Consider the following 144,179-nt stretch of genomic DNA (forward strand, 5'->3'; position numbering starts at 1 on the left):
CTGCTGAGGAAAAGCCAAGGAGCGTGAAGGAGAATCTGTAGATGATGGTGTTTTGGAAGCTGAGACAACATCGTGGTCAGAGGAGGACAGGTGGACTGTGCCTCATGTGGCTGAGAAGTCACCTAGGATGAGGACCGAGAAATAAGTGGGGGTGTGAGATCTGGCAGCATGGCCAGCACTTGGCAGGAAGATCCATGAGCAATGCTTATGACGCTTCCCTCAACAGTTCTCCCGGCTCTTGGGATGAAGGAAGGTCCGTCTCTCAGGACCTGCAGGGCCTGGCCGGGTTTGGGGTCAGCTGCCTTTCAAGCCTCGTCAGCTCCAGGCTCCGCGTCTCTCCACACCAGACAGACAGACAGACATCTTCCCACTCCTCCATCACACGCTTCCTTCCAATATATGGTCTTTCTGCTGAAAATACTTTCCTTCTCCTCATAACCATTTAACTCCTATTATTTTTTTTTTTTTCAGATCTGGCTTCATTGCTTTTTATTCCAGGCAAACTTTGCAACCTCAGGACTAGACCGAGTACCCTACGATGTGCTTACAGCAGAGCATCAGGTACTTCCCGTGTGCTGAGCTTGCCGTGCTGATGAGATAATTAATGACTGTGTCTTCTGTTAAAGCAGAAAGAGGCAGGAGCATGTTTGGTTTTGCTCACCATTTTCCCCTCATGTCAGGCAAAGTGAATGTCTTATGTCAGTAGCTTACTCTGTATTTGTTGAATGAAGGAAGGAATGAAGGAAGGAAGGAAGGAAGGAATAATGTCTGCTTTTGTAGTTAACCTCATGTAATCTGTTCCTGTGTTACAGAACCTTTTACTAACCAAATCTTCAAGATGATTAATTTAAGTGGAATCTTACTTAAACTGGACAGTGCAGCTTTTAAAAATCAGCTCTGATTAGTCTGAAATTTTCTTGATCGAACTGTGAGGCTGTTTTGGATACGCACTGTTTTCAGCCACTCACAAAGCGCCCTGCGTTTGCTACGTATAAAGTCTGGTGTTACTTCCTGCGCTTGCCTAGCCTCAGCTGTTCTTAGCAAAACGCCGGTTCACGAGCAGCCTGCCCACGCTCTCAGAGTCAGGGGGAGTGGGTCACATCGGAATGTCACAAATACTCCTGTTTTCTTTGGGAGTTTGCTGCTGCTGCCACATGCTGAGGGCCCAGGTACCAGGCCCACATGTGACAAAGTAGAAGAGATTTCCCCAGATGCCCTGAGCAAAGGCCAGCTGCCACTGAGTCCTGCCTGGACGTCCCAGTCAGTGTTGCCCGCTGTCCGAGGACAGCTGTGCCCCGTGTCCTGACAAGCTGTGGAGCCCCCCTCCTGACAGCTGGCATCTCAGGGACACCCCTCTGGCTGGCCATTGCCTCCACTCTGGCCACCAGAATGCTCCTCTGTTTGTTCCCTGATGTCTCCGTCCATCAGGCCCTACGTCTGACTTTATCACATGCAACACAGATTTTCCTACTCAAAAGTCTAATATTTCCTGTAAACATTCAACTCAGTTTTAACACATTAAAATAAAACAATAATCCAACTCATTTGTGCCCACCTGCCTGAAATGGAATTGAATCTCCTAACTTTCTTACCATGTTTTCAAAGCCACAATCCACAAAGCCCTTTTTAAATGTCTCTTTAAGGCTGCTAAACCTACATTTTCATAGAGCATGATTTTATGTGCTTTTCTCCCTTTTGAAAGATCGTATGCACTTTCCTCCTGGCTTCTAGTTTTACTAAATATTCTGCCATAATAGGAAGCTAACGGAACAGAAGTATTTGCTTAAAGATATTCAAAGCTAACTCCCAGAGAGTTTTCCATTGCAAATGTATTTTAAGATACAGGCAGAGGTGCTGAGTACTCAAATCTATGAGCTCTGACGCCTATTTTTCATTAGGCCTACCCACATGAAAATTAGTGCTTACTTTTACAGCTATCTTATTTAAAGATACATTTGCAAGAAGAGAACATCATTTTTTACTAATTCAGTGGTCTATCTCTGAGAGATAAAGCACTGTAAGGATACGTAGTAAAAAAGATCGGGGAAAGGAGTGAGAAACACGAAGGAGGATAGTAAAGTAAGTAAGGAAAGTGAGATGAAACTGAGTTCCAAACATAACTTGTCTACTTCCGAGCTGTGAGACCTTAGACAAATTACCCAACCACTCTGAACATCGTAGGTCAAACAGGCATCTAGCTCAAGAGTGTTGTACAAATTAGACAATGTACACGCCCTGCTAAGCATAGTTCCTGCACATACTAAGAAGTCTGTAAGTTAGCTATAATGATAATAATCATAATTACAATCTTATTAAAATGCTATTACCCAAAGTTTAAGCTGTGAGGTTATTTCAGTTTGCACAAAGTGGGATGCAGGTTTGACTCTGTAGATCATAGCAGCCAATATAAGAGTAAAATAGATAAGTTTGTTAATATCAAAAGATTGATTTACTTAAATACAGGAACCGTACAATAATACTTCCTAACTAGGGGGTTGCAGGGTTACTGCAAGAGCTCTGTCTCTTGGTGAGTCCCCTGAGCATTATGTGTAGTTCAAATAAATAGTGAGTGCTACGATGTGTGCACTTTTATTTTTAAAGGCATGCAGATATTGTGATAATGACACCAATTCACTTAATGTATTCATACATTTATAGTAGCTTTTTGCCAGTAAGCATTTTCCTAATCAATGGACTTAACTAAGAACACCATCAGAATTATGAAGAGCATTTGTTGTCTTATTTATCAAAAATGTTGAGAAAGTATTACTGAGAAAAAGAAAAAAAGGTGAGCTCTTGTAAAAGACAACTCTTGGTTTTTCTTTTTCTTTTTTTTTTTTTGAGACAGAGTCTCGCTCTGTTGCCTGGGCTAGAGTGAGTGCCGTGGTGTCAGCCTAGCTCACAGCAACCTCAAACTCCTGGGCTCAAGCGATCCTCCTGCCTCAGACTCCTGAGTAGCTGGGACTACAGGCATGCGCCACCATGCCCGGCTAATTTTTTCTATATATATTTTTAGTTGGCCAGATAATTTCTTTCTATTTTTAGTAGAGACGAGGTCTCACTCTTGCTCAGGCTGGTCTCGAACTCCTGACCTCGAGTGATCCACCTGCCTCGGCCTCCCAGAGTGCTAGGATTACAGGCGTGAGCCACCGTGCCCGGCCAACTCTTCGTTTTTCATTGTTCTTCTTTCCCTCATCAATAGCACCAAGATACCCTAAGCCACAGAAGCATTAATTTTTTTGAAGCAGGATTTGCTGTAACTGTGGTGGGAATGACATTCTGATTGCATCCCTAGCCTCACAAGGATATCTTGAAAGATTTGGGGCAACACGGTTAAGCTCTCTGAGAGTGCTTTTGCATAGGAAATGGGTTTTACTGCTCAAATTGTCATATTGCTGGGCTTTGAATGCCCTAATGGTAAATGACACGGGTTGCCAAAAATAACCAGATAGGTAGTTTGTTCATCTGGCTATCTTAATAAATAAAATACAGGTATTTTCTACTGATTCAGTGACTGCATCATCTTGCCGAACTTTGTTTTGTTATACCCATGCTGAATCTGTTTTATAATCTTTTAGAAAAGTAAGAAAATTATTAATTATTTTGGGGGAGGGATTTAGAGTTTGTTTTTTTTTTTTTTAAAGTTGTAATGGATATTGTAAGGGAGTACTGTCTGGAGAGTTTAAAAACATCTTTCTTGAGGGGAGACTCTTTTAAAAGGCTTACTAACTTAGTATAAAACACTTGAATTAAGGAAGTAAGATGCCATTGCACTGAGTTTGAACAACTTTTTTGACTTCCTGCAAAGAGGACCCTTTACAGTATTTTTGGAGAAGTTAGTAAAACCGAATCTGACATCACCACTTAGCAGTTCATGCAGCTAACAAGTGGTTTTGTTCTTAGGGTAACAGAGGAGGAAATTGCTCCTCGTCTGATAAGACAACAGCGAAGAGTATGCATTTATTTTTTTATTTTTGATTCTCTTTTACAGACAAAAACTTTTGTAGAGATAACCATTTTGCCTTTCAGAAGGACGTATGCTGTTTCTTAAGGATACGGCTCATTTCCAGATATGACCATGCATTTGTGGCTCAAGCTTCTGGCATTTGGCTTTGCCCTTCTGGACACAGAAATGTTTGTTACAGGTAAGTACAAGGATATTAATATTTACTCGATTATTTTTTTCTCTTTTGGAAGAAAGATTGGTTTGAAATAGACATAAGAATAAGTTAAATGTGTCGGTGACTGGAAGTGAAAAGCCGGCTGCGAAATGGTCAAGGTTGTGGTGGTGCAGGCAGACACAGCTAGTTATGGGACGGAATACACTGTTTCTGTTTTAAAAGACATAAATGTTTGGGGGGAAAAAAATCACAATTTAAAAGGAAAACATTGTGTAGCTGTATCTTTATAACTGTTCAAGGGTACAAAAGCAACATTGTTACTTAACCCCCAAAGTGACAAGAATACACATTTATAAATGTCTGAGGAATGTGTTAATGATAAAACAAGTGAGTTTTTATCCTTTTAAGAAAAGCTGCACTTTTTAAAAGTCCTAAGATGGCTTTGGCAGCATGTAAACCACACCACCTTTTCAGGCTATGAGTTTGCTTCCTCAAATTTTGAGTACTGTTAAAATATTTTATTGAAAATTTAGATATGTGATCATCGGGAAATACACTGAGGTGGTTAATAAAATATTAACTTTCTACATATTCTTATCACAGAATGTATTTTAAATCAAGTCCTAATTTCTTGCTAATAATATTAATGAGTTTTCGCTTTGGAAATGTTTGCGGGCCATCGCCCTTCCTGGGTGATGGGTAAACATTGTAGCCTTGATGAGATAGAAATATTTAAACTCTTACAAATCATGCAAATGCTGTGTTCTGTAGGAAAATGTAACTAACTGGACTTTGGGTACTTAAGTTTGAAATCTTGATACATTTATGGTCTATTCAGTGGCTGGTTCTTGAACAGTGGCAGTTTCGATCATGGGTACATTCTGGTTGACTATTAAATGGAACGAATAAATTGTCATGCAGTATTCCTCTTTATGATGTAGTATCTAAAAGCTATTTTTATTATTAAAAGGACATTAAAAATAAAATTTTTACAGAAATTCCAAAAATTAAAAAACTTTTAAAAAATCTTGCTTATTGAAATTCACTTTGAAGTTTTTTATTGACTTTTTACCACTCTCATTTCCTCTGAAAGGCAGGGTAGTAGTTACCTCCTGAGCATGTTACATTGTCAATTTATATTTTGAGTAACCTAGGTTAGTGGGAAGAAAAACAGTATAAAATAGATTTTCTGTTGTGTTCATTCTGTCCTTTTTCATTGCAAAGATGAATTTTAAAAATCTCTGTGGGTGCAACATTTTGTCTTAGTACAGAAAATGTTCTTCAAGTTATCTCTATAACGCCTGTTATCATAATCAAAAATACATTTAAAAATAATAATTTTAATATGGTGATATATGTGTATTGTTATAAATCAGCATATTTTCATTAAAAATTCTTATTCATATATGTTGAAAAGCATTTTTAAGTGAGCATAAAGAAATATTGAAATCTTTTGTAGGCCACAGATCAAACCACTGTAAAAATTTTAAACTTGGTCTTTTAAAGGATTTTTATCATAAGAAACATCTTTGAATTAATAATCTAAATAAGAGTATAATAGGATCTAGAATCCATTGAATCAACTTTGCTGAATAGTTTATACTACAAATAAATGAATAGGTATACATAGACTTATTTTGAGAAAAATCAAGTTTATCTTCAATTGCTCACATAAATATTGAGAGCAAATATTTTTCTAAAAGACATTGATAGTCTTTCTGAAATATATATTTATTTGTGAAAAAACATATAAAGACAGTAATTTATTTCTGAAAATATTATTTATCATACTTTTAAGTTCCAAGAGATATTTTGTGATTCAGTATATAATTTGGAAAGTTCTTAATTCTTGGAATTATATATTTTTCTTTATTAGCAACAAATGAGTTGAATTCTATGTTTTATTTTAATTTATTGAAATTAGTTTAGTGTCTACAAGAAATATAAATTTGGGGGCAGAAAAATTTACATTGTAGGTTTTAAAGGCATAAAGAAATAGAGTCAAATGTAGAGAGACATCGACAGATAACTATGTGCACAATTTGGATGTTTTATTAAATCTCTAAAACGCACATGTGAACAAGGCCAAAGTTTTGTCAGGACGACAGCAGTGCTGGGTTCGGTTTTACACAAAAGTTCCTAACCTCCTTGCTCAGTTCCTCCTTGCCATGACAACTGGAAACCAAAACTCTGTTTAAAATTTCTAGATAATTCTAGGGACAATGGTGGTTGTGAGAAGGCAGGTGGGGCGGGTGCTCTCTGGCTCTGGGGGGGTGTCTGCCGCAGGTCCCCCGTCCCGAGCTGCATGTGTGAGTCGTGCTGTGTGAGTGCGCCGTGAGTTACGCTGTGAGTCACAGCAGTTCAGACTCATTTCCTGGACATAATTTTTTATTTTTCCATCTGCATGAAAAAAGCATATCACACATTGCAAACAGGTATCGTGCCTCGCACGTCACAGCTGTTCAGTGCAAAGTAGTAATTGAATTTGATAAGCAATTCTAACTCCTAAATACAATTTAAAGATTTTGAGGTGTATCATTATTTGACCTTAATAAAATATTTCCTGAGAAAAACCTGCCTGTAACCCTTATCAGTGCAAGATTTTGAAGTGCATTTTGTTAGAGGAAAGATAAGGTGAAGTGAAGGTCTATATTTCCTTTTCCTCTCTTGCTCGCGGTAACCAAGCCCTGGGGCGGAGTGGTTAGCTTGAGGTAAGTTCTTTTTCTGTTCTGGGCTATTTGACATCCTTTCACCAGTGACAACTAACCAGCACAGGAATGCAGGTGTTTCTACCTTGTTCATATACGTGTATAGCTATATACCTGCACACACTAGTTACGTACGTGTGAGTATATATAGTAGTTATTATGTATCTGTATCTATCCTTCTATCTTTCTATCTATCTGCTGGTTCTCCATATTTGTCTGCCTTTTAAATATTGGGGTTTTATGGCCTTCAGTCCTTGGCCAATTTTATTCTTATTTTCTCCACTTTGGATTTCTTATCAGCGCCAACTATGTGTCGATGACTCTGATTCTTCATCTCTGGACTCATCCCTCAGAAGCATGGAACTTAACTCGCTTCCTAAATTCAAACATTTGCATGCTCCCTAAGTCCTGAAATTTTTGTTTTTAGTAATCTTTAAAACCTTTTCCCCTTTCTAAACTTCCATTGCCATCACCTTAATTCATGGCTTTATTTTTTTCATCTGTAAAATTATAATAGTTTTCTAATCAGTCTGGTCTCATCCTTTTTTTACATACATTCTGCAGGTTAAAAAAATAAAAGGGGGAGAATTCTGATATCTTCTCATTGCCTTTGGTATAAATTCTAACCTTCTTGTGAGAGCGCAGGGACCACCAGCAAGCTGGGGGCTGGTCCTGGGGTGGAGCAGGGATCTTTCTTCTTTTTCTCTTGCGTCTGATTAAAAGAGAACAAGCAGGAGGTAGTTTCAACACGCAGTTCCTCTACACTTCCTGAAGGCCTTTAAGGCTCTGGGCAAATCCTGTCTCTTCTCTGACTTTCCCTTTGTCACTCTTGCCACAAAATAGATCCCCTGAAATCGTACACTTTTTAGCACCTTTCCTTGGCAGTTTTCAAGTGCTATTTCAATTTGTTGTTGATGATGATGGTGATGATGATGATGATGTACAAATCAGTGGATTTACTGCCATAGTAACCTACATGAAAGCAGAAACTCTGCCTTATGCCTTTTGGTATCTCTTGCACCTGATTTCTTACCAGGCACTGAATAGATAATGAAATGTTTTAAATATAAAACCGCAGATTATGCTGATGAAGGAGAAGGAGAAAAATTTCAGAAAGGGAAGTCAAAAAGAGGGAGCACATGAGACAAAAAATTTAGCCAGGGGCAAAATGGAAGGATGAAGGTAGAAGGACAGTTTTGTCAAGATCAAATACATTAATTCTGGATCTAGATGTTTCCAGGCTATGCCTTTTTTTTTTTTTTTTTGCTTACTTTCTTCATTTATTTCCTTATCTCACCTCATGTTGAAGGATCCTCCAGACTTCTTAAAAATCCATATTTAGAGAATATTGTCTCTAAATTTTCCTTGATCAGCTCTTTGGACATTCTTGGTAATGTCATTTGGGGGAGGAGTCAGTTTTATTCTTCAAATACAGATGTCCGTAGGAAGAAAAGTAAAAGGAAGGGGAAGGGAAATATTCACCTAGCTGGGGGAACAACACAAAAGAAATCAAGTCTCGTCCTTGTAAGTGCTGGTTTGAGCACCAGTGCTAGTGTTCTGGGATTGTATGCTAGGACACATGGAATGTGATACACCTTGGGCATTACACTGCAAGCACACAAATATTCTGAAAACCTAAAACTTTGAGAGCTTGTGGAAAGCTGGGAATCATTGGTTACTAGATAGTAGGAAGATGAATTTCAATCTGAGTAGGTAAAGAGCAGAGATTTGCAGTCAGTTTGACTCACGTTGTTGGTAAACACACAGAGTTTGTGAAGACAAGGTTTGATGTTCAGACCATGCATGTCAGCTCGGTGCAGAGAAAGAAATTTTTCATCACCACAGACCTTTGATTTTTTCTAGTCATCTTATAAGTTTATGAGAGTATTTACACAGTAAAAAATTGGAATAGAAATTTAACTTATTTAAACTTAATTTTTGTGGCGTCTAAATATCTTTGTCAGTACTAGGCACCCAACCCCATACCGTACCTGCCTGTTACCAAAAAATGAATGCTGTGACTTCTGCACACAGAAAGATGCCACTCTTCAGGGAATAGTGTAGGGAAAAATAAAATGTCACATGCTGTTCATTTAGCAATATAATAAGATGTCTATTTCTATATAATACCCAAATATGCAAAAATAAAGATTATAGTAATCATTGAATTTTGTGCACATGGCCCTAACCACTATTTAGATTAGAACATATCTAATTATTGCCTGAAGTCTTTACATTAATCTGAATTCCTGTCAATGCACTACTGCAATTTCAGTCTGTCAAAAGAGTCTAGGGAATGACTATTATATTCAGAGAATTGTGTGTTTAAGAATCACACACACATAAAGTGAAAGAAACGGAAACTTTTCTACTCTTTCATCCAGAACAAGCATAAATATACACGAAGTCAATGTTAGTGAAATCAACAGGCATCTTCTATGCCCATTCAGAGTACCTTCAAATGATTCCCTTCTGAAAGGGTATCAGTAAAATTATCCATGTTTTTATTAGATCCTTTACTAAAGACCCAAGCTTAAAGAAACATTAACATATTCTATGGTGCTTAGCCATACAGTATGTTTAAATTAAACATTTATTACCTGCTAAAAATGAGACACGTGTCTGAAAGGAAAAAGCCACTTTACTGAAATTTCAATTTCTCCTATATATATTGCCTTTATTATAAAATTATAATTATGATGCAATGATATTCAAATGTAAATATCACTATTCATGTATTTAAAAAATTTGTTTCCATCAAAACTTGAGCAACGGGAGGAAAATCATCATCCCTTCAGAACTATCTGCCAGTGCTGGGGGGGGGGGGAGGCGAGAGCCGGGGCAACTTAGCATCACACTCACGTGTATCAGGACAGGGACAGCTGTGAAGTGAACCTAGTGAAAATCACGGGTTAAAAAAAAAGAAATTCTCTGCATTTTAAATTTTAAAAAATATGTCCTGATATTCAAGACAATAGACAAACCTATATAAAGACATGATATCAGAAGGATAATATCATGGCAATATGGTGTGGTCATTATATTTCCAATGTCTCCACTTAAGGAAAAAAACAATAATTTGTTTACTGATAAAAAAAAGATTAAGCATAGTAGGGAACGAGGCAGGAGCCATTCCGAGTTGGAGAATATCATGGCATTTGGAGTGAGAAATATTTGGAGAATCTAACTCTACGAATGGTGTGATTTTAAGCTAAATAATTTTTTATCTTTGAGACACAGTTTCCTCATCTATAAAGTGCTGTAAGCATTAAAAATGATGATGTTTGTGAAGATGCTTTGAAAACGATGAGAAACTCTGCAAAGTTGTACATTTTTTTCGTGTGATCCCGTGAAACCACAGCACATGGCTCTTTAGCGTTAAGCATGGTTCCAAGTTAGATCTCATCCTCTGAGAGCCTGTGAGGAGATAAAGGAATAGTTTCAGGTTACGTGCAAGGGAGCAAACCCTGATAGACCTTTGAATTCTGTTAACGTCCCATCCCGTATTTCAGGGATGTTCAGGCCACTCTGGAATGCATTCCAACTAGTTGATAAATCCATCGCCTTCTACAACTCTTTGCTAGGGATGATTACCATTTCTTATCATAACGACCGCCTGCAGTCTCAGCCCCCTCCAATCCCTGCTGTGCCCGTGTCTACCTTCACCAGGAGAATCTTTGTAAAATGCAAAACTCACCTTTGTACATCCCTCCTTTAACAGCTCGCTATGGGGTAGAGAATATTTTGCTCCCATGATTTTGATACCAAGGATGTCTTCACTCAACTCTTATGAAAATAAACATTTAATTAGAATATACTAATGTTTATGAGGTTTCCTTGAAGAAAAATTTTGTAGGAAAAAAAATCTGTCATGTAAATTTAATTCCCTGAGTATTTTATATATAGCCTAGTTAAATCACAGTCAATTTTTCAATTTTTCTTTTTGTTTTACTGAACTAATAATGTTCAACAGCATCACTTTCATTTAATTTTTGCAATAACTGTTAGATTTACAAATCAATTTTACAGACATATTTTATTTTGATGATAGCTGTGTCCCTGGGAAATACCCTTTGTGGTCACCATTTTTCTAAGTGTAATTTTGCTTGTCAGACAACACAGATGTAAATTTTCAAAAGCATTATAATTCTTCTCTTTGTCCAGAAACACTTCCTCTGTGTAGTTTTGACTACTGGTAGTTAAAAACAGTTTTCTTTGGCATTTCAATCTTACATAAAATATAACTTCTATAATATAATTTTTCGCTTTTGTCAGACTTAGGTTGGGCAGTGTTAGCCATTCTCAAATTTATGTTGTGTTGAAATTTCAGTCAGTAACGATCATTTTGAGATTCAGAGCTTTTCATCTACATTCATTTTGAGATTTTTAAGACACAGTTTTAATTATTTCTTAGGTAGCCAATGGGAACTTTAGAAACACTTTGAGGACTGCTCTACAGCCTAGAATTATTATGTTTTAATTGTCATTCCTTTGGGTGGTGTTCCTCTAATTAGCTTTCATACCTTGTGCCAACTTCTTATTCATTAGTGGGCAGAAAGTAAAGAGAAGAATCAACATGATAAGTTTAAAATGTTCTCAAAGTAAAACGGGGAGTGGGGAAAGCATCAAATTATCCTGCTTTGGTCTCTGTGCATTTAGGGAGAATAAAAGCAGTTAGCATTGCACACACGATTCTAACAGACCCCTTCAGACTTCTCCAGCTTTATCTGTCACCACTGTGGGACATAGACTATAAACTCTCGTTGTAACTTGCATTTTCCTAAGAATATAGTATTTTCCTTTCTCCAAACTGTTGACCATGCTGTTTTTTTCTTCCCTCCATGTCTTTTTTTTTCAACTGGGAAAATTATAATTGTTCTTCAAAATTTAGTACAAAGATCACATCCTCTGGGCATCCCTCCTCTGTGCCCCCTGCTCTTCCATCCCTTTCCCCCCTGGATGGGTGTTCCATGTTTTTCTGCTGCCATGATCCTGTGAATAACCCTCTTGGAACTCTACCCAGCTTTGCTTTCGCCTAGCTGGTGAGCTCACGTAGGTTATCACCGGGTCTTACTTATCGGTGCCTGCAGGTCCTCAGTACCTGTCTGCTGAATGAATGGATGGTAACTCCCCCTCTACGTAGAAAGCACTTAATGGTTCATACAAGTAATTTCAATTGTCCCCTTGTTGTTGTCATTTAAGTGAATTATTCATGGCAAATTTTTCTACATGGAAAATGTCAGGCAATTGATAAAAGAAGAAATTGCTTAGAGTCCTTGCTAACATTTTGTGTTTTTCTCTCTCCCTCTTTTCATCACATAAAACTGCACATTCTGATTGCTTTCTAAGTAAACCACGACTATTCTAGACAGTTTGAGAAATACAGAAATTAATAAATAGGAGAATAAAAATCTCACAGATTCCTAGTACTCAAGCCCTAAAAACTTTCTGAGTATTTTGTGTGGTCAAGTCAAAACAATCTATGTGTTTGTTATTAACTCATTTGATGAACAACTGCTTCGTGAGTGCTTCCCTGCGCTCCTGGCTGGGGGTCCCATGTTTCGTGCCTGTCCTTGTGAAGTCTGTAATCTCTGGGTGGCAGTGGCTGCTGGGAGGTGGGGTCTCACATCTTCCAAAATCTCCACCAGCACCACAATGCTTCCTCCTTAAAGTAATAACATAGCTTCTTGCAGACGTCAATCTTTTATAAATGAGAAATTTAAAAACTGCTATTTTAATATCTATATGTAATATACTAAGTAAAAATCCTGCTCTCACAAGACTACCTCCAGGTCTGTTCCAGCCAGATTTTCTCTGCAGACCTTTCGGTTACAGACATCCTGGAGCTGCCGCTGAGTTGTGTAGATTATTATGAGATATTTTAAAAAATAATGGTGATAGATGCAAAGAGGGACTAGACAATAGTTTTAATTTTCTTGCGATTTATTCTGAAAATAAACTATTTATTTTGAGAGAAAAGTTAAAGCCTACACAAAGACATGCCACACAGGCAAATCCTTAGCGCTTTCCCTGGAGATCATTCAGAATGGTTTTTGTTAGCATCATCTGCTAACAAACGGGGCGTGGGGGGGGCTGAGAGGTGGGGTTTTAACCTGGGTCTGTCTGATTCTAGGTCTGTGTTTTGTCCACCGGCTGATCAGTCTTCTCAGCGGTCAGCTGAGTAATCAGTAGTTGAGGACATGGCTACATGGTGGGGGGCAAATCACAGCAGCACCGCGGGGGAGCGTAGTTTCTCAGGTCGTTTGGTGGAGTCTGCAGGTAGGCTCAGCCAGCTGACGTAGCTACGTACCTGAGCCCTTGTGCACCGAGCGTCTTCCTTGTCTTTAGCAAGGTCTAATTCACTTGAGACTGTATGTCTCCTCTAAAAGGCATAAAGACATCTTTGGTGGATTTACTTGTCATTACTGTGAGTGCTGATGCCACACAAATCACGCAAAAGTGATGTGTTACAATCCTCTTGAAAAGGAGGTTAATGAAGCACAGGACTGAGTCTGTCTGGAGGTGAGTGACACGATGGAAAGAATGGATTTTCCCCCACCTAATTTGTTTTTGATGTTACATAAAGTGCAAGCCATTAAATAATTCACCAAAGTATCTAGATTTTTTTGTTTTTGAAGTGCAAGGGAAGTAATTTGACCTTTGTTAAACACTTTGATCATGGAAAACACATGAGGTTCTCATCTTATTCCAGGAAGTGTAGACACCGGATAATCTTTTCATAGTCATCCAAGAAGCATATTAAATGAATCAAGTAAATCCATCTTACAGATTTTTATGCCAGAGACAAGTTAGCTATAACTTCAAGGAAAGTTAAAAAAAAAAAAAAAAGTTTATTGTCTAGTTAATATGATAAATGTGGACTTTCAATCAGGCCAAATATTCTATTTTGACTTCTTAGATTTAGATTTCCAAATACCCTTTTGACTTATAAAATAAGATTTTTAACTTATGCCTAATACACTCTAAGTACTTCTTCTTTTCAATGATCCACATTTTTATTTGCTGAATTTACTTATTGATGCTTTAGGTATGATCAAGATATACCATAGCTAGGGAAAAATAAGTGAAACAGAAGGTATCAGTTGAGAGTCTGACTGTGAGGGGAAGCAATGATATGACGGAAGCAGATAAGCAAAACAAAGGGCAAGGAGCTGCACCAGGGGCTTAAAGAAATGATGCTGGCAATGTTCATTCTGACAAACTCTCCTCTTAAAGTGCTTAAGAAGTCTTTGAAATCTTCCCTGGATTCCATTCTGAGCCCACCTATTATGAAACATAGGGGGAAATTGCCTTTCAAAGCCTCAGTTGCTCATCTGGAGAATGGGAATAATAGTAAGAGACATTACATGAGATGATATGCTCATTGATTCAGAATTTGTTTACAGAGCCCCTACTGTGTGCCAAAAACTGTTCTAAGTGTGGATACAGAGGTAAATAAAACAGGAAAGATAGCTGCTTTCATGAAATTTCCATCTTAGCAAAGCGAGATAACAAAACAAGAAAACAAATAAATAATGGAGACACCTTCAGATGCAGATGAGGGCTGTGAAGAAAACTAAGCAGTGTGGTACGGTGGAGGCAGGCCACACTGTGGGGTGAATGCCCGTGTCGACAGAGTGACCCAGGAAGGCCTCTTTGAGGAAGTGTCGTTCAGCCACTTGTTGGCTGACAAGAGCGTGAAGATCCATGTAAGAGAAACTGGCAGGAGAAGAACCCCTGTGGCAAAGACAAATCGGTGCTTTCAGGATACACAAAGGTCAAGTTCCTGTAGTGGGGTGAGTTCGAGCTGAGTGGTTTGTGGTGAGGCCAGAGAGGTGAGGAGGAGAGTCCTGCAGGACATGCTGGAAACAGAAAGAATTTGAGTTTTGCCCTAAGTGTCATGGGAAGAAGCCGTCTGGAGTTTTTAAGCCGAGGATAACCTAATCATATTTCATGTTAAAGAGACTACTCTGGGTGCTGCTAAGAGAATAGATGGGAAGTCAGGCAAATCCCAGAGCCAGGAAGGGGGCAATTGAATTGGTGGAAGGAGAAAGGGGTTGGTGATCTGGACTAAGTGTTGGCAGTGGATGTGGAAAGAAAGGAGAGATTTGCATAGAATCAAGGACAGTTGCCTCATGAAAGGGACAAAGAAGCTATAGACAATGACCCGCACCCTCCATCCACCATGAGCACCTAGCATGGGAAAGAGCCAAGTTAGGGGTAAACAATCATGAGTTCTGTTTTACTCGTTATTAATATCTGAATTTTCATTAGACAGTAGAGATGTCGAGAAATCCACTGGACGTAAGAGTATGGGACCCTTTAGGAAGTTCTCAGCTGGAGACATAAATTTGGGAGTCACTGTGTGCAGATGGAATTTAAAGCTGAAAGACTGAATGTGACGGTGTAAAAAATGTTCAGGTGGGGAAGAGTAGAGGACCTATCTCGAAGCCCTGGGGCTCTTCATATAAGAAAAATCCAGTTGTTTGTGAGTGGTAGGGAGATAGTATAAAAGCCTGGCAAACCTAAGTAATCCATTTTCAGATGTCAGCTCAATTATGTGAACAAAGATCACTTTTTTTGGCCCACCGTTTCAAGAATAAAAGTTTGAATGAGGGAAATAACTTTCCATGTAAGTAAAGGAGGAATCAGCGTCACTGAAACGTGAACAGCTGAGATGCCTCGAGCCGAGCGGCAACTTGGGAACAGAGGGAACCAGGAGTTTATCCAGGGGTTCGGGGAAGGAGAGGTGCTCACACTGGGGGAGATGAAAGATACTTTCAGGATGACCTAGGAGAGAAAATCACCAAAGCCTTTGAAATAAAAGATTTTCCCTCTTCTAAGTATAGAAGGTGGTGTTATGTCGAGGGCAGCTAGAAGGTGTGGATGAAAGAACTGCTGGGAATGGCTGGTGAGAGATCAAAGGCAGTGGAACCTCAACATTCTGCAAGGGAGCAAGTCAGATACTATGTAAGGAGCACTTCAAAGACGGGAAAATACGAATAATAAAAATACCTTTAGTTGTCAAATGTAAAATTTGTGCCAGTTTTGCCGCACTCTATTTTGAGGAGCACTGTAAAACTAAAGATATTTCCTATTAATATCAATTTACCTATGCATTTATTCCCATCTATCTTAATTAGTCAATTCTCAAGAAGAAAAAAAAATGCATTATGCTCAAAGAATCCAAAATGACTTTTTTTGGTTATTGTTAATAAAATGCATTCTCTTAGACTAAATTTTAATATTTATACTTCGAAATATAGGGTGGTTGTAGAAAATGAATATAAAAGCACATCATAAACTGTAATGAAATGAACAAATATAAGGGATCGTAACATTATTTAAGCATTAGGCAAAGCATAAAAAAGAGTGCAGAAATTCTATTAGTACTATTATAATTAGCTTTTTGCATTTGGTTTTTCACCTAGAGAGTTGGAATAAAAGTTGAAATCTTGGTTTAAAACACAACAAATGATTCACATATTATTTTATAAATCAAAATACAGAAATCTAGAATGTTCAATCACTGTCAATGTGGACTCCTATTTTGTATTTAATCAGTCCTATAAACATTTGCATTTGCTAAAGAGTAATAGACCAAGGAAAAGGAAAAGAATCAATGCAAGCCATAAAGCCATGATTTTGTGGAAACTTTGCTCCAGTTTATGTTTTGTGACTGTATGAAAAATATGCTTATCATGGATCTATCTTTTGCTAAAGAGTACCCCTTATATTTTAAAACAAAATATTTACATAAAAGTGTGGAAAAAATGCTTTTTCTTTTAATTCACCCATTATCCCATTCCATATTTGATGTAGAAAATACTACTCTGTTTTAAAACAAAAGTAAAGCATTATTCATTTAATAATCTATTTTGTCCATGAATTTTCCCAGAAGTAACATTTCTCAAGGATATCAGGTATTATAACTTGCCTTTTCTCTAGGCCTCCATTTTATGGGCTAAACATCTGGATTTGATGGTCAAGAAAACATTTCCTTCCTCTAGCTTTTCTAATAATCCTCTCTTAAAGATATGCATGTTTATGCTTGTTAATAAAATTGATATGATTTTAATATCTACTGTTTTAACACACGATGAATATGGAATTTTCAGTGGCTCTTAACATTAAATATATTTTAAATTCCTTATAAAAACAATATTAAGAGCTACTCTAAAATGAATTAAGGCCACAGATGTTTTCCTTTATAGTGTTAATTGATTTAAGGTCCATCAAAATGTTGTTAAAATGTCTAGAGGTTAACCATAATAATGGCACATGGGTCAGATTAAAATTCTTTTTGTACCAAAAAAAATTTATAGCTTATTTTCCTCTGATTAAAAAAATTAGCTAGTGGATTGAAACAGCAATGTGATATCTAAGATTTTATTCTCTTGTTTTATAATGAAAAGGGATTTAAAATTAGGGATTCCTTGGTATACCAAAAATTTATATGTGTAGATTACAAGTACGAGTTTTGTTTTTAGTGAAGAGAGGACAGCTATACATTTTCTCTTTGTATTTGTTCTCTTCTTTTACAGTTGTGGCAATTAATGTGCTAAACTATTTAATCAACAAAATATAGCACCTACCAAGCAACTTTGGTCCCTTCCCCCTAAATACATTTGAATTGCCCCATTTTAATCCTGCCATCCTTTGATAAGAGAGTAATATGCTCTGTAATTTGAGAAAATCATATAAAGTTTCTCAAATTTCACCTAAATATATATGTAACAATATCTTAACAGAAAAAGAGAATATTAAAAAATTTTTGTAGAAAGGATGTGTAATAAAATTAAAATTTTAAACACTCATCAATTTCTTCATGTTAGAATTGCTAAGAATGAATTACAGATCCGTGAATACTTCCAGAAACTTTCATCTCAGGAAATATATCAATGAGCTGAATCTACAACAACACTTTGCTATTTACATAGCTGATTTTTCTTTAATATTTTTAATCTTACATGGCATGGATACAGTCAAAATAAGTTAATTCATATACAGGATATAAAAGGACCAGAGGACTAGTCTTCCCATTAAATAATAGAAAACGAGAATGTTTTTACTTGTCATTTTATTTTTAAATAATACATTTGAATTTTATTTCTTTACTATTTACTAAGCGTCAAGTATTATTCAAGACATTGTGGTGTTTTGGGGGGGTAGGGAATTAACTGAAATGTTTTCTGCCTTTATTTGAGTTAGGATTACTGTAGACAAAATTTTTTTTAAAAAGAGAAAAGAAATTTGTATATTTGGAGAATACTGTGTCAGGCATCATTATTCACCCAATAATATAATTTTAGAGAAGAAAAAGACCTTAGAAATAATCTATTTCAACACATCTATTTTACGAACGACTAAACTGAAACAAAGAAATGTTTCATGATTTGTCCCATGTTATACCAAAAATGAGGGAACCTGGTCCAGTATTCCTTCAGTATATTCCGAGGCATTTATCCATTCACCTGATACAATGAAATGAATATTGGATTAGGCAATTTATGGACAAGCTTTGAATCTTAATTTTATTAACTTTTTTTCAGCAGACTTAGGTTCTGATATGTAGTATGGGTGAGTGACTCACCTTCTTTAAGCCTCAGTTTCTTTTTCAGTGAGGTTCAGAGCTTGGTCCAGTTTCTCAACGTTGGCCCTAGGGACATTTTGGTTGGAGAACTGGGCTGCCCTGTGCATTGCAAGGTGTTTGGCAGCATCCTTGACCTCCGCCTCCCCACCAGAGTTGTGACAACCTAAAACATGTCTGCAGGCACTGCCAAATGTCACCCAAGGGCAGAATTGCCCATCCCTACCACCTTCACTGAAAACCACTAGCTTAGTTAAAATAAATGTTTTAGGGATTCTTGGTGGTGATGCTGTACAATCCTGGACTCCATGGTTAACTGCCGGATGCTTTGTCAGAAAGCGACCGCTAAGCACTATTCACCGTGAAGTTTTTTGGGTACTGTATAAAATGACCAAACAGGACATCATATAATTTTTACAAACTTAAAAGATTCATAGGTGAGAATTTTTATGGTAACAGTGAGATATTAAATATTAGAAAAATGTAACAAGTTTCATGAAATGTTGTAAAAATATACTCACTATAACTGACCATTTTATTCTTGCAAAAATTACCTATGTATTACAAGTTGCACTTAACCAGAGGGCACAATAATTTGGTCGTTGTTTCAAAGATTAATAGGGACTCACTTTAAATCGTAGGTGCTCACGATGCCATGCTCCTTTCCAAGACCGTTGCCACTGCGGAGGGCAGTTGTTGCTGATAAGATTTACTAGAACAAACGTTAAGGGCTTCGTACTGAAAAGGGTCACAGATGTATCATCACCCTTTGCATATAGAAGCAATAGACATCTGTTTTCCTCAGTCTTTAAATTAAAAGGTGTCGTTGCTTCCCTTTCTTTCCCTTCCCCAACCCATTTTGCCCCCATGGGATCCAGCCACCTGCCAGGGGACGGCGAGGGCCTAATGTAAGTCACAGTCCTGTGCACGAGCTAGGAAGGGACATCAGAAACGCCTGCCTGGAAGTCGAGCCAGGCCCAGGGAGCTAGTGTGATGCTCGCTTACACATCGCAGGGTTGCCTTCTGTGTCACACGTTGCTGCAAGTTCCCTGAGGAAGTTTACTGACTTGCGGTTTTACGAGAAACGCACGTCATGGAAGGAGTGGGGAACGGTGCACACGGGAAGTCGAGCTGGTATAAAGTGAGAGCGAGAGCTCAGCCGGTGGGTTGAGTCCTGCCAGGTGCAGGTAAGAGTTGTGGCAGCCACATCCTGTGACCAGCGACTGCTGGAGCGGGCAGACCTGTCGGAGGAGAAATGACACCAAGGAGCATTAGACAAGGAGACCATATTAAAGTAGGGGACAAAAATCAGCTTTGTTCAAAGTGGAAGATCCATTTCTTGTGTTTATAGAACATTTTAACCCCGTTGTAGATTGGAATCAAGAACTCTTTTTTTTTTACACATATTGTGTGTATGTGTATTCATATCTAGATTAAATATCTCGATTTGCCTTTTTCAGTAAAACAAAGTAGGAATTGAAATCCAAGCCCTTCAGTTACTAGAGCAGAAAAAAATAGCTGGATGCTTTTGCTAATCACGGTGTTGATAATTAATCATTGAGAGAGTTAAGTTTTTCCAAGTTTGCGAGTTGACAAAGTGTTAATGGAGAAAAGAACTTTTTTTGTTATTGGATATCGTCACGTGATTACTGGTGCTTTCACTTTTTTCCATTAAAGAAATCCAACTTTTATTAGCCACAGTATTTTCTGTTTTTATTGGATTCAAACAATGGAGATTTATTTCTCTCGAAGCTAAGATAAAGGATGTCAAGGATAAACCACTTTCTCATTTTAAATAAACATATTAATGGATTCATTGTAGATATTCATCTGAAATCTCAAACACACCTGAATTCAGTATACCCAGTTTTATGGGTGAAAAATCAATTATCATTGGGGGGGGAAAAAAAAAACAAAACAGTGACACTGTTTTCATTTTTAACTCTCTTGTTACTTCCGGGTTCTGACAGAGTCCGGAAGCAGAAGTTGCAAAGCATTGTGAGAAAACTTTTGCTCCGTTTTTTTTTTTTTTTTTTTTTCAAGCTCCACCCAGGTGGAAATACCAGAAGTCTGAAAGTCCGTTCTTGCTAAATGGCCATCTCAGGATTGCATTTCCACTGCAGATCTTCAGTGACTTTTTCGCAGCCGGCCTTGACCCCTGCAGAATTGCTGCTCATCCTTCAACATCCCTCCCCTTCTCCTGAATGAATGCAAATTCTCAGAGGTCTCTGGTGGCCACTGGCTTCCTGCATGGCCCATAAAAATGCATTGATGGCATCTTTTCCATAATGAGGCAGAAGTAGTCTAATTACGATTCAGCACTCACTGACTGTGTTCAACTAAACTGTCCCCGAGCTCCGTGGAATAGCACAGGGTTTCCACTTTTCTGGGGAAGATGGATGACATGTACAGATTTCAGCCATCACACGTGCCCGCGGGGACAGTCCTGGGGTCTGTCTCACTGGAATGCCTTCCTCATTTGCTTTTTAGTTTCTCTCTGCTGCAAACACCTTTACCAGAGAGATGTTTTCCTGGTTGCCTTTGTATAGTGCCTGACATTTGTATAGTGCCTACAGGGTAGCCTTTAAATATACATTGGTTGAATTAATATTGAAATGAAGGAATGAATGAACCTCTGTAACTCTTCGAGATAATCTCGTATGATGGGACCATGTTAGCCTGATTTGGGCAGATAGACTGGTACTGACGACTGGTATTCTGATAGAAAGAATGACCAAATATTGAGCTTGAATACGATTTTATTATGTGACTTTCTTATATAAGGAGGGAAAAAAGTAAAGCAGTGTGCACTGTGAATAATTGTACTCCAGAAAGACACATAATATATTAATGCTTTACTTCCTTGAGACAGAATGATACGGATAGGCCATGACTTGTCAATCTCTACCATATAAGAAACATTTTTTGTGGTGAAGTGATCACTTCAGTGAAGGCTTTTGCTTGTTTTTTTACAGACTAAAGTAACAAGTTTTCTATGCCTCTTTCACTCCTTCCTCTCCCTCCCCTTCATAAAAAGTGGTTAACACTTTGGTACTTGTGACCTGGAGTACTAAATATAACATGTGCATAACAAGACTGATGGAATTGTGCTTACGTTCCTATTGTGCTATTTTCTGGAAAATTATGACAATTCAGGCGCCCTTTGAAGACTTTAGAGAGAGTAGCACAGTTTTCTGGTTGCTCTTCATCAAGATCAGTAAAGAATCCAGTTATCCCTTCCCTTTTGGAATAAAAATCTTTAGAAGAAAAAATACTTTTTTATCAAATCATTTGAGAATGTTGAATTGAATGAGTGATATGGTGCTGCCTTCTAGAAGCGTGTAGGAAATATCCACGTTGACTGCAGCATTCTCCCTTTGTGGTGTTCAGTAAGAAAAACAGTTTTCCTTCTCCACATTTTTCAAAATAATATTTTGACAATATCTTCATGATGACTTTAAAATTAAGAAGCCAGTTCATTCAAGTAAAATCAAAATGTTTGGAGATGTGAGATTATACTTTTTTTTAAGGTTAGAAAGTCAGAGGCCATGGTGACAATGGATGGGCCAGCGGAGATACCAGTATCAGCTTCCTCGTTCTCTTGCCTGTCACCACTAGACACATGCCATTTTATAGGAATTACGTGCATATTTTGCAGGAAGGAAGAGACATCTTTCCCACAAAACATTTAATAAATGTTAGTGTCACTTTATGCCAGGGAGCTAAAGACAAATTGGTTGGTAGGAGGTGCGTGGCTGCCCACGTGGAATGTCTTGTGTGGGCCCCGTGCCGTGGAGCTGCTCCCCCATGCGGTGACAGAGGGACCCCGGCTCATTCTGAGGACATGAGAGTTGGGATTGTCCGAGGGAAACGACCATGTGTGTTTAATGACCAAACCACCTTGACCTTGAACGATATTTTTCTTAATTTTTCTGTACAACTAGTTTATTAGTTTTCAGATAAAGAAGAATATTTTGGTAGCTTTTCTTAAAATATATATCATTATACCAAAATCCTTGTCCATATGTGTGCACACAACCATTTTTCTTCAACACAGGGCCCTAGACCTGGAATTTCTGTGTCAAAGACTAGAAACATTTTAAGTCTCTTCATACATATTGATAAACGACTTTAAGAAAAGTTGTTTTCTTATCCTCTTCTAGCAATTGTATAAGGTTTGCTTTCACATATTTTTGTCAGAGTTTAATTTCATCCTCTCCAAATGTGTTAATTTTATAGGCAGAACCAGTATTTCTTAAATCTACCATTTTGTGTTTAATTTGATTTTTACTGTGGTTGGGTTTTTTTTTTTATATGCTTATTATCATTGCATTTCCTCTTCTGTGAATTGTGTTCATGTGGTTTGTACATTTATCTTTTGTGCAGCTGCATTTAAATTTTGCTATAAAGTTATAGGAAATATATATAATCAATATATAATATATTATATAAATAATAATAAATAAATATGTAAATATATGTATATTTACTTATTTGTTCATATCTTAAATTCATACAACTGATAGAACCAGGACAACCAGCAGAGGTTACAGAATTGTCCCTTGTGACAAAGTCCAGAGGAGGAACTGTGTGTGCTCCTATCAATTTTCATTTTTGAAAGAATCCTATTAGTTTCTGGAATGCTCCGAGGAGACTTACAAGGTCAAGATGGACACAGTCTCCATCCTCCCAGGAAGAGGCTAAGTTTCATGATGAAACATAGCTGCCTTTGGCAGCAAGCCCTTGAGTCTCAACATACTCTCCAGCAGAGAACCTACCATCAGCACAGTGATGGGAAAATGAGCCATATTCTTACACTGGGTTCTTCACCTTTTGCTTCACCCAAAACTTCCACCCCTAACCACATGCCTCGCTGCTAACGTTCACACCAGGCTGATGAGAACACTATTTTCAGTAAACTTTCTTTTTCAATTCCTTTCTCAATAGAGTTGCATAACCTTTGAGTTTAAAGAAATCTTAGAGGTCATTAGTGTCAAGGTGTGCATATCCCTTTTAGGACATACCCTCACTGCTTCTAAAAATTATTTTTTTAAAGAAAAGCCCAATTTAATGTTGAACTGCTCAAATTATTTGAAATTTGTGATTTCAAAATCTCCTTCACTAGGACTAAAACTGATGGTTCTCACACTGTTTAGTCTCAGGACTCCCCTTTAAACCTTTTTAAACATAAATTTGATTCTTAACCATAATTGTGGACTATGAAGAGTTTTTCTTTAGGTGGGTTATACCTATATTTACCATAAAAGAAATTAAGGCACAATTTTAACATATTTATTAATAATTTAATAATCATAGAAAACCAATATGTGTCAATATAAATAACATACATTGTATGAAAAACAACAAGCTATTGCAAAACAAAGATTTAATAGTAGTGGCACAGTTTTGTACTTTTCCAAATTTTTTTTATCTGTCTTATTAGAAGATAGTTGGATTCTCATATATGCTTTTACATTCTATCTGTTGCAATATCATGCCATATAGTTTCTGGAAACATCCATTTTCTACTAATGAAAGAATGAGAGAAAAAGAAAAATAATATCTTAGTAATATTATAAAAATAACAATGTAGTACTTAGTAATACTTATTTTGACCTTGAAGACTCCTTGAAAAGTTTTGGGGACTCCCTTGAGTCTCCAACGTTGAGAAACACTGACTTAAGCCAACAGGATAAAATTCTTTCCCTTATAGCAGCATAGAATAGGACTACACCTTTGTTTCTTATAATAATACTTCAAGTGTGTGAATGTATTTACTGTATTGTCACTTACACTATTTCTTCTTAGGACAGAATATCCTGTGTTTCCTTAAGTTTTCCCCATTTCTCATGCTATCTTGCACCTCCCCCCACCTCCTGACTCCCAGGTAGCCTGCTCTGAATACCCCCGGACTGTAATTCCATTTGTTGTGTGTGGTGCTCTGCACTGGACACAGCACTTCAGGGACCTGGTGCCTTGAGTCAGAAACCATATGTCTTCCAAGGGATGGCTGTTGAGAAGCCACCATGTCCAACTGCTCAGCCAATTTTTATATTAGAGTGCACATGGGCAGTCTCAGGGCCAACCTAGCCGGATGTAGGCAGTGCATTTCCTCATGATGTATCTGCTATTTTAATGATAATAATAATATCAATAAGAATGATCATTAAAGTAACTGATAGCATTCAGCATTTAACATATACTAGATGCTATGTTTAATGCATATATTTATTCATTCATCTAATTCTTACAATAATCTTGTTATGTAAATATATTTCTTATCCTCGTTGTATAAATAATCTGAGGCACAGAAAAATGAGGCAATTTGTTTGAAGTTACGTAGCCTACAGGAGGCAGAGCCGAGATGCAATCCCGAACAACTTGATTCCAGACTCGTTTTGACTACAATTTTCTGTGTGTGTGTGTGTATGTGTGTGTATAAAACATGCACACATAAAAACAGCGTATATATATAGAACATGAGTCAATCTTAGTATATACATAAATATCAATACATTTTAAACTAGAATGTCATAATAGAGTGATTTATTTGGTAAAATTGGAGGAATGAAAGAGGATGGAGAGAGAGAAAAAGCAATTATGAATATTAAAAAGCCTAAAATATAGTTCTCTCCTTACTGTGGACTCCTGCCTTTTTCTCAGCTTTAGATCCACCAGGGACTTTCCACACGCTGACCAGTTTTCTTTCTCCTTCTTTAGGAGTATCTTACAGATACTAGGGCGACTTTTAGCTATTTGACAGGAATATTTCTGCTCTCTTAACATGACTGCTTCTGTAACTGTAACATCTAAATGTTTTCATAGGAATTATGAGAGTTATGGCTTTTCCTTTGACTTTGAGGATCTCATATCAAGTCCTCATTCTGGACTAACCAGACTCTCCCTTTCTGCAGTTGATATAACTATGTGGTGTGACCATGACACATATGTTGCAGGGAGGGGCTGAACCAGCCTGGCTCCTGGCCAGAGCGAGAGATGCTTGCAAAGGAGGGCAGAGCATCTGTCCTGCTTCTCAGGCCTCTGCACCTAGGAGTGCAGCAGAGCCCTAAGGCTGTGATTTCCTCCTGATGAATGAAGACACCCCCCTTCACAACAGCGCTGCAGGCAGGGCTGAACCTGTGACTGCCTGCTCTATGGATTCTGAATGTCCTGGAGGAGCCCCGCTGAGTACACCTGCTCCCCTCTATACCTTGCTGGATTTCATTCTTTTCGGTGCATGAATAGATCCAAACCAAGCTGGTAGTGTTAACAATTTGAATAGTAATGGTCTTTTTTTGAAAAAAAGTAATTGTCAGGAGCACTTTTAGCTGTAAGATGCCTTCACCTAATTAAATAAGCTTTAAGCTTCTTGGGAAGTGTGAAAGGGCACAGGCGGGTTTGTGGAAGTGAAGGAGGTCATCCAGAGTGAACAATTTGAGGTGCTGGCCAGCTTCTGGAAGTAGTCGAAGGAGACTTCCGTCAGCAGCTTGGTCTAGGGGACCCAGTCCCGAGTTGGACTTTGGGGACCTGTAGCCTCCCTCTCAGCCCAGGGCTGACCTGAGAGCCTTCATATATATTTAATAGTATTGCTTGCAAGGTCGTTTGTGCTCATTAAGATTGCAGACTTTTAATATTTAAACTTCTAGATTTAAATTCCAGTTCGGCCACTTACTGCATTTCTTTTGGGAAAATTTATTAACCTTTTTATGCCTCAGTTTCCTCCTCTGTAAATGGAGATAATCTGAGTTTCTACCTCACAAATATTAAAGAGTAAATGATTGGCATATAAACAGTATATTAAATAGATGTTAGTAATAATGATGATCCTTGCTATGATAGGATATTTTCATTATTATCCTTTTATATATGATATCATGTTACCTGCCCAGCAACAGAGTATTAAGAACACGAGCAAAATAAATCACAATAAATACTTCCAATTTTCTGAACTATATATACATGTATAAATATATTTTTTACCCCCCATGCCTGTAGGTCATCTAAAGAGAAGTATGTCAAATAACAGGACTATACGGGGGTGATCAGAAAGGCAAATAATATTATTTAAGGCAGCGTCTACTATAATTTTTATAGCTCCGTATAAGTGTGTATGTTCTCAGAAAATTGGTCCATGGACAACAGGGGACAGTGTGGGTTTTCATTCTGGGTCCAGAAGCCGATGTCTGCAGCTGCCTGTGAGAAACAAGGAACTGACCGTCCTCCCGTATTTGAGAGGGAACTGCACAGAAATGGGAAATAGTTGTTAAAAATGGCTGTTGGATGTCAATGTTCCTGTAATTGTGGAATGTTTTGGTAGCAGAAGTAATTATTTGCTTAGCAAGAAGAGATTTCCAGATGCTCTGTGTGGAGAAAACCTGAGTCCCGACCCGTGATTCTGAGGATGCGTCTCAGGGGCGTGGTGTGTCCCCGGAGCTCACAGCCACCTCCTCGGGGCCAGTGCAGACGCCTTCCTGCCTCCCTGCAGGAAACAGGGCTGCTCTTTTTCTCTGTCCACTGATGTCTTTAATAGTCGTGTTTCTTGATAACTAAATTAGGTAGACGGGTCTTTCATAATGTTAAGCACATGCTTTTTGAAAACTGGGAACATTCTAACCAAATATTCCAGGCACTGCTTTTATTTTTTTCTCGTGCGTGCACTTCAGACTTGTGTGGGAAGCTCTAAAACAGGCTGTTGGCAGGAATCTGGGTCCTCTCGGCGGCTGCGTGTGACCCTGACAGGTGCCAGACTAGGAGTCAACACCTTGCTATCCCCCTGCGCTGAGCCCCCTGCTCTAGCATTGGTAGAAATTCTAGAACAACTCTTTTCTTTTGGCTGTGATACATATCCAAGGCAGCCTGTGATAAGAAGAGGAAAAAAATTACTATTTATTTTTCTCTTAAGGCTGACGTTCTGGGGAGCTTTCGTGAGACATCCAGGTCCCCCACCTTGGAGAGGCTCTTTTGGATCTGAGTGGGTCGGGGCCAGGACAAGGGGGGGCACTTTTGGAACATTTTTGCAGCCCTTTAAAGCAATTTAACAAACCAGTCAAATATCATCTTTAAAGAAGAAATGCCTTTTATTATTTATTATGATGTTGGTGGATGCATTTCAATATAAAAACTGGTTAAAGAAGTCAAGAAGTCATTGTTGAGAGCCCGAGGGTGGCACAGCGAAGACGGTGGGGCCGCACCCCCCGGGCATAGCCAGACACCTTTGCAATGGCGGCCCCAATGGTGTCTGAGCTGGATTCCCACCTCGAGGAAATCGGGGTAACTGTAATATTTCCATTCTGATCTCCCCGGTCATGTGTCTCCAGGAAGAGACGAACTAGAGAACGTTGTCCCTCTTCCTTGGATCCTCAGTGTCTCACTGGAAAACTTGACCAGAACAGTCAAGTGTGTTTAATGCAGCACGTGGCAGTAAATGCCATGAAACACACCAAGAGCATGTTTGGCAAAGTGTTGGCAGACACATTCTGATGGGCACATTGAGGATAAAATGAGAATATGGAGAAATACGTGCAGATGTCTTCCCAGTCCTGGAAAGACGACTCACGTGTTTCTACCCTTTGGATGATGGTGTTAGTGGATCTTTCTACAAAGGGCAGGTCGTTATCATCCAATCTGTTCAAACGGTCACATTTCAAAATGTGTGAAGGATTGTGGACATCTGTTCATAGAGGTTTGAACAATAGAAGGGGACAACTATGTGGATGTCTGGAATCATGGTTTTGGTTTATTTTTTCCCCCACATATGTAGAAAGGAGAGGGTAGAAACAGAGAGATTCCTTTGGTGATCATGGTGGTCCCCAAAGAGATTTTTTTGGACTTAACAGAGTTTTTTCTGGGCCCAAAATTTTTAGAAACTAGTTGTGATACTCATGTATCTTATAATGAAAAGGAAATAAAACATTTGTTAACCACGTCTAGATGCTGCAGTAAATGTAAAATGAAAGGGTCAGTTAATCTATTAACTGAGTGTAAGACACAAGGTCATGTCAGAGCAGCCTTTAAGTGTGCATTTCATCTGCCTTAGCTGGACCAGACGCACATGTTCAAGGCACAACATACTCCACAAGCAAACTGATCTTAATATGACACTCTTTTCAAGGTAGACTATGGATACTTCTAGCATGAATATACTTTTTTAAATAGTAGATCCATTTTCATTTTATCTTTCTAAATTAAATACTGTCCTGCTTGAATGCAGATGACTACAAGACACCTCAATAATGAACCTGTAGATCACCAAATCAGTTAGTGTTGTAGTCAGCTATCAAAAAGTGGGATTGCTAAAGGTTCGAATACATTGGAGCTCTACAACGAGAGATCTAGAGGAATGAAATCTAGAGGCACAGAGGCATAGCCACGCCATAAGCAACCCAAGATATTTTCAATTTTCTTTCCTACAATTTCACTCTATAGACTTTCATACTCGTGCTTGTCATCTTGTATCTCAGCAGGGCAGCTTTGCATCCACACCTTTCATTTGTATCCCAGAAAGAAGACATGGAAGGAGAGGTGGCACGGTACTTTTCCTAGTGAGATTTTGTCTTTTTATTTAGGGATGAAAACCTTCCCCAGAAGCTTTTGTCCAGACTTCTTGGCCAGAAATGCATCCTATGGCCACCCGTTGCCATGAGAGGTTCAAGGGAGTCAGTGAGAAATAAAATATTTTTGTTTTCTAGCCTGTATGGTTGAGTTAAACAAGGAAGAATGGAGTTATGAATAGCTTTGGAATATTTATCATGTCTTCGTGTTGCCAAAGCTGACAGTCCCTTTATAGGATCCAGTCTATGGCAGCCCATTTTATCTGACAAGTTTCCCAATGTGCAAAGACCAAAGAAAAAAATACTGAACTTACTTCAGATGGGAGTAATTCTTGGTTAAAGAATGCCAACTGCTCTGGCCAAGTGAGTTTGGAAAGCCAAGATTGAGCCCTGGGTGCACTATTGATGGACAGGAAAGGAGTGGGGGCATGCATGTCTTCATTCATTCATTCTTGCTGTGTCAGTGCTACTGCAAAGCACAGAGCTGGACAGTGGGGGGAACACAGAAAAGAAAAAGTCACAGTCTCTGCCTTGACCTTGAAAACACATTTATTTTATTCACAGGACAAGACATGTATACATAGACAAAAAACATCAGCTCACAACATGTCGTGAAAATATGGAAAAAAGATATTGTGAAAATGTGAATGTTCAGAGAAATTTTTAAGTAGTTTGATAGAATTTCAATCTAAGCATTGGATGAGGAGTATTGTGTAGCAGGCGTTCTGGGCAGGGCACAGTGTGAGAAAAGACGGTGATAAAGACACACACAGGGAAGGGTGAAGGAATTGGCACTACGGTTGCAGAATGTTAGAAAATTATACAGGGATTAGCTTCTAGCTAACCCTGAATGTAGAAGAGTTAAAATATAGTCTCCTAGCAGTGGAGTCCGAGTGGTCCAGGATGCCTTACCTAAGCAAACACGGGGCACAGAGCACCCGGCCACGTGATTATCTTGGGGGAGAACACCCAGATACTCCAATCCTGGTGATTCCACAGTGTGGTGAGTTTTATGCAAACAGATGCACAGGGTGACTTGGTAGCAAAAAGAATGTCATATTACTTGGTGTTTTGAAGACCACGTAGGAGATAGGTAGATGAGGAAGAGAGGGAAGGGAACAGCACACAGCAGAAATAGAAGGTGTCAAAATGTCTGCAGTGTGGACTTGCACACAAACTGGGTGCTTCAATTTTGCTGAGCACCTTTTATGTCACTAAGAATGGACAGCGTTAGAGTAAGCGAGGGGGCCTGAGAACTTACAAAAAGGCTCTTGCAAGTGGAAAGTAAATACAAAATGGGGATAGTAATTCCAATTGCATGGTTTAGAGGAAGGACACAGAATCGAGGGTGAGGTGAGGATGGGGGATGAGGGATTAGAGGATTTGAGAAAGGACGGGAGAAATATGGCGGCAGCTACAAGGTACTCCAAGAAAAACTAAAGATTTTTCAGATTAGGCGAGGAGGGTGCATGTTCCAGAGTCAAAGTAAAGGAGCAGAGAACACTAAAAACCGTAGATGGTAGAGGAGCTAAACACAGGATCACAGATATTTTAGAGCTCAGACGGGCACAGCTGGACGTTTCAGCCTTTCAGAGGTGGGGAACACATTTCCCCCTAGGGAAGAATTAGAGTCCTTTGGTGAATAAATATATATTGAAGGGAAATTAAGGGAGCATAACAAAATCCCAATGCCCTCCATCTATCCATGGAAACAGCAATGAGACCCCCAGAGAGCTATGGTACATTTAATTAAAAGACATTTGCGTAGGTGCAGTGGGTGACATGTGACATCTAGGCTGAAACACATGAAATGGGCCATCTTTGGTCATCGCTGACCTGCAGAAGAAATGATTTCATGTGACTCAGCCTCATGGCAGTAGTTTCAAGGGAGGGACTTCTGTGCAAATACCCTGGTTGAAACAGCGCCCAAAGCCGGCACACTGGGCAAAGGTGATACAAAAATACATACGTGGTTGCATAGTAACCACAAAAGTGAACACACATGTTCAGAGTTCAAACCGTGGCAGATCTGAGAGTATGTTTAGAAATGACTAATGCTTAGTGTTGTTCCCCTTGCCACCAGATTCCTGTGCAAGGCTCTTTATCTCCGACGGGTCGTGCTCACATTGGCCCCACACCCACCACCTGCACCCGGCATTCCCCTTCCCTGCCCCCCACCCTCCTTTCTCGCACCATGTGCCCCCCCTCCCCACCCCCCGCGACCTGCAGTGCGTGCACTCATCAAACTACTTACTTCTTTTCAAAAAAAAAATGTATATATAATTAGATTTAAATATTAAATCAGGAAAATATTTCTCTTCCTTGTTCAAGTTCTCACATCATTTTCATGCCATGTTTTAACCTTCTTTAAAGAGCCCCCTGCAGAATCCCACGATGTGGAAACCAGGGATGTGGGGAGCCCCGGATCTGCCCGCCCTGGTAGATCTAATCCCGAGTCCTGCTGCCCACTCCAGGACCCCCCTCTCCCCCAAGCAAAGGAAGAGCATATTTTTTGTACAAAAAGATAACATTGGGAATTTTTTAAAAATCAGGTTTTATTTTAACTGAACTGATAGCTTACCTCGTCTTTGAACTATGCAGCCCACTGAGGGATGGAATCATCCTTTTTCTAAGCTATGGCCTTTTCTTCCCCACTTCTCTTCTCACTCCCATCACCCTGAAAAATCACATTTGTAAAAGGAATGAATTTAAATCAGATATTTCTTTGGCATCACCCAAAGAACTTTAGTAAAGAAGAACTTATATTAACTTTATTTTTCTTTTGAGCACCTTCATTCAGAACTGTAAGAACAATGTTTTTTCCCACTAAATGAAGCTTTGAAGTATTATTAGCTGCTTCTTTGAATTAATTTTTATACTTATTTCAGGAGTTTTGATTGTGATAAAGACATTTTATAAAGTAGGTCACGAGTGAAATACACCCTGGCATAGCTTGGCTAACACCCACGTGACAAATTCATCCTTAAATACTGAATATAAATATTCCTATGGTTGATTTTCCTTAACATTTTTCAGGAAAGACACTGAAGCTAAAATCCCCATGATGAAACATTTATAATTTTTTAGCAATGATATATGACCCTATTAGGTATGAAAACTAACTTCAACTTCCCAAATATGAAACTTGATAAGTTTCAGGTTTAAAGATTAGAGATGAAATGAAACACCACTGAAGAAATACAGAGATAAAGGAACAAAATAGTGTTGGACACATTCAGCACTTGAAAATAGAAGCAAAGACTTAAAACATTTTTTTAAAAAATTATCTAATAGATTTAGTACATAATATGCCCCAGAAATATTTATGTTATGTTTTTAAACTCAAAAGCTTTTCTTCCAGAGACTCCAAAACTACTACTATATATTATTGTCAAAACACAATTTTAAGAGAAGTAAATATAATGACACAGCAATTAACAAACGAACAAATAAATACTGTCTTTCCACTCTGATTCTCTAATTACTACTCTCTTATCTCTCTCCCCTGCTTCACACTTTTTTTTACATGAAACTTTTTTTTATTTCAGCATATTACAGGGGTACAAAGATTTAGGTTACATACATGGTCTTTGCCCCACCCGAGTCAGAGTTTCAAGTGTGTCACAAAATTTGTAAAAGATTTTTTTCTAGCCTCACAGTCTACATTCTCACTTCCTTCCTCCTTGCCCGCCGACTGCTCTCTGGCTCCTGCTCGCAGCACACCACTGAATACTTGCATGCACACACCAGTGTCACCTCCCTGCCCCTGTTTCTAATAAATTGACTCCAATGGGCCAAGTTTGAACTTTAACTCCACTTTGCCTTTCAGAGGCATTGGACTTTTTTTGACAACTTCCTTCTTTTTGAAATTCTTTCCTCCCTAATTTTCATGAAACATGAAATGACCTCTAGTTTTCTTATTTATCTCAGTCCTCTGCCCCCTCTTTTTCTGCTAGCTCTGTAAATGTTGGCGTTGGTGTGTGTTTCATTCTAGGGCATCATCTCCTCCACTCCCACATTCTGTCGTTGGGGGATACCACCTACTCCCACTGCATTACTTACTCTCTGCAAGTCTATGGCTTCTACATCTGTATCTCCAGCGCTGCTGTCTCTTCTGTACTAAAGATCCATTTCTCCAACTACGTACTAGACACCTCCAACGGGTACCCCAATGGTGCATTCAACATTACCAAGATTGAACTCAAAATCTTCCACTAGCCTACCTTGCTCTCATATTTCCTCTATCAATGGATTCTATCAGCTTCCACACACTTGCCCAAGCCAATAATCAAGGACATATTCTGAATTTTTCCTTTTCCCTTAACTCAGCATTCAGTTATAAAGCACATAGTATTAGGTCTTCATTCTTCGTATCTCTCAAAATTCTCACGTCTCTCCACTTCCATTTCCACAACTTTGCTGTGGGCCGCTTGCATTTCTGCAGTAGCTTCTGCGATTGTCATCATCCATATGTCTGTGTTTTTTTCTTGTTTTTGAGACTTTCATTTTAAAAAAATATATATTTTGTATTTGTTTAATTGTGTAGCTATTTATGCTTTTCCACGTGATTTATGGTTCAATTTGGCCTTGCTATTTCCTTGCGACCTAAAGTTAAGTCCTAATTGGCCAAAGTGATTTCACGGTGACGGCATTGCCTTTGGCAGTGACGCAGTTTATACTAAGGAAACACACAGGGGTTTAGGGAAGCTTTTCCCCCAGTTAAAAAGGGACAAAAGGAAGACAAATCCCTCTCCTGTCTCTGGTTTGTATTTTATGAGAAGGTGGCACCCAGTCACTTTGAGACCATGAGGGCAGTCAGGCCCGTACCCTGTGGATGTCAGAGCAAAAATGGGGAAGGAATCTGGGCCCTGATGTCATCATTAAACGATTGAATTAATCCTGTTTCGTGAGATAGTAGATTCCTTAGTGTTTAACCTGTTTCATTTGCTTTTATTTTCTGTTAGTTGCCACTGAAACCATTTTAACAATATCTTAGAGCCTCCTGGTACGTACCCTCACTGCAATGCTGCATCCCTAAATTCCACTCTGCACACCATGAACGGGCTCCTCACCTGCTTAACACTCTGCATAATTCCTGCTGCCTGAGGCCGATGTTCAGACTTCCTGGGTTATAGCAGGAGGCCTCCACTGCAGTATCTCATGTCCCTTCCAGAGACACGTCTGGCAGCTTTCTACCTTACATCTTGTTTTCCAGCCAGAGAGAACAACTTTTACTTTCAGAAATGTTCAAGATTTTCAACTTTGGGCCGTGCTGTTCTCTTCTAAAAGACTCACTTTCCCCTTCCTGCTTAACTCCTCCACGTCCTTCTTAACTTAGACGTCGCTTTTTTCAGGAAGTCTTCTATTATTACCCCAAGAATGAATTAAACACTCTTCCTCCCTGCTTCCATAGACTGTAGGAAATTATAGATAGCACTTAGCACATTGTTATGTGGTTATAGTCTGATGATTAAAATAATTAACTTTGAGCTAGACTGTGTGGATTCAAATCCTGTCTCTGCTACTCGTAAGCTGAATGATCTTGGACAAGACTTTCATTGTGCCTATTGTGCTTTCTCTAAAATAAGGTTAATAATTATACATATCTCTTGTGATCACAGTGATCAATGAAGCTAATATGTGTGGCATATATGTACGTACAGCCTAACACAATGCTTGGTACATAGTAAGTGATCTGTGCATGTCTTCTGTTATTATGACCATGCCCATGTGATTTGCTTTCTCTATTTGGGCAGAAGATGCTTGTAGCCAAGGACTGTGTATTTTCAGCATCAAACATAGTATCTTTTACAGAATAGGCATTTGCAAATATTTATTGAGTAAATGAAGAGGAAAGTGTTTATTTTAAATAAATGAAAGGACATTGTTTTGGTTATTTCCATTACAGAGGCATAGCCCCACCCTCAGTCTGTTATTCAGAAAAATGAGTTCACTTTTATGTCTCTTCCAGTGATACTAAAGAAAATAATTTCTTAGGAAAATAAACAAGTTATGATGAAAGACTAAAGAATAATATACTCTCAGAGTGAAGCAGAATTTCCCGAGAAATGCAGAAGAAGCCTTTTGGTTTGTCATTTTTTAAAAAAATTTTGCTCATATATTTTAAAAAGCAAACCCACATTTAAGAATTTGAAATCATGAGGTGTTAATAATATAGTTCCCCCTCAAAAATTTTTTAGTTCAATAATTTTTGCCATATGGGTGAATTATGTTTGCATCTAGAGGCTAAAATCCCTAAAATTGGCTGGGCGCGGTGGCTCACGCCTGTAATCCTAGCACTGGGAGGCCAAGGCAGGTGGATTGTTTGAGCTCGGGAGTTCGAGACCAGCCTGAGCAAGAGCGAGACCCCCGTCTCTACTAAAAAAAACAGAAAGAAATTGTCTGGACAACTAAAAATATATAGGAAAAATTAGCCGGGCATGGTGGCACATGCCTATAGTCCCAGCTACTCGGGAGGCTGAGGCGGGAGGATTGCTTGAGCCCAGGAGTCTGAGGTTGCTGTGAGCTAGGCTGACGCCATCGCACTCACTCTAGCCCGGGCAACAGAGCGAGACTCTGTCTCAAAAAAAAAAAAAAAAAAAAAAAACAAAAACCCTAAAATCAAGACACCTTAATTTAGTAGTCCACTTTTGTGTGTTCATTTGGTATACCATAAAGTAACAATAGAAAAGTTTTTCGAACAAATTATTTCATGTATTTTGACTTAATCCAGATTTATTTTTTTAAAGTAAAGATTTTGTTTTTTTTTACTTGCACTTGCTTATTATTTGTCACGTGCAGTAGAAGTGACACTGTCGCCTTTTCAGGAGCACGTCGAGCAGCGTCTGATTCTCATTGCTTCGGCTGACCACGGACGCTGTCCAGCCACACTGAGCCACGAGGGCAGCTCCGGCAAAGGCATTAAGAGTAAACTCACAGCGAGTGAATGGGGAATTTATAAGGCAATTTCAAGTATTAGGTAGATCGGTAGTTACACTTTATTACACCTTTCAGCTGTGAAATTGTAGGATTCCTTCAACAGGCCGGGATGGGTAACACTGTCTTTTTAGCGCTGGTAATCTACAGCTGCACTCTGACTTTGCAATGACCTTGACTGTGACTGCGAACATTTATCAGATGTGCTGGGAAAGGGCCCCACTCTCACACATAATTCCATTTAAAAATGAAAGAAAAGTTGTTTCATTTTTCTCTGAACTATTTACAAACATTTAAAAAGTAAGCCTTCGATCTGGGAATGATTTTAGGTTTACAGAAAAGTTGCAGAGCATAGGGAGTTCCCATTTACTCTTTCCTCAGCTTCTCCTGACATTAGCTAATAATTAAACCTCAGAAGTAACCGTTGGTGCAACGCTATTAACTAAACCACAGCCTTATTTTGATTTCACCTGTGTTCCCACCAATGTCTTTTTCTGCTACAGCATCCAGTCCTAGATACCATGTGGCATTTATTTATCGTATCTCTTTAGTCTCCTTGGACTTGTGACAGCTTCCTAGTCTTTCCTTGTTTCTCACGACCTTGAAACTTTTAAAGAGTTCTGGTCAGTTATTTCGCAGAATGTCTCTGCATTTGGATTTGTCTTCTGGACAAATTGAATGTTTATGCTCTTTCTTGAACATAGATGCTAATTTGCAAATAATTTTTAAGATAATTTTATTATTAAAACTAACTTCCCTTTTAGGGCTGAGAAGTTTACAATGTTATCACTAGCAGTGTGTTATTTAATTTTCACAATGACACTGGAGCTCAGAGATTGATAACTTCTAGTACCCTGCTTTCTAGTCTGCTATACCTTTAGCACAGCCCGTTGCATTTACCCTCCCTCTGAGCAATGCGTGTAGTTGAACATGCATCCTAGGTGTGCATACGTAATTCCTTATAGAAACTTTCAATCGATGCTCGAAGAAGTCTTTCTGTAACTGGTCATTTCCTATTTTGAATTTATATCCCTGGCAATAGCAACAGATGCCTGTTATTTTGAGAGCCCACTTAGAGCTGGTCTTTGACATAACACATCTCTAGTCTTCACCATAGCACAAGATGGATATTATGTATCCAACCAGCTTTCAGAGAAGAAGGCAAATGTCACTGCTGGGGCCTAAGTCAAGTAGTGATAAGAGGCAGAGCTTGGATTTGAACTTTGTGGGGTCCCGGGTACCCCAGTCCGTGGTAATTTTAACATACCGCTTAGACTCTCACAGGACACATATTAGAGAAAGCATGACCTTGAAGAGATGATGATTGGGAGAGATATGAAGAGCAACAAGGCAGGGAAATTAGCAATATTAGTCAAAGAATGTGCAGAGAGTCACGTGATACTATGTAGGAGGAAGTTTTATTTATCTGAGCACCTCAGAATAATACCAGCATATAGTGAGGGATTAATAAATATTGGCTCTTGTCATCATTATTGCTACTACTATTTCTACCATTGGAGGGAAATTCTAAGTGTTTGCTCATTTTCCTATTTTATATTCTTTGTTTTTAAAAGATGTTACTAGTCTTATCTCCATGTTCTAAGATAATCAGTGGACAACTGTTCTGATTTATTATAAATGTGTCAGCATATTATTTAAGTATCCACAAATTGAGGCTATGGTACAACATGATCTTTGCCCTAAAAAGATAATCTAAGTTCTTTTTCATTTACTTCCAATCCTTATATCAAAAGCAAATAGCAGAAAATTACAGATAAAATATAATTTAAAATAAAGTCTTCTCAAAAAGTCATAATCCATATTGATTTTCTTTATTACAAATATAATAGATTCATTACACTTTATATACAAGAAACATATGAGTTAGATGAATAGTAATGTTAAAAGTTAATGAGTTAATAGTTTGTTAATATAATGATGTCTATACTTCTAGACTTCCTTTCTCACGTATACACCAAAATGTCTGTACTTAATTTACAAAAAAAATTTTATCATACTATATGCTGTAAAACTATTCTAGTAGAATTCCCAATCCACTTGTAGACTGATTATTGCCCTTATACGTTTACATAATCCTTTATAAAAGTTATCAACAGTCAAATAACATGTGAATTTCACCTAACTAAAATAATTCTCTGATTTAAAGGTCTGATTTCAAGAATTTTGAAATAAAAAATGACTCACAAATTTTGTAGTTATTCCTGAAAAATTTTAAATGTTTCTCAATTTTAGTCACTTTAAAAAATAGTAATTGTGTTTTTTTCAATATGGAATTAATTTTGATGAGAAATAAACACCTGAATTTTAAAGAAAATGTAGTTTTGTTGAGGGGGAAGTGATAGACTATTAAAAATATATTTATTACAGAAAAAAATTCCAAAGCTTTCTTACTATTTAGTGGCTCGAGTTTATGTTTACTTCTTTTATTCTTTTCAAAAGCATATGCCATTCATTGTATCACATTAACAATAAGAACCCATCTAATTTTAGCCTGACTAGTACAAATTGGATTAAATTATGATAAAAAGACAAAATAATGCAAAAAATTATAAATCTATAAGCTCTTCATAAGATTTCCCATAAGAATTCTCAGCCCAAATTTGCTCTTTGTTTCATGTTATGAAATGTCATGTTGCATCAAGAATGGAATTTCCTTTTTTTCTATCTCTGTAAATTAGGTATAAGTTATAAAAGTATGTGAATAAATTGGTAATCTGAAAACAAACATAGAGTCCATTTTCCATGGAAGATTTTATCATTACAAAAGAAGGCAGCCATAACTTTCCTTAATGTATAGCTTTATCAGACCACAAGTTACCTTCCTAGAATGAGTGGGGGAATTTCTGTTGTGACTGGTAATTTTATTTAAAAGGATAACTAGAGAATATTGGAAGCATTATTTTCAGAACTGTGCCAGTGACCAAAATATCGTTCTTATTTTAGACTATCCCTCTAGCTATGGGTGCTATCTGGGATTAAAATGTGCACATTAAGTTTAAAAATCAGTAAATGAAATGTTTGAAATGAAAACTAGCCCAGCATTGAGTAATTTTACTTAGGCCACTGGATGGCCGCTCTCCAAGTGTTGCTGAAGGACTTGTAACCGTTGTTGTTTTAGTAACTCCATTCAGTCAGGCCAGTTTTAATTCAACACACGGAGTGTGAATGTGCTGAGTGCCCGGGTTGGTACTGAACACGACAAGGCCTTTAGGAGCCATGCTTTTGGGGTTTTAACATGGTGACTGTTTCAGCATAGATTCAACACAAGCCTAAGGTGTGTTTTTTGTTTTTTGTTTTTGACATTTGGGAATCAGCTAATCAACAAGGGGAATAGTAAACTGAATATGAACTTGACAAGAGGTCATGTCTTTTTCCATTCAACTGTGGAAAACATTTTTCATACAATTGCCAAACTTAAGAAACAGGTGGTAGATCTGTATCACCCAGTGAGGGGTTCTGGCGTAGTTTTGTGGATGACTGCCAGGAAACTGGGTCCCTGAGCCCGCGTGGCGTGGCCTTGCTCTCAGCAGCGGACTCCGGCCGTCCCCATTCCCCGCACAGAGACACATTCTGTCTCAAGACTCAGCTCACAGCCGACAGGTCATTGGGAAGTCACCTCTTTTTGAGAGTTGGTATCTTTATTGTCACTCATAAGCCTTGCTTTTGACCACATTTCTTTAAAGCCCTTCAAGGAATGAGGGGAAGTGCAAAAGGAATGTGATAAAATATAGCATTGAACGTGATAAGCACATTTAAGCTAAGGAGACACACTAAACACTATCATCTGGGAGCATAACCCAGATTCTTTTCTTCCTTGCTCAGCATGAGTTACATAATCATAGAAGAATTACGTAGAAATCAGAACAAGATCAAGAGAGTAGGCACATTTAGATTCTCGTCCAATTTGTAATTAACAACAAGATGGGATATTTTGTGTGCCAATTAAAATACTAGATGGCTCAGCCCTGTTAGTCTCTTAAACTAGTTTTATCTATCACTGGGTTCCTGGATCTCATTAGAAAACTACTACGCTGATGGCCACTGCACAGGAAAGGCAGGAATTGCCTGGTGTTAACAGTAATAAACATTCATTCGGCACCACCTGTGGGTCTTTTAGCCATTTGCAAAGCCCTCTGCAAGTGTTACTTGCTCTAATCCTCATCAACCCACGCATATACTAGGTGTTACGATTCTAGCTCTACAGGCAAGGAGACTAAAACTCACAAATATGATTTACTTGGACAAGTTCTTCATTGGCTGAGCTGGAATCAAAACCAGCTCAACCTCACACAGCGTAAAGTCCAGCTCTTTCTTGCACACAAGGGTTTATATTTCTGGGTACAGTTTTGCATTTTGTTCTTCATTGTGTGAACATAAATATAGATGCCTATGAAAATTCAAAAGCACATGAAAATGTCAAGAGGAAATGCCATGCCATCTTATGAAATGAGAAATGACACATGTACCTTACAGTGGGTTTCAAAATTATATTGCTCAAAGTTTTGTTACTGTGGGACTGTCGGCGCAGACTCTACTAAGACTGAATCCAAAAATCTTCACTATTTTCCTTTCATAAACTAACCGCTGTGTAGGACGCAAGGGATGCCGATTATGCCAGTGCCTTAACGGGGACAATTGAGTCCACAAGTCAAAGTGCCTCAAGGTGACAATCATGACGGTGATGAAAAGAACAATAATTGCTACCATTTATAGAATTTTTCAACTAATTATTAAGGGCTTCACAAACACTGTCTTATTTAATAGCCATATGGCCCTACAAGTAGATATTACAATCTTCTTCTAACTGAAGAGGAACTGATATATAGTCAATAGTAAAGAGTTCAGAAACTCCTACTAAAACATTTTAACAGGAAGGAAACATATGAGCACATTTTAAAAGTAGATTGATGGAGCAGGACCTAGTGTGCGTGGGGCAGGGAGGGGGAAGCTGTCGGTTTGGAAACTGAGTATAAAGCTTATTGAAATAGGACTTGATAAGCACTTGGACTAGGGCAGAGGCAATGGAAAGAAAAAGGAAGAAACAGACCCCAGATATTAGGTATTCGAGGGCTGTGTATGTACCGAAGTTCAGGAGAATGATGTGAAAGGAAAGCCCTGAATCCTACACCCCCAGGAGGCAGCCGGAAACGCAGGGGCTCTGGAGTCTGGCAGACCTTGGGCTGAGGCTTTGCCCTGTTACTCTGTATTTAAAGCAATTTATTTAAACCATCTGTGTGTTTGTTTTGTCATTTATAAAACAAGAATAATAATGCTTATCACACAGAAATATGAGGATTATGCAAGACAACTTATCAAATAGTAGATATTCCATAAATCCCTTCTCTTCCCTCAAGATGAAATAAAAATTTTCTGACATAAAAAGGCATGAAGAACTGGCCCAGTATGCATTTTCCCAAAGAAGCTAAATGAAAAGGATTGCATGATCCTTTCCAGGACTGATTATGAATGTTACTGTATTATTTTTAATATTTTCAATATCGTGAAATAATTACTTAGTTCAAACATAAGACAGTTGTTACAAATACTCAACGTGGAAAACTGCTACCGCCCAGGGCTAAAGGACATCAGGTATGTGACCGGGCCGCGAAGTGTCCTGCAAGTGTCTGTTTTTCAGGTGCTGTCTTTTATGAGACGATCAAATGTGATAGTAAGGAGGTCACTCAACTTATTTACCTCAGGGCCTTTGCTTGCGAAGGGTGCACTGTGGTATTTCCTGCTGGTCGAGTAGCATCTCCCGGGTGATGATAAAAGGCCCTGCCCAGATAGGAAGGACCCATCCTTGCTTGGACTATACTTGATCATTTCATAAGGAATGTGAGCTCTGTTTACAAATAAACACATCTGTCTTGCTTTTTCTGTAATCTGTTTTCTCCTATTTTCATAATGCAATTTAATTCATAAAATTCACTCACGGGCCACAGTGAGGGTGACTTTTTATGTGATTAAAGATAGGATTGGGTTTGACTTTTTTCCTCAGGTTAACTGAAGAGGAACTGATGATGTATAGCCGATAGTAAAGAGTTTGGAATCCCCTAGTAAAATATCTTAACAGGAAAGAAACATCCGAGCACATTTTAACAGTAGACTGATGTAACAGTAGCCAGGGTGCATGGGGCAGGGATGACATTATTAGAATGTCGCTTGCAAGTGCTTTTCAAATTGAAGTGCTTCCGAAATAAAACAAGAAATAACAAAAAATTAACTTTACCTTTGAAATAAATTTTCACTGAAGCCGAAACAAATCAACCTGAAATTCAGTATCTTGTAGCAGTTAAATGCATAATCAGGCAGCTTCGACACCAGCTAGAGAAGTTGTGGTTTTCAGCGTGAGATAGGGCTGATGATGCCGGTGCCATGGCAACCGATTGCACCATTTGGAAGCGCCTGTGAGCTTAACCGCACGAGCTGCACCTCTTCCTTTCCTGTAAAGACTTAGAATCAGAAAAACAGAAGTGCGCCAAGAGAAGAAACCACAAGAGCAGCAAAGAAAGACACTGCTGTTAGCTTGTAGCTGTGCAAACAGCGGTCTTGTGAGAACAACACCCAGAAAAACCTTTTCTGTTTCGAAGTGTAGCTTTTCCCATGATGATGCCTGGGTTCCTTTAATGATTTCGAAAGTAAACCAAGTGTTTCTGTTCAGAGCTTTCATTAAAGGGAAATAAGACATTAGCAGTGCATTTATCAGTCTTTGCTTTCCTTCGTCTCAGTTTCAGCAGGCGGAGGCTTTTGAGCAGCCTCAGCAAACACTTGATCCTGTTTGTGAGATGGAAGACGAGTTTCTGCTAGGTGGGCTCCCTGTAACCTGCCGTTTAGTTGCTGGTAATTTTCTATGATCTTGTAGCAAGTTCACAGAAAATAGTACAATTCTGATTTTCCTCCTAGTTCATTTAGAAAGCGTCGTGGATGCTGCTGTTAACAGTTTTCTGTGGAGCTAGACTGAATGCACAGATGTTGCGCCTCCCAGCAGAGATCCTTCTCTCTGGGGGTCTCACCCCTCGGCCACGCCCTCCGCCCCCCACCCCTTCTACAGGGTGCAGTTTGATCAGCTTTTGTTTGCTGGGTTGGTTTGGTCTGGTTTTAAAGCACAGACATAAAAAGAGCATAACAGTTTCAAACATGTTCTACTGTTTTTCCTTCTTTGAGGATTTGGGTGCAAATCCTGAAGGATAGACAAGTTCATGCCATCGTTTTAGTTTGTTATAGGCCTGTTCACTTTTTCTCTCCTGTTTTACAGGAGAATGTACCTCTTTTGCAGTCCTTGGCTAGCCATTTGCGCTCTTTAGCAATACAGTTTAATGCATGACACTCTGATTTCTCTAATGATCAGATAAAATAATATGTAACATTATTTAACACAGTGCCATCTGTGTCGTAGCTGCTTATTAAGTAATAAATATCATTCATAGCACTCAAGACGCTAACAAAACAATCTCACCACTTACGCAAACATCCTTTGATGATTCTTTGTATTTCTTTGACTGTGATCTTTACCTATCCTAGAGGAAGCAAACAGCTACAAAAACTTATGTTTACTAAGTGATTTGTAAAATTAAATAGTCTTTGCTATCTGAAGTGTATATTATAAATCAGGTATGTATCCCTAGGTTTCGATAAATGAAACAGACATTTTCATAAGAAACAAAAGGACAATTAGTCTGGGGATAAAGCTGTCCTGGGAAATGTCTCACAAGAGAACATGGGTGAGGAAGCCTCTTCCCCAGTTGTTCTCAACCCTCGTTCCCCATCAGAGCCACTATCAGAGCTGCAGGAAAACACCAGGGCTCGGATCACACCACAGATCTACTGAATCAGAGCTGCCAGAGGTAGCGCCCAGCTGTCTGGGCTTTTAATCTAATGCACAGCCAGGATTAACATGAATATAGAATTGATGTTTTGTATTAATCAGGATTATAATACTGATAACACACACACACACACACACACACACACACATAACTGATACAAACCAGAATTTCATAAGTTATATTCACAGGAACACTGCAGTCCATGGTGGTCATGCCCATGAGAACGTCCAGGACAAAAATAGGTTTGTGGCAAATACTCTTAAGAGATCCTGAGTTTAGCAAAGCTACCTATGCCTTTAACATGCTAGCACATTTTGTAAATCTCCCCACAGGGCCTGTAGTTTGAATTACTTCTGAAACGAATTTGACTACAGCACATTTAAAGACTCGTGAATATAAATCAAAGACTTCAGTGTAGCCATCAGTACACAGGAAGTGATAATCTAGTTTCTCCCCCCAATTTGTAGGGAAATATGTTAAAAATAGAAAAAAGACAACATAGACAGTTTTTCATAGATGGGTATCTAGCCTCTGTTAATTTTTTGTTATTTGTTTAATCAGTCTGCCTGAAATTGGTAACATGATGTTTTAAGTCATATATATAAGATCTATAAATGTGCGCCTGGTTTTAGAGGCATCTGTGTGCATACTCATATGTGTCCATCGGTGAAAAAGAGTGTGGGTACTTATGATGGTATTGCATATGACAATTCTTTGGGAGACAGCTAGATAGGATTGGTGTTTTTAAAAATAATGAATTTTTTAATTTTATTTCACCTCAAGGCCCTACGTTTGCCTTCTTTATCTTCAACTAGTTTTACATACCGACACCTTTCTTTATTATTTGTATTTTTATTAATGCGTATGTGCATAATTTGAAAGTTCAAATAGCACTGTAAGGCCTATGGTGAATGAAAGCAGTCCTTTGCTCCCAACCTTCCCCACCCTGCATTCCTGCTTTCCGGAAGCAAAAGCAAACACTGAGATATTCTGCCATTTTTAAATGGTATTTTTTGTTGTACTGCTGTTTCTTTTTTTCTTCAAGATTTTAGCCAGAATCTATCGACTTCCTTTTTTGGTCTTGACATATTGCTTTTTATAATCTCCTACTCTTTGTTCATGGATCCAATGTTGACTCATTTCTGAGAGTGTGAATTATAGTTGGTTATTGTTTCTTCTGCTCTTTGCACTGTTTCTGTTTCTCCCACGTCCTTCTTCTGTTTATTTGATCTCTGTCTTTATTGTTAGAGGCTTTGGTCTAGTGTTTCTTGGATGTCCATTTGTATTTAAGAATAAGACTGCAAAAAAAAAAAAAGCATGTTGAAATTCTCTGGGCATTGGTGGAGCTTGTAAATTCATGGGCCTTAACTAGAGTGAATGAAGTCAGAGAGGCATGTGAGCTCACTGAGTCCTGGTTTCCTTGACTATCAAGTGAACTACATGTCAGTACACGTCATCAAGATCCCATGTTTCTATGGGATAATAATCTCTGGCATTATTTTCTGGTGATAAACAGCAACTGTTTTACTCTTGAGATTCCAGGCATAATATTAATATATTCAATGTTTTAACATAAAGCCTACATTAAGAAAATTATTATTCAACAGATACCACTTCAAATATAACACTTCCTTAGGGTGTGACTATGAGCAATTTATTAAATTTCTTTAGGTCCCAGTTTCATTCCCTATAAAATAGGAAAAATAATTGCTAACTCATTGGCTTGCTGGAATGTTTAAATGAAAAAAAAAATATATAAAAAAAGGTGTGCATAGTGTCTGCTACATAACATTTCAATAAACTGTTGCTATCTTTATTATATTTACTGATGTTTTATTTACCAAGGGAGAGTGGGGTAGGCTATTTCCTGTGATTCTCTGAAGTCCTGATAATACCTGGTTTGTCATTTGCACGGAGAATTTACCCCATAAATGCTCATTAATTTGATATGATTTGTTGGATTTATTGTCTGTGGACCATATACCTGTGGATCAGGTTTATGGAGTAAATAAAAGTAGAATCCTTTTATTTTTATTATGTACTTTATTATGATCATGGCTTACTGAGAAAGGAAAGCCATTCACATCTGTTGCAGCTGACCCTGATTTTTTGTCTTGATTTGATTTTCCCACCATTCTAAGGCCTTTATGTTTATGGAGGTCAGCTATGAATTCTCAATCTTCAAAACATGCCACCATTCATTTTAGGGCAGATGCTGAGAATAAGTATTTATTTCATCTATTCTATTTTACCCTTCTGTCCTTGTACTTTTCTCAGATTTGCAGAACCAGACAGGTTTAAATCCCCTTGGAAATAGCATTCCATTCCTTTTTTGGGGGGTGGGGGGCCGGGTGGTATTTAAAGCCCAAGTATGCCTTTTGAAATGCCATTTCCACTCAGATTGATTCCTAGTTTTTGCTGAAATCTCTGATCGGGGACTTAGGGGTGTGACTTCAAGGTAACTTTGATTTGTGATCATTTAAACATTTTGAGTTGTAAAAGAAACATATTGGGAAAGGTAAATTCAGTAACAATACATGTGTCAGGATAACACAGCTTTGAAGATCAAGTGTTCTGTTATCTACATTTTCATCTGTTTAATGTATCTAGTCAATTCCGTTGGTGATTCACAACAGGATTATAATGGGAAAAAGAGCTCGGAATTAGGTGATTTACAGATTTTTGGGGCTATGGTGCCACCTACTGAAATATCACTGAATAGTCTTTTGCCTCAATAACGAAAATACAAGGCACTTAAGTAAAAAAGTGTAAAAAAATTTGTCCCTAGTAGAGTAAAGCCAAAGTGTTTCTGTAACATATGATATGCTGCACTCTATTTTATTGTATTTATGTGATGTGCTTATAGAATTTAAGAGAAAGCTCAATGCACTTCATACTTTTAGAAATACCGATGCTTTTCTTTATTGTCATACACCTGTACGTGTGCCCGCTTAATTCCCAGTGCTATTTGACGTATTTTTCTTTTACTTATATTTAAATTTCCAAGAATTGTTCATATATAATGTTTGTATATATCGCAATATTATTTTTATTAATACAATCTCCTAATATTAAACCTGCATATATTGTATACTAGTTATTGAGTACTTTATGTAAAGGTTTTATTTGGTTTGACCAGATCTGTCTGACTCCACTAACAGTATATTGTTGCTTTTATGTAATATGAGAACTAGGGTATATCTTGTACATCAAGATACAACTGAGATAATTGCATTAGTTCATTTGCTTTGTGTTGGCCAGATCAATCTGTGACCATACACGGCAGCAAAATGGGTGGGTAGGTCATGAAATAATTAAATATTTCACACAACCAATGTTAATATCAGGTCTTTTGGTTTAACCATAAGGATTCAACACAGTTGTTTCTACCTATGATGCTGGTAATGTTCTGATAATGTCTGCACACACAAAATGCAACAATGAAGTCATTGTTCATATAATTTAGGAAGAATTACAAAACGTAATAGAGACATTAATAAATTATTGCAGACATTTGATAGTACGGTTTCCTCCAAATATTTCAGTAACTTCATCTACCTTCTACCTTATTTTATGTGTAGAGGTCCTATCCACAGAAGTATTTATTAGTGTACTGCTTACATTTATGAAAAAGTCATTAGATGATTTGAGGGGGTGGGATGGCATGTCCTTTAGACATTATTTAGCTTTTTTTTGTTTTCCCCTAAGCTATTTAATGTAGGTCACGTTTATTGTGTTCCTATATTAAGACTTGTTAAATATTTTGATTTTGTTTAATGAAAAAAATTTAAATTTATGTAATTTAGTAGATACGGCTTGATGAAATGTATGTGTTGCTTCAAGCTGCATCATTGTAGTGCCTGTGTATTTTTTCCAGAACGTTGGGTTAAATTTTGGAGTGGGCCTTCAATTTTAAAATTTTATTTTAGAGTCATCATGTAAGACTTTTTCAGTGGCTAAAACATTTTTATGTCATTTATCATGTTGCCTAAAAGTGTTACTGACACTGAAAATCTGCTTGTAGAGATTTTGTAACAATGAGAACAAGCAATGTTAGTCTCACACTGATTCTAAACAGTGATGTTGAAGTCTTGGAATTTTCTTTCAAAAAATAAAAAGGTGTGTGTGTGTATGTGTGTGCGTGTGTGTGTTTGTGAATATTTGAAATTCTACGTAAAGAAAATGAAATATAGCATAAGTTACAATGTTTTAACATAACCTAAAAATCACTCAGTGAAGGAATTTAGAATCATATTCAGAGATGAATGGGTGTAAAGTAAAATGCATATTCAATTCGAGACGCCTTTACCGGAATTAAGTATGACCATAAGAAGAAGGAAAATACAATGGATCTTTAGATATTGTTTTCCAGGGATGTTAAATTTTGTTGCATTAAGGATTAAAGGATTTGGGGAAATGTTGAATATGGAGCCATGATTAGATCAGGAAAAAAATATATGTATGCATATGTTCTTCTGTTCCCTAGCTCCAGAAACCACTTCACAGCTAAACAAGGAGTCTGTGAATTATACTTTCACTGGACGTCACTGTAGTTTCATCCGCTTTCCTGACAAAATAATATTCTGTAGTAAATTAAATTGACACACCTCTGAATTTTCACTCATATTTGTCTGTGCTATTATAGAGCATTTACTCAGCAAATTATGATTTAATTTGAATATCCATTTTTAGGGTTCAGTTTATTTTAGCATTTATAGCACTACCAGTAACTTAATTGTCAGTCAAATTCTGAATAAGATGCTTTTTTCCTTAGCTTATGCGTTTTTAACAAACATCGTTCTCTATGGAACCTAAAACACTGGCTAAAAGAACTTCCATGCTGAAAAGCTGAGGCAAAGAGGAAAGGCTGTGAGGACAAATTGGTGGGGGCTGAGGGAGAATTTACCCCCTGAGGGCTGAGAGCCTGGGCTCAGGTGGGCCCAGGTTCAAGCCTGGGCTCGCACGCACTGGCCTTGGGAGCTGGGCAAAGGCACTTGACTTTTCTAAGCTTCTCAGGGTTGTTGTGATGCTTAGGAGACAAAATACAAGCAGAGATCTTAATCTAGTGCCCGGCACCCATTCAACACTCAGTAAATATTAGCAATTAGTAATAATAAAATATCATTTCTGAATTATTCTTTTAAAAAGATAAATCTCTAGAAATTGTCCTCTTCATTCTGGTAATTCACCTCTTCTCTTTTTCAGGATTTAGATTGAAATACGATGCGTCATGTATTTCCTTAAAAAAACATTCATTTCTATTCAACAGCTTGGCATTAAATTAATTTTTCTGATGCATCTAACATGTATGTAGTCTGATGAATAGTGTATTGGTTGGAAACATTTTTAGCACATTTACTCTGGTATCCACAGTTCTTTTGTTAAAAAAGAAATAGTTTCACATAGTGTTTCACCAGTAGTCTCATTTCTACAGCAAATATATGATGAATTGTAACTTCCTTTTATGAAATTTTTTATATTGCTTGTTTTAAATATTGTGGTGGCAACAAGCTATCAAGTACAATGGTGCATAGTGGTCTTTGAAACTGTTGGTGGAGCTGATACAGGTGACACTAAGATTCCTCTTTTTCTGTCATCACAGTGATTTCTCTTTTATGTCCGTTGGTCCAATGGCTTCCATTATGCTCGAGAAAAATTTTAATCTTCTTATCAGGACCTAGAATATTTTCTCCTTGGCTCTTCTTCCAAAGCTGTTATCGTCAGATGTTCGATTTCTCTCTTGCATTTACTCATACTCATTCCTCATATAGGACGTTGTCTCTTTCATTTGCTTTCCTCTTAGTCTCCTGATTTTCCTGACCCCAGCTTTGCCTTCCGGTAGTCCAGGTTTTATTTCACAAAAAGGTTGATCTAAAATTCAAATGCTTCTCCATCAGACTTCCTCTAAAAAACATCCCTCCAATGGCTATCTAAAGCCTGTAAAAAAAATCCCTGATTTTTATTCCTTTAGGACTAAGCTAGTTATATGTAATCCTTTAGGTCATAGTTTAAGTGAATCCATGAAAGCCTCTTGAACACTTCCTCCACCAGCCAGCCTCCAACTCTGGCAGCCTAAATAAGATGTCTGTGCTCCTATAGCATGTTCTGTCTCACCCGTCATCATACTATACGGATTTTTATTTTTGGTCTATATCTCACACTGAAGTGAGCTCATGGAAGGTAGCAAATTTCTCTATATTGGTCATATTCTATCCCGACATGTGGCACAATGTTTAGCACATAGTAGGTGCTCAATAAATAATCACTATCTCAATAAATGAATGCATTTGGGAAAAATTCTTTTCAAAAGTCTTTCCAAAGACTGTTGCAGGATTGAAATTAATCCCAATAGTTCCCCTTTAGTGTATTACTTTTCTTATTTTGCCTGGGAGTTGAAAAAGTCATAACATAGTTTTGACATACTTGGGCTTTATAAAGATGATATTAAGGGAAGGAATATAGTTCTATTAGGGTAAAAGGTACTGAAATTCACTTTGTGAATGTTCTAATGTGGAGATGATATATGTATAAATATCTAACATATATTTACATGCATATGTATGAAATTTGAAACTTTCTAAGAGGTTTTTGTTTTTCTTTTTATAGGGCAAACCTCACCTGATCCAACTATTGGTAAGAATTAATATTTACATTTTACTTATTTATTTCTTTATTACAAAGTTTATATATTTAATGTTGATAAAATTTTCTGTTATTATTCAATGAAATCATTTTTAAGGATGAATTTTTATAATCATGAATGGTTCTTGACATTTGTTTTTAAACTTTATGCTTATAAGAGATAAAGTTTAATAACTACCTGAACATATTATTATATTTGTGTATACATTATTGTGTAAAAAGAGTAATTTTACTAAACTTGATAGTAAATCACCTGGCAGGATCCCAATCTCTTAGAATATATTAACACTAAAAATACATACATTTAAGTTAGATCACAAAAGTGGGTTAAGAAATTATCTGAGAAATTAGAGAGAAGTATAAACATAGACAATCACATATATATAATATATATACATAATTGTTCAAGAGCATTTATCTTTTCAAAGATATTCAAAAGCTTTGATACTATTAAGTTATTTTGTAACAACCATTTCCAAATTCTGCTGGTATAGTTGAATTAATAGTCTTAACAAATGTCTTAATCCTGAGACAAATTAAATTTAAGCAACAAAGATGCAGCAAATTCATACATATTACATGCAAAACAAGAGAGAAAAATTAACTTGCATGTGGTTAAAGATAAATCACATCACTCAAATGTTATTGTTATTGAAAATATATTATTATTTATTTCCTGATTAATCACATGCTTGACAGTATGTGTTCAGAAGGTAAGTAAAACCACTAAGACAATTCTGATTTAATAATTATAATACAGATTTTTAAGTGAGGCATGTTTGACACATTCTGAAAATTGAATTATTAAAGGAATTATTTTTGTCATTAAATAAAATTTTTTTCAAATGATGGAAACAAAGAACTATGTAAACATCAACAGAAAATACTCTTGAATCTGTGTAGGAGATGATCAAAGCGTATCATATTATTTTTTAAAAGATCTAATATTAGTTTTATGTTATAGCAGATTGTAGTTGGTCTATACTACCTACTCAAATGCAACTTAGCATCTCCACCTTTTAGAGAAGATTAAGTGCATCTCAACCATAGCAACTGGTTATTTTTGCAGGAGAGGGGTGGCTATCAGTTAGAACTGAAGTGAATGTTTAAAATGGTAGATGACTCATCACATTATTGAGAGAGTTTCTATTATTGCACTAACTCTGTTATAACAAGCCTCCCAATGATGAAACCAGGTGAGTTAAAATCGTGACCTAAAATGCAAATGAGAATGTTCTTTCCCAAATATTGCAAACAACAATGTAATCAGTGGAAACCAGTAGCATCTCTAAAGTGGAGGTTCGGGTACAACGTGGAATTGAAAATTGAAACATGTTTTCTAATCTTAAACCAAACTCTTCCTTGTGAAACCAGGGAATGTGCACTGAGTTTAAGGTGTGTGCAAGGATATTAAAGAGTTCTCTGGACAGCCTTTCTTCACACACCTGGGACTGCATTTGCTTGACTAGAAGACATAGGAATGGCAGGCTCCCAAATAGCACAGCACTGTTCCATGTGCTGTTTGGAGTGATTTCCTTTCTATTCTTTGTAATTCAGATCTAACGACAGTGGGAGTGGATGATAAAGTACATTTACTCTGAAAGGAAAAGGGATCACTGGGACTTTGCCAACACCGGAGTTGGTTTAACTTACAAATAACAAATTAATAATTGTCAAATCCATAGTGATGACAATGAATTAATATTAATGGAAAGGATTTTAAACTCCTTCCTTCTAGTCTTTCTTCCTCCCTACTCTTCTCTCCCTGCCTCCCTCCCTCCTTCTTTTCTTTCTTCCTTTGTTAGTTCCTCCCTTCCTTCTGGCCCTCACATTCCTCCTTTCTTTTCTTCCACCCTCCCTCCTTTCCTTTTATTCAGTGCATATCAGATGAGAGAATACTGAAGTTAGACTTGAGGTAAGACTGGAGGGAGCTACTTGTGTATTATTGGACTTAGTTGGATATACTGACATGTAATTGTGGGCGAAGGTTTATTACTAGATGGATTCATGTGTGAGTTATTGGATCATAAAATTCTAGAAATTGAAATTTTTCATTGGAAAATAACATACAAAACAACTGTGCTATCATTTTGGAGTTTTGTAATCACAGAATAGTTCTGCAATATTTCGTGCACCTTGGCATTGGGGCAGTTTACTGTAATTCAGTTGGCCTTTATCTGTATTTAGTAAAAATTCACTTTACCTTTGATATTAACGAATGAATGATTTCTTTGTATCATTTCTGTTTCCATTTTCTTAATTCCCTATTTAGTAATATCTCAGTTTTAGTTCTTAACTCTTCCCTTTCTTACCACGTCTACTCCTTTTCCAGTTTCTCCCATTCTTTCCTTCTTCCCAATCTTTCTTTTGCCCAATCTTGTTGAACTGAATTAATTAAAATACTTTTTTTGGTGATATAGCTCAGCTTTTGATTACTTAAATATATAAAAATATACATTTTGCTATTCAAAGAAGTGAATACACATTAAACATAGAAACTTTAGGAAAAAACTGCAACTCTGTAATCCCAACATCCAGAGATTACATGATTTAAAAAAATATTGGTGTATTTCTCTATTCTTTTATAAAGAACTACACTCTTTTTCAGTAAAAGAGTGAGCACAAAATAATTTAAAGGCTTTTAGTGCATAGTGCTAATTTGTCCTACAAAAAGATTTTACCATTGTACACTCATACCAACTGTTCATGTACCTCTTTCACTATCACCTTGATTTTTCCTCTTTTTAGAGTAAACTTAAACTGTGGTAAATGTTATTTCAGTATCTTACTTTGTGTTTCTTTTGTCATCATGAAGTTGAAGACATTTCTGTAGACTATTTCTATATATTATACATATATCTCTCTATGCATGTATGTGTATATGCATGTGTATATGTATCTATACATTTATAAATAGATATACACACACAATATACATATATATGCCATATATCACATATATATGGTGCATTTGTGTGAATATATATGTATATATATACACATACACACTGGGGAGTTAGTCTACTCAGATGACCACGTGTTTCAGGATATGATTCACATATTTATTTTCTCCTTCTTCCATCTCCTATTAATATAACAGGACTGAACACAACTAAGAAGCCCAGTGCCCTGTCTCCAAGTGACCCCTTACCTGCTCGCACCACTGCATTCTTACCTGCAAGCATCTCTGAACGAGAACATGACTCCTCAGAGCCCACACCTCCTCTTAGTCCAGGCAATACTTCAACCCGAGTATCCCCGGACCCCCTGGATGATGCTAGTTCTCTTAATATGACAGGTTGGCAGAGAAATGTTAATTTAAGTGATATTGGGCAAAACTTGTCTTTTGTAAATTCTGAAGTTATCAGAACAGTTTTTCTTTGAATTATTTGTGCAGTTTCTAAGTTTGTGATTTTATGCAAGTGTTGGAAATAGTAAGTGCCTATGAAATATTGGTTGACTAAAGCAATACATGCATGTTGTTAGGGAGAGGAGAGACAAAGGGAGGGAGAGGAAATGGCCTGGTAAAATCCAGAGGGGAAAGTTGCTCTATGTCCTCCGATCTGCACGTTCTGCGTCATTCTCCCGGCCTCTGCTCACTGGGGTTTCCCGCACCCTGGACAGGTCAGGACTCCCCGGTCTCAAATAGAAGAGCACAGTTTCTTTTCTAGAAAATAATCTTGCTATCAGGTGGTATTTCAGTTGTCTGCTGAGATAAGGCTATATGTTTCATTTATGTTTAAGACTGATTTATATTATGGAGCGTAATAAAATTTTTCTTAATGACATAATTAGGAAAAAATCTCTTAATCCACTTTTCTAACAATATTATATACACCATCCGAAATTGTTCCTTTTTTGAAAATGACTACAATAAGCATCCATATGCATAACATTAAAAATTTAAATGTGTAATAGTATTTTTATAAACATAGCTTATAAATGTTGTGAAACATCACTATAGAAGTATGTGTGTCTATACACACACATATACTTTATATATACTTTACGTACACACACGTACAATAAAAATACCATCCCTTAAATTCTGTTCCTTAGAGATACCCTTTTAACCATTATTGTATGTGCTCCAGGCTCTGGGCATATGATCTTGTGAATGTGCACGTGTATGTGTGTGTGTGTGTGTGTGTGTGTGTGTGTGTGTGTGTGTGGTTGTATAAGCACACGTATGTGTGACAGCTTCCATGTTTCCACACCTTTTTCCAACACTGTATATTACCAATGTTTTAAAACTCTGCCAGTATGATAGTTAAAAAATATTTCATGTTGATTTACATTTAAAAAAATTTTTTTTGATCATGTTAATCATCTTTTCAAATACTTTTTGGCCACTGTGTATCTTAGATGACTGTTACATCTCTTGTCCCTTTTTTAATTTCTTCTTTGTGATTTGTAGGAGGCACTGACATATTGGAGGATTCCTTTCTTATTCTGCCTGCAAAGAAACGTCCCAAATGTCAGTGTGTAGAGTTGATGGAGAATCAAAAAAAAAAAAAACCTCATAATGATTTGGAAGTCAAACAAGCCACCTGGAGACGTAAATCCTCTGTGGCTGCCTCCCAGGAATATGTAAACGGGTGGCAGGTGCCGCCTTCCTGCCCCACGCAGGTGGCGGCAGACGCTGGAGTCGCCCCCAGCTGGGTAAACCGCGATAGCCTTTGCTCCCCGGACCCTCTGGGCGGCTGTTTCCCACCTGCGGGCGCAGGACTGGGTGACGCTCACCTTTCTCGGTAGAAGCCTCACCCGCACCGGCCTCACCTCCCCACCACGCGCCCCGCCCCAGTCGGCCCTGGCAGCCCGGGTTTGCGGCCCTGCGGGCTGGCGCAGAGAGCAGGACGGTGCGGGGAACCCAGCCGCTTGCTCCACGTGTAGAGCCTGATAGTTGATGAGTTTGGAATTCCATGGTTACCCTTAGGGTATGAAACCGTGTAACAAGGTTCCCTTTAACGGAGATGAAAGAATAATGAAAATCGTGAGACTGCAGCAAAAATTTGCTAAGGGGGAAAGAGTTATTCAGGATACTCTGTAGGTTTATATTTTGAGCAATTATTGTCTAGTGAAAACTTCTTTTTGCTAGTAATAAAAATAACATACATAAATCTTTACTTAAAGACTTCGTACCAACAAACAAAACAATGGAGCGTAGATGACTCCTATCAGCAGTGGAGAGCCCTGAGAAATTGTAGCCACAATGAAACTGCTATTTAAAGAATGGGAAAAAAAAGGAATAGATGCTGGTATTTCTCATGCAAACATCAAGATTCTTTCAGCTTAGCATCTCTGAGTTTATGATGATGCAGAATATTCCCTCCCTTGACTTTCCAAAGTCAGAATCTAAGTCACTTCACGGTGCCCTTTTTGTCTTGTGCAGGAAAAACAGCTTTGTCCTTTCTCAGATCACGAGTCCGCACAGTCCCATACATACATGCAGCAACCTGAGTGCTAAGGTATTAATAGGTAGGCCTGCGTGGCTAGCAGAAAAATGGTCTCGCTTTAGGTATAAATCAAGCATGGAAATCAAATGTATCAAATAGAATAATTGCTATTCTGAAATATTAAAACTGTTCCCTGGCATAAAGATCATTCCAGGCAATCCAAGAAGAGCTGCTCCCACCTCCGGCTTCATTCTACTTACTCCCGCTGCCATGGAAACACAGTAAAAGATTTGGAGCTTTCAGCAAATTCAGAGGTTCAGAAGTTGTGGAGGGGCAGAAGCTGTAGACTGAGGAAAGAGGGCTGGCCCTGAGGGTCTGGTTGTCACACAAACCAGTCTGCTCTGCCCTGATCAAGGAGTTCTCCCTCTCACGGTGGCTAATTCCACTAATTAAAAATCTATTAGGATTAATCACCCTAATTAAAATTATAAATGCCACTCCTCAGCCATCACTGAGGTTACAAGGCAGAGGTAGTTTTCACAAGAGGAGAGAAAGTGGGGAATGTGGGGAGGGTGGGAGAGGGGAGAGGAGAACAAGCCAGAGAGAGAAGAGTAGAAGAGAAGCTGTCAGAAGGCTGAAGATGAATCTGGCTGCTTTAGAGCTCTGCGGAGGGCCAGTTCTATGTCGAAATGAATTTTTTTTTCCTCCCGCCCCTCGCCTCGAAATGAATTTTTTAAAAGATAAACAAAGCTTCCTACTCATCTACTTGTTCTGTTGGAGCCCTCCTCCGGGGACCCAGAACTGAAGAACTGGTGTTTACGTTATTCATTCTATTCTCTAGTTAAATTTTATGGTTTAGTGGCTTTTAAAGACTGAAATAAGAAGCCAAACTGAGTTTTTGAGGAGGTGGCAATTCTAATGGAAGGTGTGTGTGCAGTTATAGACTGTACTCATTTGTAATTGGAAGACGCCTGTGCAGTCACGTCAAAGCCACGTTCAGGACATGCACATGTGCGTGGTGCTGAAACACGGAATCTGCAGATGCGAGACTAACCTCGTATCATTGCACTGATGGCCCCAGGGATCTTGACAGTGAAATAGTCAAACAAGCTCTTGAATAGAGGCTAACTCATTTTTCTCCTGCTTTTTCCATGGCAACTAGCACAGTGCTAGTCGTCTATTAGGCGCCCCCTGAATGTACATTGATTGCCTGTGCTGTAGTTCTGGGCTTCATGTCTGGGGGGAGATGCAAAATGCATTAGGTGCTTTGAAGCCTGACCACGAAAAGTCCTAACTGAGTGCAATGTTCGGTCTCTTCAGTTACAGCACTAGGCCCTATGTATACCCATTAGCTCACGTGTGATTGGAAAGCAAGAGAATGATGTCGGTATGAAGTGGAGTTTGTTGGTTCCAAGCCAGTTTGATTTCTCCCGGCAAGGGGAGCCTGTGTAGCGAAAGTAGAAGTGTAACCTTCAGCTGGAAAGGAAAAAATTCTGAGCTCAGCTGCTGCACGGGCAGAAGCCCCTTCAGCTCTATTTTAAGAAAATTAAGACTGAGCACCTGCACCCCGGGATCCCTCCCCAGGGAGGTGCGGGCAGGCGTGCGCGGCTCGCAGCACGTACCGGGTTGCGCTTCCTCCTGGGCCAACCTCACGGCAGCCTCTTGCGCCCAGAGCCTCACTTCCGCCTGCGTGGTCTCAGCACCCGCAACGGTGCCCCTCTCCGCTGCTTTGATGCATTTTTAATGTTGCCTCCGGCAGCCCTCAGCCAGGAGGCCTGGTCTCCCTGGGCTGTCCGGGCTATTTCCTGAAGCCTCAACTGTTTTTTAAAGCTGTGCTCTGATTACTAAGCTGCGTGGGTTTCCAGTCGTCTGTCCCTAAACTCAACTTTCTCCCGAGCGCGGGTGTTTTCAATGCGGTTCTGTAACACGCATGTACTGTGGCACAGCAGGGACGCTTGAGTGCGTGCTCCTCCCCTTAGCTGCAGTTCCCGTGTCGCCGTGGCTGTCTGGCCACTGCCACTGTGCGGCAGGAATGAGTGACAGTGCTCGTGGCCCTTCTGATTGCAGGAGTCGCAGGCGAGAGGAGCACAGCCAGCACCTTTCTCGAAGACACAACTTTCACATCCGTAGCCACCCCCAGCCCTGCACACGACAGCTCTGCTGCCTCACCTGCACGCACCTCGGACGCCACCACAGCCGAGGCCTCAGGTCTGGCCGCGCTGCGCCAGCCGCCTGCAGCTGCGGAGAAGGGAGCGGGAACTCAAAGCTTTCACGCAGCCTTTTGCTTTCATGACAAATATTATTTGCAGCTTTCCTGTCTTATAAATGTTTACATCTTTATACTAAATTAGGCAAAAGAAACTTTCTCATAAGTTTTTTCTAGACATATGTTATTGTATTAATAATATTATACAGGTCTGGGCATGGCAGCGCACGCCTGTAATCTTAGCACTCTGTGAGGCCGAGGCGGGGGGGATCGCTTGAGCTCAGGAGTTCGAGACCAGCCTGAGCAAGAGTGAAACCCCTGTCTCTACTAAAAATAGAAAAACTAGTCTATTAAAAATAGAAAAGTTAGCCGGGCATCGTGGCATGCACCTGTAGTCCCAGCTACTCAGGAGGCTGAGGGAGGAGGATCGCCTGAGCCCAGGAGTTTGAGGTTGCTGTGAGCTATGATGAGGCCACGGCACTCTACCCAGGGTGACAGAGTGAGACTCTGTCTCAAAAAAATTATAAAAGTTCATGGCAAAGAAGAATAGGTAATAGACTTCAATGCCATATAGCCGTGGGATCAAATCCCACGTCTTCAACCTCCTGGCTGATTGTAGAACCAATTACTAATACTTTCTAAGTATCAGTTTTGCCTTCTGTAAAAATGATGTAATACTTACTTCATAGGATTGATGTGAGGACTGAATATGTAAAAAGTCTGGTGTGCAATGAGTGTTACAAAAGCTTAATTGTTACCCTTAGTAGTGCCCCAAATGAGGAGAGTTGTAATTGAAAGGGAATGGGATAGTTTGAGGAAGATCACACATCAGGCAAGAATTATAGCAAAGAATTAAGATTCCCTTGAACTTATACAGCGTCCGCTTGGAATCGCTTGAGATGTTGCTGTCTCCAAGGGCCATTTGTAGACAGATCTTTGACTCACTTTATGATTTCTAAAAATGAGCCAGTGTCGAATCAAAAAGCCAAGCCAAGATTCAGTTAGGAAATTACCCTCGCTAACGAGTGTTTCCCTTGTCCTGCGACGTGACAAACTCGTTAACATTTATTCTTGTGTTCGTTTCCTTGCAGATCCTCACCTCCTCTCCACCGCACCATCCACTCTGAGCACTGCAGCAAGCACTGTCCTTGCAACCACCACAATAGGTGACAACCTTACCCTCAGTCACGCAACCACACGACCCCGCGGTGCCGGGGATGTGCTCACACGGGGTCCCCCCCCGCCCCACCTGGGGCCCCTTTCTCTGAGAAGTTCCCTAAGTGTTCTGGTCCTGAGGGCGAGGAACAGCAGTTAGATACTTGGTTACTCAGCAGCGCAACAGTTGATGAGATCAGGATACAATGTTACCGTCCGAACCCCTCGTGTGGTTGTAGCAGCATCTCCCAGGAGTTGTGTCTGAGAAATAACCCGATCTACCAGAACTTCTTTTTCTAAGAGTGGGGTTAGGTGTTAGCATGGAAAAGAAGGATTCCGTCACGGGGCTCTCTGCTCCAAGCGGTGAGTAGCAGAGGGCTGATGGCGGAGTTCCAGACCAGCGGCGAGAGGGTGTGGAGGGGAAAGAAGAGGCCTCGAGGGACCAGCTGCAGCGACGGTGGGGTCTGTGGGTCCCTGAGGGAAAGAAGAGTCGGCCAGCCTGCCACGCTCCCTCCGACTCTTGCATGTCAAGAACAAGATTAGCAGAGATCTCTTAGTTTCCACAAAGCACGTTATTCCTGGTTCTCCAGCTGAACACGTGAACTCACAGAAGAGGCTCCTCAGTTTGCTCAGAGAGCAGTTATTACCCTTGCTGTGCACAGAGCATGCAAAAGTTAAACCAGGGAATGAAGCAGCCCTTGCCTATCATCTTATTATTTTTTTTTTTAAAAAAACAAAAGTATAAACTTCATTCTATGGGGATTATAATTATATAAATCTATTTTGAGATTAACCAAGGGAATGAGGACCTTTATAAATATTTTTGGCTGTGGGAATATTCAGCCATGTTTCCACACCACGATCAGATGTGTAAAGTCTTAATATTGTTATCACAATTAGGTTTCTTGGGTAAATTCATGAAAATGTTTTTTAGAACTAGCTCATTAGTTTATAACATTTGAAGTCTTAAGATTAAAATATCATACTAGGCAAACTTTGCATTATCTGTTAAACCTAACTATATAATTTACGAAGTTGAAACGTTGTAAATCACCTTTCCCCAAAATGTCATAGCAGATATTCTAAAACAAAATGTTAATAATTTGTATTCTTTTTCTTTTCTCTGTTACAGCTACTACTACACCTAAGCCACCCTGTGGTAAGTTTGTTACTTGGAGGCAGCATACATCGCTTTGGAATAGCACTGCAATTATTTCTGTTGACTGATAAAAATACCTTTTCAACAAATACTAATTTATCCTTCTTCATTGCAAGCTTTCAAGACCCACTAGCAAACTAAACTCACTGGCTCTAATTTCTCACCAATGACTATCTCCAAATCTTAAAAGCCAGTATCCCTCAGTGGCAAGAAGTTTGGATTTCATAGTCAGATCCAGTTTTCAGTATCAGGATTAAAAATTACTAGCTAGACAACTTTGGTGAAACCACTTAATTTCAGTTCAGGTATTTGTAAAATGGAATGATAGGGGGCGGCAAGGATTCAGTGTAAATGTAAACAACATAGATGGTACCTTCAAAGCTTATCAAGAAGAAAAGTCTCTCATTTTTGTCCGTCTGCCTGTCTGTCTCTCTTTTTCTCTGTCTTGCCAGGGCCCAGCTCAAAGCAGATGCTTGAGAACAGTTTAATCCATTCTTTTCCCATTTTCTTCCTCTCTTCTCATTGGAAACAAAGTCCTTCCTCATGGTCAGGACTTTTCCCCCCATTTATTTCTAAATCTCACTACTGAACTCGCTGCCTTCATACATTTAGTATAAAGATCGGCCTTCATATGTTTTTTTAATGAATATGATCATTTACAAACTGGCTCCGTCCACCCCTCCTCCTTCCACTCTGCAGTTAAGTAATATATTTTCTACACACGTACTCTTCCCACCTCCATGTCTGTTTTTCTATTTCCTGCTCATACTTTAAAACACAAACTGGGTCACTTTCTCTGGAAATCCTCCCCTATCCCTCCAACCTGAATAGATCTCTCTCCCTCTCATCACTCTCACGTTATTTTGTGCATAACCTTATTTTAGGTGTTTGCATGTCTCCTGCAATTCATGTCTCTGTCTGTCTCCACCTTGTGCCATACACTTCTAAACGCTGATCCTGTCTGACTTGCCTTTGTATTCCTAGTGTTTGAGATTGTTCCTTAAACATAATCAAGCTTAATAGTTTTTGTTAAATAAAAATCGGTGAATAAATTAGTATTTGTTGAAAAGGTATTTTTATCAGTCAACAGAAATTGTTGACACTAAAGAAAAGTATTTAGGAGGTTACGTTATGGATGATAACTTCACATAATGTAAGGAATGAATGAGGGCCTGTGGTCTCTGAGTAATTAATGTTCCACGTATTTGGAGAAACAGATAATTAATAACTACATTTTTAAAAAACAAGGGGACTTATAAAAGAAGAAGAAATTTTCAGATGCGTGATTCATGTGCGCATCGACTCAGCTAGTAATTATTGAATTTGTATTAATGACATAGATTATGCACAGACTTGGATTTAGGGAAATAATCAAAATGGACTGGATTTGGCTCTCGTGGGATTTACAGTTCAGTTAGGAAGACGGACATTTAACAATAATCATCCAAATGTAAATTTACAAGCGGAGGTCCTTATGTAGAGGGAAGTATGAAAGCATCGTGTGGAGGCACCTGATGTGTTTCTTCTATTTTTTATGTTCCTGGGGGCATTTTGTTAGTGATTTGATATTTTTAAAAATACACGTTAAGGCATTTGCATTTAATGTAGTTTTATTCATTTTGAAGAAAAGAGATAATCATCGCTGTTTCATTTTCTTTCAGATGAAAAGTATGCTGACATCTCAGTGCAGTACTCATACAACAACAAAACTAAACTTTTTAGTGCAAATCTGAATGTTCCTGATGATGTGACATGTGTACCTGAGTGTAAAAACAAGAGGCTGCCTGACCTAAGAGAATGTAATACGACCAGTGTTAATATAACTCATGATTCATGTGCTTCATCTAAAGTGTTGAGATTAGATGTACCACCAGGTGAGTCTATTTATTTCTATTTGTATACCTACAAAAACTGTGTGATTTCATGCGTGGTGTGGTCTAGCCACAGGAACTAGCCTGGTGGCAGAGCAGGGCTGAGGGAAAAGGAGTCAACGGTACACACGTGGGTGAAACTTTCTGTTCTCCCAACCAAGCAAAAATTATAAAGTCATATAAGCCTTCTGTTTATATCCGTTAGTCACCCTTCCTACTTCTTTAACAGAGAGGTTAATGCAGATGAGATATAGTGTATCCTGCTAAGTGATTGTCTATAAGCTTTTTTTTCTCCTCTACTTAACTGAAGTTATTAAATATATCTGTGAATGTATTTATTAAGTGCAAATTTGTCTGGAATATATTAGGGAAAAACATAAAGTTAAGGATTTGATGTTCATGGGAATAACCAAAATGCTCTCACAAAAAAAGGGAAGACTATAGTTGTGTTAAGGAGATCAAGCTGTTTTTGCCAACTAAGCCCCTGCCGGGAAGGAGGGTCGGAAGGTGTCGGGGAGACTCCTGGGAAACGTTTCTTAGCAAAGTGCATTTTAGAAAAGGGACTCAGGGGCTGTGTAATTTTTAAAAAATGTATCACAGCATTTAATAATTCTGGATTATTAATCAATTTATTCACATTTACATGTTACTAATAAAATCTGAGGATAATATTATTCAATTAAGAATCAATGAGTAAACACAAAATTGAAGATATCAGCAAAAATATAAAGTGGAATGAACGTTTCGAAATATGTAAAATTTGCAATTTTATCTGTATGGTTGCTTGAGTTTCAGTTTTAAAAGTAGCATAAATTCTAAGTGAAACACTATCAAAATATATGGTATTGAAAAATTATAAACTAAATAATCAAAAAACACTGAACCTTGAGAGTTATTAGACTTTTAGAAAAGCAATCTCAATGCTTGACAAATTCTTGACAAATTCTATGTTAATTAATATAATTTCAGTGATTTTAATTGAGAATATGGCACACATTATAAAATATTAATGAAGTCTATTTCTATATCTTCTCCACAGCGCCTGAAAACTTTCAATTAGTTGATTGTACACAGAAAGAAAAAGCAAATACTACTATTTGTTTAAAATGGAAAATAATGGGAAGCTTTGGTTGTAATGAAGATGAAATTAAATTCAAATTTAAATGTGGTAAGAATATAACATTTATCAAAGAATTTTTTTGTGGTAGGAAGCTGTTCTAGATATTGTTTCATTTTCTCTCCTTTTCTCTGCCTCCTCCTGTCTCTTTCTTTCTTGTCTTTTTTTTTTTTTTTTTTTGGTCTGTGGTATATTTGGAGTCAAATTATTGTATTGTCTATACCGCTCAAACAAATTCACAAAATAAATACTCCCCCTGAAAAAGAAATACTGAACAATTAAAAGTCTGTTAATTTATAATAATTTTCTTGGCAATTGTTATACACAAGGCACTGCTGAAGAGATTATGAAAGAAGGGTGTTATAAAAGAATGATGTGCACATATTCTGATAGAAAAGAAAGGAAAACAAATATAAGATTGTTTGGTTCAAGAGTTTACTTTGTCAGTCCTCCATCAACAAAATTCATACACAAGTCCAAGAACACTTAGATAACAAGAAAGCAGAAAAAGAACAGCAGGTGCTTCTAGGAATAAGATTGGGTTTGAATTCAGGTGACCAATAATTGAGATAGCGTTTCTTTTTAAGTACATCTGAATTTAATGAGACGGAATTTCCCACCCTGTGGTATAAAGCCATCTATCTGCCAGGTCGTATTTGATAAGACAGACGTGTGCACATGGGCACGGGTGCACACACGCAGAACGGCATGTGTCATCATGTCATAACCATAGCATAGATGCATCCTATGACACAAGCAGTATGAGGAAAGCAAGAGCCACATGTGACAGACTGATGATAAAAAGTGATCTGTCTAGAAAATCTATTAGGCAAATGCTAAGGTACAATCTCAGTTTCTAAACAGAGATTAATGAACTAATGCTTCATTTCATCAGTTAAATTAGGGATATTCTTACATTAAGTTATACTTTCTATATACACGTTGAGCATTCCTAATCTGAAAATCTGAAATTTGAAATGTTCCAAAATCCAAAACATTTTGAGTATTGACATGATGCCAGAAGTGGAAAATTTCATACCTGGCCTCATGTGACAGGTGACAGTCAAAATGCAGGCACACGACACATGGTTTACTCAGTGTCCCCAAGGGAAAAACCAAATTACCTCAGGCTGTGTAGATAAGATGTGTGTGAAACACAAGTGAGTTTTGTGTTTGGACTTGTGTCCCACCCCAAGACGTGTCATAATGTATATGAAAATATTCTAAAATCCGAAAAAATCTGAAATCCAAAACACTTGTAGTCCAAATCATTTTGCATAAGGGATACTCAACAAGTATTTTTGTAAAAGTTGAGTCTTGACTTATTATTTTCATCATTTCCACAGATTTTCAATCTAATATATATTAGGTAGAGTATTATAAATATGAAGTCAGAAAAAAGATTTACATATGAAGTATTGTATTAGTATACTCATATGCAATACTTATTTCTTTCAGGCAATGAGACATTTGATAATCAAGTGAGTTTAACAGACCTTCAACCCAGACATGCTTATAGTTGTGATGCAAAAATACTTTACGGTGGCTATGAGTATACTGAAACAAGAACTGTTGAAACAGATCTTGGGAGTGAGTATATTTCTTACGTTTATATGTAAAATTGCTTTCCCTTTATGTTCTTACAGTTCTTTGAGAATCACAAGAAGTGATGGTATAAATTTAGAGGAAGGGTTTCTGAAAACAAATTTCTATCAATTTTTGAAGTTGAATTTAAAAATAAATTACACAGGGCCCAAACACCTCTCTTTTTTCTTTTCTTCTTCAAAGTGTGGGCTGTTATGAGGTCATGTTGGAAACAAAACTGAAATAAATAAAATGTTTTGTTCACTCATTGTCCCTTCCCTTCCTGGTGTGCTCTTCCCCCTTCTGCCCCCCCCTCCCGCTGGCAGATCCCGCCTCCAACAGAAGTCACGTGGGCAAAGAAACTAACGAAGCACAGTGGTAAATCTAAGTATGGATGGGGAGATGGAAGGCAGTAGTGAAGCAGTGCTAGAATTCCAGTGCTGTTTAGAATTACAGAGATTCCAATTAAATTTAGAATTGGTTAAAACTGTATTAATTATATGTATGACGATTTATGAATAACCACTGGGAAAAAAGAGAAATAGATGGTGTTGCCTATAAGCAGTAGAAGAATATCATGACATTTAAAAATTCTACGTATCACAGGAGGAAAAGAGGGTGGAGGATAAGGGGAGAAAGAAGAAGAAGAAGGAGAAGAAGAGGGAACAGGAGGGAGAGGAAGAGAAGGAGAAGGAGGGAGAGAGAGGGTGAGAGAGAAAGAGAGAGATACTAAGTAGAAAACAATGGGTGAGACAGTAGAAATATGTTACAATCTATCAAAAGTTGCAATAAACATAAATGTGTTGCACATTTGGGTAAAGACACACTTTGGGAGAATTTTGTAATCTTAGAAGTGATAGTTGAGAGGAAATTTTTATTACTTTGCTATCAATTGAATGAAAATCAATGGAAAGTACTTAGAAAACAAATGCAAAGATAGTAGAAGGGAGAAAATAACAAAGATTAGAGTATGCATTATTGAGGGGGAACAGACAAAAATAATAAGAATTTATCAACCGATCTAAAGGCTGGTCTTTGAAAAAAATAATGAAATAGCCAGACCTCTAACGAAACAACCCTATGGATTAAATAGGAAAAAGAAAAAGAAAAAAATAATACAAATTCTAAAAATTATACAACAAATTTGCATACAATTAAAAAAGTTAGATAAAATGATTAATTGTCTAGAACCTATGAATTATGAACATTTACCTAGGGAGAATTAGAAACATGGAATTAAAATTATTTTGCATATCTCTCTATCCACCTCACATGTACTATTTGCTTACTTAACATCCCTTTATAAAAGCATGAAGAGAAGATAGTTTTACAAAGTTAGGCAAATAGTCAAAGAACAGATAATTCTTATCTTATCCACACTATTCCATGGTATAGAGGACATGGAAACTTGTCAACTCATTTGACTATTGTTAGAATTTGGAATAGGATTAGAATTAATATAATGTGGATACAAAACTTGGCCAAAGCTGAGGCAACCATAGGTCTGTCTCTTCTATGAACATAGGAACTAAATATTAATAGAAAATGAAATATTGGCAAAGTGGATTAAAAATCATATAACATTATTAAGGTTTATCCCAGTAATTCAGAAATCCTCCAGCCTTAAAAAACAGCAATTTAACCATTTTGCATATCATTTCACTGGAGAAAGAAGGGAGATTTTTGTAAGACAACTGCAAACGAAACCACAGTTCTTTTAAAAACTTAATTAGTAATTCACATACCACACAATTCACCCATTTAAAATGTACAATTCAATGATTTTTTAAATATTTTTAGAGTTGTGCAGCCATCACCTGAATTAATTTAAAACATTTTCATCACAGCGTAAAGAAACCCTGCATCTGTTAGCAGTTACTCCCCATTTTCCCTCCAGCCACCCCCCCTACCCCACCCCCCACCCCCGTCTCCGGGCAGGCAGCCACCAATTTACTCCTGTCTGCACGGACTTGCCTATTCCGGACATTTCCTATAAATGGGATGATGCAATATGTGACCTTTCATGACTGGCTTCTTTCACTTAGCCTACTATTTTCAAGGCGTATTCCTGTCGCAGTATGTACCAATTCTTCATTTTTTATTGCTGGATAATATTTCATTGCATAGAGATACCTTATTTTGTTTGTCCCTTTATAAGTTCAGTGACATTTAGTTTGCTTTCACTTTTCAGCTATTATGAATAATGCTGTTAGGAACATTCATGCGCAAGTTTTTTGTGTGTACATTTTCATTTCTCTTTGCTGTGTATCTGGGATTGCCATTTTTTGAGTCACTAGCAACTTTATGTTTTGCATTTTGAAAAACTGCCAGTCTGTTTTCCAAAGTGGATGCACCACTTTATATATTCATCAGCAATGTGTGACGGTCCTAATTTTTCCACATTTTCATCAACATTTGTTGTCATCTACCTTTTTTATTTTAGTCATCCTAGTAGATATGAAGGGTATCTCATTGTGGTTTAGATTTGCATTTCTTAATGACTAATGATATTAAGTATGCTTATATGTATTTGTTGGCCATTTGTATATCTTTTATCTATTCAAATCCTTTCCATATTTTTAATTGGATTTTTTTATTGAGTTGCAATTCTTTTTATATTCTAGACACAAATCCCTTGTCAGATTTACAAATATATCCTCCCCCATCTGTGAGTTGTCTTTTTACTTTTTTGATACTTTTTGGAGCATATAAGTTTTTAATTTTGATGAAGTTCAATTTTTCTGTTTTTACTTTTGTTTATGTTTTTGATGTCATATATACAAATCTATTGCTAAGTCCAAGATCATTCATATTTATCTTTATGTCTCCTTCTAAGAATTTCATAACTTTAGCCCTTAAATTTAGCTCTGTAGTCCACTTCGAGTCAATATTTGTGTACCATGTGAGGTAATGGTCTGATTTCATTATTTTACATGTGGCTGTCCAATATTCCTTGCACCATTTGCTGAAAACACTGTTCTTTCCCCATTGATTGGTCCTACCACTCATGTAAAAAATTACTTGACCACAACAATGGGTTTATTTCTGCACTTTCAGTTCTACTTCATTGATATACATATCTATCCTTATCCACTGCCACACTGTTGATTACTGTTGCTTTGCAGTAAGTTTTGAAATTGGAAAGTGTGCATCCTTCAAATTTGTTTTTTTCTTCAGGATTGGTTAGAATATCTGAGGGCCTTTGAAATTCCACAGGAATTTCAGGATCAACACATCAGTTTCTGCAAAGAAGCCAGCTTGGATTCTTACAGGGATTGCACTATATCTGTAGATCAATTTGGAGAATATTGCCATCTTAACAATGTTAGTCTACATGAATATCAGGAGTTTTTCCAATAATTTAGCTCTTCATTAATTTATTTCCAAAATGTTTTCTACTTTTCAGTGCATAAGTCTTGTACATCTTTTGTTAAATTTATTTCTAGTTTCAATTTATTTTTGCTTATAATGGCACTGTTTTCTTAATTTCATTTTCAGATTGCTTGTTGCTAGTGCCTAGAAATACAACTGATTTTTCTCTGTTGATCTTGCAATCTGCCATATTGTTGAACTCATTTGTTAATTATAATACTGCAGGATTTTTGACAAAGCATATTAAAGTGATTCTAAATTCCATATAAAGATATGAATAGCTGAGTACTAAAGGGGCTGCCTAGTCCATGTCTCCCGTAATTGCCCAAAATAACATAAAGCTACAAGGAGAGCAAATGAAACTATTTCCTCAGCATAACTAGAAAAGTTTAACATATTTTGGATATTATACACTAAAATTATTCCAGTCTTCATAAATCAATGTAACAAAATAGAAATACCAGAAAACTATTTTTTTTATATATTTAATGAAAGCACAAAGGTACTTCAGTGGGGGAAAGAATAGTCTTTTGAGCAAATGATCCTGGTATCCCTATAGAAAACAATGAACATCATCCCTCACCTCTCAATGAACACAAAAATAAACTAAAAACAAAAAATAGATTCCAGACCTAAACACTAAAGCTAAAATTATAAAAATGTCCAAAGACATAGGAGAATATCTGTATGCCTTAAGCAAAGATTTCTTAGGGGATGAAAAGTAAGAATCACAAAAGAAATAGTTTTAATATATTGGACTTCAGCAAAATTGAACATTCCTGTTCTTTGAATAAAACCATTAAAAAGAAATAAGAGGTACACCATAGGTTGTAAAAATATATCACAATTAATTTTTTCAGCACAGAAAGTTTTTCCAGAATAGACAGAGGGCTCATTCAGCTATAAAATAAGGCATCAAATTACTCAATTAAAAGTGGGCAAACATTTTGAATATATAGTTCACAAAAGAAGATATACAAATGGCTAATAAGCACATCAAAAGGTGCTCAACATCATTAGTCCTCTGAGAAATGCAAATTAAAACAACACTGATGCGATGATATTTACCCATCCATTAAAGTGGCTAACCTTAAAAAGACTGATAATACTAACTATTGGGGAGACTGTAAAGTAATGACCCAGCAGTTTCGCTCGAGGTATTTACCAAAGAGGAAAGAATAAGTCCATGTGAAGATAAAGCAGATTCATTCATAGTAGCCCAAAACCTGGAAACAACTCAAATGTCCATTAACTGTCGGATCATAGATAAAATGTGGTACATCTTATATCTTTACAACTACTGATGAATGAAAAAGGACTACTGACACACGCAACAGCATGGGCGACTCTTGAGAACATTATGTTGAAGGCAATATACTAGATGTAAAAATATTCTTGTTTAATTTTATTCATGTGCAATGCATGAAAAGATAAATTTAATCTGTATTAATGGAAAGCAGATTGTAGCAGGGGTGGGTTGATCAGGGGGGCAGAGGTGACTGGGGGGCACAGAAGAACTTTTTGAGATTATAGAAATTTTCTGTATCTTGATTATGGTGGTGGTTACATTTGCCCAAACTCGTGGAACCATATCTCAAATGTAATTTATATCTCATACATTTTATTTAAATATCTATCCATTCTTCTTAGGTCCTAATATCTAGTTACTGGAAACCATGATGAGTGGTATTCAAACAGTGACTGTTAAATTTATCAGTGTTACAAATGCCTGATTTTCAGCACAGTGAAATCTGTGAATCGCAAGCTATCTGGAGACTAATAGGAATGAGAGGAAGAGGGGTTCCCAGACATCTCTAAGTCAGGGGAATGCTTAGGTTCCACAGAGCCACTCTGGCGTAACATTTACTTTGTTAAAGTAATTTACTCTAAAGCCAATTAAATAAGCCCACATGTCTTTAAATGTCATTATTCATTTATAGTTAGTCAAAATATGGCCATTCATAATACATGCTTATAACATGAAGGATGTTTTTTTCATGCCTTATTTTTCATGTTACGTGTTCTTACTCTCTTACCAGCTCCAAACGAGCCTCGGGATCTTGCTTGTGAGGTTGTAAGTGGTTTTCAAAGCAGAATCACCTGGAATCCCCCTGAGGATGAATTTCATAATTTTACTCTTTGTTACCAGAACAAGACAGGTAATTTGCATAACATTTAATTTCATATCAGGAAAGAGAAGTCAAGAATTTGAAAATACTAGAAATGTGGTTTGAGCCCTAGAGCTTCCTACGTAGAGACTGTGGTGAGCATAATACATGCCCTGATGTTGGAACCGCTTTGTTCGCTGAGGGCTTTCCAGCCCTGGAAATGACCAAAACTCAGAACATTCCCAATATCTGCTTGTCTTTCTTGATCTTAGTTCCAATCTTTGCACTCCAAAGCCTCGAAAAACAAAATCCCTGGAACATAATACTCATTTATGTCTTGCAAATATAGGAGTGATTTGTTTTGCTTTGAACTCATTATTCAGGTCCCTAAACACACACAAACACTTTGCAAAACTTGTTCTAGTTAATACACATGAAATCCTGGGTGAATAAAAATGAATGTGGACTCAGCCACTGAGGCCAGTTTGGTGGAATATTGGAACATAGCTCTAGTTTAGAATTAGACTTGTGCAGAAGAAAATGCAGTCAAAAAATGTTTCTGATGAGTTCAGCCATGAGGCCATCAAATGAGAGGCTATTTAAGAGAACAGACATCTCCTGGACGACTTAAAGTGTCTAAAAGGCTTGTAGAAAATGGTGAGTGCCGATGGGCTATCTCAGGGCAGCCTCAACATCTGGGATGCCCTTCTGTCTAATCCTCTGCCTATAGGTTAAAGCAGGAGCAAACTGAGAATCTCCAAGAAATCCATTGCTAGGTATGGCAGGGAGGAATCACACATAAATTTCAAAACTTGAAAAGCAAAAAACTATTTGCCTTCAGTATGTTATTTTATATTTTGATAACATTGTTTTTGGCTAGTTTTTTGAGTCTTAATAAAGTACTAAAGCAAAGTTAAATACACATGCTTTCAAATTAGCATAAGAGGATACAAATGCTATGGAGAAGAAATATATACAATATATTTGAGGTTTTAGTAAATTTCAAAAGTTGAATCTCTTAGAAAGGAAAAATGGTAGATAAAACAGCAAGATGATTAGATACCCTCTGCCTCACTGAACATACCTTTTACAAACTGCCTTTGCACGGTTTCTGTGAGGACACACTATTTGATTTTCTCTTTTCTGAATCTTCTACTCATACCCTTGCTGTATTCCTCAGTTTCTGTACTCTCTTGACTGCAGGGTAATTTTTTATGCCAGAATATATGGTGGAAATTTGGTATGTTTACTGCTTCTTTGTAAGTTTTTTAAAAAAACTATATTTGCATAATTAGGGTAAGAAGGATGTAATGAGTTACTTATTAGCAGTCTGATGAGTTTTATTTTGTTGTTTGTTTGTTTGCAACTAGTATGGCTCCTTTTTATTTGTTACCCACGTATGGTAGCTATCCAAATATAATGCTTGAGTGAGACTGGAGGGGGAAGAAGGCAGGGGGGTGGTACCAGGCAGTGAGTCTTGTTCTACACAACTGTCCTTGGTGACTGACCCCAGCTCCACACCATGTCCTGACTCTGCCCAAAGTGCACTCAGGAGCCAGCCCTACCCTCAAAGGAAATGTGCTTTGCTTTCGTTTTTTTCATGTGTCTCAAACATACACCATAATTCGATCCTCCCCCATTTTAGCTAAGTCAAAGAGAGTTGATAGGATAACAGTGTTGGTAAAGCAATTATTTTAACTACTCTCATTATTTCAATTAAAATCACTGTTAAAAGTCCACAAAAAGGTCTATGAAATTTGCAGTTCTTATTACTTTTTAACCAGATATAACATTTTATTTTATTATTTCATAATTTAGTTATTTCAGTGTCTCTGAAAGCCAGGAAGTAAAAGGAGTAGGAAAAATGTAATTGATGTTTATTTAGTACCCTCAGTTTATCAAGTATTTTTTAAATGTTTTATGTAAGGATTTGACTAAATAGTTTAGTCATGATTCTGAGAGGAGAGGTGCATAGGTACCTGCACAGTTCCTGTGATGAAACTGAGGTTAACAGAACACACGATAAATGTTCAACAGCTTGAACTGTTTTCTTTCTGCTCCTGTGTTTTTCATGTTTTCAGCGTATCTCAGGGAACTGCAGTTTTGTGTCGTTAACTTAATAATGCCAGGTGACAGCGAAGCTTTCTTGATAATTAGGGGAGACCTTCTGTGCTTTATTGCATTCACAGGATTATTTTTCAAAAGTTATTGAAGCCAAATGTGTACCCTTCAAGACCACAGTGACGTTGCTGGAAATTATTTTGTGTCATGCGTTTTTTTAAAGGGAAAAACTATTTTTTTTTTTTTTTTTTGGTAATACAAAATCTTATGGCATAAACAGGTTCATACTATTTAAAATAATATTCCAGAAGATACTTTAGAGCCATCTAAAGTAGGAAATTTTTCATGTATTTCCTGAGGCATTTCCTAAAAACACAAGAGTTGACCAGTGCAGAAGCCAGTTTCTCTCCAGGCATTTGCTGTGCTACACACGTGACATGAACAAACAGCCCCCTTGCCCTCAGGGAAAAAGCCATTCAAGCATCCAGTCAAATAAATTCTTAATTTGTCCCATACAACTTGTGCTCTGGTGTCAGAGCCTTCAGAAAAAAAGTCATTTAAACACATGGAGGAGGAAAGAATGTTCCCGTACTTTGGCTTTTTAACTAAAGCTTGAAACTCTTAGCAGTTTGGAAACGAACATTCCAAACCACCTTTCTAAGCACTGGGAACTTTGATTAATTATCGCTTTAGAAAAAAAAATACCTGAACATGAATACCTTTGAACAATGCATTGTTCAAAAATAAAGTCAACCATTTGACTTCTGTCAGATCGGCTAAGATGAAAGCTTCGCAGAACTGCATAAATGACCTTGGTTTTGATGCAGAACGGTGATGAGATTACACGTGCAAACATGAAAAATTAGGTCACCGAATGCAAGCAGGTTGATCTTGAGAGCAGCACCTGATGCTTGGATTTCATCCCAGCACCGAGTGGGGCATCGTCCCAGGAGCCAGACCCACCAGCAGCTGGCAGAAGCCTGCATCAGAGGACGGTCGCTGCCCTTCCCTTGGGCTCCCGCCTTTCCTGCCCTTAAAGAGAATTGTCACTAGGGACAGGGCAGGACTGAACTGGCAAGGATAAACCAGCTAACCCAGCTGAGGGATTTCCGAGAAATAGACAATTTTAATGAGGCTAGAACAGCCGCTTTATCTCCCTGACTATTTGAAAGCCCTGGTGATGCAGAGACGTGGCTGTAACTTCCACCACGTAGATAAGTGACAGAGACGAGGGGTAAACTGTGCTGGAGCTTTTCCTGCTCTGCTCCGGCAAGTCCCCAGGCACGACCAGCGGCACCAAAGGAGAGGTGACCAAGGCAACGACAAAGTTCGGCCCCGCTGGAGGTCCTTGTCCCCCCTCCCCACCATACAGGGTGTAAAATGGTGAAGATTAGCACGAGGATTCTGGAACATTCTGGGTTCTGTGCTGGCTTCTTCACTTCCTGTGGGGTTGTGCACAGATGGCGTCACCTCCTGCAGCCCAGTTTCCTCATCTGAGCATGCAGGTGACGCCAGGAGTGCCAGGCGATCGTTGTGGTGAGGGTCGAATCAACCGATTCACGTACACCGCTTGAAACAGTGCTTGACACGTGGAGTGAGTTGTTCATTTTTGGTATTATTAACACCTCTGTAACTGCACTCCAGCAAAGCAACCTGCTGCCACTCTAGTCTGCCTGTACCCCGTCCTTCCTGATGTCACGTGGCTACTCAAAAACAGTCAGCTTCTAGTGATTTCTTTTCACTTACAAAATGCTGATTTTTCTGCCTGAATGTTAAAACACGTTTAAACGAGGTCCTGCCTCCTAGCCAGAAACTGCTGTCCTAATCAGATTTTTCTCTAAACTCAAAACATTCTTTCTTTCGCTTGTAATGTTTTCTTTTCCCCCTTCGGCCTGTCCAGTTTCACTCACCTGTCAATGAACAGTCAGATTCCCGTGCCCGGGAGGGGCTTTCCCTCCTCTCATAGCCCCCGAGAATTGCTGCAGGGTTTCAGGCAGTGTGGTGGGATCCACCCGGTCACTGGGGATCGGATAGAGTCCTCAGAGAAAGCCCAAAACAGTAGCCAACATCAACGTTCAGACTTTGGGGGTTCAGTATCAGAAAAGGTTCACTAAAAAATAATCCTTCTGAAACACCATAACTTAAGACTTTTGTCATATCTACTGGGGGCTGTGCTTTCTCAGAAAGAAAAGACATCATCTTCACAATGTGTCTGAACTTATTAAATGTTTTATGTACCAAATTAATCATAGGAAACCAAAATCGTGGAATATTTGAGTTTATTGATAATAATTGAGTTTGTTCAATACCATTTTGCTGTTAATTGTATGTACTTCTGAGGATCAAGGATATATTAATACTTATTTCTCAACCACTCGTTAGTCTGGCGTCTGCTTGGAATGATACCATGTAGAGACCACATTAAATAATGCGGCAATCCTGACTTCTCAGGACTTACTATGTTTTCCCATTTTTTTTTCTTAGAAGAAATCTGCTTCAATCTGGATAATACCACGAACAATTATGATTTGACAGATTTGAAACCTTTCACAAACTATCTTGTATCATTAAATGCCTACAACAATGCAAAAGTGCAACGCAATGGGACGGCTATCACATGTGACTTTCGAACAAAAACATCACGTGAGTTCTGTGCTTTCATGGTTTCCTTGAATGGCAAAAAGCAAAGTATGAATTTTTTAGCCTAAAATACATCTATCTTTATGCTTCATTTGGGAAGCACATTGACCTGGCACATTTGTTCATATCTAGGGTTTATAATAACCTAAAATAAAATAGTTTAAGAACTGTTATCCTGGGTCCTCTGTATTCTTCAGATATAGTCATAGAATTGTAACCATGAAGCATGAGGGCGTATCCACTGGGACAATTTGTAAGATTTCAGGCAATTAAGTTCCTAGTCATTTTAGATAAAAAATGCACTGCCTGTTGTTGTCTTTGTAATCTAGAAATGTTCCCTGCAGTCAGATGCCTACCACGTCCCACAAAGTATTAACTTACTAACCTCTGTGCACCTGATAAAACATTTTGCAAAATATGATAGCATTTTCTTCTCTTTGTTACTCTGAACTTACCTACTACTTTATTCTATGTCACATTTTCCGGTTGAGGTTTCCTTTCAGTGACATTTGGCTCTTGTCACCTGTACGTCTCCTAAGTTTCCAGGCCCAGAGCAGGTAAACGTTAGCCTCCGCCAAGGACAGAGAGGAAGAAACGCCCTCTGTGGGCAGCATCCACAACTCCAGAGACCCTAGCGAGCAGCAAGCTCCTGAAGAAATGTCCTCTTCAGAGCTGGACAGAAAATATTCTTTTATTTTTTGAGGGGTGCAGGGAGAAGGAAAGGAAAGTTTATTAATTTGTTGGCAAATGAGGAGGCTGGCAGACTCCCGTCTCAAAGTACCAGCGTCCTGCTTCTGAGCAGAAGTACGGAGCTTTTAAAGGTTCCGATGAATCCCAGCTTCGGCTAAAATAGTCTGGTCACCTCCACCCAGGTTAACCCGCCTCCTGGGGCACAAAGAACAAGACACTCCCCTGCCCCTCCCAGCAGCCCCCGGCCTGCTGCAGGGATGCAGGTCCTAGTTCTCCCAAAGGAGTGGGGGATGTTTTAAAAGGATATAAAACATTTCTGCCATTTTTTTCAACCCATTTCTTAACGTCATTTAGGTTCTGATTTAAAAGGTCCAGATCCTAGAGCCCTGTGCTCGTGTTGTTCCCTGAGTTTCTGTGATGTCGCAGAGCCCGAGGACAATGAAGGATCCTGAGGACGCTCACTGGGACAGCGTGAGCCCTGCAGGGACGGAGGGCCCGGACTGTGGGTCCTCGGAGGTTCCCACTCCGTGTCACGTCCCTCTCCTCCTCCCTGTCTCCCCGCTGCTCCCTGTTCCCGCCTTTTCTCTCCTCCCGACTGCTGTGTGCTCTCGCTCAGGGGTGGCGTGGACGCTCACGGCCTCAAGCACAGCCTACAGGCTAGTGCTCCCTGGAAGGGCAGGTGACTTTTCGCAGATGCTTCATTATAACTTTTTTATCTATGTACTATGACAACTACTCCATGCCCTCTGAACTAACACGTAGAATACTTCATGCTGTACACACGAATGGTCAAGTAACACAGATATGCGTATCAAATGATTAAAATAACACATCTTTCTTCATTTCGACAGATCCCGGCAAAGTCCAGAACATGAGTGTCAGCCAGACTTCGGATAACAGCATGCTCGTCACGTGCAAGGCTCCCAGCGACCTGAACGGTCCCAGGGCACGGTATCATTTGGAAGTCAAAGCTGGAGATGCTGTCCCTGATAATTATGAAAACAAGACCTGCTTCTTCAATGTACAAAATCTTCACTATTCAACAGACTATAAGTTTAGGGTAAGGCTGTGCTCTCTATGCCATCACAGCACCGATGCACATTACAATGATTACTATCTAGTGCTCCAGTAGCATGAAGACCAGTGCTCACGTGAGCTTGAGAAGCTCTGATGTGTAATGAAATCGCATTATAAAAGTCCCCCAGATTTTAAAGTAGACCATAGCTTACTGTTGACTACAGTCACTTTGATTCCAAACTTTTTATTTCCAGAGCTAAAAACAGTAAACAGTAGCAAATGTTTCACTGGAATGTTTTTGGAACTTCAATGTGATTTAATTATAGTTAAATTATCATTCCCGTGTCAAGAAGCACAATGTATGCACAGTAGATTGATACTTTGCCAAATTGTTTCTTTACCTTGGCTTTTTTCTTTATTAATGTGAATTTTTCAGTTGCAAAAATTTTATAGGTACCTTGAGGTTAGAAAATACTAGAAATAAATGTTAGAAAATACCAGTGAACATAGAGAATTCAAAATACTCATAATCTCACCACGGACCATATTTTGTATATATACTTTCATAATATGTAATACACATCTGCACTTAACATGTATTGGATATTATATATATAATCAACATTCTGAACACACAGTTTGATAAACTGTATTTTTCATGTTACTATATCATGCACCTCTTTTCATGTTAAACATTTTACTACTATGTAGTTTTTGATGGTTGCACAAGATTCTATCATATGGTTTCATCACATTCTACTAACTATAAGTAAGCATGTTGGTTTTTAATATAAACAACATTCAGTAAACACACTTATTGGTAAATAGCAAAATCTTGTAATATGTCTTTAATCATTTATGTTTGATAAATTCCTGGAATTTATTGGGTCAAAAGGAATTTACGTGCATTTTAACATTTTAGATATATATCACTTTTTTTTTGGATAAAGGTTACCAAATTACTTTGTTTGAGAGAATCACCAACACTGAACATGCCTTTCTTGTTCTTTGATGTTTAGCGGGTGACATTTGAATTGGTGTCTCTTTTTGTTTTAATGGAGTTTCTTTACTTACTGTTGAGGGCAAGTAAAGTTTTGTTGTTCTTGTGTTTACTCTTTACTTCCTTTGTCCGGTTTTCATAGGGAAATCTTTGGATATTAATGATACTAAACTCTTTGCCGTAGGTATTATAAATTTTGTTTTCAGTTCATAGTTTGCCTTTTGATTTTCTTCATAGCACTTCAGTTCCTATGCGATGCCCTCTTTTATTTTTATACAGATAAATCTGTCACTTTTTTTCCTGTTCAGTGGAAATTTCCGTAGTTCACTATTATTAATATGATATTGATGATTAGCTTCAGACTCTTTATCACTTAAAGAAGTGTTTTTGTATTTATGAGCTTGTTGAGTTTTGTTTTTTAACTGGAAAAATAGGTTGGATTTTGTCAGTTTTTTTATGTCATTGTGTTAGTCATGCCATAGTCATGATGCCCTGGTGTGATTTGTCTGTATGATGAGTTATAGTGAAAGGCTTTCTGGTGTTAAACCATTCCCACGTTCTAAGAAAAAATCTTGCTCTGTCTGGTGCATTTTTCTTTTAAAGTATTGTTGAAATCAACAGCCTACCATTTTATTAAGTCTTTCTGAATAAGTATTCACAAACGAGATCATTTAATAAGTGGGTAGAGTTGGTGTTGGCACAGGTAGGAGGGACATCGTTCTTACTATATTTTGGTGTCAATGTTACGCTGACCTGATAAAACACATGGGAGGTATTTTCCTGTTCTTCTTTGTTATGTAACTTTAAATAACATAGGGATGATTAGTTCCCTGAACAATTTGTTTGATCCCTTTTATGCAGAAGAATTCTTTGAGAATCATTTGCATTTTCTTTCAGTATGATTAGTCTTTTCAGATATTTTACTTCCTTTTGAGTCAGTGTGCCATTTATATTTTTTCAAAGACATGTCCATGTAAAATTTATTTTGTTATTGCCGTGTCTTTGTACTTTATCCTTTTTTCCCACTCGCTCCCTGTCGCCCATGAGGTTCCAGGTACACTGGTGTCTTTTCAGTTTCTCAGATACACCGAGGTTTTGCTGTCTTTAGGCAACTCTGCAGGCTTTTTTCTCTTCTTAGAATACTCTTCTCCCACTCTGCACACATGATCAGTTTTTCTGAAAAAATACAGGTGGCCACCATATTAAAACAAAGTCTTAAAGTTCAAGCGAGAGGATAATTACTCAGTTACCCATTGTCTTCCCCCACTCTTGGAAAGGCTGTCTTTTGTTTTGTTCTTTACGCTTGCCCCTAACTGCTTTGTGTGCTTATTTCTGTCTCCACGACCGCGTTCACACCTTTATGGGAGAGCAGTCATGTCAGCTTTTTCATCATTGTGGTCTCTGGTTAATAAATTAGTAAAGTTGATTTATTATTGTTAATTTTTTACTTTTTTCATAAGTTTGTTTTGACGTTCTTCTTGTAGCTTTGGGATTGAAAGTGTTTTTTCCTCCCTGTCATTTCTTTTTTTTTTTTTTTTTACTTTGTATTAATTAAAAGGAAAAAGAAGGCTATGAATTGTCCTTTGGTATAATTTTGACTGTATCCCATGTCTATATTCCTTATCACTAATTTCTGAATACCTGCACATAAAATTTAATGAATGATTCTTAAAGTAAAATGTTCATAATTCCTAATGAGTCTATAATTGCAATTTGGAAGAGTTTTTAATTTGCCTGTTATTTAGGAGAGTGTTTCTATGTTTCTAGTGCTTGAGTTTCTTATTGCTAGTAGTTATTAGTTCATAAACAATAATTGGCTTTTATAATTTCTGCCTTTGGGGATTTATAGAATGCTTTTTACAGCTCAGTATATGATAAATACTTATGAACATTCTGTGAATACTGAGGAAATTATATATTTTCCTTAGGGTAAAAGTTTAGGTATATATTTGTCATATTTATCATAGCTATCAATCTTGTTTAATGATACTAATCAGATCTATTCTTACTTAAGTTTGCTTTTTTGTCAAAGATTCTCATTGATTTTTTCCCTCCTTTCAGTTTCTCTGTAAATCTAACTTGTTTTTGTTTTATTTATATTAAATATTACAAGACAGGTATTCATGCTTAGTTAAATTTTACTCTGTATCCATTTCCCTTTAAAAATTTACTTGAATTTTATATATAAAACTCTTGTAAACAGCTTATGGTTGAATTTCCTTTTTAAATAAGATGTAAAGATATTAGCCTACTAATAGGAAATTTTAACTTTAAATTATGAGTATTTTGATATATTGGGTTTTATTTATTCATACAGTTTCATTAATCATTGCTGATTATAACTATTATTATTTTTGCTATGTGAGCTAAGATTTCTTTATATCTTTTAATTATCTTTTAAAAAATATTTGATAACATAGTGATATTACCTTGAAGTTTCAACTTTAAAGCAAATCAGAAAAATTTTAATGATGATAAATAGCATTCTATAATAAATAATGTATGTTTTACATTATGATATATAACTTTACTTGGAATCTAAATCATTTTATTTTTTATTACTGAAATTCAGATCCGTTGTAACAATGGGGACTTTTTTGGAGATCCAGTTACTATGCATCGGTCAACATCTTGTAAGTCATTACTGGGCTACTTATTATATAGATATTAAGATATATATTAGTGCCTATAATATGTATTATTTTACATTCTTAGTCACATTTAATTGTCAAATGTTTTAATTACATATTTTCCATAAATATAATATTTTATCTGGAAAAACATATATATATAGAGGTGAATATCATATTAAAATGCAATGCCTTAAATTCAAATTAGGAGATTCAATTATTAAAGGATTGTTGAATTTATAAGAGGATTTGTGTATAGAAACTAGTATGATCCCGTTTATGGCATTTCTTCATGTCAGTAACGTTGTTTTGTGTAGTGTTTTAGAGATTGTTACCTACTTTATCTTACTCTGTCTCTCAATAGTGTGGTTGGCAGAAGTGGGTCTTAGGTAGACATCTGTCTTGATTTACCTAATTGCAGCTAAGATAAGCACTCCCTAATAATGACATGCCTATTTAAATAATCATTACTACTTAAAATATTTTAATCAAAGTAATGGTACACATGAAAAAATCATTTTAAATTCTATTATAATAATGAAAATTGCAGCTGAATATGACATTCCCCACCCACTGTTCTGTTCACCAGAGAAATTACTTTTAACCATTTCTCTTTTCAGTTCTCTTTATAGTTTCCTTCACATACATATATATATATATATATATAAACAATATTATATCCTGCTTTTTCTAGAGTTACTAACATTACCTATAGCTTTAAGCCTATGGAGGAAGAAGACTTAGTAAAGTATTTTAAGCTTTCTCTATTTGTTAACTTTGTAAATAAAATTATTTAAGCCTCTGTGTGTTTTGTTATCAACCATAGATTATTCCTGATACTGTCTTTGCCATGTTTAGGCCTTTCTCTGTTATTTACATACACATGGGTGTGCACAATCACTGATGCTTTATTTCCCAAACTCAAAAGGGAAGATAGGAAAACAGCTTATTTTGCAAACTGCTTTACTGAGGCCTGGGTAAAGTTGTAGTTCTTTCTGTACAGATTTGTGAAATAAAAGCCTTTTAATGTTAAATAACCAACAACTTCTACCATATATCTTTGATTTTATTTCCCTATTAGGCTTTTATTTCCTGATATATTTATAATAAAAGCAGTTGCACTGAATTTTTCCCATTATATAAATAATTTATAGCTGTATCATCGCCTAGCCTTGGTGGTCCTAGACACAACTGAACCTTTCATGTCCACACCTTAATAGCCCAGACCTAGAACTGTTTCGCTTAGAAACACACAGGACAGGAAACACGGCGAGTGAGCGAGGGTGTGTGGCAGTGGGAATCCCCATAGCATGGACAGAGCAATCCAGGGATTTTGACCTTCCCAGAGACAAGTCAGACGTGAGAAAATGAGAACGTGTGTGAGGCTGTGGGAGCTGCCTTCCAAAAGGAAATCGTATCTCTTAGAATAGCTCCGCAGGCGTGCCTTCCAGGTGTGCTGGCTGTGCCTTCCAGGTGTGCTGGCCGTGCCTTCCAGGTGTGCTGGCTGTACCTTCCAGGTGTGCTGGCTATGCCTTCCAGGTGTGCCGGCCAACAGGCGTGTGCTCAGTTACAAGAGAGCACTGTACTCAGGAAGCCCAAAGCTAGGACTTCCCAATATAGCTCCTACACAGCACTTCCAGTCCAGATGTGTTAAATAGTTCAGCAATCACAGGTCGTTTTATCATTAGCAGTGTTGCCTGGTCACAGAGCTAATATTCCTCTTTTATAAGATTTCCGGGTCAATGGAGCTAAAGAGTTAGCTCATGTCCTTCCTCCATAAAGGAGAAAAAAATGTCTTAACACTCTGCTCACAATATCATTTTCGTAAGGGATAAATAATACAGTTACTTTTTAAATAGTGATATCTATTCCAGGGAAGAACTTGGGTTGTTCATTGCTGGGGTACAGCTACTAGAAACGTCCTTTTGGATTCATTCCGTCGCCTGTATTTTGACAACTTTCTCGAGTGACCTCCGAGGGCCCCTTTCTTCCTGCTCTGATGTGGACCCGCACCTGCCACCTAAACATTTCCCTTCCTCAGCCTTCTGGTTTACATTTGCTGCATCTAGTTCTCATGTATTTTTTTTTCCTTCGGATTTTACTGAAAACGTCCTCTAGTGTAAGAAGAAAACATTCTAATTTTTGAATGCTTGAAAATATCTTTATTCTACTCTGGCACTTGACCAATATTTTGACTGGGCATAAAATTCTAAGTTAAAAATTCTAAAATCTAAAACCTAAAAATTCTAGAATTTAAAAAGTATTTCTGTTTTATTTTCCTGTGTCCAGCATTGCTTTCTAATGCTTCTAATGCCATCCTGCTTCTCGTTTTTGTTGTTGTTTTGTTTGTTGTTTGTTGGTTTGTTTTTTTGGTGTGTTCCCATATTTTTTTCAGTGGAACTATTAAGCTTTTCTCTTCATTCTTGGTCTTACCTGAATTTTTTTCCCCCATTAATTTTCCTGGTTAGTGTTGGCCTTTGTGATCTGGAGACTTACATATCTCTGAGAAATTTTCTTTGTTCCATTGTTTTCTATAGTCTTTCTTGAAGCCCAATAATAGTCATGGAACCTGTAAGTTGACTCATTATTTTGGCATATCCCTCCGTGGTGTTGACGGTTCCCTGAAGAGTTGGTTCCTACGGTGATCTAATCATGGTGACAGGGGGACACTAGGAAGAGGTGATTAGAAGAAGTTCTGTGGTGTTTAGGAAATCTCCGTGACTAAGGAAATTCCCTGTGATATCACTGATTTATTTTCTCTGCTATCACCCGTTATCTCCATAAATTAATCACTGCCCTTGGCGGTAGGATGAAGGGTGAAGCAGAGGTTTTGCAGACAATTGTTTTGTCTTCCTCATTTCAGTCCTGGGCCTCGTCCCTGCCCTGTGCTGAGCCTGATTTTACCCCAAGTCTCTTACCTCTTCCCCTTAATTTTTCCAGAGAATAACCTTCTGTCTTCTTTCTTGGAGTGGTTTCTTTCAAGGGGTATTTTTTTTTTTTTTCTGTACATAGACATTTCACTTGCATTTTCTGACCTGGGATTCACTTTCACTGCATATGTTGCCTTCAGACTTGAGACGCAGGCACCCTGAGTAACTGGTGTGTATCCTTTTCAGCGTGCATTTGGGCTGAGGCTTCTTCTCCTTTGTTTCCGACCTTCTAAAACTTGTCAAAATGGCTCCACCTCTGATTTCTCTTTTCCCATTTTCTCTGATGTTGTGGATCGATGCCGTTTTCAGTTTTTTAATGTGGGTGGAGTTCCTGGAGAGAATAGGTATGCTTAGATCACAAAGTATATCTGAAGACTTGTCTATTTTATTATTAGTGAGTTTATCAATGCAAGTCTGGTGCTACTTAATGTTTTTGCAGAAACAACCCTAATCGATCCCGATGGGTGAGAGTGCCAACTGACAGTCATTTGGTGCAGTTTCTTACAAAATCTCACTTCAGAGTATTCTATTTTGCCAGTAACATCCTTTCATTTTAATAATGTACTTGAGGGACATGAGATTAGATGATTGCCTCTCGGATGGGGTTTTATCCACAAAATCTGGAAACCAGCGTGCTGATCATTATGTATTTGCCACTAGTCACCGGCATAGACTTACAGTTTCAGTGAAAGGAATTTGAGACAGAGACAGAACAAGGACACTTTGGGTCATTTTAGGAGCCTATTGTAATAAGAACTTCTTTCCTAAAAACATTCACTACAATACACCCATACACCCGCATTCATTTATCCATCTTTATCCATACCACAAGTATAAATACCCCTTTAATAAGATCATTCTTAATTTATAGGTGAGGAAAAGTAAGTTTAGATAATTTAATCAACTTGCCCCATGAATCAAAGCAATGGCAGAGCCAGAATTCAAACCCAGGTCTTGACAGTCTCTATCTGAAATTATTTTCTATGTTCCTCTTTGTATGAGTTTCTAACTACAGAAATTTTGAACATGAGACAAGCTGTTTCTGGCAGCTGTTTTCTGGTGGAGTCATTTCCATCTTTCAGGTTGTAAAAAAACTGTCTCGTGCTCCAGGAGACCTTTCCACGCACCATATATTAATAGAAAGTGGGTTCTCCCTACTTCCTCGTCACCGTACTTACATTTTTGAGAAAATAAGAAAAAGCGTGTAATTGTTTCCTTTGTTTGTTTGCCTTTCGAGTGTCTGCCTTCCCCGGAGTCTGTAAATTTCCTGAGAACTGGTACCTGCTCTTATATCCTGTAGTATTAGCATCTCCAGGGACCGTCTTCCTTTTTATCTCCACAGCCTTTATCATCTTCTAACCTATTTTACTGTTTGCTATTTCTTATGTTTATTATGGATTATCTATCTTTTCTCACAAGAAAGTAAGTTCCATGAGGACAGGGATCTTTGTTTTCTTTTCTGGGACATCCTCAGTATCTAGAGACGCGTGTGGCAGATAATAAGACTCAGAAACATTTTTCGTGACTCGTGAGTAATTAGTACTCACTACATCCCAGGCACTGTGCTGAGTGTTTCCTGTGAATCAACTCACTTAACCTCATGTTAGGACTTCGGGAACGGAGGTACGAAGAGAGTAAGGGTTCCGGCCAAGTTCCCAACAAGGAAGCGGCAGAGCGAGGGCTGGGACCCCCAGCGTCTGGCTCCAGAGCGGAGGCCCTTCGGCTGCCGCATTATTTTGCTGCCCTTTCGCTATGTAAGACAAAGATATATACTCATTCGGGCTACGAGATATTCCCAATGCACCCTCTCCTCTGCCCTTTCCCTAGGAAATTCACATTAAACCTTAGTGAAAATTTAAGTCACAGTAAGTCTTATCCTAACTCTAGAATGAAACAATTTTTGTCTCTTGGTGAATTGATTTGACACCTCAGTGAGCAGGTTAGAGGGTTTATCTTGGTGAAGTAGAAGCCTTTTGACCCCCTTAGGAAGCTACCCCACTTCTGCATATAAGGTTAAACTGCATGAGTTTCTCTCTGAAAATTATAGTGACTAGATTACTTCCTGGATGCCTTCGAAATGGAATGATTGACAGAAAGAATTAAATATAAATGATAGTAGCTTATAAAAGATTACTAATGGAAGGAAAGTGAATTGTTCTCCTATTCTAATTAAATATAAAATATTCTTGTTGGTTCTGAGTAATATAGTCAAAATCACAAAATCAGGTATTTGGTCTAACTCTAAAATTTTTCGTTTTTGAAACGTCATAGCAAGTGAAAAATACTAAAATGGAAGTACTTTAAAGGTGATTATCCAAAGACTCTTGCACAATACTTGACATAATAAGCCCTGCTAATATGTTATTTTTCATTTCTAGATAATTCTAAAGCACTGATAGCATTTCTGGCATTTCTGATCATTGTGACATCAATAGCCCTGATTGTTGTTCTCTATAAAATCTATGATCTGCATAGGAGAAGATCCTGGTAAGAGCTGATTTATGGATTAAAAATAATAATGGTGGCAATAGTGACACGGATCAGTCACCCACAAGGCAGGGATGCAGCCAGTTCAGTGAGGTGCATGTGCTGGAGAAGGCGGCAGGAAGCCCAGTTCATGACCAGAACTTTTAATCAAAGACTTTTAGTATGGTTTTCTTGGTTTATATTAAATATTAATATTTTCTGCATTTGCTAATAATGTGGACTTGGCTGAATAATAACCAGCAAAAAGAATGTGTGTCTGGTCTTTTAGGACAAAGAGGATGAGAGGGATTGAGGAGTGACAAAAAGCAAAAGGAAGGAGGGAAATATCTGGAGAAGTTTATGTGTTTCTTTGCCCAGAAATAGCTACATTTGATGAAGAACAGAAGATTTAAAATAAAATCATTCAGCCATTTATCTGAGTTTAGCAGACAACTCTTGGCTGTTTTTTTCTGCCCTCCCCACCCCCCTCTGCTGCACTTTCTGTCCCCCTTCCTCTCCAGGTTCTTCCTCCCTTCCCTCCCTCCCTCTTCTCCTTTCCTCTCTTCTCCTTCTATCCCCCCAGCCTCCATTCCTTTATTCCTTCAAGACATTTATTAAATATAAATTAAAAGCCAACTGAATTCTATGTTTCCTAAGAATATCGCAACTTGTTTTTTTATTTTCACAGCAGCTTGGATGATCGCTATGAGCTTGTTGAAAGGGGTAAGTACGCCTGTTGTTTACTGGTGAATATTCCCTGCCCTGCACTTGAATCCATTCATTTAAAGTAGGAAGGGGGGCGTTTTTCATTTAACAGGGACTTCTGTTCATGCCATGGTAGAACTTAAATTCATTCCCTCATTTATTCGATCGGCAAGCATCTGCGAAGTGCCCAGCGTGCACGCAATGCCGTGCCAGGCACTGAGGCTATTGCAGCGACGGCCCCAGACTCTGCCCTTAGAGGGTTTAGAGTCTGCGGGAGGAAGATGATATATTGACAAATGCGATGGTAACGTGCTAAGTGCCCTGGGTGGCTCTAGAGAAAGAGAGACGATAGCAAAGTGCGTGTGGGAAGAACAGGAATGTGGTCTGCTAAGACCGACAAGTGAGGGAGTCGTGGAAGCAGGAGCCGATGGAGAGTCACAGAGATGGGGGGGGGGGAGGGTCCTCAAGTCCCTGCCAGGCGACCGCTGGCTGTTCCCACAAAAGACACCCTAGGGACAGGTTAGAGAACGGCCATTTGGCTTAGGAGAGGAAAACAAATGCCTTTTTTTCTCCTTTTATTCAACTTTTATATATTATTTCTTTAATATCTTTTTAAAAACATTTTTGATCCAGTAGAAGGGAGCCAAGTTAAAGAAATTGAAATTTCATTCACAATTTTAAAAAGTCGTTTTCTCATACTGGAGACAGGAGGAGTTTCAGAACTCGTCTGCTTGTGCTAACTTCCCTTTGAAGGGTTCTCTCTGGTGATAGCAGGCACACGTGTGCAGGCAGAAGCTTCGGGACGGTTCTCTGAAGCTCCTTAGTAGGTTCCCTTCCCTTCCTGGAACGGTCACTTCCTGACGCTGCTTATACTTTTACTCATTCGTTAGTTAGCTGTCCTCCCCCAGCTAAGCGTGTAAGCTCTGTGACGGCAGCCAGGCCTGCCTTTCCCATTCACTGCTGGATGAGTGCTTGGAATTTAATAAATACCAAGGAATAAATAAATTAATCAGATAAGGTGTCCTGAGGATTAGTTTTGATAGGCTGAGGAAAGAGTGAAGAAGACAGGAGCAGCAGGCATCTGAGCGGGGTGGGAGAATCCATTTCAAGGAGCCAACGCACACGGGGAGAGTGTCAACAAGATACATTATTTCCAAACTGGTATGACTGCACCTTGGAACGAGTTAGAACTTATCCACTCAGATCCCATGAAACCCTGAAGGTGGCCCTCAGCTCAGAATGAATGAGTATCCGGAATTCCAATGACCAAAGAAGCAATTGCACATGGCCGGTTTGATAGCTATGATTGGATAGAAAGTTTCCATGGATAAGATACATGTGCCAGCCGCATGGATACTTTCTTTTTTCATCTGATACATGGGTAAAATTAATATGAAACGGGTAATACGGAAAGAAATAGTACCAGCAATACAGGGAAGAGAAGGAGAAACATACTTTTTACATGTGACAGCTTAAATTCTCTTATTCTTCTAAAACTGTTGTTTTTTTGAATTCCATATACACTTACAGCTTTTGATGGTTAATGTGTATTTTTTTTTCTCTGTAGTAAGTTATTTCACAAACACAGTATATAATATATTTTATACTCTGGAAGCATAACAAGTGAATATAACTTGTTTCACAGTTGATTATAAACAGATGATCAAATTAAGCCAAGTCATGTATAGAGGGATAGTAATCATGTTCTCTTACTTCATCTGTATGTTTACAAGATTTTACAATAAGTTAAAATGGAAATAATACGAAGAAAAATAATAGTTATAACATAGATTAATAAATATGATAACTGCTACAAAATGCATATAACCAAAAAGAAATGTGGATGTCCTTACAATGGTGATATTTGGTCTGGGATCTTTTCTCTAAGCACCGAAGATAGGGAAGAACATTCGAGTAGAGGGAACAATATAAAGTCTAGAAGAAGGCTGAAGTACAAGATTCAGAAGTCATTGATTTACAGTATGTACAAGAGTGAGATTTCTCAGGTAGAATGTGTGCGAGAAGGAAAGAAGCTAAGGATTAAATACAGGGTGTAAATTTAATGAAGTTTGTTTGCCAATTTGGAAGACAGGCATATAACTGTGCTACATTTTTAATATGTTTACAGAGGATGAAAAACAACTGATGAATGTAGAGCCCATCCATGCAGATGTTTTGTTGGAAACTTATAAAAGAAAGATTGCTGATGAAGGAAGACTTTTTCTGGCTGAATTTCAGGTATGTGTTAGCTCTTGCTATCTGATAGGAAATTCTATTCAAACATCAAGAAAATGCCATGTTAAACATATTTGTATAACCATTTGCTTTTATAATTTATCCTGCATAATATTGCAACATAAAGCAGATATTATTAGCAGATATTTACAAACCAGAAGAGATATTCAGAGAGATTGACAATGTCACAGTACGGAGCTGGTAATACTTTAATATAATGCTTTATTGTATTATGAAGTTGTGTCATAAAATATATTTGGCCGATTTGGTACTTGTACTCTAGACAATCATTTAAGAGTCTGTTTTTAAATGAATTTTAAAGTGACACAACAACCAATTCTAAATTGACCCTCACTCATGAGATTTGTACTGAAAGCAGTCCATCACTGACGTTTAAGGAAAAAAAGTGTTTTTTGCATTATTCTTAGTAATATTTATTTCACTTACCATAAGGAACTTCTTTGTCAATATGAAGAAAACATTTTATAGGATACCACATCTGCTCAAAATGATAATTGGTGAGGGGGAAATTATTTTTCCTTAATCTGCTGTGACCTAGAGGATGTCTGTGTCTTTCAGAGCATTCCACGGGTGTTCAGCAAGTACCCCATCAAGGATGCGCGAAAGCCCTCTAATCAGAATAAAAACCGTTACGTCGACATCCTTCCTTGTGAGTACTCATCGAGAATTGCATTTCCATCTACCTGGGCTGCTTGATTATTGATTATTTCATGTGTTTATTTTTCTTTTCTTTAAACAGATGATTATAACCGTGTTGAGCTCTCTGAGATAAATGGAGACGCAGGATCCAACTACATAAATGCCAGCTATATTGATGTGAGTTAAAACGCAGAACTGCCCAGTGACAGCCTCAGCATTTTGTCGTGGGCGACTTGCATTCTTCTTGTATCCGTGCATTCCATTCAGTTCCTTCTCTGTCTTGGCAAAATTTTAGAAATATTCTTAGAGATATTTTGAAGTGAGCCTATAATAATGTCCCTGGTATAAGCAACAAAATCACTAATATTTGCAAGCATATTCAGTGTTTATTGGTACTAGATATAATGAGATTTTCCTCTACAAACAAAATTATACTAAGCATTAATGTAATTTACTCTGGTGCCTTTTATGTGCTGGATATTAGACTAAATGATCTATGCGTGCATTTCTGATAAGAGCCCGTACCTCGGCGCCATCCCTGTGCGGTGGACTCATTGTACAGGCGGGGACTGGGAGTCTCAGTTTAATTAGTTATCTTGTCCTCGTTCTTTGTAAGGGGTCAGATAGTAAATATTTTTGGCTTTTCAGGGCAGGACATCTCTGTCCCAACCGCTCAGCTCTGTAGGTGAATGGCCGAGCATCCGTAGACAATATGTAATGTGGCTATGATACAAACGAACTTTAATTACAGAATCAGGCCATGCTGGATTTGGCTCGCAGTCTATAGTTTGCTGACCTCGAACCTAGAGCATTTCCTTTTCCTTCTTTTATTTTTTATTTTTTATTTTTTACATTTTTTAAGACAGAGTCTCATTCTCTCACTCTGGGTATAGTGCAGTGGTGTCATTGTAGCTCACTGCAGCCTCAAACTCCTGGGCTCAAGCGATCCTCTTGCCTCAGCCTCCCAAGTGGCTGGGAATATAGGCATGTGCCACCACTCCTGGCTAATTTTTCTATTTTTATTTTAGTAGACACGGAGTTTGGCTCTTGCTCAGGCTGGTCTTGAACTCCTGGCCTCAAGTAATCCTTCCACCTCGGCCTTCCAGTGTGCTAGGATTACAGGCATTGGGTCACCGCAGCCTCGCCCCTTCTTTTGTATTTTTATAGTAATTCATGGCATATTATTCCACAATGAGTTTCAATATACCTATAGGATAAATTTCTACAAGAAGAATTTCAGGGCCAAATAGTATATGCATTTGTAATTTTAAAAGAAATTTCCAAGTGGTTTTCCACTGGAGTTGTACCAATTTATTAATATATTCCACCAGCAGTGTATGAAATTGGTTATTTCCACAGAGTCTTGCTAAAAGAAGAAAAAAAAATTTGAATGGTTGGGCATGGTGGCTCACACCCGTAATCCTAGCACTTTGTGAGGCTGAGGCAGGAGGATTACTTGAGGCCAGGAGTTCAAGAGTAACCTGAGCAAGAGTGAGAACCTGTCTCTACAAAAACAGAAAAAATTAGCTGGGTGTGGTGATGTGCACCTATAGTCCCAGCTATTTGGGAGGCTGAGGCAGGAGGATTGCTTGAGCCCAGGAGTTAGAGGCTGCAGTGAGCTATGATCACGTCACTGCACTCCAGCCTGGCAACATAGTGAGATCCTGTCTTGAAACAAAATTTTTTTTTTTACAATCAAATAGTTGATAAAGTGTCTGGCATGCTACCATATATGCTGATTTATTAGGTAATTTCCCAAAGTTTCTTAAAGAAAAAAATTGAAATTTAATTTTGTTGTTGTTATTAGTGTTGTTTGGCCTACTTGAATATGCAAACTTTTAGTGGGGTAGATGAAAGAGTCAAATTTCAAATTATAATAATGTATTTATTTATTTCCATAGTGTATTAGTTCCCCAGGACTGACATAACAAAGTACCACAAACTCCAAGTCTAAAAACACCAGAAATTTATTGTCACCAGAAATTTATTGTTGTGGAAACTAGAAGTTTGAAATCAAGGTGTCAGCAGAGCCAGACTCCCTCCGAAGGCTTTGGGGAAAATCCTTCTTTGCTTCTTCCTATTTGGCATAAAAAGCAAAGACTTACAAAAGTCGTGAATGTGGTTTACAAGTGTTAACTAACATGTTTAGCAAAGCTCAGGGCCTGATCATGATTTAATAAAATCCCCCTACTAATGTGAAAATGCCCAGGGAAATTCACACCCAAGAAATGGTGGATCTAAAGCAACTTCCTCTAAGTCACAATTTTGCATGTGAATGAATAACTAAGTACACAGTAAATGACATACTTTTATGTTTTGTGTTTTATGTTTTGAACAGGGTTTCAAAGAACCCAGAAAATACATTGCTGCACAAGGTAATTTATTTGATAGTATAATATTCTTTTTGAAAAATTGTTTTATAGCACTTTTAAGAAAATATTTCTTCTATGCTTATATTTGTTTGCCTCCTAGGTCCCAGGGATGAAACTGTCGATGATTTCTGGAGGATGATCTGGGAACAGAAAGCCACGGTCATTGTCATGGTTACTCGATGTGAAGAAGGAAACAGGGTAAGAACCAGAAGATTCACAGGGCAGACGTTGGGGTTAGGAAAGTAAAGTATTGAATTGCATTTCAAAAAGCCACATATATGTGCTTGGTGACTGAAACAAGACAGTGTTTTATTTTAATCAGCGTTAACATTTGATTTAAATATTTCCTACATATAGAAAAATAAATGGTCTACATATGTAAATATATGCAAATATATGCATAACATTTAAATATTTCTGCTTAATAGCTAGTCTTTTAGTTGTCCCCTATATCTTTGCAGTGTTGCTGCAAGTTCAGTGTCATTGTAAGTTAGCACGTCAAGTACAAGTATTCACAAGTACTTGTGAGTATTCAAAACAAAACTGACCTCGGGCATATAAGTGGTAAATCACAGAATATGACTTGAGGAGGAGTAAAAGCCTCTCTGTCCTCCAGCCTGAAGTGAACCACAGCAATCACATCCTTTTTGCTGACCGCTGAGCATGTCCCCTATTACTATGCCACTGAGCCTGGCAAGGTCACCTTACTGCTAAGCAGTGTCAAGGAGTTCTTCAGGATACATGAATGGGAAAGAGAACACATTTCAAACATCGCAACTTAAGATGTAAATGTGCTTAATGGAAAATATCCTAATGTTTTAAGAAAATATTTTGGTTTTTTAAGAAAGTTTAATAAAAATTGTTTAAATGAAAAAGTGAAATCATTAATGGATTTTAAAATACAGAACAAGTGTGCAGAATACTGGCCATCCATGGAGGAGGGCACTCGGGCTTTCGGAGACATTGTTGTGAAGACCAACGAGCACAAAAGATGTCCCGATTACATCATCCAAAAACTGAACATTACAAATGTGAGTTTGCTTTATTATGCAATTTTGTTCTGATACTGTTTTTATAAAAACACAATTATGTAGTATTAAATATGAGAAATTAAAATCTATCTGGGAAAATAATTTTTAATGACCTTTAGGAGGAAAATCTGGGTTAGAACAGCAACACAAACCAACAGGGTCAAGTTTAAGTTACTGGTCAAGAGGTGTTTGCCCAAGTGAAATCAAAAGTATCCACTATGCTATGAGCCTTGAAGTATTTTAAAAAAAGAAAGTTACATTAGATATGTTGAATAAATGATTAAGTTATTAAATGAACAAACAGTCCTTATTCTCAATGGAGGCTCATTCTTATGGAAAGAAGGTTTATGCGAATGACATAGTCAGAGAACACTTCAAGTATAAAGTTCTCCCTACATGGCAGAGATAGAATGTTTTGTTCAGAAAATAAAGAGATCAGTGTGGCCTAAAATAACAGTTGAAATGCAGGTCATTTCACATGTTACATGATTACATGTATGTGAAAAGTCCAGAATCGGCAAGCCTGTAAAGACAGAAAGTAGATTAGTGGTTGCCTAGGGCTGAGGGGTTGAGTAGGAATAGAGAGTGGCCACCAATGGGTACAGGTTTTCCTTCTGTGGTGACAAAAATGTTGTATAATTAGATAGTGGTGATGGTTGTACCACTCTGTGAATATAATTAAGACACTGAATTGTACATGTTAAATGGGTGAACTTTATGGTATGTAAAATACTGGATAGAGCTGTCTAAAAAATGCAAGTTTTTATATGGGGCATTGAAACTTTCTCTGAATTTTATTTGCTGGAGGGCTTTTAGTAATGCAAATTTTATTTCTATATAGTCCAGTTCCGTTTCCTACAGGAAAAACAGACTTATCGTATATTTCTCCCAAGCCCTTCTTAGGCCCCCCTGGCATTACTGACCGCTGTGCCTCCGGACGGCTCTGCAGTGACTGACACTACCAGTGACACTACCCACGACACTATCAATGACACTACCCAGGGCTCGTGGCTGAATACGTGACTGACTAAGCCACAGAGGCCCCCGGTCCAGAGATGTGGGGGCACACACAGAGGCTGGTGCCCATCTGGTGGCATTGATTAGTCTGGGTTCACACTGTTCTTAATTAATTCAGTTATTTCCTATCAGAAAATTATAATTAAAACATATTTTCTTTTTTTCTTTCTTTTTAAGTTTTTTGTTTGTTTGTTTCTTCTGCTGTCTAAATGTAGGTGGCCCTTCATACCTGGTCAGAGCATTACGGTTTAGGCATCTTCTGGTGGCTACCCCAAGACTAGGACAAACATGCGCTGTAATGTGGGGCTGACTTTCCTCAATTCACCCTCTAAATTCCCAGCTGACGTTTCTATTTTGTGAAGGCCTGAGGACTACGGTGCTAACCGAATAATTAATCGAATTTTCTTCACGTGAAAGATAGTCCTGTCTGCTGGCCTACCAAGCAGAAGTATATCAAACAGCTGTGAGAGTGAGCTTTGCTTTCTGTCTTTTCACACATCCATTCAACCCGCCACCTGCCTCTACCACCCCCGCTTTTTGTTGTTGTGTTCTTATCGTTGTTGTTGTTTGTTTGTCTTGGCAGCGTGGAGTGCATAGGAGCTTCGGCTATGCTTACCTTGCTTGCTCACCGCACTGGTGAGTCCCCGCTGACGGGGTCGTGCATGCGAGCCCTGCATGACGTCGCAACGATAGTTACTGTCTAAACAGGGAAGGGCGACTGTGGCTGCAAAACCTTGCAGATGCCTGAGGAATCACGGACTCTGGAGCGGTTCATGTTTGCATGGGGACATTTTACCCTGGTCCTCCCTTCCAGTTGTTTATGTCACATAGTTTGCTTCAAAAAAAAAAATCATCTCAAATAAAATATTATCTCAACTAGAAAAAAGAAAAAGCAAGTGGACGAGAGGTGACTCACATTCAGTTCACCAGCTGGCCAGACCATGGCGTCCCCGAGGACCCTCACCTGCTGCTGAAGCTGAGGAGGAGGGTGAACGCCTTCAGCAACTTCTTCAGCGGCCCCGTGGTCGTGCACTGCAGGTCGGTAAAGACCCCAGCAGTGCGCTGAGCTGTTTGCACCCGTGGTCGTGCACCGCGGGTCGGTAAAGACCCCCGTGGTCGTGCACTGCAGGTTGGCAAAGACCCCAGCAGTGCGCTGAGCTGTTTGCACCCTCTGCCTGCGCTGGGCTGTCAGGGACGTTCTCTTCCCTGGCAATTACCATTTGGTGACCAATGTCCAGCAGAAGCTTATACAGCCTCACACTGGACAGCTTTGCCATTCATTTCCCCGCCGTGGTCCCGCTCACTGTGTGTGTTTGTCTCGCCAGCGCTGGTGTCGGGCGCACGGGCACCTACATTGGCATCGACGCCATGCTGGAGGGCCTGGAGGCCGAGAACAAAGTGGACGTCTATGGCTACGTGGTCAAGCTGAGGCAGCAGAGGTGCCTGATGGTTCAAGTGGAGGTTTGTTGCAACTTCAGTGATCGTTCTCACCTGTGTTTGCACTCGCGTCTTTGTGGGGTGGTAGCAGTGATCGCAACAGAAATGCCCCTCCACTTCAGACAGTGCATGGAAACAGTTTTCTTTTAAATTTCTTGAAAACTAAGACATGTGTTAATCACCACACTTAGAAGCATTTTGCATTAGTGCCCTTATAAGATTACTGTGAAAGAAGGATGACCACAAAATATAATTTAAGAAAATAGTGAAATGCCATTTACAGACACCAGATTGGAGAAAAAAATAAAAACACTGAAAACAGATTTGGCAGCATCTCAGAAAATTAAAACTGAAGAGACAGAATAGTATAGTGGTAAAGAGCCTGGTTTTTGGAGCTGGACTCCCAAGTTTCAAATTCTGCCTCTACTTTTATGCACTGTTGGACAAGTTTTTAAAAAATTTTTCTCTGCCTCAGTTCAGTCATCTGTAAAATGGAGGTCATGGTAGTACTTTTCTCACAGATTTATAACAAAAACAAGTATAGGTATAGCATTTAAACAAGCCCCTTAAACATGCGATGCATTCAGTAGTTGTAAGTGACGGTCATTATTGAAAATGTCTGTACTTGACCTAGAAACATCACATGTATGTATCTACCCATGAGAAGCACTTCACATGTGCATAACTAGAAACATGTACAAGGATGTTCATTGCATGCAGCATCATTAGAATGGCAAAACGTTGTTAAATATATATAAATAGGAGAATGGAAACACCCTCAATATATGTATCAATAGGGGAATTGGCAAACAGAGTATGAACATGTGGAATCTCTGTACAACAAATGCTAAGCTGTAGTTGAAAGAAATAATCTAGGTGGGTATCTGTCTCTTTGGGTAGAAATCCAGATGAAAACAATGAGTGGATAGAGTCGCCAAATGAAATATACAGGATATGATTTGTGGAATATTTAAAAAAAACATAAATTGTATAATGTTTATATATTTATAGATACATACATATACATAAACAGTGCAGAAGTATAAAAACAGTTTGTAAACCAGAAAAAAAGAAACTCTTTCCTATGGGGGAAAAAATAGAGTGGAAGCCTACAGCCAAAGTCAGAGGTGACTACAGGTGGTAGGTAATTTTAGTCTAAGCGCTGCCGAAGTGAGCACAAGAGGTAGTAGTTAAAGAAACTTATCAGAAATATACTATTTCCTTAAAAATACTGCATTCAAATATGGTAAATTGTTAGGAGTTGCTAAATCTGGGTTTGGCATATTGGATTATTTTTTAAAAATAATTTTTTCTATTTTAAAGTGTTCTAGAAAAGTTTTAAAAAATGTATTCTATGGAATAGCAACTTGATTTTTTTCTCTCAAATATACTGTGAAATTTATTACGGGTTTTTTTGTTTTGTGGGTTTTCTTTTTTGAGACAAGGGCCTTGTTCTGTTGCCCTGGGTGGAGCACAGTGGGGTCATCTTAGCTCACTGCAACGTCAAACTCCTGGGCTCAAGTGATCCTCCTGCCTCAGCCTCCTGAGTAGCTGGAACTGTAGGCACAAGCAATGATGCCCAACGCCCAGCTAATTTTTTCTATTTTTAGTAGAGACAGGGTCTCACTCTTGCTCAGGCTGGTCTCAAACTCCTAAACTCAAGCAATTCTCCGGCTGTAGCCTCCCAGAGTGCTAGGATTACAGGTGTGACCCACTGCGCCCGGCCCTACAGTTTTATATTTTAGTACTTGGATTTAGCAACTCAACAATAATCACTGAAGGAAGCAACAGGCAAATTTTTTTAAATTTTTAGGAATAAGGAAAAAAGCGATGTAATACACAGTACATGAATAATCTATTTGTCAAGCTATTTTTTTTTCTGAAAAAGTGGTCTGAAATGGAATTTGCTCATATTCCAGAAGACTCTGAGAGCCAACTTCCAGAATATTTAAATGTTATATATATCAGTTTATTGTGCCATACATCATCTCAATATGAACAAAATTATGGGAATGTGTATTTCATTTAAATGTGACGTATAGGATTCTAAGTTTTCAATTTATTACATGTATTTTTTTTTTAAATTATAGGCACAGTACATCTTGATCCATCAAGCCTTAGTAGAATACAATCAGTTTGGAGAAACAGAAGTGAGCTTGTCTGAATTACATCCATATCTACAAAATATGAAGAAAAGAGATCCACCCAGTGAACCGTCGCCAGTAGAGGCTGAATTCCAGGTAATAATAGTGATACAATAGTAGTAATTATGGTAATTTTTATTAGTGCCATCTGTTCTCCAGCTGTTTGCTTAGCACTCGATGAGGTTCTTGCATTTGGTCCACACCACACCCAGCGGAGCACAGACGAGGAAACTAGGACACAGGAGAGTTTATGAGAAATGCCTGAATTCACACAACTATTGCGTAGATTTGTGTAAACCCAGAAATCTGATTCTACCACTAGCAATCTTAACCATTCCTCATTAAGCTGATATAAAATACAGCATCAAAACAATAGCATATATTGGTCTGCCAAAGGCAATGTAGCATATCGCCTTTCAAAACTGTGTGTGGTTTTTGGTTTGTAAAGGAAATAATTAGAGGAGTCTGTGACTGCTTAGGAAGTTGAACTGGCTGGGGCTGGTAGGTAGAAAGTAAAGGATAAGTACCTGCGTCCTAACCTAGTTATTAGGCAGTTATTCTGACAGCAAGCCTAGGACGTAGTTAAGTGCGATTTCAGAGAGTTGGCATAGCTATCCTCAAATTGCTTAGTTGTCAAAGTTAAGCATTCTTATGAATATTTATTCACCAAAAGAGAGTATTCTTTCACTGAACAAATATGATTGAATTTCTGCTTTGTGACAAGCACAATTCTAGGCACAAGAGTCAAAATGATTTGCAAATGGACGTGGGGAGAAGGCATGAGATAGTGTGAACCGAATCACAGATAATGGCTCTAACCCTGGTGGAAACCATGAAGTTATCTCACCTAAGCAGGCAGGAAGATGGAAAATCAGGGTGGAGATGCAAGCTGGTTGGTAGATTTGGTGATGGGAATGCTGTGTCTGCAGAGTTTATTTCTGATAATTTAAAATAATTTATCATCGCTTTTGCAAGATGGATAATAATCAACATCAGTTTCGTGCTTTCAGCTTGTGCATGAACTAACTATACTACTTTGCTATCAAGCAGCTCTTAAGAAGGAAGCACATTCTGTTACCTAATTATATCCTTTTAGTTCAAACTTACCATATTAAAAGTACTAAATATCTGAGCAATTGAAAGGAAAAATTCAGAGGCAAATTTAAAAACTGTGAGTTCTAGGCAGTGTATGCAAATTTCCCAAAAATTAATGAAATGTTTTTCTTTAGGGAACATCTTATGGCACAATAATAAACTAAGCCAATAGTTACATTTTAAAAGAGTTTTCTGTTCTGTTTTTTTTTTTTCTCAGAGACTTCCTTCATATAGGAGCTGGAGGACGCAGCACATTGGAAATCAAGAAGAAAATAAAAACAAAAACAGGAATTCTAATGTCATTCCATGTATGTATTTTATTTTATTCTTGTATCAGATGAAGTTAACCTCTCTTTTGGATTTGTTTACTGTGAGACACACACACACACACACACACACACACACACACACTCACACACACACACACACATATATACACACAAATGATCTTGAAGCAAGTTTGAAACATTTGGTTGATGATAGAGAAGAAGTTAATAGGTTATTTAAATTTTACTTATAGAAAATATTTAGAACCCTTTTTAGAACCACTTACCATGGACTTTGGAGGATAGACTACATTCAGCGTTTTCTTTCTACCAATTGTTTCACAAATGTGTTGTCAGAAAGATGAAACCTCTGAAGCTGGGAGAAAAAAATCAAGTCTCTTTTACCAGTTCTCTCTTATTTTTAGTTTATTTCTGTTATTTACTCCAGAGCAGTTGCCAAATAGCAAAAAATTACATTCATTTGTTCATTTCATGTTTTCTTTTCATCCCTTATAGCTGGGAGGTTGAAACTAGGGGGAAACTATTCTATGAACTATCAATCATCAAATTTAACAGTATCAAAATTTCCAAGACTTAAATTCTACTCTTTAAGCATATTGATATGATTACATCTGGTACAACACTAATTTTATTCAGCTGCATACACTAAAATTAGTGTGGATAAAATATAACCCAAGCTAATAAACTAGACAACCAAATAAATCAGATCAGTGCATGGTTGACCTAGCTAATTTCTGTAGAAGTCCTTATGAATACAGTGTAAAATATGGAATTGATGGTGATGTAGTTAATCACATCACTTGATCAGGATATTATAAATTAGTGAAATTGAGGAACAGTGAGACATTATGAACTAAATAATTTTGGACTAATTAATAATTAATCTGAGATACCAATTTAAGGTTGTTAATTTAATGCTAATAAGATATAATTAAGAAAGAAAAATCTAAGCTCTGTATTTTTTCAATTAGATCAAGCAGAATTATGATATTCCACAGAAAACTAAAGTATAATGTATCAAAGATTAAATAAATATACGGAACATTATATCTGTTTGTTGCTTAACATAGAGTTACATCCTATGTTTTTTGCTGGAACCCTTTTGGGACCTTCTTTTTCTTAGACTTTTAAAAAATAATTTCTTAATCAAGGAGTACTGAATTTTATGTAGGATCTTATTTCATTCAGATCAATACATTTACATAATACAATCTGTCCCCTTTGAAATACTTTTTAATTTCCACTTGACAATGAAGCAGAAATTTGATGTTTTAAAGGAAGACTTACCGCTAATTTCTCCACACAGATGACTTTAACAGAGTGCCGCTTAAGCACGAACTGGAAATGAGCAAGGAGAGCGAGCACGATTCCGATGAATCCTCGGACGATGACAGTGATGCCGAGGAAACCAGCAAGTACATCAATGCTTCCTTTATCATGGTGGGTGCTTGAATCTCCAGAACTCAGGCTCTGACCCTTTCAAAATGATATCTATGTTATTGGGGCCTTTTCTTAAGTGATTTTATAAAAAATGATGACTTTGTTCTTAACTACACAGTGATTGACATGAAAGTTTCCATTTTTAATGCTACATTGTAACTTATTGAAAGATTTAAAGATATTAAAACCTAATGAGCTGATACAATAGAAGACAATGCTACTGGTTATATTTTATGACTAATATGACTATAATCATACTAAGTTTTAAAATAACAAAATTTGAACAAATGTATTTTAAAATGTTTATACACAGATACCCAAGTTGTAAGCAAAACCAAATTTGTATATTTGTATAGTTAGAAACTTTTCATTCAGATTAACTGAATTCTTAAGTGGATCTGTGCCACATATCTTTTTTTTTTAATAAAGCGAGAATTCAAATAAGGCAACTTTAGTCATTCAGTAAATACTTATTGCATACACACTAAGTTGGATTTATTTCTTTCCCAAATTTTCCTAAAACACACATCTGTAGAATATTAGTTTAATTGTAAGCTATCATATCAGTGTGTAGACATCAATTGATATAAAGGCAGGCTGAGGATAATTTAAAATGTTTACATAATTCCTTTTTAAGAAAAAATTTCTATAGATTAGAGGATACCAGTTGAATTCCATCACATGTGTATATTGTAGAGTGGTAACGTCTGTGCTTATACTGTATCTGTCACCTAGGTAGTGTGCATTGTACCCGACAGGGAATTCCTTTTTATAATCACAGGAATCAGACTAACCTTTACAGAGAAAAAAGTATTTTTTTGGAAGAGAACACTTGGTCATTTTGCAAGATAGTATGATCTAATCTTTATTTCACATTATTAGCTAAGAATTATCATTATCTGAATAAGTATTTTACATATAGATGTTACATTGTTTCTCAGACCTAAGAATCTTAGTACTTTTATGTAACAACATTGATATCAAACTAAGTGACTGTATTTCCACGTGGTTATTTAAGAATCCACAGTGGTGTCTTCAGTTAACAGCAGTAACAAAGGGCCACCCTTTTTTTTTTTTTTTTTTCTTTTTTTCAGAGTTACTGGAAGCCTGAGGTGATGATTGCTGCTCAGGGACCCCTGAAGGAAACCGTCGGGGATTTTTGGCAGATGATCTTCCAGAGAAAAGTCAAAGTGGTTGTTATGCTGACAGAGCTGATGCAGGGAGACCAGGTTTGTGCTTTTGAGACTCTTTTTTGAAAAGTCTTTATGTCATAAAATATCACTCTCTGTTCTTAGATCACTTGCTTCATGGCTGTGCCACGTCTTTCTGACCCCTCGTCACCCAGTGCCATTTGTTGGGTCTCAGCCCTGTCATTCGGGCGCTGGCGTCCCCCAGCCGCGTCTGGGATCTCACTGTCTCTGGCGTCCGTCCCTCTCCGGTCTTGCCTGCCGCTCACAGACCGTCTGGGTCACAGCAACGTCCATGTCACAGCAGACAAACAACAGCTACACTGTCACTCTGTCTTCCTCAAGAGTAAAAACAAACTTGTGTGATAGTTAAGACCCTCAGCAGTCAGCCCCTCATGTACCTTTTCATCTTCCTCCCATTTTTATGTTTTCCATACTCTCCGTTCTAGACAAGCGGGTTTTCTGAGTGAGACTTACTTAATATATCATTTACATTCTTGTCACTGAATCATAATTTTGTTGCTATTCCATATAACGAAATGTGCCCTCTTTCCATTTTGACCCTATTCTTTTAACAAGACACAATTCCTGAAAAATTTATGTGTATCCTTCCTTCTTTATTCCAATGTAATATTTATTATCATAAAATTCTACAGTTGGAGGAAAACCTAAGATATACTTTGATCTTTTGCTTAAGGACTGTAACACTTATTTGATTCTTTCCTTAATACCTTGAGTTATTATTAAAATTTCCCTAGTGGGTAGATCTTTCTTGCTTTTAGCACCTGCTGTATTATCTGACGTATGTTAAAGCTTATTCAGTGAATAACCTCATGAGCATGCAATAGATTTATGATTCACTATACCTCTCTCTCTCTCTCCCTCTCTCTTTCTCCCCTGATCCACTTCCTCTGTACATAGAAAGTTGTTTTTTATTTTTATGTGTTTTTCTCTTCTTTAAAAAAGGAATATATGTTCAGAATTTGGAACATATATATAAATTCCAGTCATCTTTTCCTTCACATAAATCGTGAAAGCCAGGACATAGAATGGAAGTGCAGGCAGGAATGCCCATTGTTGCCAGCAATTGTGGGATTGTAGTTGGTGGACAACAGAGAGAAGAAACACTTTTGTGATTCACGTACTCTTCAAACTGGCCCCTCACTTAGATACTCAGTTAACACACGTAGAGCTGCTCATGGTTGGTCAACAGTAGACAGAGTCAAAACTCCAAAAGATGCAGCCTCCTTCCTCAGGGAGCAGGGGAGAGACAGTGGGACCTGGGTTATTACTGGAGGGGCTGTGACGACATCAGGTCATGTCAGCCATAGATCTTGCAGAGGTGACGATAAGGGTATGGAAAGGAGGAATAAATCTCAAAGACCTGCACCAGGGAAGACAGAGCTGTCCCCATGTGTCCCAGCCACTTGGCCACCTCAGTTTCCCTTTGGTTTGCACAAGGAAATTCCACATATTTGTTAAATGAGTCTTCAGTATACCTAAAACAGATTTTGGATTTTATGGGCATATCTCAATTTTAGAACACAATAATTTGCATTAACTAGAAAAGAAGGAAATATGTGTGTTTGAGAGAGAGAGAGAGAGAGATTGTCTGAATACTATAAATAGCAAACAGAACATTCGTGCAGAAGTTGTTGAACCATCTTCTTTCTTATCTAGGAGATCTGTGCTCAGTACTGGGGAGAAGAAAAGCAGACGTATGGAGATATAGAAGTTGACCTTAAAGACACAAACAGATCTTCCGCGTATACCCTCCGTGTCTTTGAACTGAGACATTCCAAGGTATAAAAACAACTTCAGGAGTGTGTACTGTTGATGTAATCGATCTGGTAGCAGAGCTAATATAAATTTCTCTACGTAAGCAAAGCTACCATCTACATAATGTTCGGCGGTAAAACTTTTAAGTTATTTAAATGAAAGTAATAGCGAAGAAAATGTGACTCTCGAATTATAAAACAGGCTGAACTTCACTAGAGCTGATACCCCCTTCCCTTCTGCCTTTAGAGAAAAGACTCTCGCACTGTGCACCAGTACCAGTATACCAACTGGAACGTGGAACAGCTTCCTGCGGAACCCAAAGAATTAATCTCTATGATCCAGACCCTCAAACAAAAACTTCCCAAGAAGAATTCCCCTGAAGGGCATAAGTATCACAAGAGCGCGCCTCTCCTTGTTCACTGCAGGTGCGTGGGATTTGTCAGGATATGCTCTAAAAGTCATCACAAGGCTCAACTTCTTGGATCACATTTTCTCTTAAATTATATTTATTCTGTTATATAAAACTCACAGCCGCAGTGTAACCTTATGTGGGGTCAGTCACTCTGTCAGTTCTGTTTCCACAGCACGACTGTCACAGAAACATAATAGAAATTATTCTAGTGTGTTAATTTTAGCCCATGTTCCTTAACACCTGGTGTCATGTCATGTTCGACTCCTTCGTACCTGACAGAGAACAAGGAGGGTCCTTTGTCCTGAATGGATTAGTGAGTGGGAGCTTGTGCGAGTGGACGGGTAGACGGATATCACATTAAATACAAACTTGCATGTGTTGATCCAGTCTGTTGGGTGTCACAGGATTAAGAGGACTGAATGTTTTGCCTTCAGTAAACATATCTTAAGTTAAATATTAGGTGAAATCTCAGTGCTTGGCAAACTTCAGTTTGAAACCCGACATTTGATCCTCTAAACGGATACAGAAGGCAAAGATGTAATAATATAAGTAATCCTTGATTTTATTAGTTTCTGTTAGGCAGACCCTTAAACTGCATGTCTACAGATACACCCTAAGTGAGTGATATTGAAAGAAGGATGCACAATGTGAAAAGTTCACATGAAAAAGTATATTGAAGTAAATGAGAAATGAAAAACAATAAAATAAAATGAGAAATTTAAATCTAGTGAAATGTTTTTAGAATTTTTGAAAATTCCTCATTATTAGTATTAAAATTGCATATACTAGAATTAAGCCCTTAGAGATATACGACTTTGCAGCATTGATTTAAAATTTCAAAGGTCAAATTTATGTGGAAAGAAAGCTGAAAAAGGGAAGTTTAAGCTTTAAAACTGTATGTGTTCCTTAGGATAGGGTTGACTGCCTACAATACGTCCCTTGTTACACACAATAACACGTCCTGCTGATAACATGTTGTTTAACTTGAATATTTGTTACGATGTTTCATGGCTCTCATAGTTCAGTAAATTATTTATTTGGCCTCTTTTCAATGAATAATTCTACCAGGTGGTAAAAGGCAGAAAAATGAAGGAGAAGACACATGTGGTCTAGGAATTTACAAAATATAAGGTCTAATATTTCTGGGTCCATCAGTTTTTAGCTCCACCTCTCTCTTCCCTAAATCTTGGTTTCCTCACCTATCAAATTGGCGTTATGATACTGGTTCTAACAACTTCAGCTATAAATAAAAATGCTTCAAAATCTATAAAATACTAAATAGAAGCATATTTTTAAAGCCTATGACAGATACTTTTTAAACCACAGGATTATTGTAGCCTAAAACTGAAAAAAATTGCCTAAAAAATGCATTTAGCATAAATAATTTGGCTCCTAAGAAAGACTGGAATAAAATAATTGTAATAAACATGAAGTAAAAATATATTCCCTTTCTGTTTTTATTGCAATATCACCATATTTAGTAAAAAACAGAATTATTTTCTTTTTGTATCTTTTCTTCCTTTTATAGAGATGGATCCCAGCAAACAGGAATAGTCTGTGCTTTGCTGAATCTCCTGGAAAGCGCAGAGACAGAGGAGGTGGTGGATGTTTTCCAAGTGGTGAAATCTCTACGCAAAGCCCGGCCGGGGATGGTCTCCACCTTTGTAGGTCCCCGTCCCCGCGGCTGCTCACCTGCCCTGCACTGTCATTTGACTGCGTTCTTCCTTCTCCTCTCCTCTCCTTTGATCTTTTCCCCTTTCCCTTCCTTTCCTTCCCTTCCATTTTCTTTTCTATTCTTTCCTCTCTTCTATTTTTACATGATAATTCACACTGAATTCTTACCAATATAAATGAGAGACCTCATCTGGAGTTTGCCAGCAGTCTGTGGTGACAGTTCATGAAGCGTCATTTCCTTAAATGCTCATGAATTTCTTCATTTCTCTTCCATTAATGCTGTATCAGTCAGTTGTGTGACAAGCCAGCCCCAAATCTAGTGGCCCAAACAAATACATGAACTACAGTTCAACAGTCTGGTGACCCGTGAACTGCTCTGTGATCTCATCGGGCTCCCAGTGGGGACCAGGCCGGCTCCCGTGTCTGCCACTCACTGACCCTCTGCCGGGCTCTGACTGTCTGAAACTACCTCGGCTACCAGTGATCTGGCTGTGCCCTGCCCCGCAGCTGTGGCCCCGGGGGCGAGGGGTCTCCTCCCATCCAAGGGACGAGCCTTGCCTTTTTCACGTTAGAGTGGCGGTTTCAAGAGAGAGAACAGGCTGTGCGGGACGTGCCCGAGCCCAGCGAGAAGGACACAACCCGCCTTCCGCTGCGTGTTAGTAGCCTAACAAGGGCCAAGGCCAGTCCAGATTCGAGAAGCAGAGAAATAGACTCCCCTTCATGCTGAAGGGACCTGCAAGGTCACCTTGCAAAGAAGCGTGGGTGCAGGGAGGATAATAAGTGTTACATTTTTGTAATCAGTCTATCCCGTAACCTAGAAATTATAAGAAGAACATGAACGAGGGCATTGAATTTAACCTGCGGGGATCCGGGTGGGCTGCTTAAAGCTGCTGGCTCCTGCCCTGATTATCAAATGACATGCAGGCGTCAGCCCGGGGGACACGCACAGAGAGTGGCATCGCGGGCAAAGGCGTGGGGACGGCCTGTCAGGGGAATGACAGCAGTTTGGGGTGTTCGGAAGTTTGAAAGTCAAGTTCGAGACGTACCTACTGTCAGTCCTTGGGAACTGGAAGGGAACGAAGCCACCGGAGCGCTTCCCTGCCCTCCAGGACTTCCACAAATAAATTATTAATTCTTGTTAACTTTTACCTGGCAAAAAAAATAAGTCCATCAAGTTTATTTATCCCTGTAATTTCTTGCTTCTTTCCTTTACTAGGAGCAGTACCAGTTCCTATACGATGTCATCGCCAGCACCTACCCTGCCCAGAATGGACAAGTAAAGAAAAACAACAGCCAAGAAGATAAAATTGAATTTGATAATGAGGTGGACAAAGTAAAGCAGGATGCCAATTGTGTGAGTCCACTCGGTGCCCCGGAGAAGGTCCACGAAGGACACAAGGAGGCTGAAGGCTCTGAACCCACCAGCGGCACTGAGGGGCCGGAACATTCCGCCAATGGTCCTGCCAGTCCAGCCTTAGCTCAAAGTACATAGGGAGAGACATAAATGGGGCGTCTCAAAACCTTACATTTTCTGTTGTTTCTATTTCTCTAGAAGTAGGAGAGGGAAATACATATACAGTGGATTAATGAAGTTTGTAGGAAGTTTCTGTTTTATTACTGTGGAAAAATATTTAAGATAGTTCTGCTGAAATGTTTTGTACAGTCCTATGCTAATTTTAAAATTTTATCTATCATTCAGCAAAAACAACTTTGTACGTGTGTGTGTGTGTGCATGTGTGTGAGAGAGAGCGAGAGAGACTACTTTCAAGTGAATTTAAATCCTCTTCATAAACTTTGCCTTTTTGTTTTTCTAAAGAAAAAAACACATTTTATATTGGAAGTGTTAATTTAGCTATGAGCCTCTATTTTTTAAATCAAATTGTGTTTGAGCTCTTTGTAAGAATAGCCACATGTACATTTCTAGAATGGCCTCAAGATGGCCTCCTTGTTCTATTCATATATATGTTGTAGTTTACTATTTTACTTCTAGAGACAGCATGTAAAAGTGGCGTGCATTTGTGCATGCCTACTACAAGAAATTTAACTAAATTAACATTTGGAAATCTTACACTCCAGATATCAGCATTTAGCCCAATTATCTTTTTAAACATATTTAATCTAATTTAAAAATTTCATGTGAAACTTCTTGTAGTCTTCATATGCAGTTTACTACTTTGCAATATGGATTATTCTCTGTATTTTGCAATATGGATTATTCTTTGAAATTCATTGCTTGATATTTTTGACCAAAAATTATGTTTGTTACAATTGAACTTAAATAAATATATTTAAAATAAACAAAGGCAATATATATTAAAATCCACTCTATAAAAGTAGACACATACAGATGTATTTGTGTTAAATATTTACACATGAAACCAATATAGCTATTTTTATGGACGTCAACATTGATATAAGAAATATGCACACTTTCCAGGTTAAAGTCCATCGTTAACTTTCATTACAGAGCATTGAATTTCTTGATTGCTTAGATGGCTTTTCCTGGAAATTGATATCAATAATCACAATGAAATTCAATTATCTTTTCTTGTTTATAATATATTGTGTGACATGTTCATATATGAAATATATATGCACCTATTAAAATATAGGTTTAATGCAATTAATAACACACTTTTACAGGTCCCAGTTATTTTAAAAGGCCCACAGTCTAATACTGTTTAGGACCTAGAAAAAAACTCGGCCGGGTGCAGTAGATCATGCCTGTAATCCTAGCACTCTGGGAGGCTGAGGCGGGTGGATCGTTTCAGCTCAGGAGTTTGAGACCAGCCTGAGCAAGAACGAGACCCCGTCTCTACTAAAAAAAGTAGAAAGAAACTAGCTGGACAACTAAAAAAATATATAGAAAAATCAGCTGGGGATGATGGCACATGCCTGTAATCCCAGCTACTCAGGAGGCTGAGGCAGTAGGATCGCTTGAGCCCAGGAGTTTGAGGTTGCTGTGAGCTAGGCTGACGCCAGGGCACTCTAGCCCGGGCAACAGAGTGAGACACTGCCTCAAAAAAAAAAAAAAAAGAAAGAAAGAAAAGAAAAGAAAATAGAAAAAAACTCAAGAATAGTGGTATTTTCCAAGAAGTAATAAAAACAACTCCTTTTGGTGAATTCTGTATCAGCTTATTACATTGGTCACACGTTACGTTTAGTTTGGTTTGATTTTCTGTCTTCACTCTCCTGACTGATTTTAAATGTCTTACTTAACTACACAGCATCAACTGCCGTCCATTTAACTCACATTTATTTTGTGTCCCTACTCCTAATTCTTTTATTGTTATAACACATAAAATCCGCAATTAATCTTTACACTATTGTATAGTTCCTTGCCATTATTTAGCAGATAAAAAGAAGTAAATTTTACAACAAAGCAACAGTTTCTAATTTATGTTAAGATGACATACTCTAGCTTCACTTGATTAGAAAACAGGAGTTGGGAATCACCAATCAGGGGCACCAGAAAGAAAGAAAGCTCGCTTCACTTCTCTCTGTAGTCATTCAGACTTTTGTGCCTCAGTTTCCTCTACTGAAACTCGATCAGTTGCCATTTACTAGACACTGCAGTTAATCTTTGCAGTTCTCATGTTCAGTAGACCAGTAGGATGTGTCTATTTCGTCTGTGAATTGCTTCAACACACAAGCAACAGGAGTTCTAAACAATCTACACGTGAAGCTTGTCTTCAGTTATCTCAGCTGCAAGTAGTATCTTTCAAAGATGGACGCCGTCTGTTTTAACTGCGTGTTTTGCAGTTTGAGAGTGTTCTTTCAAAGACGCAAAATAAAATAGAGCCGTGGTAATTTCCATTAGTTTAAGAAGCAAGCTGGAAACATTTTTTTTCTTCTGCAAATGGGGAGTTGTTGTAAGGAGAGAGCTAACACAGTGGCTCGGAAGGCCGGTTACTTTGTGAGGACACGTATCAACCAGAAGGTAAGATCCATCTTACTGGAAGATGGAATTTTATGTCTATGATTTTAACTTAAAAAAATACTACATGAATTATAGACCCATGTCTGTGGTTAGGGGTTGCATTCATGGGGGAACTGTCACGAGATATAAAAGATTTGTTTGCTGAAGTTTGGCATCACCATTATTAATTCCAAGACCAAGTCAGAGAAATTAAGCAAAATATTCCAACTTAAAAAAGTTTGGTCCGTTTTAGGGATGAGATTCTGAATCCCATTGTTTGTTCACTGGGCAAAAAGAGACTGACATTTCTTTTAAGGTTTGTTTGTCTTATTCCTGGTATCAGAATTCATTGTGAATGAAATTTACATTTAGCAGTCTTGAACTTCAGCTCCTAAAACGTTAATTTTGCACATAGTGGTAAATAAATATTTGCAGAAAAGAGTTGTACATTTTAATATTTCCTTGCAATGGTAAAACTATGTGATTAGCTGAATACCTTCACAACGATAATTTTAAATGTGCTAAGCTTCCACTCAAATTCTGATACTTTTACAGTGAAATTTTCACATCAATTTTTGCTTTTTCTTCTCTAAAACATTGATTATGGAGTTTATTATTTCTTACAACTAATGAGGGCTGGTCTTAATTTTAAATTTATTCCAAAGGGTTGTTATGAAATATTCTCATAGCACCATATTAGATCTAAATAACTGAGTGGTAACTGACCCTGGCTAATTGCAACATGTTTCTAGATATGAAGACCTTCGAAAGTGCAACATCAAAGGAAGTGAATGTCTGTTAAAATGAGTAGCAAAGGCTGTGCTTTCATTCTCTTACTCTAATTTTACATCTAGAATATGAAGGTTCTTCAAAGAGACACATTCAAAATTGGGCTTTTTTATTTTCTGTTTCAAGTGAAAAGATTTGCTCCGCTAAGGATCCTTTTTTTTTTTTTGTATTCATTCTTTTATAAATTCATTCTTTCACAAATCTCTTTACATTTTTCTTTACATTTTATTCTTTCCCTGACACAAAAGAGAAGTTTAAGACTCCTTAACTCAATGTTAAGATTACTTACTTAGCTTTATTTACTGAGAAAACAGGATTTGAGAATCACCAATCAGGGCACCAGAAAGAAATGAAGCTCACTTCATTTTAATGAGTATTTTTTGGCAACTAAGAGTTTTCAATCATGAATAGCAAGTGAATTTTGTTTTTGCTAAGATCCCCTATAGCCAAACTCTTATTTCCACAAACTACCCATGGTTAGATCTTCATGACAATGTGAAATTTATTTGTCACATAAAACACAAGGCACCCAATTAAATATGAGTTTAGAATAAACACAGAATAAGTTTTTAGCACAAGCATATTCCCTGCAATATTTGAGACATACTCACACTAAAAAAATTATTTCTTGTTTACCTTTACCTGAAATTCAAATTTAACTGGGTATCCTATTTTTTTTTCCCCCAAATCTTGGAACTAACTTGAAAGGATCTACTGTGTCTATTTCACTTAAAAGAAAATTTGAGGGATCAGCTTTGTAAGATCCTTAGATGAAAAGATTAAATGAAACTATTTAGATTAATGTGCAAATGAGAACTTTAAAAAAATCAATACTGACTTAAAGAATATGTATCCTATACCATCACTTATGAATAAAAATAATAATCATTATTAGAATAACTTTTATTGAGGGATAATACAGGCCAGGTATTTTAATTGTTTCACCTGCATTTGTTTCTCAAGACAAATTCTGTGTCACGTATATTCTCATTATCTCCATTCTATAGACAAGGACTGAGGCTTAGAGAAGTTCAGGATCTGGTCTGTCATAGCACGTCTAGTGAGCGACAGAGCCAGGATTTGCACCGGCTCTTTCTGACGGCACAAGCTGTTCCCATAACCTTCTACTCTTCTGCCTTGTGAATATCAACTTTGTTCATGTGCTTTGAAAAGTTAGTGGAGAAAACAACTATTTTCTGTCTTTTCTTTATTTCATGATTAAAACAAAGAATTCTGTGTATTACGTGCCCTGAACAATGCTGCACAGCGTAGCAAGCCTAGCTGAACTCACAACACTGAAGTTATTATACAAAAATAAACACACTCTTAAACGTCCATGGGAAAGGATTGTTCTCGTAATGCACATAAACAAAGATCGCCTCATCACTAACGTGAGTGCCAGGAAATAAAACGTTACAATAAATCACGGATGTCATTGCACCATTGTCCCACAGTTCGGTAATCAGAACAACTTCTTGCTGTTTGGATCATGTTTCGGTATGTTTGTCAGAGGACCCATCAGTCAGGATTTAAAACAGGTTAGCAGGGCACCATCAAATGCAAACCACATTTGTGCAGAGGGTGACTCATCCTCTCCGTCTGGGGCGGCAGAGTGAGCCCAGCGCGGCTCTGTCCTTCTGATCTAGCAGTTGGCAAACATAGAATGCCAGGGGACTAGAAATGGGCTTTCTGTGCAAAGTAACACACTTGTGTTTTCCTCTAGAAAAACGGTGCTTTCTGGATTCCTATTCACCCTTTTACTGCAGTAAAGGTGGAACCTCTGGCACATTTTAATTTAATTTTCCAGAAAAGGGGAATTTGTTGGATTCAGTAACATCTGCCGTGTTCAGCAGGCAAATCAGATCCGTAGAAGCTGGTGTCCTGTCAAAGAATAAAAATATTGTCTTGAATTTTTAGGAGTTGTGTCATCTTAAATGGCTTTGTGTGCACACTCAGTGAAGTGGGACTAGGCTGTGGCATCAGGAGAGGAAGTGATCTGTCCACGGTTAACAAATGTGGTGGAAGATGGGGTAGAACCTGGTCACCCGCAGAACCTGTCTGTCGCTGGTTAGCACAGTCTCATGCGGGCGTCCCCTCCCAGGGTACTCGGGTCACTGCCCACTAAGGATTTTTATGAGTAAGCAATAATTCAGATTTTTCACTAATTGAGACTATATTGTCCCTCATGAATTACACTTTGGGGCTTTTATTACATGTTATAGCTTATAAAACAGGAAAAGGGATGACTCCATTGAAAAGAAATTGACTTGTCACAAATCTCTTGTTACAAAGAGAGCTTCCATGTATATTTAATTATTTGTTTTCATTGCATTGACAACCTAAAGAAAGAGATGAAAAACAAACAGTACGCAAAAGATTTAAAGCTAAAAGTTTGGATATGTGTGGAAAACATAATTAGCAGAAATACAAAACTAAACTTTCTCAATAGCCATCTGAGATCTGCTTTGAGTTACTCTGAATTGACTCGGCAAAGAAGTGTCCCATCGTTTTTGTGCATTGGGGTGGATCCTGATAAACAATAGCATAGATCCATTAGCTGTCTAAGGCAATACTCTGTGGAATATTTCAGCACTGATTATTTTGACGTTATCTTTAAAAATATGCATTTTTAAAAAATTCTACGCTATCCTTTTCCCATCCAGATGCATAATGATTAGGTTACCAGCTCTCGAATAATCCATCAGATCTTTGTCCCAAATGCTGAATCTTGACTTTGATCCCAAATCATCTCAGAGCATCAGGTGGTTCTAAGTGATAACTCTGCAACTATCTCAAGAGAACACAAGTGTGCCGTAAAGGATAACACTCACTTTAACATACAAGAAGCAATTTTTCTTCCATAGCTAGAGTCACGTGAATATGTGGAAAGATGCATAACACTGATAAAAATACAGTAAACTTCAGTCTGGATTTTTCAGGATGTGCACAAGTGTGTGAGTTTCCCTTAAGACAATCTAACGTTTCTCATCCGGGCTCACAGTCAGTTTCAGCTTTACAAAGTTCCTTCTTAAATGAAACAAGTTGTTTTTGTAAATAAAACACGCTTTGGCAGTTTTCTCTTTGTTTAAAGTTGCATTAAATCATGGAAGTCAAATTTCTCTTTGATGAGAGTCAGTGGGAAATAAACTCTATTTGTTCTTTCAAGAGGTAGCAAAATATTTGTTTCCAATTTAAATGCAGGAAGTTGAGAAAAGGTCAAAATCAGTCAAATCAATGGCAACTTCAGTCAAATTCCTAAAACCCAGTAAGTTTCTCTCCACAGATTTTTATATAGAACATTTTCATTCAAAGCCTGATAGCCATTTAGAGAACATACAAGTCTCAGAAAGAAAATCAAGCCTGTATTTATACAATGTTAAAGGAAGAGATTAATTTCATTTAGCACTGCAAGATGACACATTTTGAAAGCTACTCATTTTTTAACATAATTCTATGGAGATTTACATAGGAGACATCTTTCCAGGAGTATTAGCTGAGATGTATGTTTTCTGATCTTATGTCACAGCTGAAATTATTACAAGTGTCAGACATGTTTTCATATTAATTTTTGCAAAAGAAGAAGAAAAAACTGGATACAGTCTGGAATTTCTAATTACTGCATGGAAAGCTCTGGTGCCCATCTTGGCTCCATGTCTCCCCCGTGCTGTGCCCTGGCTTCTGTTCCCCGGGCAACAGCGTCATCAGCCCCCTCTCCCTGCTCGGGTAACCAGCCCCCTGCCCTGCGGACGTCAGATTTCCCCCCTCACCTGGGTGCCCACCCTGCTGCCGCTCTGCTTGGAAACACTATTTTTAAAACCCTGACGTACCTGTTGGCACCATTGGAAACGAATGGTTCCGACCTTGATTCAGGACCACAGTGGGGGGGATAGATCTCTTTCCTGTTTTCACTGGATCTCCTCACGATTGCCCTTGCTGTTCTCCCAGATCTGAAGATCTCCATGGCGACCACTTTCATCCAATGCCATTGAATCTTTCACATAAAAAAAAAAACACATTCACTTGAATTGGTTCCTGTTTAAAAATATAATCTATCTTTATTATACTCACTTTTCCTCTCCTATCTCAGAAGAGATTTCCCTACCCTTTATCGGGCCAAACTCTTCATCTGTGGTCTTCACCTTTTTTTTAGAATAGATACTGCTTTGTAAAATAATACATCCTCATTATATAAAATCAAGCAATACAGGGAAGTACCAATAAAAAAGTTAAAAGCCACACTAAATCCAACTGAAAAGTAGTTCAAAGGAGAATAGAGAATTCGCAGAACAAGAATTACGTATCAAGGGCCCTAAACACACGTAGAGATGCACAACTTCACTCATATAAGAGAAAAGCCGATTCAAACTACATTGAGGTAATGATTTTCAGTGGTAAACATACACAAGCTTGTACCCATCTTGTTGCCAAGGGGACTCTCTTAATTTTGCCTGTACAAAATAAACAGCCCTACAAGGGCCCATGTGGCAACAGCTGTCAAATCTATAGTTGCTTTGTCACTTTTACCTGGAAACCCTATATCTGGTGAGTTACCCTCCAAAAGTATCTATTCAGATAAAATATCACATGTGCAAATTATTTACTACAACTTCCTTTGCAGTTGGAAATTACTGGAAACAGCTCTAGTTTCCATCTGTAGGATGTCTGGTTAAATAAACTGAGGCATCCTCTTCCAGTGGGTGCTGTGTGCTCACCTGCAGGGACCAGCGGCAGAGTACGACAGGGGCAGGAGCTGCACATCGTAGCACACGGTTTTGAATTTTAAACTGTGAATCTGTCACCCATTTGAAACAGTTTAAAATTCTCAAACACACTTTAAGATATAAACATCATTACATTTTGGTGACAATTATTCTAGTCATTTCTCCAACCATATAGAAAGAAGGAAGGAAGGAAGAATGGAAGGAGAGAGGGGGAAGGCCAAAATAAATAAGGATTTTTATAGATTTGAAAAAAATGTAGAAAAATCTAGAATCAAAAAAATTTGAAAACATAAATCATAACATATATCCTCCTTTTACTTTTTAAAAAAGATTATTTTTATTTTGCATGAACTTATAGAAGAAAAAGGAAATCTAATGAGTTTAAAAGTAATTTTTTAACCTCTAGTCAAATTTTCTTTTTTATTAATACACTGTATATTAAACAACTTCATGCTGAACTTAAGACAAAGAAGGATCATAAATACTTCAAACTGTTTTACCTTCAGTTATCATTATTTATCTTCCTGCTATTAAAGACAGTAATTGTCACATCCAAACTTCCTCTGACATTTTCTCTGTACACTTCTTGATTTGTATTGATAATTCCATAAAGTTGAATCAACCAGTACTACAGTAGACCTATATTTAAAGTAAGTCAGAGTCGAGAGGCTTTCTAGAGCTTCTCCTGAATTCCTTATTTTCTTTCACTCTAATTAGCTTGATTTCATTGTAAAGTGAGTCTTATGGAATCTTTATCATGGTGTTTCTTTCTGATCTTGCTAACTTGAGGTTGTCTACAGTTATCTTTATGATTGAACGACAGCATGGAGGAAGTATAAAATTTAGGAGTCATTTTTTTTTTTTGTTCCAAAGAATTTTGTAAACTTTATTTCCCTGAATTATCCCATTGATTGTTGCTGTGGAATGTTGGAGCCAACCCAAACTTTTTCGCTTGCAAACATCAATGTGTTTTCTTCCTACATAGTGTCTTCAGTTTTTCTTGATCTTTGAAATTTAAAAACTCACCCTGCACAACCGTGGTGTTGATCTTTCTGTATGAATCTTCCTAAGACACAATGTGCACTTTCAATCTTGATATTCAGATTTGTGTGTGTGTGAAATTCTTAATTTACTCTATCTTTGGATTTCTCTTCCATGCGTTTGGCATTCTTCAGGGACACTTGTTTCATCTTCCACATCTATCAATTTCCTTCAGATTTTTAAAGGAATCTCTCTTTTATTTTCTAGCATTGACTATTGCTTTTGAGAAATCTGAAACCACTTGGTTGCTAGTGCTTGGTTTCTGACCTCTTTCTGTGTTTTTCTTCCTGAGATCATTTAGAATCTATTCTTTGGCCTTTATATCTGAAAATTTCACAATAAGGCACCATAATGTGAGTGGATTTTTTCCCCCTGTTTTAGTCGTTTGTTAGGCCCATTCAATATGGAAACTAATATTGCTCAAGTCGAAGAAATTTGCCTAAATTATTTCCTAGATAATTCTTCTTTCTATTGTCCCTCTCAACCTCTCTCCCTGCCTGCCTTCCCTGTCGCTTTCTCTCTTTCTTTCCCCCACACATCCTTCGTGTATGTGTGTGGGGGAGAGGGGAAGTAGGATTACCTTTCTTTCTGTCTCGAATCTCTGAATTCCTTAATTTTTTTACGTTTACTTTGCTTTTTTAAATCTCATTGTCCTTTTGTTCTCCTCTAAGAATCTTCATTCAACTTCTCTACTTTGTATTGACTTTTTCTCTCTAAAATATAATTTTGTTTATACAAATTCTTATTTACTTATTCTCAGGCTCTTTGTTTTTAACTACTTTGTGTAGATACTTTACCGGCTCTCTGAGCATGTTAGTTACAATGTTTGCTATTCCAGATATTGTCTCTTCTTGTCCCTGTTTCTTTTGCCCAACTCCAGAAGTTCTCTGTGAGACAAGCTGAGCTCTTTTTGCTGATCAGTAAACACCAATGCCTTGAAGACACCTCCCAAATACCCCCAAATCTGTAAACGTCTTCTTACAGCCTCAGCCAGAGTTCACCGGTCTCTTCATCTTTGTTTCACAGCACGTTGATTACAACTCTGCCACGGTGTATGTATCATATTCCATCATAATGTATCGACAAGTGTCTCAGGAAACATAATTCCTCAAAATCAGAAGCTACACCTGTATCTATCTGTACTTCCTTTCTGCAGCAACCTGCGGTAGAGGGAAGATTGGAGCAGTCACTAAGGATGTTGTAGTTGCTATTATGAGAATAACTCACCTTAGTTTTAGGCACGAACATAACTTTTAATTTTTTTTATTTGTTGAGACTTTTTAAACAGAAGTTTTACGTTCACAGGGAAATGGAAGGAAAGGTACGGAGACATCCGCACACTCTCTCCCCTACGTGCATGGCCCCCCCCACAACACTTTTAAAGTATATCAGCCTCAAGTGAAATACTCGCTCAACGTGTTCCTCAACTTCATTCCAGTATGATCTCAACCGTGTCACTCACATTTAAATTCTGTCTTTTAGAATACACGTTTTTCTGTTCTCCCCAGCTTCTAGAATTCTCTGTTGCTTTAGTTCCCCACCTGTACTCGTCATTCCCTAGGTCTCCTTATTTGCATACTGCAACTCCTGCGTTTAACTCTTTAGCTCCTTTACTTCATCTTGACGCACCTTAAGAGAGCTTGTGCCCCCATGAGCTTGTCACTTATATTTCAGGCACCTCGAACATGGGAGGTTCTGGAGACATTTTAGTGAGAGTGTTTTAAGTGGAAAGAAGCAAGTTTGTGGGGAACTCTGAAGTCTGCTCAGACCCCATCCAGAGAGTGGAGCTAAATTCTCATGTAACACTTTGGCACGGAGAGTGGGACAAGGACGGAGAATGGGACAAGGACGGAGAGTGGGACAAGGACGGAGAGGGTTAAGTGAGGGGAATTCAGTGAGGAACTTAAAGGAACAACTAAATGAGGCTAAATATACTTAGCACTATTGCTGTGTGGCCTCTCTGTGTTGAAGATTTTTGTCCTGCAGGGAACCCCTTGGCTCTAGGACCTCTTGCCCAGTTTTCTTATCTACAAATAATTTCACATTCTACCTACCAAGTTTTCAGATAGGAGATGGGGATTGCTTGAAAGTAGCTAGTAAAATACGATGTGTCAGACGTCTCCATTGAAGTTTTTTCCTTCAGGCATGTACAAAAATAAACGTGATCAAATTCCTTTTGGATGCACGTTGAGAAATCCCATCTCACCTAACTAAACAAGTATCATCATCACAGTACAACATTTAGTACAAATAAAGTAAAGATGCACAAATTGTACAGGGACTTAGTGAAGTGGCTTTATTAGTAATGGCATTTAAAACATTGATACCATTTTTCACAAGAATCTGTATTTGTAAATAAGTGAAGCATTTGTAAGTATGAAGTAGCTCATTTTCATAGAAATAAGCTCTAAAATAAGTGAATTTTACCAAAGGAAAGTATAATTTCTATGCGGTATTAAAAAAGACAAGGACTTTCTTTTTCCCATTGTGAAAAACTCTTTGAAGTTGGGCTAGCCCATTCTAGAGAACAAAGCAGATATTCTGTTCAATTTTAGTAAAATAGTCATATTTCAAGCTGAGATTCTTCTTAATGATACATGTCTAAAGTAAAGTTACTGACACAAAGAGCAACACTAATTCATTAATTTAGATATAAAACTGGTATTTAACTCTTTAAAATTTAAAATGTCTTCAAAGAAAATATAAAGATTTCCAAAACGGTATGGCTGTGGGTCCCTAATAAATGCAATAGGCAATCCTGGGCCTTGTTTCTATACTTGCTTGACACTATTCTTCAAAGGCTACAAAGAAAATATTAGAAGAAGTTTCAAAATTCTTAAATAGTTCTGACCCTGATAATTTATCATCTAGAATGTCAGAAGAAATAAGTCCCTGAATGTTCCCTAGAAAGTAAATCTTCCTTGAGTTAGCAGCTTGATTCCTACCTCCAGTAAATAGACTGTACTATTCTAACCCTTGCTTTTGAGAAATAGAAATTTTTTTAAAGCTTATATACTTCATGTACAATACAAATGAATTCAGTGGTGCTTATATGCTAGAGTGAGGAGATATTCAGACAAGTAAAATATACAATAATTTTATCCTGTTTTGTTATATAAGTGGAATTTTCATTTATTAGTGAAACAAAATATTATAAATATTCAGGTTTAAATGGGGATGTGGATTTCTATAAGTTTCTCTATATAAATGAATTATAATTTACTTATTTTTCAGTTCCAACTTTGTCCTTCTCTAAAACCAAATTATTAATGTCTTAATATTTAAAATTAACTCTATAGAAATAATTTTCTGAGCAAAGAAAATAAATCTTTGAAGACCTGGATTTTTGGTCCAGGGTACTTTTTTATCCAAGCTATTTCCTTCCTGGATGAACACTGAATAAAAACAAACTTGAAAAGATATATGTTCTATTCTACCTGTTTATGCTTATATTTTATTATTGGGTAACACAGAATAGTAAATTTCATGGGAACAATTTGTATATTCTCTGGGCTAATTTTGTTCTACTGAAGATTCTTTAAATAGACATATTTGAATGCCTTTCATCACCCCATTGTAGGATGCAGAATCACCACCAGGTTGCGCTAAAGCCTTTGTCATGGTTTGACTCTGATGGGGGTGGGGGGGGTTCTAAATGCTACAGTGTATATATGTGTCTGTCAACAAACCACATAGTGCAGCTCATTCCTGCTTTCATTATATTGATAGGTTTTCATGTGTATGTCGCTATTTTATCTCACTGAAACTATGTACATCTCCTAGGAATAGTACTTCCAGGATAAGTCAATCATATTCTTTGGAAAATGATTTTTTTTTCCTAGACCACATTCTATACAATCTTCCCAAAGTGGATCAGTCTGGCATCGGCACTTACTCCCTATAGCAACCCCCTCCCAGCTCGCGGCTAGCAGTGGGCACCCCTGGAAGTGAGGACCCCAGAGTCAGAGCTTCCACAGGTGGATCTCTCACGTCTAGTCTTTCCAGCCATATCCCTTTCTCCCTCCCAGGTAACTCTAGCTCCTTTCTAGGAAAAAAAAAATGTGTGTGTGTGTGTGTGTGTGTGTGTGTGTGTGTGTGCTTGTGTGTATATCTCTAGGTTAGGTCATATTTTTCTTTGCCCCAGATTAGAACACTGTTATAAAAACTTTATATATTTAACAAATATAGAAATATATCCCTTGAAACTTATTTATGTAATCTATTTTTGGCTACTCAGAAGACGCAATCAAGAGTCTTCTCTGCCAAAATAGCTAGATACCTATCAGACGGTAGATTGAGTTCATGAAAGTTCAGGTACTCCAGTATCCCCTTTGGATACAGTTGGAAACAAAAGAATTAATTGGGGGAGAACGAAGTAACAAAATATAATGGGAAATTAAGTACATCTTTCAAAAAGATAATTTAAGAAATATAGATTTTAGAAAAATAGGTATGCATACACCTACGCGTGTTTGTAATTATAAAAGTTTGAAACTGTTATGATAACTCTTATTCACAGGATTTTCTTACTGGAAGTCCTCTCTGTCTTCACGTTAGTTGTGGTCGTTTTTGCACATTCTTTCCCGTGGGCCCCAAGCTTATCTCTGCTGGACTGATCGTCTCTAGAGGTTATGACTCCAAAAATGCTGACTCCAAGGTCTTCCCAGATCACTCAAGAGCTGGAGTTTGCAAACTCAAATATTTATCTTCAGAGGTTAGGAAAATAACAAATTAATGAATAAGGTTGGTAAAATGCTAAGTAGTGGCAACTTCAAAAACATGGAAAACACATGCTCTACTGAAAAACACCCAAATTCAATTATTTTAAAAACACAGCTCTGGCCTGACAAAACTTACCAGCAGTCTGAACATTTGCCATCTCTGTGCTACATTTTACCATCTTGTTTGCATTGTATGAAACTGCTGCCGTTGGGCTGCCGGGTTGCTTCTCTTTATCTGTCTCTGTGTCTTTGCATTTATACAATGTAACTTCCTGTATTTGTACACTGCCAGTTCCTGTGCATTTGTGCTGTGAGGAAGAGGAGGAGGAGGAGGAGGAGGAGGAGGAGAGTGTCTCCTTCTCATTCAGGGAAACAATGACCTCTTTTGCTACTTTATACTCAGCACTTGAAATATCACTTTAATCTGAGCTGGGCTCAGTTTCTTTACACCACAGTTCCCAGGGCTATTTAACTTTGGCATTTGCTTATGTCCATTTCTCTTGCTGTGTGGCTCCCTGCCTCTAAGGGTGATTATCTCAGGAGATCTCAAACTATCCCTTAAGGCAAAGCTTCCCAGCCAGGTGAGCTGGAGGCCTGTGTATCCCTTGACTTTGGTCCCCATACTTCTCACGGGGTCCGGGAGACAGAGGAGCTGTGAGGCTGGTCACCTGCAGGGATATGAGAAGCCTCGTGCAAGAACCACATCTTTTCCACTTCACTCGTTCCTCCATCGTGCCCTTCATAACTCCTGTCATTTACTCTGTGCTCATGAGGTGACAAGTTGGGAACTACTACCTTTGGGAGAATGTGGCTCCGCAGCCCCGTGGTGACTTAGCACCGTAGACAGGTGTGCATGGTCTGCAACGCGTCTTAACAGGATCGATCTGTCTGTCCTTGTGACCTGCATCGACTCCAGACACTGCATATCTGTGGCCTCTTTACTCTGGAGACCCCAGCCTTGCAGAAGGCGTATGGCAGAGCCTACCGCCCTTCAGTCCCTGTGCTGAGGACTGTTTGTACCACCCTCAGGCCATGAGGGGAAGGAAATTGTCACCAAGAAGAATGTGCCCCAGAGAGACAGATCATTTCTCTAAGGTCCTTTTCTTTTCTCACTTGCGTTCTCCCTCTCCCCACAGCTTCATGCAAGAGGCAAAAATAGCCTTAATTTTTACACAGACACTTTTTCTCATTTTCAAACTGCTGCAGTCCGAGGGGAGGAACATTCTTTTTATCAATTGTAAGTACTTTAAATTTTCCTTGATGCGCTGTGTGTGACTAGTTTTTTGAATCAACTGATTTCCCAGCTTGGGCTTTGGGCCTCTTGATGTTCTGTGTTTGTAACTTTTCTGTCCCTTAATTTAGGGTTTTATTCGCTGTCCTGATGCTTTGCCTGTTGTCCTTACCCAGCTAAACCTCCACTGCTTTCCTCTTGTCTACACTCACGAGCACCTGCCTGCTCGGCTATGTGACTCTTTGCTTTGGGGGCTGGATCCTGGCTCGATCATTGCCTTGCCTTCTCGAAGTGACTCCCCTTTTGCCTGCTCTGACCCTTCCTTACTGAGTGATCTCTCGCTATGTTCTGGTTTCCCAGTCTCAGCATCTGCCTTGAACTAGAGCTGCCCCCAAAATTATTGCTGGAGCGTTTCAAGGAGCACAGAGGAGAACAGCTCTCTCCCCCACGTGGTTTTGCTTCTGAGAAAATAAATTTTGCTTAAAGGCAAAACATCATATCTTGTTCTCTTCTCCTTTCTGGGCCACCCTCTCCCATTTCAAGCGTTAGGAACAGGGTGTGCCTGAGTCCTGCTCACCCTCTTCTTCCTCACGGGAGACTCTGGGGGGCTGAGCTCCCCCCTCCAGCATTTGCTGCCAACTGAGAGTCGTTTATATTAATGTCTCTCGTGATGAGAAAGTCAGGTGGCATGAAATTCATTAAGTCATGTAAAACATACGGAGATTCCACCTTATTAAACTTCTTTTGAAAATGGGTATATAACTGTTCAGTTTCCCCCAGAACATATTATATTGAAATAATAGGCTTTTTAAAAATGAAGGCAAACATTTTAAGTACTTAATTACAGTTTTTAATGCAGGCTGATCTTTTCCTCTTACGTGTTCAAGCCTCCTTTTCTAGCCATGTTCCCTCTGTATCTAGTGATTGATTGTTGGCGAAATTAGCTTGACTTTACCTTCACCTTTGGCTAAAAATATAAATAAATAAAGGGCTACTTAACTCTTTACATAGATTTTTCTTTTATCCTAAGTGGTGTATTGACTAGCTTTTTACCCAAAAGAAACCCACAAAAGGAATGACAAGGGGGGAAAAAAAGCCTATCAGTTTGGTCTGCTTTTAGAACTCAAACTAATTAATGAGATGAAATCAAGTTCTGCGTATTAATCTCCCAAGCTAAATATACCGCACACAGAGCAAATTCAGACATCTCCCCTCCACCGAGTTTATTTAAGGTTCCTTGGCAGGCACTGGTGCTGGAATAGGCAGCTTCTTGGACGCTCTCTCCCTGCAATCCGATACCTAATGGTTTTCCTCTTGGCTGAGAAACTTCACAAACAGCAGTGAGCGGGTCAGGTGACGCGGCCCTCGGGAGGGGTGAGCAGCGGTCGTGGGATGGAGCCTGCTGGTGGCTGCCGTGTTTGAGACGTGTCTGGAGCAAACACGTCCCATCCGAGGAGGGACCATGTCCTCAGGGTTCAGGCCTGACCTCTGAGAGCCGGTGGGCACAGCCTCTCGGCTCTGGGTGGGGGGCTGCGTCCAAGTTGCCGGACACCCTTTTGGTGCATGGCAGGTCGCAGTGGGGGCACAAATTCTCCCCCTCAAGACTTGTTCTGCCAACACAGTCCCACGATCTGGGGAAAGTTACTCAGCTGTTCTGAGCTCCATGTTTTTCATCTCTAAAATTGAGATAATATTAAGAAGTTACCGTTTATTCAAGGCAATACGCCAAGGGCTGTGTTAAGTACCTTACACTTTGTCATTTACTTTTTCTGTTTTAATTTCTAAGTATTATGGGGGTACAAATGTTTTTGGTTGCATGGATCACTTTTACAATGCTTGAGTCATGGTTGTGAGTGTGCCGGTCACTCGGATAGTGTCATTGTACCTAGGTTTTCACCCATCTTGTCCTCCTCCCTCCCCCCTGCTTGATGTTTGCTGAGTTTTACTTCCCTCTGCACACACGTGTGCTCGTCGATTAGTTCCAGTTTAGCAGTGAGCACCTGTGGTGTGTGTGTTTCCACCCTTTAGATACTTCGCTAATGTCCAGACCTCCTCACTGACTCTTACATGGAAAAGCAATCGAGCAGTAGAGTTTGATTGTGGGCCCGTGTTCCGACCTCTCTAGACCCCAGATTTCTTTTCGATAACCTGGAGATCATGAGAGCCCTTACCTGCCAGGCTTGTCATGAGATTACCTGAGATAATGTGCAGACATGTGTACGAGACTGACTGAGCCCCGACAAGAACTCAGTGGAGCATGGCTATTATTGACAGTCCTCGAAAGGTAGCTATTGTTCCCGCTTTGGTGATGTGGAAGTTTGTACCAGAACAGTTGCTCAGGAGCAGATCTGGGATTCCAGTTTGGGTCCACTGGCTACTAAAACTGAGCTCAAACCACCAGGCTAATAATTCCTGTGGCCGGAATCCTCTCTCCCCATCCGCCCTGCTGGGGCCGGGCCTGAGGGGCTCTGTGGGTCACACTGACGCTCACTTCGACTCACCCGGTCCCCAGACCAACCCGACTCGAGAAAGGAAGGTCCAACCCAGAATCGGCTCCATCCTCGGAGGCTGGCTGCTGAGTCACTCTTCCTGTCACTGCGAGCTCAGGACAAGGCGTGCCAGCACGAACCACAGAGCCCCGTCCTGTCCCGGGGGGACTGTCCCTGAGGATTGCCCCTCGGCAGCCCCCGGGGAGGAGGGGGACTCCGAACCTGCCTCTTGCCCCATCCCTGCCGGGCCACTGTGTGCTCCCCTCCGGTGTCCAGCTCTGCTCGTCACAAAACCAGGCTCTGCTGGCTGTGACAACGCCATGATCAGGACTCCATATACATTCCTTCTGATATTTACATCCCTTAATTATTAGTGCCTCAAATTCAAATGGAGGGAACAAACATACAGTGATTACCTAACGTGCCCACGGTCACACCACCATTTACCTGTATAGTAATAATAATCTTCTGCTTTTATGATTCCTGAATGTATCTAAATTGCCTAGAACAGGGTTTCTCAAGACCGGCTTTGTTTCAGCGAGTGGGAGGTGGGGAGGGGGCTGTGCTGCTTCCCGCTGGAGGGACAGCGTGCAGGGACACCTGACTGCCTGTGTCTCCTCACCTCTGCCCTCGCCCGCCGGCCAGCACTGGGCTGTGTGGCCGGGCCGGCTGCAAAGAAGGCTCGGATGTGTGGCCTCTGTGTGTGCCCATATAAAAATCATTATTCTATCATATTACTATAGAAAAAGAAAATTGAAATTGGGGACAACTAGCACTTCCTGCCACAGCACTTGTCAGTGCTGTCCTGAGCATCAGGTGCATTGGGAACACGAGGGTGCTTTGATTCGTTCAAAAACACTGAGCTGACACCGGTCACAGACTTCTCAAGGAATCCTCGCACCCCAAATCTGGAAATTTTACCAACTCTTGAAAATAAGTAACGAGTAGCAAAATCACAGCGAGTTCCCGCAGGCCCCGGGGTTCCCTTCTGCTGGGATCAGGGCTGAGCGAGATGCAAGATGATCACAGGGCTCTGAACTTAGAAGATTTGACCCTTAGCTGTGCTGCAAGGCATTGGATTTTCACCTATGTCATTTCTTCTAGATTGAGGTTAAAAAAAAAAAAAAAAAAACACACAACCCTCTCATTTCCTACAGTTCTCTTTCCATGGCCGGCTAAACAAAGGAGGCAGGGGATTGTACAGTTTATATTAAAGGACCTTGGATTTGAGGATTGAATCTGTCAGGTATGGTGCCAGTTTGCTTTGACTGAGCCCAATTCCGTGCCGAGCTCCACTGTCTTTATCTGCAAAACTAACAGAAAGGATGAGATGACCCCAGACTCCGTCGAGCAATAGCATTTTACAAATCTTGCTTTCCAGATCCACTACCTAGAAGCCAGGGCTGAGGGTGGTGGAGGAAGAGCTCAGGCTCCTTTCGGTGGTCTGAATAATCCACTGTGGGTCCCTCGGCGGCCCCGCCGCAGCCCGGGTCCAGGCATAACAGCCCGGCCCGCGCCCGGCCGGGTGCGGGAGAGGCTGGGGCTGTTTACACAGGGCCTGGCTCCCTTCTCTGACTTCTCCCTTCTCTGAGAACTGGAATTCCCCACATCTTCCCCCATATTACAAGAACCAACAAACGGTATTACAAAAACAAACAGAATTTGTTTTTCTTTTAACAAATAAAAACTAATTTATGCTAAAGCTTTGTTGCTTTGAGTCAGGCCAACCGCATGACCCGCTGCCAACGCTTCTCTGTGTGAACGTCTCGAGTTTGTCAAGCTTAGCCCTTGCTGGAAAAAGTATAGGGTTTGCAAGCCACTAATTGGCCTAAAATGCTCCTCTATTTTATATAAACACACAGCATAGTATCAAAAATAGAGTCGCATTCATTAGCCTAAAAATCCAGCTTCCCATGTGAAACCTTTTTTCATACCCCTCAAGATTTTGGTTTGCCTGGACAGTTAGATGGAAACTTGGTTTTTAAACTTGTGCTCTGTAATTTCACACACACAAAAAGAAACGGGTGGCTTTGATTTCTATTTTTGCCCATTAATATATTTTATAGGCGGTAAGGCCGAAAACGAAAATCTTTCAACGATTCGGTGCTAATATTAGGAAAGTAAATCCCAAATTAGCAAAACCATGACACTGCCGGCAATGGCAATAATAATACAGGTATGCCTCATTTTGTTCTGTGTTTCTTTACTGTGCTTTGCAAATATTGCATTTTTTAATAAATGGAAGGTTTGGTTTTGCAGTTACCTGTGTCGAGCAGATCTCTGGGCGCCCTTTTTCCAGTACCGTGTGTTCACTTCTAGTCTCTGTGTCGGCAGTTTTTAGCAATCAATTATTTTTTAATTAAGGCATGTACTTTCTTTAGATGTGGTGCTTTTGAATACCTAATAGACTATAGTATAGTGTGAAGATAACTTTTCTATGCAACAGGAAACCAAAATAATTCTGACTCGCTCTATTGAGTTGGTCTGGAGCGGAATGCACGATAGCTCTGAAGTGTACCTGTAAAAGAAAAACAGACATGTCACTATGGATTCTGCTGCAAACTGGCGATTGATTAATCTTGACCACATATTGCAAAGCTGTTTGTTTGCCGTCCCTTGTAATTCTCAGTCCTGAGTCCACTGAGCCCCGTCGTCATGCTAAGCAGGTGACTCCTCCTCCTGCCTAGCGGAGAACAAGAAGATTCCGAGTATGTCCCTGGCAGGCCTTTTTCCGACTTGAAATCCCTCTGTGTCTTAATTCCCTCGGGCCTCCTCCTCCCTCAAAGCGTGAGGTCTTGCTCCTCCTTCCTCTTCTACACGAGGTCTCTGTGCTTGTGCTCTCGGTCCTGTAGACTCAAACTACCCCACGTTTCACCCCCGTCTCCTTCTCTAAGTCTGTCCCCTCTCTTCATCTTTCTGAGCGACAAACACGGTTTTCCCCATCTGAAAGCAATGTTCAGTTTTTCCCTTCCCCCAGCCGTTAGCCCATCAGAACTCCCTCCTAATCAATTTTTAATTCTCACAATTACAGAGTAAATCAGCCGTCTACACTTCCTCACTCCTTACTTGCTCTTCAAATGCTTGAACTCTGTTATGTATCCCCTAACCCTCTCCTGAACCTGGTCTCCCCACATTCAGTGATAACCTCTGGGTCACCCAGCTGAGTGATGCTGTTTGGTCCTCACGCTGCTTCAAGTCTGCAGTGTGTGGTGCTGGAAGCTCGAATTCCCCACCGTCCACCAGCCTGGGCCTAGAGACCTCAGCAGCCCCTGGGTTTGTCTCAGTGTCGTGCCTGACCTTGAGCCTTCTAAAGGTTTTGGACCTAGACGATGGATACTCATTTCCCCCAGGACAATGGGCTCTGCTGGCCTGTTCTTAATTGTAGGATGGTGGCTCCAATTTTGACCATTTTCAATGAGAACGTGAATTATTTCTTAGCTTCCTCTACACTGTAGTATCCAAGTTTGCAATTTTCTGCTTCTCCACATTCCCCTTCTGTCTCCTTCACGAGCCTCCCTTTTCCATTTTCTGTGCCTTAAGCATAGTCACATGTCTCTCTCAATACTCCACCTCATTCACTGCTTCCATGAACACGCAGAACAGCAGCCATGACTTCTACATCCATTGGCCTCCAAACCCAATGGGTGGCATCAGCTGCTCCTCTGAGGGACTTGAGTTTCTGCAGCACCACTGTGTGTTCCCAGCTAGGCCTGGTCCGTGGCATTTGCAGCCGCCCAGCATTCTGTGGTCAAAGCCTCAGTGTTGTCTCTGGTCTCATCCCGGCTCTCACGGCCCATCTTCATCACGCCTGGTTCTCCCTTGGCACAGACTCCAGCAGGCGTCCACCATTGTGATTCCTGCTGCCAAGGCCCTGGCATATGGTCTTGCCACCTTCGGACTAGACTATTCCAACACCATTTCACAGTCTCCTGGATTCCGGTTGCTTTCATCTTTGGTATATCTAATGCATTGCTGTCAAATGACTTTTCTATAGCATTAGCATATCTCTTTATGGTTCTTCAGTGGCTCACAAGGAAAGGTTACTTAAGGTCACTCATCTTTGCTGACATAACACTCCCTACCCTGTGCACCCTATGCACTAGCTGAAATAGTGTACTCACTGCATGCTATCGTCCACATTTTTATGTTCCTAGAACTTTTTTCAGTGTGTTCCCCCTACCTGCAAGGCCTTGACCCTGGAGACGTGCACTCCAAAATCTAGATGCCATTTTAATTCCTAACTCAAATCCCATCTGCTACAAGAATCATTTCTGGATCCCTGTTCACCTCTGCTTCTGGATTTATGCTTCTTGGAAAAATAAATAAAATTTTCCCTGGACTCAAATCCCACTTCCATTTTTATCTCTCATACTCAGCTACGGTTTGAGAGTCAAACACTTACTAGTCATTTCAAGAATAAATCAATGGAATGGGAAGATTGGAATGAAAAGAAAGAAAGTGAGAGAGGGAGAGGGAGGAAAGGGAGAGGAAGAGCTGGAAGAAAAGAAGAGGGAAATGAAGGGGTTTTGAGAAGGAGGAGGAAGAAAGAAGAGAAAATAAGGAGACAGATAGGAGAAGAATAAGTTGGAGAAGGAGGGGAGAAAGACCACAGTGGTGGAGCTGGCTGATGGTCAGTAGAAAGATCAAGACAAAGAACTTTTGTCACCAGATATAAAGATACAGTCTAAAGCTGCTTGATTTGATACAGTGTGGCTGAAAACCAGAAATAGAACAGACCTGTGAACATGTAGGGAACACAATTCATGATAGATTTGGCAATGCAGATCAATGCAGTAGTTCTCTATTGAGGCAATTGATTAGCCACATGGAAAAGGATGAGATTACATTCCTATCTCGTATCATACACAAATGTTAATGCCATAATTTAAAGATCTAAATCCAAAAAGAAAATTTTAAACTTTTGGATAAACAAGAGGATAACTTTCTTGTTTTAGGATATGGAAGGACTTTGTAAACAAGATTCAAATAGCATCATCCATTCAGGAAAAACATTCATACATTTCATTATCTTAAAAGCAAAAACTTCTGTTCATTGAAAGATATGTTAAAAATGAAAAGACAAGCCATGAACTTGGAGCATGTACTTGCAACATACATGACCAATGTAGAATCAATATCCAAATACACAAGTGCTGTGAAATCTTAAAGAAAGAAAAATAATAAGGGTTGAGCATATTTTATATAATACTAGATAGAAAAATAAATGTCTGCTAAACATGTGAGAGGATAATTAGCCTCATTCCTAATAAGGAAAACAAAAATTAAAGGTATTAAGACAACATGCTGGTGAGGGACCAGGAGACTCCAACCCACTGTGGAGTACCTTGTTATGACACTTTGACAGACAGTATTAAATGTGCACATTTGAAGATATACATGCTTTATAACACACTGATTTAATATACACTTAAGAAATTCTTATATAATTATAAAATGAAAATGAACGAATGACAGCTACAGGTGTGAGGGGGGAAAGCAACAACAGAGAAGTACATGCAGAATCATTTCACCATCGTAAAGGCCAAAAACAGGTAAAACTAAACAATATACAACTTAAGAACTAGATACATGGATGTGTGCACGCACGTATACACGTCTATATCCTACAAATAAAAACAAGCTATAGATACAGCTGTCAGAACACACATGGACAGGGAAGAGGAGTGTACAATTGATAAAATACAGGGACATCAAAGGTCCAATTAATATTCTATTCCTTAATCTGGGTGCTGGCTAACGCGTGTTTATTCATTGAATTCTTTGAATTGTGCCCGTGCATTTTATGCCCTCCTTTGTTTACATTATATATTTAGACTGTATATGTGTGTGTATATGTGCGTAAATACAAATACATAGTCACATGTCACTTAACTGCAGGGCTATGTTCTAAGACATGCGTTGTCAGACCATTTTGCCACTGGGTGAACATGGGAGAGTGAGCGAGCACCTTCGCAGCCCCAGGTGGCAGAGCCTCCCACGCCCCCAGGCTGTGTTACGCAGCCTGTTGCTCCCCGGCTACAACCCGGTGCAGCACATTACTGTAGCGAATACTGTGGGCAGTTGTGACATGATGGCAACTGTGTTATAACCTTTTTGGGCCAGCATCGTATATACAGTCTGTTCTTGACCGAGATGTCATTGTGTAGCTCATGCCTGTGTAAATATAAGGGCGAGTAGAAGAATTATTTTGAAGCTATCGTCTAGAATGTTTAAATAGGAGATTTGGAGCTTTTAAAGAGTATTGATTATAAAAGAAAATTTAAACTCGGTACACGTGAAGACAACCAGGGAGAGCGAAGACGTGGGAGAGGATTCAGGAAAAAAATGAAAAAGAACAGATTTGTGCAGGCCTCTCATGGTTGTTTTTGGGAAAATGTCCCATTTTGACATATTCAGTGTTCATTTGAGTTCAGGTCATTTACTCCTTGGACACAGCTGAGTCACTTTCCTCCTGCAAACCTGAAGCCGCACAGGTGAAGTGCTGACCCCGCGCGGGGCCCTGCCCCCCCCCTGCCTGGCACCTTGTGCTTGTCACACCCCGTGGCCTGCACTTTGGTTGAAGTAGATTCTGTCCTGTCCTGGCTTTACCCAGGAACAGCAGGCGCCCACCTGAGCTGGAGAGACAAGGATGTGACGACATGACACGGAATTTGCAACACTCTTAAGCAGCCCCCTCTGCCCCCTGGAGCTTAAGGTGGTGGTTTCGTGTTTGCAAATTTGAGCAAAGCTTCATGGGGACATGGAATGGGAAGGGGTCACTGGGACGGCGTGAGGGAGGGAGCAGGGTGAACTCCAGGAAAGAAGTGACATGTGATACACAATTAGAATTTTTGCAGGAAGGAGGGACACGCACTCCAGACAGGAGGTCGCTACGATGTCCCCACCCCTTTCGGTAGCCGAGGCTCCTCTCCGGTTGCCAGGGAGACGTGTCCACGGCAAGCACAGGCCGCTGACACCCTCGGGAAACTATTGGCTTCAGGACAGACACCGGCAACGCAAAGTAAGCAGAGTAACGTCTCAAGCTCATCACAAAGGGAATCATTTTCACAGAAGTTTACAGGGGTTAAGGCCCCTCCGCAGTGCACAGCTGTCACCGCTCCCTCCTGTTCTGGAGCCCCTGAGATAACCATGGCAACCCCCAGCCCAGGGCAGCAGCGTGGCCAGCAGAGCAGGGAGGCGCGAAGCTGCCCCCAACCTCAGCTCCCTCTCCTGGAGGATCCCACGGGTCGGTAATAACCAGATAGAAGTCACTGGGGGCTTTATTAAATACTGGTGTGTCTCAGCCAGTGCTTGTCTCCTTTACATACAGTGACATATATGTGATGTGTGTAACGGTGTCTTCGCTTGTATGGGAAAGGGCGTACAATGCTGAATATTCAAATATGAATGGTGCAAACTACTTTGGCCGCCTCGCTTACTAGGAAAAGTCACAGAGAAAACATTGCAAACTGTGTCCCAAGCCCAGCCTGCTTGTCGTTCTGCTTGTTTTCCTCCCCTGTTCGTTGTTCTCAGATGAGCTCTGCGAAGCTTTCTGAGTTTCTTGAACCCCCTCGAGGCCTGCCGAGGGAGGCGGGGTGAGCCGGCAATTATGGAAGTGAGTAAGTTTGCAGACAGATGAAAAGGAAAGGAAATGCCCTGCATACCATCTAAGGGGATTATTTTAGGTTCCTTAACTCTCTGCTCACCACTAAGCTGAATGTTTTCTGAAGAAAAAAACATAATGCTGTACGGATCATGGTTTCCAGCTCTCAAATTATTAAATAGATCAACGCTAGACATCTTCAATCACCTTCTATGTGAATAGACTTGATTTGCACTTATATTGTGTCTTTGCATAAAAACCATTTTCAGCTAAGCTCTTACTCTCTCACCTTTCAAATCATCCACTATTTTAGATAACAAGTATATGATAAAAAAAAAATGGAGGGAGATAATAGAAATTTTGAGCACTTTATCGGAGAGTAAAAGTATAAATAATACAATGAAAAATGATATCTAGATAAATATTGCATCTATTCAAGAAAGCAGTACATATTTATTTTACAGTCACATTTTAGCATAAGAATAGAGTCTTGAAGATGTGCGTCTTTTGATCTTAACAAACTAACAAATTTGTAGCTAGACAACCTGCCCTCCTAAAGAACACAGAATCAGATACGATAATCTGAATATTACCAGCCCTACTTTTACTTTCCTAACTTTGTATATTTGTGAACTTATTTTTCATGCTTGTGCAATGTCTCTCATCAGCTGAATAGCATATCAGCATGTCATCTTATTATTCGTGCCACTCACTGGCAAAATATGTGCTAAACGGGCAAGTCTGTTCTCTTCCGTGGCTTCAGAGAGCCTTCCATGTACTGCTGATCCCCAAGTTGCTGTCCTCAAGAGTCTCCATCACAGGCTAATTTCTCGTTAAATCTCTTTTCCCTTCTTCCCGGACTCACAGCTAGAATATGTTTCCCCACCTCCCTTGTAGATGTGACGAAATGACTGAGTTCTCCCATCTGAACAGAAGTGCAGGTATGGAAGGAGGAGGAGCCAAACTGGTTTTCCTAGTCTCACGTAGTCACTCAACACTTCCGCCACCTGACGTGTGGGCTTCTCCCCACACACGAAGCAGCTCTCAGTGGGCACCTACCGAGTGCCCCGTAATGAAATTCAGTTCTGACACTGTCTACCTGGAGATGGTGTCAGATCCCACAGGTTGGGGGCTCAGTCCCACAAGGCTGCCCCCAACGTCAGACACCAGTCACAAGTAGCAGGTTGTCACCTATACTGCTGAACGACTGGCTGTAAACTGCTCATGACCCCACTCCTACAGTTTGATGAATTTGCTAGAATGGCTCACAGAACCTAGGTAAACTCTTAGGTTTAGCCATTTACTGTAAAGGACGTTTGAAAGGACGCAAATGCACAGCCAGATGGAAGAGATGTGTAGGGCAAAGTATGGGGGACGGGGTGAGGAGCCTCCACACCCTCTCCAGATGCCCCACCCTCCAGGCCCTCCACGTGTCAGCTGTTTGGAAGCTCTCTGAACCCTGTCCTTCTGGGTTCGAATGGAGGCTTCATTACATAGGCATGATTGATTACATCATTAGCTATTGGTAATCAATTCAACCTTCTATTTTTCTCCCCTCCTTTGAGCTTGGGGGGTGGGCTGAAAGGCCTAACCCTTTAATCATGGCTTGGTCTTTCTGGTATCCCCATCCTAACCCCCATCCTGAAGCTACCTGGGCTCTGCCGGCCATCAGTCATCTTATCAGCTTACAAAAACACACTTTTTTATTTGTTTCAGCATATTATGGGGCTACAAATGTTTAGGTGACATATGTTGCCCTTGCCCCTCCCCCCCAGTCAGTTTCAAGCATGTCCATCCCCCAGACGGTGCGCATCGCACCCGTTAAGTGTGTGTACCCCCATCCCCTCCTCCCCCTCCCATCTGCCTGACACCCGATGAATGTTATTCCTAAATGTGCTCTTAGGTGATGATCAGTGAAACCAATTTGATGGTGAGTACATGTGGTGCTTATTTTTCCATTCTTGGGATACTTCACTTAGTAGAATGGGTTCCAACTCTTTCCAGGAAAACACAAGAGGTGCTAGATCACCATTGTTTCTTATAACTGAGTAGTACTCCATGGTGTACATAGACCACATTTTATTAATCCACTCATCTATTGATGGGCACTTGGGTTGTTTCCATATCTTTGCAATTGTGAATTGTGCTGGTATAAACATTCGCGTGCAGATGTCTTTTTTATAGAATGTCTTTTATTCTTTTGGGTAGATGCCCAGTAGTGGGATTGCTGGATCAAATTGTAGGTCTACTTGTATCTCTTTGAGGTATCTCCATATTACTTTCCACAGAGGTTGCACTAGTTTGCAGTCCCACCAGCAGTGTGTGAGTGTTCCTATCTCTATGCATCCACGCCAAAATTTATTGTTTTGGGACTTTTTGAAAAAGGCCATTCTCACTAGAGATAAGTGATATCTCACTGTGGTTTTGATTTGCATTTCCCTGATGATTAGATGTTGAGCATTTTTTCATATGTTTGTTGGGCATTCTTCTGTCTTCTTTTGAAAAGTTTCTGTTCATGTCCTTTGCCCACTTTTTGATAGGGTTGTTTGATTTTTTCTTGCTGATTTTCCTAAATCTAAATAGATTCTAGTTACCAGCCCTTTATTGGATGTGTAGCATGCGAATATTTTCTCCCATTCTGTAGGTTGTCTGTTTGCTCTCATGATAGTTTCTTTGGCTGTGCAGAAGCTTTTTAATTTGATCAGGTCCCATTTATTTATTTTTGTTGTTGCTGTGATTGCTTGGGGGTCTTCTTAGCCTAGGCCAATGTCTAGAAGAGTATTTTCAACCTTTTCTTCTAGAATTCTTATAGTTTCATGCCTTAGGTTTAAGTCTGTTACCCACCGTGAGTTGATTTTTGTGAGTGGTGAGAGGTGCGGATCCTGTTTCAGTCTTTTACATGTGGCTATCCAGTTTTCCCAGCACCATTTATTGAATAAGGATTCTTTTCCCCAGTGTATGTTTTTGTCTGCTTTGTGGAAGATCAGGTGGCTACATGAGGATGGTTTTACACCTGGGTTCTCAGTTCTGTTCTATTGGTCTGTGCCGCTGTTCTGGTGCCAGTACCATGCGGCAAAACCCACACTAATTACTCTGGAGATTCCAAGCAGTCTGGGAGCCGTGTGCCAGGAAATGGAGAACAAGATCAAACACATATTCCACAACATCACAGCAAGTGACACGCGCATCCTTCAGGCTGACCGTTCGTGGTCCTCCACGCCATTCCTCTCCTGAATTCTGAGGCTGATGAGCCCGTGTGGACATTGGTGAGGTTTTCTGTGACCTGTTGATCAGGAACACCTGTTGGGGACTTTACATGAGCAAAAATCAAATGCCTGCAGGTTAGGATAGTGCAGTTTGGGACTTTATCTCTTAAAGCAGCATGCATTACCTTAAGCAATAACCCAGGCTGTCTTGAGATCCAGGCTCACTTTTCTAAAGGGTACTGGGTATCGTTGCGTTATGTCAAGTATGACAGATCTGAAACTGAACCGATTATCTTGATCTCCAGGCATATTTTTAGCCACGTGCGCTCCATTTACCAACCTAGGAATTTGGGCTTTTAACTTTATACCAGCGCCTCTGCAATGTTGGCATGCATGCAAATCACCAGGCAGACCCGGTATAACACAGATTGTTCTCCCTTCCCTCCCCTCTCCTGTCCCCGTGACTCTGACTCGGGAAGTCTGAGGTGGCACCTGAGACTGTCAGGTGATGCTGACGCTTCTGGACCACGAATCACACTCTGAGAGCCCTGCTGCTCCCCACCCTCTCTGACCGTCTTACCGCCCAACATGCTACCCAGGGCCAAGTAGCCTATGCCCGAGTTATCCCTGAAATCTGTCCTCTTCTTTGACCTGTTTTCAGTCTCTGTCACCTCTCGTGGTACCTGTTGCGTTGACTTCACGAGTGGTCTGTCCTCCTTGAGCCCATTCCTGACACAGCCCTCAGGATGCCCTTAAAAATCAGCCAACCGACAGACCGAGTAACCAGCCAACAAACGAACTGAAACATTGTTTGTCTGTGGTTTCCCACTTCAAAACATTTAAGATACTGATTTTTAAACTTCTTCCTTCTTTTATTTATTTTTCCTTAACCAACAGAACTTGTTCTTCAGTAGCATTTTGGGGATAAACAAGGCTCAGATGCAGCTGAAGCCTGAATGGGCGTTGAGATCCTGGAGCTCATTCCCCGTCTGATCTACACGGGGGACCCCGATGGTTCTCCGTGTAAATCCTGTGGCTTCTCAGGGCAGGGTTTGACAACGATGTATTCAGATGGAGCCTCGATGTTTATTTTTTAAAAAGTTGCAAATATGAGAGCAGGGCAGTGAATACGGTTTACAATGCAGCTCCGATTTAAGCGATCGATCTCTTGCCTTAACTTTCCCTTTTATTCTCCAGACGTGAGCGCCACACTGCAGCCACCCAGGCTGTTCCCTGTCAGCTAAACCATCACTGGCTGTGCATGTCCCTTTCCTTAGGATGCCCTTCTCACCCTGCCCAGCCTCACACGAATTCCCCACCTCCAGTGACGCTTTTTCAGGTCTCATCCCGCTCTTTCCCCACCCCTCCAAGACAGAAGGATTTTCTCCTCTTAATTTCCATTCGCGTCCCAGTGACAACTGTTGTGTTTGTTCTGAGCGAACCCCGGGAAGCAAAGGCTACATCTTTGGATACTTTTATATAGCATCATTCTTGAATATAGGACATAGGCCCACATGTGTTCAATAAATGCTTGTTGTGCTCGAGAGCAGGCTATGATGGTTAACTGTCATGATTATGCTCATAAATATCGTGGGATACAATTTAGAATCATTATGAGAAATCGTTTTCTATTACAAAGAAACTAATGATCATGGAATACTTCTGTGTATAATTCTTCTGCACTTTTTATTTATAATACATAAGAAGAAAAATTAGTTGTTTTGGTCATTTAAGGGGAACTCTTTTTGACTGGAAATACATTTCTTCCAAGGGAATTCACTTGCAATTTATTTTAGCCGTCACATGTGAAACATTGTAACCACTGCAGTCGCAACAGATATGACGCTGGGGGAAATGCCCCCCCTCCCACGTTCCTGGGGTGCAATAAATGAAGTTATTTTTCCAAAGAGGGTCACATGTAAATCTAATTCTTTTTCAATCGTATTGAACACCAGTGATTGCTCTGTGACTAGCTGTATAGAAAATTGTTGGTGAATGTAGAAGTATCCTGTGCTGGAAGCAAATACGTTTTTTTTTTTTTTTTCTTTCCTTTAGTTTGGAACAGCATGCCCTACTGCAATGCAAGAATTTTTGTAGCATGTTGCCATTGTATCTCAGCATGAAAAGGTAAATGGCACAGCCTGGAAAGTTTTATCCAAGAAAGCTTGAAGTTAATTCAAACCAGAAGTAGCCTCTTCCCCAATATGTGTACAATTGCCAATATTGCTGATATCCTCCTTCCCATGTGGATTATGAGTTCCTAGGAGCATCAGTAGGAGTTACATGCACCTAGGAAGGAACAGGTCTTCAAACTTGGAAGATCCACTCTGTTCAGTGTGTGTTGTGATTAAAATGTACGATGCTTTTGTGTTTACCTGCCTTGCTATGATTGCAGAAGGTTTTCAAATTTTTTTAAATCCACTTCATATCACGTTAAATGTATCTCTCTGAATACATGTCACAACCTGCATTGTTTTCTTCAGGCTTCCAGACATGTGGGACCATTTATGCTGTTCATAGCACAGCGCTTTATACATGAATAGTGTTTACTGTTCTTGGTAAAGTTTTGTCTCTTTAAATTTTGAATTGGTTGCCAGTACCAAGCTCATGCTTACTAAGCAATAACTTTCCATCAACTGAGCCAACGACATTCTTTCTCCCTTTTGAAAATCATGGCTGATTAAAAGTCTAATGCAACAGCTGCTAGTGATCATGTGATTGATATGTTTTTAAAGACAGATGTGGAGTATTAAAAGCAGAGCCCTTCAGATTTCTCTGTAGTCCGTGCATATTTTTGAATGGCTGCTTTCTTTTCCACTTTGCTTTTTCTTATTATTTTTCCTTTTCTTGTCTTCTTTTTTTAAATTTTTATTGTGGAGCAGAATATAGTTTTAATGAAAACAGATTATTTACAAAATATACAATACCCAATACCTCATATTCTCCAAAGCAACTGCTAAAAGAAAATCCATCTTAGGTGGTGAAGAGTTTTGTAAATTCTTATTTAAGAAATCCTGAAAATATCTCTAGGTTCCAACAGAAGAACACAGAGACAGTGGAATTCAGTAGAGTTGAGGAGTTTCCGGATGGCCTAAATTGTCCTGGGATAGAATAAGCATTAATTAGAAACTGTATTTCCAGATAACTGGTTTTCATTGTTACAGTTTTCTTAACTTACTCTTTCAAAAATTCCCTCTCAGGTTAAAGAAAGTTTTAAAAAGACATGGCAAATGCATCCCATTTCATTCTCTTTGAATGTTAAAAACCATTGTGCTTTAATGCCATTCACACATTTCCTCTCTGTTAACTCTGATCTGGTAGATTCTATCCTGAAGTTCTTCTGCCTGAAGGTGTGACAGCAGGGTGGTTGCTGTTACGATGCTGGTGATATCTCAGGAAACGATTCCTGTGGCAGAAGCTACTGGGAAGAAAACATTGTCCTGTGAAAAGAGAAACAGTATTACTTACAGAACATCACAACATTTTAGAACTGCAAAGGGCTTTGGAAATCACTTCAGAGGGTATTTGAAACACTTGATATTAAATGTAAAGGCTTAGGAGTGAAAGGTGATTAATCAACGAAAGCCACAGAGCCCTCAGAAGGATTCTAGCACAGCAAGAGCATTTGTGGTTGGAATCTTTCAGATTGTTCCAATCTTGGTGGTTCTGTAGGGTCCAGATCACTTCTCCCAGTCACCAAGCAAGAATGGAAAAGCCATTAGCTAAGCCCGGATGAGATCACCGTGAAAGCTATAAGCTACAAGGCCCCGTCTCACACAGTAAACACTCTGCATTTATACAGTCCCTTTTACCCTTGAATTATCCAGAGAAAACCACCATATTATTCCCCCTTTATACAGAGAGAGTGAAACAGTAATTCATCAAAGTGACTGAATAACTTAAGCTTTCTGTGAATAAAAATATATTATCGAAAAGCAAGTTATCAACTTAGCTCAGTCCTTAAAAATATAATTTCTCAAAGGAAAAGTAAAGATGTACATATTCAGTGCAGGGGAAAAAAAAAATCAGTACATCTCGCTCTTTCCTCATCAGCATTCATCAGCCCTGTGCAATTCAACTCTTGATTCCTGTCATTATATTGTCCCCAGCCTCAAAATCAGGATTCATTCAGTCTGCGTGAATTTACAGCAGTTTTCAAAAATGTCCACAACCTTTTTACAGTTGCTGGTTTTGTTTTGACGTGTACAATATTTGGTCTGGGACTGATAACTTACTGCTGTTCTGAAGAGACAAGCAGCATAGTTGTCAGTGGTACCGTTTTTGCCCCCAAACTCGGGTTCAGTGAGATGCCACCCTGGGCACGTTAGCAAAGAGCGTGTGCAGAGCCGCATCTGAGCCGAGTTCAGGCTTTGCAAGAACCTACTTCCCACCTGGACACTGAGTATTCTTTATTTTTAGCCTTCGTTAATCTACTTCAACTTCCTGACACTTTCTAGTGAAATTGTGGCCCCTTAACATGCGTTAACTGGGAAATCAACTGCATAGGAATATGATTTATATTTAAAAAATCATGATAAAGAGCACAAACATTTAGAGTTTTTGAAATTTTAAATGAGCTTAATATAAGTACAGTCCTAAGCTGCAGCACGTTGACCCCAGCTAATATACTATTTTATTGTTCCTGTTTGAAGGCTCCTTTGATTTCAATCAAAAATACCCAACCCACTGGACGCAGTGGTTCATGCCTGTAATCCTAGCACTTCGGGAGGCTGAGGCAGGAGGATCGCTTGAGGCCAGGTGTTTGAGGTTGTAGTGAGCTGTGATGATGCCACTGCACTCTAGCCCTGGCAACAGAGGGAGACTCTGTCTCAAAATAAAAAGAAAAGAAAAAGAAAATACGTAACCTATGCTAACCTGTGTACTATATCCAATAACATTTCAATAACCAGCAAAGAAGCCTTAAAAATTCCCCCCTACTACACACAACTTTATTTACATGTAGCTATGGTTGGAATGTTTGTCCTCTCCAAAACTCACATTGAAATTTAATTGCCACTGTAGCAGTGTTAAGAAGTGGGACGGATTTTAAGAAGCGAGTAGGCCATGAAGGCTGCACACTCGTGGGCAGGGTTGTCGCCTTTGTAAAAGGGCACGTTGGCCTTTGCCCCCTCTCTTGCCCTCTGTGCCCTTCTGCTCTTCTGCCACGTGAGGAAGATGCCCCTCCCCTCTGGAGGGGGCAGCGTCCAAGCACCCTCTTGGAAGCGGAGAATAGGCTCTTACCCCACAACCAAACCTACCCGTGCCTTGATCTTAGACTTTCCAGCCTCCAGAACTGTGAAAAATAAATTGTTCTTCATGAATTACTCGGTCTCAGATACTCTGTTATAGCAGCACAATACACAGAGTAGGTTTATGTCAATGCTTTTTAAAAGTTATGACCACTATTAAAACTAGTTTAATTCAGAGTTTTCCAACTTCTGCAACACTGACATTTTGGGCCAGGTAATTCTTTGTTGTAGGAGTTTCCCTGTGCTTAGCAGGACCCTAGTCCCTAGCCACTAGATGCCAGGTACGCTCCGCAGCTGTGACGGTCAGAAATGTCTCCAGGCGTTGCCAAATGTCCCCGGGGATCAAATTAATCTCGTGGCTGAGAACCATTGATGCGATGGGTAAATTGCTGTTTTCCACGCTCGATGCTGGTGTACTTCCTTAACACACAGCGTCAACGTGTGTCGGCCTGAGTCCCCAGAGGGCACGTGGTTTTCAAAGAAGGAAGGTGTGACTTTGATTTCAATTCTTATGTCACTAATCCCAAAAAGCAATTGTCCCTGAGTGTTTTCATAAAGAGATTGTTTCAGAAACGGTCACTGATTGGTTTTAGATTAGTAGGCTTAAACCTCAGAGGGTTTTTTTTTTTTTTTTGGTGGTTGTTATTGTTTTTTTCTAATTATAGTTGTATGCTAATGCAATGTACAATAGCTTCCAGAAGTTAGGATTTCTCATGATTTAATATACATATATATTAGAAACATCGTAATCTGTAAATCTCGGTGAAGAGCACAAAATATTGAAGTTTGATACATTTTGGGAACTGTTAAAGTAGGCACACTACGGTGTTTTCTAATAATAACTATTTACAATCCATTTGATTTCTATGCAGTTTTAGTTTTATTCTTTTAGTGAAATATATGACTATATATTACAGCATATAATGTCCAATTCATATGATTGCAATTAAATCAAAAATTAATAAACTTCTCCAATTTTTCTCAAATTTCATCCCAAATTATGGCAAAATCTACTCAGTATGTTTGCCAGAATGAAGCTTGTACACAAAGAGCTTTTTGCCTTTTTGAAATTCTCCAACAACAGATGCATATAAGCCTTGAATGAAAAACAGCTCTTTTGAAAATCTAAATTCAAGCAGCTGCTTTGCTGGAAGCTGGTACATTCTAGGCAGGACCTGAGGAATCTGGATTTTGTTACTTAATGTAAAATTAATCTCAGTTTTTCCATCTATAAAATGGTAAAAATATATGTTCTGAAAATGTTTAGGGAGAGTAATGTGATCATTGTAATATAAAAGCTATGCCTTAAACTGCTTCAAAAAAAAAAAAGAGCTCTCATTTTTGCTCCTTTCACATTGAAAGAATATACCAAATAACTCCAGAAACTGTTGAACATATATGATTAGTAAATGCCCATTGATGACTAACAGAATTTGAATCAATTACAAATACCAAAAGCTTATGTTAATACAATGTTAGCATAGTGTTAAAATATTGTATATTTCTCATTTTATAACTTGAGAGTGGAAGGAAAAGGTTGTTTGTTTGCAGTCTGAAACCATAATTGTGAAACTAGGCATGAGTTCTATCCACACAATGAACAATGCCTGATCTACTGGTGATTTTTGGCTGTTTTCCAATTGGTCACAGCTACAGAGTTTCCCTGTTGCTGGGACGATGGCCACATACATTCTAGTTTGGGGACAGTACTCTCAGATTAATTGCATTCAAATTGGAATACAGAGCTGTGGCTGAAAAATTGTTTTAGGTTTTGGTGGACAGATAATGAGGACATGAATGAGAAGAAAGCAAATACCAGAAAGATACTTTATGTGTGCTCCACAACATACCTGATGCATATAATAGGAGCTTAGTGAATACTTGGTAAATTATTTATCAGATGAATTAAATGTGAAGAATAGGTATGCAAAATGACAAAAACTATAGAAATATAAGTACATGACCAGTTATGCTAAGTTGATGCTGGGGTTCAGCCCTGACCCTAGAGAGTGGATTTTATTTGTAGCGTATGACCTTTCTGAAGTCTTAACTGGATGCTCCAGGTGCTCAGCAAGGCTTGGTCCCTCTGGATGAGCCCGAAATCCGGTGTCTTCTAGCACTGCCTGGAGGCGGTGTCTCCATTCGGTCCTCTGCTCCCAGCGTCCACACCGTGCTAAACCTGTGGAGTCCTGCCCTGTGCACGCGTGTGCATGTGTGTGCGTGTGCACGTGCATACATGCAAACCATCTCCTGGCAGAGAACCTGAGAGGGAATCCAAGGAAAATTGAGGGGCTGCCCGTCCTGGGTAATTCTCTGCTCTCTGATATCTTGACCCACAAGTCCCAGCTCTCTCTTCAGCCCAGAATCCAATCTCTGCCTCTTCCACCAGGATGGCCTAGTGCTCTCCATCTGGGCTCTACCTCCCTGCACTGCAGTCCAGAAAGTTCTTCCAGGCAGAAACCTGGGTTGAATACGGGATTCATTTTCCGTATTTCTTTCTTTTAATGAGCATAGCCTTTGGCTGTCTGTTGTATAATTTTTCAAAGTGTTGTCTTGAATATTTTATGTCATTTTAAGATGATGTTCTGTGGCAAGTAGTGGATGGTGGATAAGTCCAATCACATCACTCCGCCATGTCTGGAAGCGGAAGTTGAAACGTGTGTATTGTTGGATTCTGCCTCTGATATTGTGAGCTGCTATAATTCCCAGTTACTTGAAAGTTCCGTGGGGATTTATCTTAAGAATCTGTCCCCTCTTCCATTTTTTCCCCTTTGGATCTGAACTTACTTTCATCTCCTCTAAAAAGCAGAGCAAAGTTTATGTTACTGCGTCTTGGTAAGTGGCGAAGTGCTATTTCTGTGCACAACTCTTCTCTGTTCCAATTCATTCAAGTTGATCTTTTCTGGTTTATTTCAAATGATAACTGAGTATGGCCTTTGAACATAAAAATAGCAGGGACAAGGCATAAAAGTAAATGGAAATTAAAGAAAATAAAGCTCTCAGGAGAGACCTGATTCTCCAAAAACAAAATTACATAAACTCTACGTAACAAATAGAAGCAGAATACAGTTGCAATAAAACAGTTCAAAGAGAATTCTGGTTTCTTCTTGAATTAACCTTCAGTCTAACGTATTCGTAATGACGGCAAAAGCCAGCGGCAGATGGTATTAAAATGGTAGATTATATTTAAAAAGTTTTCCATTGTGGGCATTTAATTCATTCATTCATTCGCAAGTTCAGTTTAAAAATAAACTCAATTAGCTTGGCAAGTGCAGGTTAAGTATAAATTCAGAAACTCGATCTATTTCAGATTCAGAAAAACAAATCCCACATTGGGACTGATAAAACTGAAATGATCTTCCACAAAATGTAGCTTTATAAATAGTGAATTTTTTCTATTCAAGGATTAATAATATCCTTTTGATAAGAAAAGCAGGCTACCAAGGTGCCTTTAGTAGTGAACATGTCTTGGTCTGTTTCCCAGAATTGGAAATGGGTTGGAGTTCTTCCATCCTTACTTATAGCTCAAGGAATCTTGATGAATTTGAGAATTTAACCTAGATTCATGGAACATAGAGCTTGCTGGCCCACAGTGTAATAAATACATTCTACTGGACCCAATAATTCAATTTAATTAGAAGCATAAAAATAACCAACTAATGTAATTAGAAGCATAAAATAACCAGCTAAGGTAACCAACTAATGTAGCCACAGAGAGATGCTATAACAACCGCCTTCTGTTTACATGAAAGCACTTTGATAACAGACTCTGAAACCTTCCAAGAAGTCAGAACCCTGGGCGTCCAGATACTCAGTAGTCATAAAGCCAACGTATACCAGGCTCAAAAGAGACTCTCACATAGACCGTATTTGAACTCAATGCTACGACCGTGTCAGATGGTCCCATGCACAGTGAATGCATTATCACCTGACAACTAA

At 38.8% G+C, this 144,179-nt stretch overlaps 1 protein-coding gene across 6 annotated transcripts; it reads left to right on the plus strand.

Moving 5' to 3' along the window:
- The first annotated feature begins 3,844 nt into the window (after positions 1–3,844).
- PTPRC (protein tyrosine phosphatase receptor type C) lies at positions 3,845–107,573 on the plus strand. 6 transcript variants are annotated; one of them, XM_045536319.1, is made up of 32 exons: positions 3,846–3,952; positions 4,030–4,145; positions 50,359–50,385; positions 53,495–53,692; positions 57,858–57,998; positions 59,088–59,162; positions 60,284–60,310; positions 61,972–62,184; positions 63,221–63,349; positions 64,757–64,888; positions 70,294–70,413; positions 74,908–75,066; positions 76,605–76,813; positions 80,343–80,403; positions 85,709–85,817; positions 86,485–86,519; positions 88,630–88,739; positions 89,316–89,406; positions 89,497–89,573; positions 91,735–91,771; positions 91,869–91,966; positions 92,674–92,799; positions 94,697–94,854; positions 95,142–95,277; positions 97,344–97,493; positions 98,710–98,800; positions 100,086–100,219; positions 101,314–101,448; positions 103,087–103,209; positions 103,432–103,610; positions 105,126–105,261; positions 106,488–107,573. In XM_045536319.1, exons 2-32 carry the CDS (start codon positions 4,073–4,075, stop codon positions 106,761–106,763), a joined length of 3,765 nt encoding a protein of 1,254 aa, XP_045392275.1. In that variant the 5' UTR covers positions 3,846–3,952; positions 4,030–4,072; the 3' UTR covers positions 106,764–107,573. The 6 variants fall into 6 exon arrangements, with proteins under 6 accessions (XP_045392278.1, XP_045392277.1, XP_045392279.1 ...); XM_045536322.1 differs by having other exon boundaries at positions 3,845–4,145; positions 86,488–86,519; XM_045536321.1 differs by having other exon boundaries at positions 3,845–4,145; positions 74,911–75,066.
- The last annotated feature ends 36,606 nt before the right edge of the window (positions 107,574–144,179 follow it).

This window comes from Lemur catta, chromosome 23, assembly GCF_020740605.2.
Source record: "Lemur catta isolate mLemCat1 chromosome 23, mLemCat1.pri, whole genome shotgun sequence".
NCBI lineage: Eukaryota > Metazoa > Chordata > Mammalia > Primates > Lemuridae > Lemur > Lemur catta.

Bases quoted from the DNA above. Each gene is read 5' to 3' on its own strand.
- PTPRC (XM_045536319.1), top strand. From the start codon at position 4,073: ATGACCATGCATTTGTGGCTCAAGCTTCTGGCATTTGGCTTTGCCCTT. The intron at 86,520-88,629 runs GTAAGTACGCCT...ATATGTTTACAG, and splicing joins CTATGAGCTTGTTGAAAGGG to AGGATGAAAAACAACTGATG. The intron at 94,855-95,141 runs GTCGGTAAAGAC...TTGTCTCGCCAG, and splicing joins CCCGTGGTCGTGCACTGCAG to CGCTGGTGTCGGGCGCACGG.